The sequence below is a fragment of the Leiobunum rupestre genome, chromosome 8, assembly GCF_980474605.1.
Source record: "Leiobunum rupestre chromosome 8, qqLeiRupe1.1.hap1, whole genome shotgun sequence".
NCBI lineage: Eukaryota > Metazoa > Arthropoda > Arachnida > Opiliones > Sclerosomatidae > Leiobunum > Leiobunum rupestre.
The window spans coordinates 27,685,408-27,829,586 of record NC_143391.1 but is presented as its reverse complement, the minus strand read 5'-3'; the positions used below and the strand labels follow the sequence as shown (position 1 = coordinate 27,829,586).

The 144,179-nt window shown below is 37.5% G+C and overlaps 3 protein-coding genes across 3 annotated transcripts; all 3 read right to left on the bottom strand.

Moving 5' to 3' along the window:
* Nucleotides 1-17,763: 17,763 nt before the first annotated feature.
* On the bottom strand, nucleotides 17,764-18,988 carry LOC149932985 (glutathione S-transferase 3, mitochondrial-like). The gene is made up of 5 exons (XM_090155786.1): nucleotides 18,616-18,988; nucleotides 18,482-18,546; nucleotides 18,364-18,421; nucleotides 18,110-18,182; nucleotides 17,764-18,035 (listed from the first exon to the last, which is right to left on the bottom strand). The coding sequence occupies exons 1-5, from the start codon at nucleotides 18,736-18,738 to the stop codon at nucleotides 17,935-17,937; spliced, it is 420 nt and encodes a 139-aa protein (XP_090011912.1). The 5' UTR covers nucleotides 18,739-18,988; the 3' UTR covers nucleotides 17,764-17,934.
* Nucleotides 18,989-38,578: 19,590 nt separating this feature from the next.
* LOC149932984 (mitochondrial tRNA methylthiotransferase CDK5RAP1) lies at nucleotides 38,579-44,031 on the bottom strand. The gene is made up of 11 exons (XM_090155178.1): nucleotides 43,566-44,031; nucleotides 43,395-43,498; nucleotides 43,067-43,337; nucleotides 42,909-42,990; nucleotides 42,729-42,849; nucleotides 42,388-42,636; nucleotides 42,183-42,336; nucleotides 41,979-42,109; nucleotides 41,704-41,853; nucleotides 38,781-38,918; nucleotides 38,579-38,716 (listed from the first exon to the last, which is right to left on the bottom strand). The coding sequence occupies exons 1-11, from the start codon at nucleotides 43,861-43,863 to the stop codon at nucleotides 38,636-38,638; spliced, it is 1,779 nt and encodes a 592-aa protein (XP_090011304.1). The 5' UTR covers nucleotides 43,864-44,031; the 3' UTR covers nucleotides 38,579-38,635.
* A 13,514-nt stretch (nucleotides 44,032-57,545) lies between these two features.
* Nucleotides 57,546-140,021, bottom strand: LOC149932983 (monocarboxylate transporter 10-like). Its single transcript, XM_090155683.1, has 5 exons — nucleotides 138,807-140,021; nucleotides 62,051-62,384; nucleotides 61,685-61,967; nucleotides 58,592-58,973; nucleotides 57,546-58,523 (listed from the first exon to the last, which is right to left on the bottom strand). Exons 1-5 carry the CDS (start codon nucleotides 139,525-139,527, stop codon nucleotides 57,817-57,819), a joined length of 2,427 nt encoding a protein of 808 aa, XP_090011809.1. The 5' UTR covers nucleotides 139,528-140,021; the 3' UTR covers nucleotides 57,546-57,816.
* Between the last annotated feature and the right edge of the window lie 4,158 nt (nucleotides 140,022-144,179).

The window sequence follows — 144,179 nt, the reverse complement described above, 5'->3', positions numbered from 1 at the left end:
TCCGTTGGCGATTGTCCCTCACCTTGACCATTCCTACGATATCGGATATGTCCTTTAGCGGCGGCCACGCTTTCGTCGCCGGTAAACGTAGCTTCGGAGACAGTTTCGCTTTGTTCCTTTCAACGTGAACCGACTGCAAATTAAAGGAATGTGAATTACGCGATTGATAGAAATCTAGACAACTTATAGACTTTGTTTGGCGGCAAAACGTGGACGTGGTCATTGCCGTTATTTCCCCTCACTATGTCCGCCACACTTCATTACCTAAAATGGTTCAATCACTTACATTTTTTATTTGACAAAATATATTTCTACCACGGATGGCGCTAGTGACGCCAAGTAGCCCCTACAGATATTTTGTCGGCTTTACCTCATTACACTGGAGTACCTAAGGAAAGGGAACACTACCAAGTTTTCGTGTCGATCGATCTCGGTTCTTTATGATCTCTAAATTAATTAATTGTCACTTTGTTATAAGCTCATTAACAATTTATTTTTTTGAAAATTGCGAACAATCTAATCAAACCTAAACTAATTAATAGCCAAAAGGCAAAACTACGGTCAGTTATATTCCTTTATCAATAGTTCTTTTTATAAACTAACGTGGCTTTCTTGTTTAAATGTTGCTCTTACGTCACAGTCTCTTACTTTCACAAGCCTACTAGCGCGCGCTACAGTCGCGAGGAAAATAATTTTTTTTTGCGCGCGTGCAAAACGCTCGTGCGCAAAATATACTAATAAAGCTGTGTCTTGTGACGTAAGAGCAACATTTTAACAAGCTGGGCAAGACCACTTTTTATTTTATAAAATTAACTATTCTAGTACAAATTTGGTATTTCAGTTCAAATACATTTTTGAGAAACTAAAATTAATGTTCGCTAATTAATTATAAATATTAAAAAAGTATGTTTCTTTAAAATTCGCACGTGTAGAAACGAAACAGAAATTAAAGCGATTGCAGTTAGCTTGTAAAATTTAAATTTCCCGCTATCTCCTATAAATTAGGCTGCACCTCAGTACTTCTAGGAATTGGGGGAACGCCCATAAGTATCTGAAGGGGCTACACAGTGTCGGGCGCGCCATCTATTTGCCACTTTTTCCTTAGCCAAACTCTCCTATGGTAGAATTGCCAAGTGATCGAACCATCTCTCTACAACCCTGATAGTGCGAAACCTGTACACATTTTTCGGTTAAATTTTCAAACACTCCATTGTTTACATTAGAATGGCGATATCTCCTTGACTCAGTGTATATTCCATTTATAATATTAATATATTTTGAAATATACTCTTTTAATGTAGGTTACCTTAGCTATATACCAAAAAACAACTTTCCCACTTATTTAGAATATGACAATTTGAAGAAAAAACCCGTATTTTATCACTGTGTCTAGCTGTAACCAGAAATTTATAATATTTATCTTACGAGTGAAGTATCCAAGTTGGCCATAATAACGAAACATGTACCTTCTTAGCCTCGACTAGAGCTCGGGGTTCGGATAATAAATATCCGTTTTATTTGTAAGCGAAAATTATCCGGGGGAAAACTTATTTATTGCATATTAAATCGTTTTATAAGCGAGGAAAATATCCATAAGTAAACAGTTAACAGGCCGTTTTTAGCTTGCAGGCACCCTTTTTCAAATGGCCGAGTCTTTAAATACTCTACAATTAAATTATAAAAAAATATAAAAGGTCAAACGGCGCCCCTCCAGAGCACAGTGCCCTAGGGTTGAGCCCAGTGGTTGAGATGGGCCTGCGCGGATTTCATTGGGCTCGAATAGGCGAAACTATAAAGTCCAGTGTACCTGAAAAGATGGTAGTCACGTGACTTTGTGGAGAACTGCAGCGCAATCTATCCTAAGAAATACGAACTATTAATCATTTTATTTTGCTAATAATGGTTTAAATTTGGATCGATTCGTCTAAATTATCTATTTATTATTATTATTTAAAACATTTTGTAATAGAAAAGTGTAAGTTAATTATCTGTCTGCAGTATCTGGAAGGAATAATTTTTTTCTTTAACGTCGCACGGCCAACTATGAACACGAGTTACCAAATCCAAGTTGGCTATGAAATGGTAGTCACGTGATTTTGTTTTCCCATTTTAACAAGTTGGTTAAGACCAAATTTACTTTATAGTTTTGCCTATTTCTAACCAAAATAATGATGTGTACACCGCGTTGTACTTTTTCTAAAAATATTAAATGTTAAAAAAAAAACTGCACTAATTAAAAAATCATTTCCCTCGATGTAATACTTTTAGAAACGAGCTATTTGACGAATTTCTTCCAAAATAGATTTCGGAAAGTCAGCGGGAGCCTGCGAAGTTACATGTTTCAAGCGATTAACATGTTTTCTTCCAAAAAGCATGTTTCCAGGGGTTAAAACATTGAATTGGGAATAATACTGCTAGAATTACAATTACGATTTCGGTTGCCATGGTTACGCAGGACCTGTTCTGATAAGACTGTACGAAATTCATCTTTATAATTAGGCGGTAGCGCCATCTACATTTTGTAAAGTTACATGGCTAAATATAAGTAATTATTAGCTAACTCACCGTAACTTGAGTTAAAAAGGATCGTGTTGACAGAATAAAATTATTTTTAAACAACTTCAAAGGTTTGTTTGTTACGAGAAATCATACATTTCAATTTCGCATCAGATTCGCGAAAAAATTCAATTGCAATATAGTTTCCACCACTAGAGACAGATGCCGCCACGGTAAAACGATAAAGTTGAATAAAGCCACGTTCACACTAGAGCCTAAAACCCAGTTTAGGTCGGTTTGAAAGCCAGTTTTGACCGCCGACGATAATTCTTGGTTCAAACGTGCAAAATCACTTCACCCCGGTTCGCTTATAGCCAAGGCTTAATGCCATTTCAAATTATGACCAGAATTTTCAAAATACTAAAATGTATCCCAAAACAACTAGCTAATCATGTTTACTATACACACGGTAATATAATTGGACATTGTTTACAATTTTATTCCCATAATTTTGGAAAATACGAGCAATTTTACTTCCCCGCCTTATCGTTTTGAAAGCGATTCTAAGCGAACCGACTTGGAAAAGTTGCTTCCCGAACCAACACGAAGCAATTTCTCACGCTGGTTTTGGAAACTAGTTATCTAAACGAAGCGATTTTAGGGGTAAGTGTGAACGTGGCTTAAGTCTCCTTATTGAACGAAATTGGTCCCGCGCCAGCCAGATTTAGTTGTACCTCTATTTATTCCCAACTCGATGGATTAACATCAGCACGAGATGTATTATACGCTTCTGGTGCAACTAACAAACAACGTTCATAGCAACGTTTAGGGTAATGCTTTGTTCAAAATGGTGGCTCCCACATTTTGACGCGAAACAAAGACAGTTTATTTACTTTTCTCGTAAAGTGGCCTTCGAGGTTGAACGCGACGCCGTACTCCATGAGCGACGCGAAAACAAATGCGACGTTGGTGAACATCCAGATGTCCATGGCCATGATGTAATCAATCGGAGGAAGTTGACCCTTTACTCTGGCCATTTGCGTCATCAAGGTCAAGAGAGCCGTCACTCCCAGCGTGACCCTGGCCGGAGCCGCCGCCACTCCGATCCAGAAAGAGAGCCAAGAGCAGACGGTGACTAAAGCGCTCGGCAAATAGACGGTCAAGATCGCCCCTTTGATGCGCCGCTCGAAAACAAAGTGTACGTCCAAAATGACCTTTCCGCCTGCGAACGCAAAGTTGTTAAGGCGAATCATCTAGGCTTCTTTTCAGTTCACGAAACTAATTTTGCTCCTTAAATATTAACTTATTCGTTAATAATTAAGAAAAGTAAACAAAAACAAGGTCATATCCGCGATAGAAGTATCTACGCAATGTTAAGTTAAAAGGAACCACCTATGGACTGCATTGTAAAGGATGATAAAATTAGCGAATAAGTAGATTAGTCCATTAGAAAAGGGATAATAAAGCTAAACCCTAAACAAATTTTAAGAAATTTAAAAACTTACTAATACCTCGTACCGATAGGTCTTCGAGCAAACAAAAAGACGCGAAACTCGGACCAAATAGATCTTCGAGTGAAAAACTAAATTAAATTAAATAAAATATCCAGAAATTTATTTACAATGCAGTCCATAGGTGGTTCTTTTTAACTTAACATTGCGTATATACTAATCTCCACCACTCTCCCCCTATTCGGCTTTCCGTTGCTACGCAACTCGTTTTGAAGTTTTTAATATTTAGGCTTAGTTTCTCTATTCGGTGTTATAGTCGCGAGCCAGATTTCCCGCACGGTAATGACGAGTCCCAAATAGGACGAAACCGGTCTACCGTTGGAATTTCTGGCTATTTTATTTTATTTAATTTTATTTAGTTTTTCACTCGAAGATCTATTTGGTCCGAGTTTCGCGTCTTTTTGTGTACTCGAAGACCTATCGGCACGAGCTATTAGTAAGTTTTTAAATTTCTTCAAATTTGGTTAGGGTTTAGCTTTATTATCCCTTTTCTAATGTACTAATCTACTTATTCGCTAATTTTATCAAATAAGTATCTATATAGGCCATAAAAGTGAAAAATCTCCCTTCCCAAAACAGTCTCAGTTTTCAAAGGGTTCGAAATTTCACCAAACCTAAAAATTTTACGAACTTCTTTGAAACGTTTGGTATTATAAATTCATGGTATAATTTTTCGGCTCACAATTTAAAGAGTAAGTTTCAAAAGCATTTTCGGAATTTTTCTTGTTCATTTGATCATGGGCTTTCCGAAAATGTAACTCCCTTGATGAAATACCGTCGTTAATTGTATTTAATATTAAAATCAAATTTACGTGCAGTGCCACTCTGCGGATTATATTTTGAACGAGAATTTTATCGCGCCTAGTTTGTAACGTCATTGTCTATGGTTTTCTCTGAATTTTCCCACTGCATCTGTTAGATTATATAGTTCCCACTATCCTACCAAGATCATACCAGTAATATCCTTGGTAGATATGGCGAGGTCAATTTAGCACGCGCGTGTTTTTAAAACCATGTAAGCAGTAGTAGAATCCCATAGCTCTACAGTAGATTTTTCGGTTTCGTCCGAGGAATCATTAGCTGAAAACTATTCGTGAGTTCTGAACCGTTAAGAGAACGGCCTAGGACTGAGCTGTGACGTCACGAAAAAGTTCTGGATAGTTCAGAACTTTTGTACGAATAGTTGTTCAACCTTGAGTTCCGGCCAGTACTTGGTCTTGAGCAGGTACCATTTAGAACGGTTCCGAACGGTTCAACAAGAGGTTCTTGTCTGCGAATAGTTTGCATTTGGGTAGTTCTAGAATTTTTTTTTGCCGAATAGTGCGCATGGGGACTGGTTGAACGGTTCAGAACTTACGAATAGTTTTCAGCTATTAGCATCTACATTATGTAACCAAGCCAAAACTCTATGTTGGGGATAGCGGCCAATGAGAAGTAACGTGTAGTCAATGACGTCAATCACCACGATAAAATTCAAATTATTTTGGCGATCTACTAATTATTTCTAATTATCTACGAAACGGAAAGCAACGAAACTTTATATTTGGGTATTTAACAAAATTAAGGCAGTAACGAATAATTTGCGACTTACTCTTTAAGCTAGTACTATTATACTATGAATAATGTAAAAACGACATGCCGTTGGCATATTTACTTATATTAAGGGGGAAGACTACAGTGGTCATTGTCTACTTTCGCGCTATTTCAAGCTGAACTCTTTTAATTTTGTATTTTTACATACAAAATTAATATTTAAGTGTAGAAGAGCCTCTTGTTTAGTGACTTAAATAATTTTTACAATTTTAATTTTAAAAGTAATTAAGTTATTACGTTTTAATTCGGATCGCCGGAGCTAAACAAGTTGGGCAAGCGCCCAAACTACCCTTTAGTTAGGACCTTATATCTCGTTAACTATTATTATTAGAATTCTCAAAATTATTTTAAGCCTAATAAGAAAAATATAATTCAATTATGTAATTGTTAAAACCGAAACGTTCAGCTTGAACGAAAAAGAGACTTTTACTGTATTCTTCCCCCTTAACAATGTATTTATTTCTTAGCGTTGCTTCCAATTCATTTCAAGCTCGAAAAGTGGCGTAGCTACCATGGGTGACACCCGTGGCGGATATCATGGTGTGCTACTTACTAGTCTCTAGTTTGTGTAAGTTTTGATTTTTTTCACGGTCGGGTGTCACCCCCAAATCACGACCAAACGGGTGGCACCCGGAGCGGACCACCACCACCGTCCCCCTAGCTACGCCACTGCTCCTTCCCTCTAAAAAACCAAATCAGCCTGGTATCTCATTGGTTCCCTAAAACGAACATTTCCCGACGTGGTTGACGCACAAGCCGGTGACTTCTAATCAGGGAAAATTCACTTTGTTATTAATTGATATAATCATATGTAACATAATCACTCATAAGTATGCCATAAAAGCATTTTCGTTAATGAAACCTTGTTCACGGGATATGACGTAAATTACGTCACTTACAATTCCGTGACGAAATACGCGTCATCAACTTTACTGATGGGAAACGGAAGTTAGTGAGAATTCCTCGCGCGTTTCTGGCTTTGCCCGTGTCAAGTTTAGCTCGTGCCTCGCGATCACGTGATTTCATTTCCATGGTAACCTTTTCAATAGCGCAAGGATTATAAACATTTTTGCATTTTTTGGTCCGCTTAATGTATGTTCCGCGTGAAACAAGGTCTCATTGAATTTTTTTCAATGGAAATGTTATACAGAGGCATACTTATGAGTAATTATGTTACATATGATATAATCAAATGTAACATAATATAATAATCAGCTGGGCTAATACGTAAGGCACGACCCTAGGCCCAAGTTATCGAGGATTTTATGCGTAGGAGGGTGGTGGCAATCCCTCCAAGCCACGCGAGCCAACAGCTCCCTACACTCGCTATTACCGTTAACCTCAACAATTTTTGATGGAAACGGAAATCAGAATAGCTTGTTGAAAAACTCCTTTAACCAGTGAGGAAGGAACTTGCAAACTCAACGCAGGAGATGTGTCGAGTTTTCACCCAGTGCGAAAGTGCTAACCACTCCACCACCCCACAAAATGTCGAAAGCTGCAGGAGGAAATTAAGGAAACAGTCTACGTTTGAATCCTTTAGGGCAACCTAATAACCAGAGTTTATATTAAACCCAGTTTGTAACTAGCTTGTATAGGTACAGGTCATCCCAATCCCCCTCATGTCCGAAGTGTCCTTCCTCTTAAAAAATCAAATCAGCTCAGTATCTCATTGGTTCTCGATAATATAACGTAATATAACGTAACGTAACGTAATATAACGTAATATAACGTAACGTAACGTAATATAACGTAATATAACATAATATAACGTAACATAACGTAACATAACATAACGTAACGTAACGTAACGTAACCTAATATAATGTAACGTAACGTAACGTAATATAACGTAACGTAACGTAATATAACGTAATATAACATAACATAACGTAATATAACGTAACGTAACGTAACGTAATGTAACGTAATATAACATAACATAACGTAATATAACGTAACGTAATGTAACGTAACGTAACGTAACGTAATATAACATAACATAACGTAATATAACGTAACGTAATATAATATAATATAATAATTTTATATTATCTATGACGGGGCTTGCGAATGTGCATGTTTCAAGCTAATAACATATCGATACTTCTCTAAGTAGTAATTAAATACCTTCGATGAAACCTACTGCTTTTTGATACATGAAATCCCACTGTTGGTTTGTGGATAACGAAAGCCAACGCGAAAGGTTTTCCATAGAATCGTATAGCGTCCTTCTCTTTCCACTTGAGGCTGGCGACCCACGCGTTGCTCTTGACTTCCGGCAAATAAAGATTATATCAAAATTGCAAAACCTTTCTACTTTCAACGTTACGATTAACTTACGCAAAAGGATATTCAAACGACACTTTTGAATATCCATCGGATAGAGATGCAAGTCCATATTACAGGTTACCACTAAGCTATACCTATAGAAACAGTACAAACAGTCTTGAAATTGCGTCGACGAAGATCGTTACCCACTTACGAGTCACTAAACCTAAACGCCGGAGGTAAGAAGATTTTCCGAGCACTTAGCTACTCGAGACAAACCACCCATTTCTCAACGTTTTGCCTAAAATATTCAAAACATCCTTTCTTTTTTCAACCCCCGAAGCGCTACCTACTAACGTAGCTTAGTTGGCGACTCGAGAAAGCGCTACCTTGAGGTAGAGTTATTTACAAGCTCGCCCTGCAAAGCGAAAGGTATTGTCTTTCCTCTCCGAGTACCAGATGTTTCCAAAAAATAAATAACGGTACTTCAACCCCGGCCATCAACCGAAACTACGGTTTCTTTAAGCTCTACCAAGAACTCTACAACGAAGGAAGACCAAAAGATATTACGTAATACATTTTAGCCGCCCTATTGCTTTCGCGGTGTCTTTCAGAGCCGCCCAGCGTTACTTTGGTGAAAACGCGATGATATATCTTTATCATATTTCTGTCGCCGTTTTATATAGAGGATATAAAAGCCCCAGAATTGTTTTTTTTTTTAGTTTTTCACCAGAATGGTATTGCCACCAACAAATATCGTCCTTTTCCAGCTCAGACATAACGCGTCTTCTCCCGATAAAGAAAGTCAACTTTCGGAAAAGTTACCAAGAACTTTTTAGATTACCTGCTAGTTCTTTTGTAGGTTTGTTTTTTATCGATAGCGTAAACGACGTTGGGAATGGATTGGCCGAACATCTCCGAACGTTTGATGTTGATGAAAACCATGTCGGGTTTCCACATGCATCGTACCAAGGCTTGCCTGCAAATAGAGCGTGATTACCAACAATACTGTTATTAAGGAGGTAGGGTTAGGTGGACTTTGTCCTCTTAAGTTGTGGCTGCAGTACCACTTCCAGTGTTTAGACCATATAAATCAGAACGTTGCTAAGGACTGACAACTAAGCGAGAGTTGTTACCAATCTTTGAAACTGCCAGGTAACGGCGCCCAAGAAATCGGCCAGTAGTTTTGACGAATCAGCCGAGGGATATTGAAAATTGAAATGTTTTCAGAAAAAAAAGTAGCACTTACTCTGACAAAATAATGATGCATTTTTAGGGACAAACAAATTATCTATTAAAAACACTGGCATGCTTCCTGAAATTATCTGATATATATAAGCATAAGTAATATAATATAATAACAATACGTTTGAGAATTAGAAAAATTTATCACCGAACTGATTTTCAGAGCTATTGCGCAATCAAGCGTTATTTCTCAACAACACGGCCAACCTCGATAGCGCGTATCGCGCTTTAGCGGCCCCGTCAATCGCCTCGCATCTAATGTTAATTTGCGTGTGTGAATAATCCGGCTAGGGGCGCTACGTACGACCAAAAACCTACAACCGTTCTTAGGTAGTATTTTCCGTATATCTAATTAGTTTTAAGACCTATCTTTTCACGAGTTTCCTAGCGAAGAAAGCCTTAGAAGTTTACGATTAAACACATTAGCTGGATGATTTTGTACCAAAAGATACACGGAAGGTCTGCAGCCTGCATTTAAAGGAGAATGATTTCTGATCAGGTTTGTACCTTTATTATGGAAAACATTTTCTGTCAGATAAAATTACAAACCCTTACTAAATAGACAATATTATTCTAGGTATAAAAAGCGAAGGCCTAAAACTAGTTTAAATAATAATAAATAATATATTTTCACTTAATATTATTTAATTTAAAATGTTAAAATAATATATTTACCCTGAAGTTACAGTGAATCTTCTTTTCACTTTTTGATTTAGTTATTTATTTACATGTGTTTCATGTTTCAAGTATTACGCAATAATACTATGTTGCTGGCAGCTAGGTGCACCAAACACAGGGAGAACGCAACCCGTCAAAAGTCGTGTATTTTCTCGCGTACATTTTTCATTGGTTAGACGCTTTAGCGCCTGCTGCCGTCGGAAAGGGCAAATTCGGAAATTGTCTTCCCCCCTGCCACTAAAACGTTCAACTGAAAGGTTCGTCCAATGAAATTTGTACACAACACTGCGTTAGCGTGTTTAAAGGCTAGTTGCGTTCTCCTTGCGTTTGTTGCTCCTAGCTGGCAGCATCTAGAGGAATTTCTTGGTTTATGTTTAACTCTTTAATAATTTATAAACACCGTTAAAAATTATAATCTTTAAAAAAATATTATACAGTTATTTAAATATTAACCTACATTCGGTTTAATTAAATGTTTTTTAAAATTAATTTAAAAAAAATTGATAATTGTTGATTTTTCCTTTGTGACTAACGTTAAATTTTGGTCGTAGTGGCGGGAAAATATATAATCGTTAAATTCAGGTGATTGACGGAACCGCTAAAGCACGGTACGCGCGATTGAAGTTTTCCGTGTCCGCACAGAGCCCCCTGGTGTCTAAATATGCCCAAGGAGAAGTACACTACTACCAAGGACGATAATATGATATTCAATTCGAGTGCCAGTCCAAATCGGAGATTGGCGATAATGTCAGTGTTGAAAAAAAAACCGTTGAGTAAATGAGCGTTAAAACAATATTAAGTGTCATACTTATTGTATTATGTGACTTATGATATGGGTTATATTAGATTTTGAGACCTAAACGTGGTTTTTGCTAGTATTTATTGTCGTCAAACTAAACTAACAGTAGTCTTGCCAAAGACGTGAGTAGGCAGTGGCGGCGCTAGGGGGTAGGCCAGGTAGGCCACTGCGTACCTTAAAATTTTAGGGGCACCAAAATCACCCTATAAGAGGCCAAAAATTGATCTAGAAAGAGTCTCAAAATTGTCCCAAGAGATAAAATTATTTATAAATAACATTGAAACAATTGTCGATAATGTATTTAGAAATTTTTGAGGTATCTCTTAGTAAATAAAACCAGTTCTGTTATATTTGGACTCGTTTTACTGTTGTTAGAACTTTTTTGTTCGTCATGTACAGCACTACTTTATTTTATTGAAGCATTTCGTTGAGAAAAGGGGGTCCCGGGTCGGGGGCCCATTTATTTGGTTTGCCTACCCTCGCGAAAATTCCTGGCGCCACCACTGTGAGTAGGAAGTGCCGAATTTCCTGTTTGAAAACTAATTTTCACGTTTAAGCACACTATACTCTAAGGCTTGTTGACAATTTTATGTTCAATAGTTTATTAGTTATACCGAATTATAGTTAACCCCCAGAGGTAAAGAAGACAACTGGATTTACATATAAATAGCCTTGAGCCATAACATTATATCTCCTTAAATTAATCAACGAACAACGAAAAATCACCAAACATATTTCAAACATCTGATAAATATTTGATCTATCGTTAGAAAAGTAGCCTTTGGGTGCAAATGTTAAATCAAAGACTTAAGCTGAAAATGCCAAGTTCTTATTTCAGTCCTTAATTTATGGGTGTTAATTGAATTTTAATTAACTTTTCTCACGGTAAACTTCTGCCGGCGTGGTCATCGGATAGAATGTCCGTTAAGAACGAAACGTTCATTTCCGGATTTCTCCATTCTTCAATGACCGCAACTTGAGCTCGAAAACTCTGTAAAAGAGTATTTTTTGTTTACCCTTTTCTATCTTTCGAAAGTTAAAATTTAAACAAATAAACTAATGGACCCGAATCACGAGCAAAATCTTCTTTCTTCAAATTGCATCGGCCGCCAGCTCTCCTACCGAGAGAATCGAGAAACGTTTCTACCCAAATCAAAAATGTATATAAGACGTAAATTTTAGGGAACCAATGAGATATTTGGTTAATTTGATTTTTTGAGGGGCAAGAAGCTTACTCTTAGAGCATTACTCAACATAGTAATTATTCCTAAGTATAATTGGCAAAATTTAACAATAGCTCCCGTTTTTTTTATTTTAATTTTTGCGCCAAAGTATATAAAATAAAGTGCGGAACGCGATGCAATTTTTTGTTTTTGGCGGAAATTATTATTTAACTTTTTTTTAAATTAAAAACTAATCAAGGCTTACCACTAAAAAATGGTCCTTAAACCTAACCTAGCCTAACGCTCTCGTATTTCGAAAGAACCGCTAGACTTCCATACTTCCGTAGGCAGCAAATACTCACGCTACACGTAAACCTCACAATACTAAAATTTATTTTATTTTTAATAATATTTTAATTTCCGCCGTGTTATTTCACCACTATAATTTAAAAAAAAACTTAAACACATGCTAAATATATTGGGCGCGTTCTTTCTATTTGGGTGGAAATATTTACAATATCGGACACTGTGGCGCTACAAGCGGCGTTTTCGTTAAAGAACCTAGCGCGTGATCTAAATTCGGGTCCAGTAGTTTATTCGTTCAAAGTTAAAATAACCGACGCGGACGGCCATGTACCGTGATTAACTATTCGTCTCAAAAGTTTCCATTAAGCGTATACAGTCTTTTGGTCTTAGCACGTAATCCTTTTGTCTTTCAGCGTGGCCCTCAGCTAAGAACAATTAAGCTAATGCCTAACCCCACTCTGCGTTTCTTTTTAAAAGCATTTTGTTAATTAAGAGGCTATCAAACAATTTTTTTTTACTGTTAGCTCGTAATTGAATTCCTGGGCTACGCGCGATAAAATTGCCACGCGCTTCGCGAAAAAAACAACCGTACAAGAATAGACTAAAATTTCGTTAAGAATCGCGATTTAAATTAGTATCAGCCTCGCTAAGTTGACAATTCCGTGGAAAGTCTCGGATGGGGTAAAGTTGATTGAAAATTTCGTATAAGATAGAAAATTTATGCACTTACCATATCCGCTTCGCTTATTTTATCCAAGTCTAATATAATGAAATTTACAGTTATTTCGACCCTCGGGTACAGACCTTTTAATTTAATTGAATTTTCGTTAATTAATAGAGATGGAAATTGAGAACGTCCAGCAAACCCATATCTAGGCGTTTGCCAATCTCCTGAACGTTGCAGACGTTCGGGTAAACTCCTAGAAATAGGTTTGCTGAAACTCTCTAATATCGCTATCTCGGCGCAAAAATATGCTAAATCAAAAATGTTTAAATGTTTTGAGTGAATTGGACCTTCTGGAATTTTTCCATTTTAAGTAAACAGATAAATTATTAAGTTGTTTCTTATGAAAAAAGATTTATTTCTTAAGTAAAAACTGTTAACTGGAAGTAGTCATATTTTACTACTGAAACGTTTTTGAATTTTTTTGAAGATTTAATTAATTTATTTTAAAATTAAGAATTTATTTTAAAATTAAGAATTTCTTTCGAAACTAAGAATTTCTTTCGAAACTAAGAATTTCTTTCGAAACTAAGAATTTCTTTCGAAACTAAGAATTTCTTTCGAAACTAAGAATTTCTTTCGAAACTAAGAATTTCTTTCGAAACTAAGAATTTCTTTCGAAACTAAGAATTTATTTCGAAACTAAGAATTTATTTCGAAACTAAGAATTTCTTTCGAAACTAAGAATTTCTTTCGAAACTAAGAATTTCTTTCGAAACTAAGAATTTCTTTCGAAACTAAGAATTTCTTTCGAAACTAAGAATTTCTTTCATTATTTTTGATTTTTTTTAAACTTTTACGAATTTTTATGAAAATGTAACGAATTTCCAAAATGGAAAAATAAAATTAATTATCATAGCCGTTGACTGAATTGAATTTGACTGACCAATAGGAAAAATATACACATAAAGAATACCAAATTTCCGTATTATAGAGTTGCTAATCCTTCTACTAATTGGTTAATGGTAAATAAAGGCAGTAATAGTAATGAAAAAACGCATGATCGAGTGTCATACTTACGGCTATTATGTCTCTTATGGTTTACACTATAATATAACTAATATTAACTTAAGTCCCTAATTAATAATAAGATAATAATAATCAATAATAATAATCAGCTAGGCTAATACCCAAGGCACCACATTAGGCCTAAGTCATCAAGCGACTTTTAAAGCCATTAATTCAGGTGGCCGGGTTACAATGCGTAGGAGGGTGGTGGCAAGCCATTCAGGCCACTCGAGCCAACAGCTCCCTACACTAACTATTACCGTTAACCTCAACTAGTTTTTATGGAAGGGGAAAACGAAGAGCTCGGGAGAAAACCCCTTTAACCAGCGCGGAGAGAACTTGCAAACTCAACGCGGAACGAGTTGTTCCGAGTTTTCACCCAGTGCTACAAAGTTCAATTCAAAATATCAAAAACGCGAGTTAGCATACTTAAGCACGAAGGGATCGATAGGTACCAACCGGCGATGACTCCCTCCAGCTCCTCGGAACACTCGAAAGTGTAATTGCCATAACAACGCATGTTCGAACAAGAAGATTCTTCACGTTTGCTGCGAATATAAAATAATCCAATTTGGTTTCCAAAATGGCACCTTATTTTGCTTCTTCTATTTATTATCGGGGAGAGGTTTAAAGGTTTTTAATTAATGAAATTGAACGTGTTATATTACCAGCCGCTAGAATAGAGTTGAATAAAAAAGTAAACGCTACCAATTAAAAAATGAGACTTCATCGAAGCCCCTTATTTTGACTCCGAAAGCACCTCGAATGCTCGAGCGGCTAGCTCGTAATGTCCAGTTCGTTTCGCTATTTTCATTAAATAAAGAAGTGTAGAATTTTCTTGTTGTTGAGGAAAGTACCTTAGCGTGGTTACTAAGGAACATTCTACAACGCAACGAACGCGAAATGTATGAATTATGCAAGTGGCAATGGTCCCTTTCTATAAATTCGCTGCGACCGAGGGGCTAACCAGTAAGAATTTGCCTGTGCACCGATTGCGTAATCTTTAATGAGTACAGATGAGTGCACATGAATACGCCATGAGTACAGATGATTGCGATGAGTACAGATGATTGCGATGAGTACAGATGATTGCGATGAGTACAGAATGATCACGATGAGTACAGAATGATTGCGATGAGTACATAATGATTACGATGAGTACAGAATGATTACGATGAGTACAGAATGATTGCGATGAGTACATAATGATTACGATGAGTACAGAATGATTACGATGAGTACATAATGATTACGATGAGTACAGAATGATTACGATGAGTTCAGAATGATTACGATGAGTACAGAATGATTACGATGAGTACAGAATGATTACGATGAGTACAGAATGATTACGATGAGTACAGAATGATTACGATGAGTACAGAATGATTACGATGAGTACAGGATGATTGCGATGAGTACAGATGATTACGATGAGTACAGGATGATTGCGATGAGTACAGATGATTACGATGAGTACATAATGATTACGATGAGTACAGAATGATTACGATGAGTACAGAATGAGTACGATGAGTACAGAATGATTACGATGAGTACAGAATGATTACGATGAGTACAGAATGATTACGATGAGTACAGAATGATTACGATGAGTACAGAATGATTACGATGAGTACAGAATGATTACGATGAGTACAGGATGATTGCGATGAGTACAGATGATTACGATGAGTACAGGATGATTGCGATGAGTACAGATGATTACGATGAGTACATAATGATTACGATGAGTACAGAATGATTACGATGAGTACAGAATGATTACGATGAGTACAGAATGATTACGATGAGTACATAATGATTACGATGAGTACAGAATGATTGCGATGAGTACAGAATGATTGCGATGAGTACATAATGATTACGATGAGTACAGAATGATTACGATGAGTACAGAATGATTACGATGAGTACAGAATGATTACGATGAGTACAGAATGATTACGATGAGTACATAATGATTACGATGAGTACACAGGCAACCCAAAACTTTTAAAATTGTTACAGATGAGTAATTGAGTACGGGATAATTCCAATGAATACGCGTGATTACAGATGATTACGCGCTATTACAAATGATTACACGTGATTACAGATGAGTACGAGTGATTTCATAATGATTACGGGTGATAACAGATGAGTACGAAGATTACAAATGATAACGGGTGATAACAGATGAGTACGAAGATTACAAATGATAACGGGATTACGAATGAGTACAAAAGATTACAGAAGATTAAGTAATCATTACAATTAGGGTGCACACCGATTACGGGAAGTGGTTAGACCCTCGGCTGCGACTGCTCAGCTCATTCTTGAACAGTCAAGCCTATGGACAAATTCATTAGCTCTCTCTAGTTGGAAAGCTCGGGAAGCATTGTAGAAGTGGGGAGAAAACCGTAAACAAGAAGGCAACGTTATTTTATAGAAAGGGATTTTTATACTTTATCGGTTTAACCTTCCCATTTATTACGTATTGAAAGTTGGCCACTGAAATGGGGAACCTTAGCTTTCTTATTATGATTTAGGTTTCAAAATTACGGCCTCCACCAACGTTTTCATTGTTACGTGAGTGGGCAGACTTAGGTCCATTAATTAAATTACAAATGTTGTACAAGCTCAGCGTTGTTCTGAAGACAAAATTGTTTTACTAAGCTTTTATTTCTAATTTTTAGAGGTTTTTTTTTATACCAGATCGATCTCATTATTTATAGACGTGGTTTACATATACATTTTACCTTTTTTCACTTTAAAATTAGATTTAATATATTAAATTGTCTTTAAAGGGGAACGGCCAAGCTTTTTTAAATATGGCCTTATTTCCGTATCAAAAGATTAACAAGACGTTCAATATACTAACACGTACCTTTTTTTGTCTTGAAAAAATAGCTTTTGGCCCAAAAAGTTGAAACGAAAAATTATGCCAAGTATTTGGGTTTGAATTTTCGCCGCCATCTTAGGGGCTGCCGCCAGTGCCCCTAACCCCGTATGAGCGATTTGCGAACATTCCTAACTTTAAAAATTGCGCAATTTAGTCTTAGTTCTCTTTTAACTGGAACATTGAATTGGGAATAATACTGCTATAGTTACAATTACGATTTCGGTTGCCATGGTTACGTGGGACCTGTTCTGAGAAGACTGTACGAAATTCATCTTTATAATTAGGCGGTAGCGCCATCTATATTTTGTAAAGTTATATGGCTAAAAATAAATAATTATTAGCTAACTTGAGTTAAAAGGGATCGTGTTGACAGAATAAAATTATTTTTGAAAAAAATTTCAAAGGTTTGTTTGTTACGAGTAATCATACATTTAAATTTCGCATCAGATTCGCGAAAAAATTCAATTGCAATATAGTGGCCACCACTAGAGACAGATGCCGCCACGGTAGACAGATAAAGTTGATAAAGTCTCCTTATTGAACGAAATTGGTCCCGCGCCAGCCAGATTTAGTTGTACCTCTATTTATTCCCAACTCAATGAACTGGAACGCGCCGCGCATAGACAAAAGTATTTTGTCTATTTTGTCTATGGCGCCGCGCGTGCAAAACCAATTTTTCGCGTCTTCAGCAGCGCGCTTTTATCCTCCAAGCTTTTACGTTGTTTTTCTGTCTCACCGACTTCTCACCCGGTGTCGCGGGCTTTTCGATTTCCCGAAATTTCTATATTTTATTAAAAATTAACCACTCAATATTTTTTGATGCGGTTTTCGCCATAAATTTAGATATTAATGGGCTATAGGGCTATCTAACTGGTTAAAACTTGACCGTTCCCCTTGAAATTTATTTGAGGTTTAATGTTTATTTTATCGTAAGGGTGGCGCCACTTTCCCAGGTAGCCAAGTTATTGATTTGCCATAGTGTTCAATACTTAGTGTGGACGCCAGCGCCCCCTGGTCCGTTTTATTAAGCTTTATTTCGCTAACGTAACGCCATAATAAAAAAATAATGTAAACATGTTTATTGCTGTTACTTAATACAGGAATGTTACCATAATATTTTGATACACAATAGACAAGTGTATAATATGAAAAAATAGTACATGATTTGAGAAATATATGGAATTTTGTGCTGCGTATTAAGGAGACGTTGTGCACGCTAGAGGGCTTCATTATTTTTAATAAAACCCTATTGTTCTGAGTCCTACGCAAATGGCCGTGAGTCCAACTGCGAATTGTCCAATGAAAAAGAAGAATCCAATGGACCGTTTGTTCGGGTCTGAAAATAAAGAAAATCGCAAATAACCTTATATTAATTGGATCAATAAAATTAAATTAAAATTAATATCATACCGCCAGTGTAATATCCAAGGGCGTAGGCAACTCTTCCAACTAAATACAGAATGCCAGAGGCAGCTGCTATTCTCTGTAATCAATAATGAATTGTTTACACTGTAAACAATGCCAACATTCGCTGATGCAGTCATGGGAGGGGGGGGGGGGGGCTCTCAGTAATGCAAAGAATTACATTAATTTTATTTTTATTCTTTATCTTACATAAAATATTTTACGGGGTACACCACTGGTAATATGCAAATTGTACTTACTGGATACATCAATCCTGCGATCAGCATGTAAATCAGGAACATGGGCGTCATTTCCAAGCTATATATTCAATATTATAATGAAATTGTGTGAATTTTTAAATAATAACACGATTCTTACTAATTCTGATGGGCTCTCTGAATACAGTTGAACTGCATATTAGTATCACTGTACAACTGAGGGTACTGCAAAAATTTGTTTTAGATTAGAATAAAATGGAAAATTTTACATTTGTTTTGTTAAAATAATACTACCTTGACATTGTGCAGTTTCCTGGCTTTACCGACGTTAATTGACAACCACATGTTAACGAAAAAAGCACCTGTAGCAACCAAAATTACGTAGCCATATTCTTCGGCGAGCTCAATTTTAACCATTTTTACGCCAAAACCGTGTAGGCCTATGAAAACGTAGCGCGTCTATCAAGCCGACTCAAAATACTGATTGCTGCTGAGTGATGACTAGCGGTTTTTGAAGCCTTATATCTCCCACCTCAGCCTTGAAGGTCAAAATTAAAATTACACCTTAAAGATCCACTGGGAGGAGGGTTCTCCTTGATAACAATCAAAATGATTGTGCCATCGGGGCCCCCTTCGTACCCAAGGCATTCGAGGCGACGCTTTAGCCTTTAGGGCTCGCTTACTATTTCGAACCCCAGATGGCGATAGCATCTCCACAAAATCGATGTCTACGTATCTAAATCTTTCCGTAAGCAGGCCGAAACATTCTTTTTAAAAGTGTTTTTTTTTGTTACGAGGAAAATTTTTTGATTTTTTTTCTTCATGACTAATCAACCTGTACATCAAACGTTACAAAATTATCCGGAAGCACCCCTTATCTGGATCAGATTGTATAAAATAAATGATGCGCAAAATTATGTATTTTTAATAGATTTGCTATTGAGATTTTTTTTAAATCGGTGGTCTTTTGAACTGTAACGCTTGAACTAATTAAAATTACCTATGTATAATCTCAATTTATTTTTACGGAATTATTTTTTAAATAATAATTTTAGATAATGGAAGTTATTGACGCAGGATCGTATATATTTAGGTATATCTAGTTTGGTTACTTTAATCAAAGTTGAAGTATTCCAGCCTTCAAGGAAATCGCCAAGAAGTAATGTTTCCGAGAGCCAGGACCTGCAACTTAAGGTTTATATAGTGCTTGTTGAAATAATGGAAACTTTTCACATGTACGGTATGCAACAAGTGTTTCCTTTTAACCTTGCAGCTCTTTTTAATAAATAAGGCTTAGTTTAAAGGTGAAAAGTTTCCATTATTTCAACAAGCTCCAAATAAACAGTTACGTGCAGGTCCTGGCTCTCGGATATATTACTTCTTGGCGATTTCCTTGAAGAAGTTTTATTGAAGCGCCTATTAGTAGCAGAAGCAGTGGCGTATCCAGGGTTTTGTTTCGGGGGGGGGGGGGGGGCACACCATTAAAAAAAGTAAAAAAATAAAAATATTTGTACGTACGACCATACGTGCCCCCCCCCCTGGCTACGCCACTGAGCAGAAGTATACTCTCATTGCAAACTGTCTTGCTCTATATGGATACTTATTTCGTAAGCGGTATTTAAAGCAACTGTCGGCTCTATCATTGCCACCTGTATTATGAAAAGGACCCTGTTATTAGAGATGGCCATGAATCCATCCGATTCTTCGAAAAAAACTAAAAAAGTGACTTTAGTGGAGAGCGTTGTGCCATCTATTAATGGCAAAGGAAGTTAAATTCAAAATAGCCAAATGATAACGTCGTCAGAAGCTAGTAAACCAGTAATTGTAAAATTAAAAACATAAGTTAAATTACCCTAATAAAAAAATAAGCCAAAGTGAACCTGAAATCTGCAAAACCTGAGTATCTAGAAAATCACTTTTATTTCCAAAAATATACCATTACATTTTTATTAGCTTGGGCTTTACGCGGAAAGTTCAAGCAATATAGTTTGCCATTATAAAAATAAGAGTAATTACTATAATAAACCCAGTACAATATTAGTTTTACGTGACAATATTTGATATGAAAATAATAAATATTACGTTGAAAGTTCGATAAGGAAGTTATTGTCATTTCTGTACGATGGACATTCGCGTGGGGGAGGGAGGGGGGAGAGTTTTCGTATTATTCGCGAAATTAAAATAGAGCGGTCGAACTTTTGACCATCGCGATATCGTATAAATTTTTATACTTGGAAATGTTGTAGTTGTAACAACTTATCAGTAAGGCCCCTATTTTAATTTTAATAATTAAACATTTTATCTCTAACTTATCGTAGTAAATAGATATGACGTTTTTATTGGCGCCCAGCGTTGTAGTTTGTTTCAATAAATCTCCCGTTTCCTTTGGATGTAATTGGAAGTGTTTTAGGAGTAAATAACAGTGGTAATATTAACGAGAGCTACTAACGTTTAGTAAGCCTTGACTATAGAAGTCCTCGTAAGTTATTTTTACGAAACTGAGGGACGAAGGTTATTACGGAATGACTAGAGACGTTGGCCGTATTTGTACATCTATTTCATCCAAGATACTTTACCTCATTAATGTCGATAGCGCGAGTCTATTTTTTAACTTCCTCTTCCTTGGCTTTCGCGTCACTCTTCGATTCCTTGACCTCGTCGTTGCGTTTCATGGGGGGTCTCGGCATTGGTGGTCTGGGATGATAGGCTCCCGGATGTCCCGGATGTCCCGGGGGTGGTGGTGGCGGTGGGGGAGGCGGCATTGGGAATGGACCTCTGGGTGGTCCGGGGGGTCCGAACGGGAAAGGTCCCATTGGGAAGGGTCTGGGTGGTGGGTAAGGTGGTCTAGGTCCCATGGGTCCGTGAGGGGGGAATGGTCCCGGGAAGGGGGGCCTGTGGAAAGGATGCGGGTGCATTCCCGAGAAGGGGTGATGAGGGGGAGGCAGCATGAGACCCGGGTTGGGTCTGATAATGTCTATGGCGGAGTACTTGGCTAGAACTTTCTTGGTCTCGTCTAATAGCGCCGCGGCGTTTTGTGGCGATGCATCCTCGATAGTAGTGAACTCGTACTCGTGCAGCAGTTCCTTGTTCTTCTTACCCTGGAGAAATACCATATTGGTTAATCCCGTCATTTCATTGTATAAAAATGGGTTTCCGTGGCTAACCTTAAGGGGGATAAGGTGAATTTTGGGTTTACTGCTAACTTTGTGCTGATCCTGGAAGAGTTTCACTATATCGTCGTCGGACGTTCCCTTGTTGTGGTCTTCTATGAAAGGTCGCGGCATGACGTGGATCTCTTTGGGTTTGCCTCCGTTCTTCTCCTCTTCCATGGCTTTGGCGATGGCTTCCTTCAGGATGTCGAGTTGGGCTCCCTCCAGTCCTAATTCCTCGGGATTCGAAGGTAGCGGTAGTCTGTCTTTTCCGCCCGAGTTGGACCCTAGACGGGTGGCGATATCGCGGAAAGTGTCTGAATCGTCGTGATGATCCTTGAAGCCGTGCTGATCCTTGAAACCATGATGATCCTTGAAGCCGTGATGATCCTTGAAGCCATGATGATCCTTGAAGCTGTGATGTTTCATCAGGGCGTGGCCGATGTCGTCACTGCTCATCTTGACCCCGCCGCCACGAACTCGTTCGCTCTCGTCGAAAAAGTCCTTGAATCTGTCCTTAGTGGGATTGGATTTGAAATTCCCGACTACTTTCCCGGATCCCGACGACGAGTGCTCCAAATGATCCATAAAGCTGTCCTGGGAAAATCCGTGGTGATCTTTGACCGCGTCCGGCGTTCGATCGTAGGACGACTGGTCCATATGGAGATTTTTTACGATGCGGGCCGCTTCTTTGAATGTCGCTTCTCTGAAGGCCGCTTCTTTCAGGACGGCGTTTTTGATCTCCTCGTACTTGTCGTCCATCCCGTATTCGGGCAGTTTTTCTTGATTGCTCAGGAAGGAATCTGAGCCGGAATGGTCGTTGTCGTCGACGTGAATCATCTTCATGATGTTGGACTGCGGAGTTTTTCGTTTCGAACTTTTAAGCTCGATCAACTGAATGACCGGATTGATTGGTTTCTTGTCCTCTTTCTCCTCCACGACTTCGACGATGGTCGGGGCTGGGTGGTGCGGGTTGTTGCCACGCGTCTCCTTTACTTCCACTACTTTGATGACGGAGGGACTCTGATTTTGCTCGTTTTGTTTCCTGGAGTGGTGCAGTTGCAAAACAATGGGAACGACGGAGTTGACCACCGAATGAACTTGCGGTTTTTCCCTTCTGGTTTCGCCTTCGTAAAACATGGAGTTCTTCGGGAAGGATTCCGCGGCTCTGTGATCATCTTCCCCCACCGAAAAGTAAGGTCTTTCACCCACAGCCAATTTATTGTTAATGGATCGACTGTCCGAGTCAGTTTGAAGAGATATTTTAAAAGTGGGTAAAGTGAACTCTTTGTTGCCGACTTGCAACGAGCTGTACGGCCCCTGGGTAACTTTTGCCTTCTCTTTTTGAGAAGGGTGCATCGAGGGACGGTAGTGATCTTCCTCTTCGACGTGGCCGCTGTCCGAGGTGTAGAAATCGTCGGACATGTGCATAGTTCCGGGTCGGGTAGAGTAGGTAGAATACTTCTTTTCGTATTTGGGTACGGAAACTGGCTTAGGACCGGAATTACGCGGGGATTGGGTATATCCTCGATTGCTTGAGCTGGGTTTATGCGACACAGTCTGGTAGAAGGTTTTTCCCGTGTCGTCTTGATGGTAAACGTTGGAAGAAGCCGAACTTGAAACCACAGGCGTCGAATAAGACGACGAGGGGGTTTTGTTCGTCTTGAAGGTATTCGAATAGGGATAAACCGCGTTATTCAGCGTGGTACCAACTTCGTCCTTAGCCTGAGAGAAGGTCAACGCGTTCTTGGCCGCTTCGACGTCGGCCAAGACGGACGGTACTTGACTGGCGATTTGTTGCACCAAGGGAAGCAGTTGGTTCATGACGTTGGCTTGCATTAACAAATTGCGCACCATGTAGTTGACTAATCCGGTGTGAGTGGTGGGTACGGGGCTACCATCCGTGGTCTGATAAGCCGGGGGAGTTCCTTCGTAGGCAGACTGTGTCGTGGTGCTCTCGTAGTTGGAAGAAGACGATTGCAGGGGGACTGGCCTGGGACGGTAATTTTTGGGCTTGTACAACGGCGTGGTTTGGTACGATTTGGTTTGATACGAGCTGGAAGTGGCCGGTTGCGACGAGTACATGGACGAATATCCGCCGTGTTTGTAATCGGATCTCTTCTTCGTTTCCGTCGAAGTGGAATGTTTCCGTTTGGGCTTTATTTTGGGTAATTTATCCGGACTGGCGTGAACCATAATCGTCACGGGACTCGTATTGAGCTTAGACGACTGCTCCGATTGGTAAGCCGTTTTGCCGACGTAAGACATTTTACGTTCAGCGTTCACTTTCTGGAGAGAAATATTTCCCGGGACATACACGGACAGTGGATCCTGAATAATCGTTCTTCGCACTGAAGGCTGTGTTCAAATAGTTTAATTAGTTTAGCCTAGTTCTATTTATTTTTAAACTTAAGAAACGTACGTGATATATTTGGGTGGTGCTCGCTAATCCGGAGCGGTCCATCTTCCTATCTTGGCTTCTAGTGGGAGGCGGCGTGGTCGGTGGCGACGTGGTAATGTCGATCGTCGAGAAGGTGGTGGTGACGACGTCGTCATTCTCACTGTCAGTCGATGAGTTGGTCGTCGTTGTCGTCGTGGTTTTGGGCACGTACGCGGGGCTGGGGAAACGAGACGTTGAAGTCGAGGCGCTGACGCTGACTGTTGTCTTGGGAAAGTAGGACACGCTACTTCCGCTGCCATTCGTTTGGGGCAAGAACAAGGAACGGCTGGGTTTGGCGGAGCCGCTGGCCGTGGTCTTGGTCGAAGCGGTGGCGTTGGATGCCTCGCAAGTCTCGGTGGCGACGTGGACCAGGAGGACCATCATGGCAGTCGCGACGACGAAGCGCATCTAAGAGACATTAGGGAAAACGAAAGCCATTTTATACAATGAAATACTCCCCCTCATTGGTCGCTAGACCTGGAATTGGGGCTTTAGTGGCGCTGCTACTTAACTATAGAGGTTACCCACTTTCTCACTCTTATAAGATGATAATAGGGAAAACGTTTATTGATTGCGCGCGATTGTTTTCCGACCAGAAAGATAGAGAGGGAGAAAAAATAAGAGGAACTGGTGATATTAAGGCTCTATTAAGCGGCGTTCGGGTTTTGTTTTACGCTAGAATTATTTCCTCCTGAAAGGGGAACCCAAAATATTACCCCGTTACTTGATTTTTTTTTGCGGTTCATCAAAAGATCTGCCGTTACGGTTTGGGGGAGAAGTCAAATAGAGTTTAGCGAGCGCCTCTATTTCTGGCGTTTTGATCAGTCTTTTTCATATATTGCTTAGGCGTCCGGAAAATGATTACTCTGTTTTTATTAGCGCGATGCATTGATGCTTTTCGTGTTGGAATGTCTCGCCACAAACTGGGACGGAAATGGGGTCTCGCTTCTAATTCTTATTGGAACGGCGTTATCTTTTCAAATCAATGTGGTCCCTCGATGAAAGTTATATTGAAAATTTGCCATATCTCACTGTTAAATTAATTTGGATATCGAGTCCTCTCACTGGAATTGGATTTTGGCGTGTTTTTAGAACCCACCTTCGAAATTTTAAATTGATATAACTTCACCCAGTGCAAGGGCAAACCGAATTTGTAATACCGTTAATTCATATTTTGATCAATTTTACTTAAAACGGTAAACCTAAAAAGAAATCTTATTTTTAGAACTATTCTGAAGGTTACAATCTTTCCGGTGAAATTTGAGATATTTAGACAGGGATGTCCTTTTAGGGGGAAATTATGCAACTCATCCCCAATAATTATGGTCAGCTGTAAAAAATTAAGTTTGTTATGGCATTTATTATGAACCCAATTTTCAAAAACATGTCAAGTCCCCCCTTTAAATCCCTAACGATCGGCATTACCTATATTTAGCCTAATTTCAAGAAAATAAATGTGAAAATTATTATAAATAACGTAAAATTTTATTATTAGGAACCGGGGGATATTTAACTGCCAGCGACAACTTTTGAAATTAAAATTAGAGATATAAAATTATTATTTATTAATTAATTCCGCTAATCATGTGCTTTACGTTTATTATTGAAAATAAATATTAATTTTTATTAAATTATGTTTGAAATTGATGAAACGAACACAGCACCCCACACAAGGAGAACGCAGCTAGTCTTTAAACACGCTAATGCAGTGTTGTGTACAAATTTCATTGGACGAGCCTTTACGATGAACTTATTACGGGCGGGGGGAAGACAATTTCCGAATTTTCCCCTTCCGACGGCAGCAGGCGCTAAAGCATCTAACCAATGAAAAATACGCAAGAAAACGCACGACTTTTGACGGGTTGCGTTCTCCTTGTGTGGGGGTGCTGTGTTTGTTGCTCCTAGCTCTATAGTAATTTGAATTATCGCCTTAAATATGTATACAAATTTACAAAAGAAAAAATAATGGCCTAAAAACCAGATTTCGTAATTAAAGTTGCTTTGCCTCTCCAATTCCTAAAAACAGTCTTACGCCCCTGGGCTCCAAGTTTTTGAAATCACCTTTTAATTAATTTATTAATAAACAATAGTTTACTTTCCTGGTCCCTTCAAACGTAATGTAGGTTTTCATAGTCTTTCCAAATTAAAAATCCAGCTGTAGATTTTGAATCTCGGAAAATATAATCACAAACGACATGTATAATTAATCGCGCCCTAACCTTTTCTGTTTTTATTACACTAATTTTTTAGATTTATCAATATTTTTTGTTGTTCTTGTTGTCTCAATTAATTAATTAATTTTAATAAAAATTTTTGTTCAACATCCACTCGACATAACCTCCTATTGTCCTATTGTAAAGTAAAACCCCAATTGACAACCAAATAAACTTGAAACATCACATCCTATTGTGTAAGATATTTTTTGTAGTAACGTTTTGGTTCGGCAGACTTCTGCAGACACCCAACTTACCAAATCAAGTTCAACCTACCCCCCTCTTAATTTGCAATTTAGATCGCAACTTCGTTCTAATGTTTACTTGCCGTAGTCAATGTACCCACTAATGGAAACGGTAATAGCCCCTGTCAATGTTGTCGAACTCAATAAGAGTGTTCGTGATTGATTTTAAACTATAACATAGTGCTCCGTAATTCTATTGTGCGAAAATACTAGTTCCAAAGAATCCTAATTTCCATACGGATATGTTCTTGAATCTGGAACAAAGCGAGATTAACTCGTTGAGGGGTTTGTTTTAAAACGTCTTTTTGACGACCTTGATCAACACTCATTGTACGTATCCCCTTTAAACATCTCGTATACGTTAAAATATGCGGATCGTGAAACGATAATTTGCATTGACACGAAATCGCGCTCTTGGACAGAACGGCGACAGGAAACCGCTCGAAGCGCGCCATTGAGGAATCGTGACGGATGGCAGCGGGCAGACCTAATTAAGCGGCGATTAATAGGCCAATCGACGGAGACAACCTAAAAGGCGATGGAGCGAAATGTCTTTTCTAAAAAGAGCATTAGCGGGTCAATACTGAACCATTCGATCATATAGTCCCGCTTCTTCCGTCCCCAAATCCACCTGTTAACCGATTTACGGTTGTTAGGTAACCTTTCCTCGAATATCTAGCTTGTCACTACACCTGAATCTACAGCGAACTTGCTTCCGTCCGCGCACCCCGCAGACCGGCAAAGACGCCTTTTGAAGGTCCTCCGGGGAGGGAGGAAAGATGGGGTTTCGCTTCATCGTTTTCGGATGGATGGGAATGGCGTCCAGGCGTTCAAAAAATGCGCGAAGCTATCGAGCCTTATCCTCGTCCGCTAATGTAAATTTCGTCTCGATCTCCTCCTTTTTCCTACTAATTTTGTTTTCAAAAATTGAATTCGACGGGTAATTTCTTAAATGATTGAGTTTCTAACAGGAAATGGGATATCAATAATTTGCTCGATGCCCGAATATCTCAATGGCGGACGTCTCTTCGATCGAAAACTAGAACCAGAGATTCGCGACGCTATCGAAATGGGGAAGGCCACTCAGAAATGGAATACGATGCAGTTCACGTTTGTTGGAAAGCCGCTACCGTGACATTCAATTAGTTTCGACTAGAATCACGACGATAACGGCAATTATCCGTATTCTCTTAACGATTCGAAGTTTGAAATTTTACCAGGATAAATGTGCCGAGTTTATTTACCGAAATGCAACCACGTGGAAGATCATTATTGATTTTAAAATTAATTAATTGAGCAACGTACTGATGTTTGTTCATCTACTATTAGCTTGGCGGTTATAGAAATTATACGCGGAAAATTTGGCGCGTTAGTATTTTGACTCTGAAATATTGAGGAAAGTTAGTTATTATCCGTTGTTTCTAATTAAAAGTTTATAATTACGGCGATAGGGATGAAAAATTTATTAATTAGCTTACGTTTATACCGGTTATGACATTAAGATATGTAGGTCATGATCGGAACAAAGTTCTCGAGTTTTATAGCATTTGGAATTCTTTCTAAATTTGAAGATAGTGTGTTTTTTTTATTCGAAAAACGGAATTGGTGTAAGGTCATTGATGCCGTTCTCTTTTTACAGTCTACTAACTCAGTTGATTGATTTAGCGATGTTTTGGGAAGAATAAGAGTTACGAGTTATGTTTTAAAATTGTCTAAGAAGGCATTTGAGAGGGTGTCAACCTAGTATTTTACTCGACGATTTTACTTTCAAATGAATAGAATAATTTGTATAAACTTACGAAATATTATTTCCATTATTGCTATACTTTCTGCTAGTGTCGCGGTAAAACAATCTACTGGGGAAAGCTGTAGCGTAAAAATAACTATACTGGATAGGGCTGTGCGAGTACTCGAACATCATCGAGTACTCGGCCTTTTTTGAGGTCGAGTACTCGAACTCGACCTTGAATAAGTAATTGGAGAATACTCGTCGATTATCGAGTACCAAAAAATTGCATATTCGGGTACCCGATTACTCGAATAAGCTGCTCTCTAAATTAGTTTTTCTATCCTCGTTGCTTCAAAGTTCAAAGAGGGGTTTTTACAACTTTTTGGGGGCAATAAACGGTACCTACAAAGTTGTAGAAACTGTGGTCCATTTAAATTAAAGGAATGGTTTTCAGCATTGAAAGTTACTTTATAATCCTTTTAAATTTAATTTCATAATTAATTGAATAAAACCAGCTCCTAATCAAGTACTCGATAACCCGTCTCGTTAAAAATATTACTCGATGTTTTTTTTAGTTACTCGACTCGAATAAGGGAAATTTTCCCCTTAATCAAGTACTCGATTACTCGACTCGACTTCAATATTACTCGACTCGAATGATTGCCTGAAACCACTACTCGCACAGCCCTGAGCCCTAATACTGGACACTAGTCAGTGCAAGACTAGTGTTATACTCTGTAGCGTGTCTACAGTGAGGGGGGGGGGGTGTTAATCAGCTGCCCCGGGCATAAACGATTCGGGGAGTGGAAACAATTGTTTGATGATCTTTGTCGACAAACAAAGAGTGACAAAGGGCTTTTTTACCCCGAAAGGCCCTGAGCAATAACGCGGATTAACCGTTTTTGGGTCGGGGATTACTAAGCGCGCAGTCCTGTAAGTGTCGTAAATCGATTTTGGGGGATGAGCTTTGGTATTGTTAATGTCTTGAAAATTTTATGACAGACGGCCCGTCGGCATTTTCACATGTCCTGTTTTAATGCATTTTATCGAATATAATAATCACGTTTATTTCGATTCCCAGACGCTTTTTACGCAAAAATTAAGTACTATTACCTTACTGACCCCACAGCCATTGAACCGACAGCCTTCAACTTTGTATAAATATGGGCATCTTAAAGATCTAGGTTTTGAAATTAACTTAGTGGAGCACAAATACCCTGGTGGTAGGCCAACCGCTGAACATGTTGGCCTAATTTAAATAGGGACAGGCAGAAGAAAACCTAGGCCTTTAACTAACTGTAGTTAATATCTCTTAAATGACTATTAGGTTTCGTTTAACGCTATAAGTACAAATATAGGTATTTTTAATTAAGAGCGTGAAAGATTTTAATACGCATTGGTTTTCGGATAAAATTAGTTGGCTAAGGAGATTCCTCACTGTCATTACCAGGAAGTTGCACACAGTGTCCGGTTCGTTTGTGGCGTATGCCTGAGCTTCGGTTTAACCACATGCACAGACTAGCGAGATTTTAATGACGCGGACAAAGCGGCCTCGTGTCGGCGGCGGCGTTTCGCAAAAATAACTCGGCGGCATTGAATTTTTTGGCGGCGGCGTTTCGCAAAATAACTCGGCGGCATTGAATTTTTTGGCGGCGGCGTTTCGCAAAATAACTCGGCGGCATTGAATTTTTTGGCGGCGGCGTTTCACAAAATAACTCGGCGGCATTGAATTTTTTGGCGGCGGCGTTTCGCAAAATAACTCGGCGGCATTGAATTTTTTGGCGGCGGCGGCGCGAAGGGGAAAATTGTCTCCACTATTTTGAAAATTTGGAAAAATAAATTCCTAAATTATTTTAAAGGAAAAAAAATAAAAAAAACTTCGGAGGCGGGATTAAAATTTATCGGCGGCGGGGCGCTGAAAAGTAAATGGCCCAAACCACTATACGAAACAAACTTGAAAGCTTCCCCAAAGCAGGTATTGATCCTTTGGGATTTTGCCCACCTTCCCACCTGGCCAATTTAAAACAAAAAACTGTTTCAATTCTATCTAACAAAATGATTAAACACTTTGATTAAACACTTTCTTACTTCTGAAAATCAAAAAAATTATGGTGAGGCCCATAATATCCGGAATTCCGAATTTAACTGTTTTTTCTTGTTCCGAATGAGAGGTGAAGAAAGGATTTTAAGGGGTACTACACCCTGGGTACGCCACTTGTTACTCCTACTGGGCTTTGGCTCGTGCCACTCGACAAAAAATGGGCAAAATCTACACAGATGCTTTTCTATTACTCAAAAAAGTCGGGTTTCTAAACCATTATTTTACCACTTCAAAAATGTGTTTATTTATTTTTAAAATATTTCATCTGTAAATCTTGTAAATTAATGAACCACGAAAGGTGTATAAATTAGTTAGTTTTCTTTTGAACATAATTGATGGGCGAAAGGGGGTGGTACTACTTAAAATAAATAACGTGAAAGCTACGTATATAAGCAGGAATAGTATTGCTGCAATAACGATAACAAATTGCTGTGTTATTAGAAAGGTTAAGTCACCCCTACGAACTGTTTAGGGGGAACTTTCAGGGGTGTAAATTAAAGGTACGTCTACACTCAGCTACAAGTTTTCCACACAGGGCTTAGAAGAATGGCTTAACCTGTCTAATTTAGGATATAAACTTAAATTTGTAAAAAAAACATTCAATTAAGAAAATTTATAGTAAAACTTAAATCATTACTTCAAATTTAGAATCTTTTTATCTGTCTTCCGAGAGACTTAAGCCCAGTTCACACTGTACAAATAATTGGGCCACTTAATTGAAACCAACTAATTGTAAGCAAGAAAATTGTACAGTGTGAACAGAAAAAGTTGGAACAATGGTTACAATTTTTTTGTTCACACTATTCAATTTTCTTGCTTACAATTAGTTGGTTTCAATTAAGTGGCCCAATTAATTGTATAGTGTGAACTGGGCTTTACTACGTAATTAGAAAAATATTCACGATTCAAAAATATTACTATAATTACTTCCTAAACTTATCAATATAATCAGCATCCAAGCGCGATTGCGGACTTAAAATATGAAAGAACTGACCTTTGAAATGTACCGTCTCCTCCAGACACGTAGGGTTATGGTAAAACACGGCACTCCAACAGATAAGCGACGAATGACAGAAGCGCGAGCAAAACCAAACCACGCGAACGGAAAGATGAACCAACAGGGGACACCAGCGGAAAGGGTCTAAATCGAGAGATCGTCTCAGAACGAACGACACGCGCGTCCTTCGTCAAAGCGTGTCTGGCCAATTTTGTACTCTGAAGATAGATTTGGGCGCTAGATGAGTCTTTATAGTGGGGGAAACAATGCCCCCCCTAACTCTTGGACTCGCCCCGTTGACCACGCCGCTCCCCTCCCCCCTACAGCCGAATGCCGCTGTCACTCATTAGGGCAACGTTCCCGCTTACACGACATCTCTCACAATCGAGCCAACTACTTCCATAATGTCTTCTTTCGATTCCCCCTCACCTAATATTTACATCCCGAGGGAGGGGCGCGGTAAAGTTTGCGCCGCCGAGATATCGCCTAGCTTTCCGTAAGAAACAAAAACGGCCCTTTCTTCGAGAGACCTTTACCGCTTCTAATCTGGATCATTTTCCAATTTCAGAAAGAGAGACCGACCCTTTTTTCAAGTTGAAATAACGGGAATTTCTTTCGGAATAATTTCCCCTTACAGCATCGACAAGGATCTTCGCGGCTTTTCTTAGCGCGTCTAACGAGGTTTCTGCTTTTTTTTTAGCTGGTTAGAAAATGTATTTTGCATAAGCAAAATTATTGTTATATAGCGACTTCAGATGATTTATTACCCAGCAAGACCTAGCGTAATTAGGGAAACCTCGATGACTAAGGTATACTTTATACAATTTTTTTGGTTGTTATTACGAGCTTTTGGATTTCTCTTTCAGCTCGGGTTTTGTTTTTGGGAGAAACCAGGCTAACCAGAGATTGTAGAGATAATAAATTTTGATGCTTTTGCAAAAATTGTCAACAAAGATAATAATGCTCATTAACTTTTATTTTGCTTTGCTTCGCTCCTAAGCATCTAACAAAAATGCACGAAAAGTATGTTACTTTGTTGGTACACCCATGTTATCAGGGTTAGTAGATTCATGGACATTATAACATTATTAACAAGGAATCTTATAACCTTGAATGTGTAGGAGAGTCATTTTTAAACTCACCTATTTTTCGGTAAAAATTTTAATATTTTAAATTTTTTCTTTATTTATTTTTTTAGTTTTATTATATAACTAATTAAAAATATTTTGAGGACACTTCATAATAGCATTATTAAAAAAATGAATATAAAATATTTTGAGAACACTTCATAATAGCATTAGTAAAAAAATGAATATAAAATATTTTGAGGACACTTCAGAATAGCATTATTAAAAAAATGAATATAAAATATTTTGAGGACACTTCATAATAGCATTATTAAAAAAATGAATATAAAATATTTTGAGAACACTTCATAATAGCATTATTAAAAAAATGAATATAAAATATTTTGAGGACACTTCATAATAGCATTATTAAAAAAATGAATATAAAATATTTTGAGAACACTTCATAATAGCATTAGTAAAAAAATGAATATAAAATATTTTGAGAACACTTCATAATAGCATTAGTAAAAAAATGAATATAAAATATTTTGAGAACACTTCATAATAGCATTAGTAAAAAAATGAATATAAAATATTTTGAGAACACTTCATAATAGCATTAGTAAAAAAATGAATATAAAATATTTTGAGAACACTTCATAATAGCATTAGTAAAAAAATGAATATAAAATATTTTGAGAACACTTCATAATAGCATTAGTAAAAAAATGAATATAAAATATTTTGAGGACATTTCATAATAGCATTAGTAAAAAAATGAATATAAAATATTTTGAGGACACTTCATAATAGCATTATTAAAAAAATGAATATAAAATATTTTGAGGACACTTCATAATAGCATTATTAAAAAAATGAATATAAAATATTTTGAGAACACTTCATAATAGCATTAGTAAAAAAATGAATATAAAATATTTTGAGAACACTTCATAATAGCATTAGTAAAAAAATGAATATAAAATATTTTGAGAACACTTCATAATAGCATTAGTAAAAAAATGAATATAAAATATTTTGAGAACACTTCATAATAGCATTAGTAAAAAAATGAATATAAAATATTTTGAGAACACTTCATAATAGCATTAGTAAAAAAATGAATATAAAATATTTTGAGGACACTTCATAATAGCATTAGTAAAAAAATGAATATAAAATATTTTGAGGACACTTCATAATAGCATTATTAAAAAAATGAATATAAAATATTTTGAGGACACTTCATAATAGCATTATTAAAAAAATGAATATAAAATATTTTGAGGACACTTCATAATAGCATTATTAAAAAAAATAATATTTTCAATATTTGGTATTTGGCTTCTTAATTGGTTTTAATTTACTTTAAATAGCTCATTAATATTTTAGGACCTTTCACCTCATAAGTAACGTAAGACACTTATTAATGATTTAATACTAATTTTCATATAGAAGCTGTTGTCGACACTCATTGTTCTAGCCCAGCTCCGACGTGGACCCGCAACCAAACTGAGCAGTTCTTGATTGGGAATATTTGGAATCTAGGGTCTCTGTGCTTGACTAAACCTTGATTGGGCAATATCTCTGAAAATCAGTTGTGTGAAAAGTTTTGATGATTGTAATACACATAGCTATTCTGTTACTTAAGACAATATTCGATTCTATTTTTACATTTACGAATTATTAAAGTTTCTAACGGATATTTTTATTCAATAACAAACATTGCGACCTGGCGAACTACCTTCGGGCCAAAATAACTACAGACCCTAAAAACTTAATTTTCCGGAATGAAATATCTGGAAATAAAATTTAATCGGTAAGTCGCATCTCGATATGGAATTCCGACGCATCCGGTTGGGGATAACCTTTGATGAAAAAATCATTCGCTCGAGTTATTCTAAAATTCATTGGCCGAGTCTGACAAACGCTCCTTCTGGTAGTGTTATATCACTATTTATAGCTCTTTTTTTCTTTATTTTGAAACGGGTGCTTTCTTTGAGTTCCACCCCACGGCTCGTGGCATAAAGATCCTCCACTGTCTAATATGGTCGAACTCGCGTTGGGTGCTTAACGGCGAAGTACTTGAACTTGACATTTGTTTGGAATAAAATAACCATTAGTGTCGTCTTTGGGTTCGCTTATTTATTCGTAGACCGTGTAGAACCGCCGCGTTAACTGACTGTGTCAATGGTATATTTTCTTTCTAACTATAAGCGGATATTGAAAATTATTTTCAAGATATTTATATTTTGAGGTTTATAGGTCTTTTTGGAAAAAATTAATGGCTATTACCACGGCTTAATGACATAGTTAGGACTACTGGGGTTGTGTGTCAATTTTTCTGCTCCGGTAGCGTACGTGCACAAAGGACATCGTCTCTTAAGCGACGTTTCGAGAGATCGGTATTATTAAAGTATCATAATTTATAAAATTAGGTTTGACCCCAAAATTCGGTCGATTTATCATCCCGACTACAAGTTTGTTTTCATTAAAACGAGTAAATTTCGTAAAAGAGCCCCGATTCTAATCGCGGAGAAACCAATAGGCCCACACCCAAAAACCTAAATTTCATTTGAAAATGAGGAATGGTCGCCATTATATATTCTCAGTCATTCCGTGGATGCAAACAAACAAACAAATCTCTTTGGCGCGCTCGGTAACTTTCCCATTAAGTGTATTGTGATAAGATATGGAGAAGAAACACTTCGAAAAATGTGGGGCTCTTTGGCTTCACGAATCGCTTTTGTATTTTCCCATGGACCAGAATTCTTTTCTTTCCGGATGGGGTATTTAGTCAAATCAGAAAATGAACGATGTGTAACGAGATTTTCAGGGTCTGGCGCCATTTAAACGTTTAGTTTTGCCATTAATATTTTTGCTTACTCGATTACTTTTTTTGTGGGCGGATAAAGATTAAATTTAATACTTTTTGAGTCGTGTAAACGACATAAAATGGCGATACTAAAATGAATCGATATTTTCGACTACCAATATTCCTTAAAATATATCGGTTCTATTTAATTAGGATCGACGAAGCCGAACCTCGTCGGTGCAGTCGTCTTGCTGGTGAATTTAAAAAAAAATGCAAGTCATCCGTGAAGGTTTCCCCAATTTGCATGATTTGATTTCGAGGAATTTCGAAGGATTTTTAATTCAATCCATAAAAGAAGGTATCGGTCTTTCCGCCCAGAGAGAGAGAGAAAAAAAACCGAATTTCCTGGTCGGTTTTTCGGCACTTTTTCGACCCCTATTAAAATGGACAAAGAAATGTCCCATTTTCAATTACAAAACCAAAATAATACTTTATGCGGTACAATACCGATCAATTATACTTTTATCAAGGTAACTTTTTATAAACCCAAAATGTAAATATCGATATTTTCCGCGTAGCATCCTTAAATTTGAAATTATTTCGGCCCTCAATGAAATTTTATTTCTGACATATTGTACGATGCATTATTTTTAAGAATCGTTGTAACTAGAGCTTAAAAAAATTTCGACAAAAAAAACCAATAGTTTCATTCTTAACGTATCATCGCAGGCTATCTTCTAAAACCAGTATCTTCCTAAGGTCCAAAACCAGGTAACTAGACTTAAGGGAGTTTTCTTGTTATTGGTATAAAATTTCAACCTTCATTTATAGTAAAAATATGAAAAATAAACCGTAGTAGGTAGGCCAAGTTAAAAATGGGTTATCTATTTTTATTTTGTGGACCCTTAAAATATAATTTCGAGGAATTTAAAAGTTAACACACTACTTAGGTATTCGCGTAGTTTAATTTTTTTTGGCCCCTTGGTAGATTTGGGGACTCCTTTAAAGTTTTAAGGTATGCCGCCACTGAAAATAGACTTCCAATAGTTTCAAAGTTATCGATTTTTACCATTTTTTTAAAAGCATGCCGTAATACTAGGTTTTTAAAAGACTCCAAAATGATTTTATTCTTGATTTTTTTTTAAATACTTGATTTTGGAACTAAGGTAGCGCAGCGTAATACCGTTAGCTCGGTTCAAAATTTACTCTTTGTTTTTCCTCTAACAATTAATTCTTTTGAAAAGCCCATCTATGTAGGTACTCACGCGATTTGAAGTGTGTTTGTTTAAACGAAACACACGATTGATTCCTAAAATGGGCAACCACAAAAATAGGTAAACCAGAATGATAAAGATTTATGTTTTGACAGTTTGACTAACGAGTTGAAGGTTTCGAGGAATCATAGTAGGAAAAAACCTTCCACTGTCGAACAGAAAGTTGTCGGTAAAGACTAAAGAGGAGATAAAATGGCCGCCGTTAAGTACATAGATATAAGAAACGTATATAAAGGTCCTATATCTATGGTTAAGTACGTAATATACGTCTAGGCTCGACTGCACAGGGCAATTATTTATTAAATCGGGTTAATCGACGATATCTCGATACCTTAACAAATGTAAGAGGATAAACAAGATGTTACGGACATTTAAGTACACACAATCTCCCGATGGATCAAATATATTTTAAATATTAAATTTGAATTTGAAGAAATTTTCAATTATCTTGTACATTATCTTAATAAACCCAAGAGGAATTTTATCGAAAATTATTTTTTGAAATTTTGGAAATAAGATAGCGAAACGTGAAAGCGTTAATTTAAATAAAATTTTAGACAAACCTAATTTTTCAAGTTACTTGGTTCTGGAAATAAGGTAGCGAAACGCGAACGAGTTAGATGGAGCTTGTATCGTACGCAATTCAAATATCACAATAGTGCGTACACAGGTTATGGGGTTCACCTAACTAGCCGGAAATCTCACTTAAAATTAAAATTTCTTAATACAACTGAAAACCTAGTTCAGAAATGATCAGTTAAAACTAAAACTATAATTTCAACCAAGTCAGTCTTAATTTAAAAAAAGTATGTAAATTTTAAGTCGAATATCACGAAAAAGCATTAAAATTGAAAACAATTGCTAATTTGTGGGCCCCCGTTCTCCAAAATTCATAACGGGCTACCATGCAAGGGCATGATATTTCCTTTCGATTAAGGGCCGTCTTTACATAATTGGAGGCCCCTGGGCAAAGCTAGGGCGAGACTCCTAATAACCCCACCAGATTCAAATAGTTTCACTTGTCCTACAAAAGCTTACTAAAGAAGAAGCTTATTCTGAATTTAAAAAAATATTAACAAACAAAAGTCTTTATTCGTTTTAGATTTACCCTGGTTATTGAAGTTTCAAGCAATGTTAAAAACATTTTTGTGATTAAAATTTCTTTTGCATTTCAAAAATTGAAAAATGGGGCCCTCAAGAATCTTGGGGCCCTAGGGCAGTGCCCTTTTTGCCTAATGGGAAAGACGGCCCGGGATATCATATCCCTGGCCCTTCTAAGCCTAATTCTTGGAGAGTTATTTGGAATAAGGCGTCATCGACATCGGCTACACTGTACGTTCGGCCCAGTACACTCAAATCCCTTAGGGATTGTGTGTAAAAGACGAGAAAAACAAGTACGACGCTGAGCTGGTGATACTGACCTTGAAGAGAGACAGTTTTTGGACAATCATTCACATCCCCGCCATTGCGTGACATTATCATTAGCGGTCGAAGCCGCGAATAAACTACTGTATCTCGGCCCTAATTCTACCAATCGCTTCTATTGAGTCGTTTCTTTACGACCTCCGCCCCCTTGTGATGCTTCGTTGAATATCCTAGTTTCATCATTTAAGCCTTAGCCCGCTCTCTCTCAAAGATATTAACCAACTTTTGAACGACTTTCAATCGCTGTGAAACTCCAGAATCCACCCTATAATAAAGGATTTTTTTGCCTTAAGGCTTTGGAGAGATTATCTATCAGAAAATAGCCTTATCGTTTTACTTTTTGGTAATCCTAATAAAAGAACGAATAGATATTGCTTTAACCCTAATTGCGATAAAAGTAATACGACACAACGACCGCGGATCGACTTTTCGATGATGGGGAAGTTTTCGTTCACTTGACCGCGTTATTGAGGTCTATTCTCGGTTATATCTCAGCGCGTTGATTTTCATTTTCGGTACTATTCCGTTTTGGAATTTGAAGTTTTGTCACGTCGAAGACGATGTCCTACTCTTTCAGAGTATCTTCATTTCGAAACCAAGCTCGTTACGGATATTATAGTAGACGAAGATTGCCCCGCGATTTTTTTCAAAAACCCGGAAGAACAGAAAACGTTAATTTTTGGTTCAGTGGTCAGCGTTGTCGAGGGTGGACACAATTTTGAATTTAATTTGTTTCAACTCTAGGCTACGTGTTGATATTTGAGAAAGTAATCGCTGATTTTAAACAAAGAAACGAAATTAGCGTATCAATTTTATTTTTTAATCATTCGACTATAAATACATTAATTAAAAATAACTATAAAAACGAATGAAATCCTTGCAGCGTTGTGTGATTTAGGGCTGTTCCTTTCAAAACTTGCGATGAACAGTTTTCGATCTATAGAAATACGCTTTCAAATTAAAAGTACGTTCAAAATAGTGAACTAAATTGTAAAGCTTACTTTAACAGTGACATAGTCTCCTGGTAGGATGGATCTTTGACTGCCGCTATCTGGGTCGAGCACTTCCGCTTTTGGGAATATGACTTTGGTGTTCTTGTCGTTTCTACCCGCCCATTCATGCTGCGACCTTTTACTGGTCTGTAATATTTAAATACTAAATATCAATAGGCCTTTCTACAAAGTAACATTGTCCTTATTGTTTTGATGTTGCTGCTGCGTCACGGGTGACGTATCGATGACGTTTTACCGCAAAAAGCCCTGCACATAAGAGTAAATTCGACGAGGCACACTGTTTTTAAGCATTAACTGAACTGTATTTCGTGACGAATGAGCTACATAAAAACAAGTTCAGCAAGCGTAGCTTATTTTATAGAAAGGCCTATTTAGAAGAACGGGAAAATTAATGTAAATATCATAAGTAACATTTTCTTTTATATTTTACTTTTATCAGAAATTAATGAATTTAAATGATTTATATTTCAGAAAAAAGTTATTACAATGTGAAAAATTTAGCCAAACTTTCAATGAAATAAATGATAATCATAGAATTTGTCGTAGGTCTACAGTAAAATTACCTTCAAAATGTGTCAAGATAAAATTGAATTCCCTGACTTTTTACAAATTCTTAAAATTCCCTGACCTTTTAGGCCAATTTTTAAATTCCCTGACTTTACCCTGTTTTCCCTGACGTGTTGCCCGTTCTGATATTACCATAAGTGGATCATTCTCTCTAAGTATACAAATTCCGGGTCTCGGTCGGGTATCTTAGTCTGGGTTTCGTGAGCTTGTATAGAGAGCAAACTCCAGAGAGAAAAATTTTGAAAATATTTCGGCGGAGGCGCCACCGAGTGGTCAAGACGGTAACTAAAGGGGCGTTTATTGAACAAAACTCTACCCTTGGATCTGAAACCGACCTTGAACAAATATGGTATAAATTTCTCTCTCTCGGCCCTCGAGACACGTTTCAGACGTGAAACGTACCATAAGAGATGTAAGAAACGTTAGATTCGGCAATATAAATTCAGAGTGAAGTTGAGGTGATACACAGTATAGGACCAGGCTTGGAAATAAGCGGTGGTCACTGGGTCAAAGACCAGTTTATTAATTGCTCGGACCAGTTTTTTTATTCAAAAGCTAGGGGTTCACTGGTCCAGTGTCCAGTTTATTAATTTAAAATTATCTACCGTATTATTAACCAACTGGTCTACGTGACCACTTAAATAATTCAAGAGTTGGGAGTCACTGGCCAAATAGACCAGTTTAGAAATAAACCTTATTTCCAAGCCTGTATAGGACAGTTGTAAAGGGCTGCCAGACCGACCCCGACAAAGACTCTAGTCATAGGTAGCATAGAGTTTTGTCTACTTAGAGAGAATGATCAACTTATGATATTACCTATTACCATAAGCAGTGGTGCCGATCGCTTTTTTTCCCAATGGGGGCTGAAGCTCACTAATAAACTTGGAATGAGGCTGCTGGCAACACTTTCTTGCTACGGATGCTTAAAAGTAAATGGCCTTTAACATCGGCGGTTTTACCAATGGGGGCAGAGCCCCCATTGATTTTTCCCAATGAGGGCTTCAGCCCCGCCGCCCCCATGGGGTCGGCGCCACTGACCATAAGTGGATAAGAAACTTAAGTATGGCACATAAATAATTCAGTTAATGATAGTCTGTTGCGGAATGATTGCGAAATCGTATGTTTCCGAACAGGAAACTCGTCTCTTCCTACTCTTTCCGTTGGCAAAATATTTAGTTTGATGGCGAGAAATATGAGCGTACACGCGTTTAGGTTTGAAATTCGAAAAAAACTAACTTCTGAAATGGAGCCAGTGTTTATAATAGTTATTTTTATCTTAAGATAATTATAATAATTAATCATTATTTTCCAAAAGTAAACGTTATTTACACTTTTGAAAATATATCAATTTTCAATAAGCCTTGGCAGGAATCCATAACTCTACTTGGAATGCTTATCGCGGCAAATTTTCGTCTCGATGTGGCTGACGGTTTTTTTGACGTCACTATGGTAACTTAACAAACCACAACGTGAGAGGGGAGCATGCGCAAAGGGGATTTTTCTCTCGTAGGTGGGGCCAAAGCCGTCAGAGTGATCTTACCATATGCGATACGGTAGGATGGGTGGGGTACATTTGGCCGACTCCTCATTTGACCGACTGCTCATATGTCCGAATGCCATGAGCAGACCATATGGCCGACTACTCATTTGTCCGACTACCCTTTTACCCGAAATTCGGGTCGGCCAAATGAGCAACCCATTTGACCGACTGTTATACTATAGCCTGTCCTATACTTTGTCTTTAGTGTTAAGTTGACTTATAGAACGGGCAATGTATTCTAAGTATTATTATTATTATTTATTATTTTTTTTTAATTCTTACTTTTATGTTATTTTTTTTAAATTCTGTTCATTTTTAATACCGCGATCCTGTAAGTCTACGCATAAGTCGGCCTATGCAGCTTTGTAGATAACCTCTCTAAATAAATAAATAAATAAATAAATAAATAAATAAAACCAAGCTGGGCCTTCTAAAACGCGACCTAGAGGACAGTACCTAGCCAAACGCACCTAGTATCGTTCAACCGCCAAATGGACAGTCGGCGTAACGTGTATTTTGTGGTCGGCCAAACGAAACTCTCCTGGCAGGATAAGCATTCCAAGTAGAGGTATGGATTCCTGGCCTTGGCTGGTCTGTCAAATCGGCGATTTTCCGGGCTTTCTCCAAATACTAAACAGACCATCATTAAAAAATTTGCATTGGGTTAATATGAAGTGCCATACTTATGTTTATTATCCACTTATGCTATAACTAATCACTATGCGATGGATATCGCTTTGAACTTGTGTGCCTTACTTATTTGTTTAATGTTACTTAGGAAATATTGATGTAAAAATAGCTTACACCCTCAACCAGAACTAGCTGTTCTTGGCCAATCAAACTTTTATGCAATTCAAGGCATATTTCTCGAAATAGTTTCGCAACTTCGTCAAGTCTTCGCAATTTAACATCTTTGGGTACCTCGTCCTTAAACTTGTGAAAAGCGTGTGTTTTCTAAAAACAGAAAATGAAAAAAAAAAGCAAAAGGTCATTGAAGGTTTGATATTTGTCTTCTGGTGACATCACAAATAATCTGCACTGACAATTTAGATTTATTTAAAATTTAAACCATGTCTCACCTCTCTCATGCTGTATGGGAAAACGTAAACGTAATCATATTTGACTAATTTTAACAATGAAATAGTATCCACATGCTCTTCTTCTGTCTCGCCACAAAATCCGCAAATGAAGTCACTAGTCAAAGCCACGTCTTAAAACATTTTGGAAATGAAACCGTGAGGTAACATTTCAATTTTACCATTTTAATAACATTGTTTGTATACCTGGGATTATTTGTTTAATATTTTCAACTAATTCTAGGTAGCTTTCCCTCGTATAACCTCTCCTCATTCGTTGCAAAACATTTGAATTGCCACTTTGGGCTGGCAAGTGTAGTTGCTTGCAAATATTAGCGTTGTCATTAATCACTGTTAGAACCTAAATATACGTTAATATTTTGGGGCTAATATTTGCAATATTGAAAATTACTTCATTGGGGAAATCTTTGGGATGCGGGGAAGTAAATCTGATTCTCATTTCAGGGTCTACTTTTGAAACACTGTCCAACAAGTCAGCGAATAACAGACCCCCTTTTTTTGGCTTGTATATCGTTTTAAAGCCCTTGGCCGTTGGCACAGTTTTGTCCTTATTGGCACCTTCTGTAAAGAAATGACTTTCTTGTGACATGTCTCGGTAACTGTTTACATTTTGACCCAAAAGAGTGACTTCTTTAATTCCCTAAATAATGAAATTGAGCTTTTTTAAATTATATTTTTTACTGTCAAAAGACAAAACAGTTTTAAGCAAAAAACAATAAGTTGAGTTTTTACTTGTTGAGATAAAATTTTAATTTCTTCCAATATGGAAGTAACAGGGCGACTTCGTTCTCGTCCCCTTGTAAATGGTACAATGCAGTAACTGCACATATTATCACAGCCTCTCATAATTGAACTGTTAACAGTAAATCTTTGTAATATTTTCCTTATTTCAAGTATATTTAAAAAACATACACAAAAGCGCTTTTAGATCCAGGATTAATTCTAACTGGTAAAACATCGGCGTACGTTTCTTCCATTGATAGTTGAACATTTACTGTTTTCATATAAAAAATCATTTAAATAATAAATATCTTTATAATATGCAAATTCTAGAAATTTATGGTCTTTACCAGCTGATTGTCCACTGTATGCTATGGACAATAAGTTAGGTAAATCTCTGTAGCTATCAGGACCAGCGACAATGTCGACCAATTTATCCTTCTCGATAATTTTAGTTTTTAATCTTTCCGCCATACAACCCAGTAAACCAAGTTTTATTTGTTTTTGAGGTTCGTTCTTTTCTCGTTTTAATTTTATGGAACGTAGATATTCTAAGCGGTTCCATATGGTTTGTTCGGCACCTTCGCGTATTGCACACGTCATAAGTAGTATAACATCAGCCTATAAAGAGATAATAAAAATAAGTTTATGCAATTTGGCAGTGTATTTTTGCAATACTTTTTTCTCATCTTTCTCTTCTTGGAAGCCAGCGTTTTTTAAAATTGACCACGCAATTTCAGTATCATTTACATTCATTTGGCATCCATAGGTTTCAATATGAACTATGAATTCAGAGAATTGTTTGTATTCAATAATTTACACATTAAATATTTGGTAATTGATAAATACCTTTACGAGAATCTCCAGAGATATCGTCATTTGTTAGATATGGATGAGAAAAATTGGTGTCTACTTGGGTACTTTGTGGATTATTATTTAATGATATAAAATAGGATAAAGGGGGGCCTTCTAATTTTTTAATATTTTCGTTTGTTACAGGCTTTAATTGGACATTATCTGGATATTTACTAACATTGGTTATATTTCTGGTATTAAGCCTTGCATTTTTGTACCTGAACCACTTAAAACGTACGTTTTGACTTAAATCATTTTTGCTATATTCTATTATCTTAGAGAATATACGCATATTTATTAATTATACTCCAAAAACACTAATTAATTAAAGTTTTTGAATCTTTTTCAATCCAAAATGTAACGTTTGTTAACAGTCAACAAGGAAGCGGCCATTTTATTTTGAATTTTGATTTGTGTTTTAGATTTTCACAACCAGATGGCGTGAAAGTTTCGGCATTCCGGAAAATCGTTCGTAGCGAAATCCAGAAAACAAAGATCTTAGTAATTTTGAATTTGAGCATCATGATTCATGATTGGAATATATAAAAATAAAAAAGTATTTTAGAAACATTATTTGGTGTAATATAAAATGTATAAATGTTTAAAATGCGATTTCATCCAGGAAAATATTGTAGGATTTTGGCACTTATTGTGAAACACCGAAACAGTAGCGGCGCTAAAGGTGGGCTGAAGTGGGCTTTAGCCCCCCCTGCATTTCTGAGAGGGGCCACATATTTATAATTAAGAGGCCACATATTTGAATTTATGAATTTTCTTTATCTATAGAAATTTTTTTTTATTGCCAAGAAACGTTTTTCTGGAAAAAAAAACTTTCAAAATCAATTCGTTTAGTAGACCATAAACAGATAGATTCGGGAGGAAGGGAGTAGAAATTGAGATAAAGTTGAATAGACAAAAGAAAGAAAATAAAGGGGCTTAAAGGAATTTAGGGAAATACCTCGGGCATACATGTGTTCCCTCCAGGTCGGATACAAGGTCAGTAGGGTGTCTAGTAAACGCAACGAGAGCCGCAACAATAAAACGACCTTGCTCTTCTCGCTTCCTGGAAAATTTTGGGTATTTTCTATGGGTGTGCAAATACCTTTTTTTGGGGACCAAATCAAATATCAAATATTTTTTTTTAAGATCATCAAATACCAAATCAAATATTTGAAAAGTCAAATAATTTGGTCAAATAGTATTTGGTTAAAAATATTTGATCAAAGACCAAATAGTATTCAAATATCAAATACTAGATCAAATATCAAATAATTTGGTTTTCAAATAATGTCAAATAGTTGTCTTCAACCAGTTTCAATTTAAATAAGTAAAATAACTTAACCTCCATTTCATTTATATTTAACAATAAGTCAATTACCCAATGAAACTATCTTAATTATCATTAATCAATTAATCATCAAACTATTCAGTTTAACTATTTATAATTATAGATATTAAAATTACGATCCATGGTTTTAAAATTTAAGTAATAGAAATTAAAAAGACAGATACTTTATTACCAAGTCATAAAAAAGGTAGCTTTCGGCCCAAATGTTAACAATACTAGCACTTACAATATTTACAATTACATCGCTGACAATAAAAAATAATATCATCCCTTTTTTATATTTTTTTTATACAACCTATTTATAGTTTGTTAATTATAAAGTGATTCCATTGTAATATCCAATAACTACTTTTATAGGTTTAATTTCCTCCAACCAAATATGTGAACCGTGCCTTTATCTAGATTTATAAGTTTTAAGTGACAATTAAGTCTAATAGAAATGGAATTTTAAATTGTTTCTTACCATTAGTGTAAGTTGTTCAAGTCTTAATCTTGAACTTTTCTAATTAACTTAAGTCTGAAACTATTTAAATAAAAGCATTTATTAATGCCGGTTTAACATAAATAAATTTAAATAATAATAAATCTAACTAAAACAATAGACTAACTAGTAGTAAAGAACCAAGTTTCTTTTACACTGGTCCAGCTTATAATGCTTCTTGCTTTGTGTTTTAGTTTCGCTTTCATATTTCCATTGTTCAGCCAATGGCCAAAGCGCACGAGCTTTAAAATTTTTGGCGGGAAAACCCAGACAACTTCTAGCGGTTAATTGATTATTTGACTAATTTATCTAATATTTGAAATCAACAAATTCTATTTGAAGACACCAAATTATTTGATTTTGGAACTATTTGACCAAATACCAAACTATTTGATATTACCAAATACTTTTTATAGCTATTTTCAAATATCAAATTATTTGGTCAAGAAATAAAATATTTGACAAATAGTTTTAAACACTATTTGATTTGGCAAACCGGTTATTTGATTTGGTATTTGGTTTAAACCCCCTAAACCCCCCCTCTTATATACGTGCTTGTATATATATATATATAGTTTTTGCTTATATATGCAAAAACTATTCTAAAATAAAATTCCGCTACGGGTACTCGACGCCGAGATATATTTCTGTTCGTAGGTTAACATAGAAACTTCACGAATCGGCTGGCCGCTATTGCGCGAGTGTTAAAGTTCGCCGTGACCAAGGTAACCAACTATACGCCCATGTTAAAAGGTGGGTAAAAATGTCGACCCACCCAGCGAAATTTGAATTTATATGAAAACTAATTTCCTGTCTTGCGTTGTTTCGTGTTTTCGGTTTAAAATCTCTGCATTTCAGACGATGTGTAACAAAATAGCAGTTTCTTCTTGATCTTTCCTATAAATTCAAATCTTGCTAGGTGGGTCGGCATTTTTACCCACCTTTTAATATAGGCGTATAGATAAGACTATGGCCAACTTTGATGACGCGCTGTTGCCCTAACAGGGCGTCATCAAAGTTAGCCATGATAGGACAATAAAGCGACTGAATTTTCGGAGGAGGAGAAGTGGGTAAACGCTTCATTATAAAACCGTCAAGTTCGCCAACCAGAAATCCAGAATTAAAGCTCTCAGAATTCTAATCTAGGGTACGGAGTTCTTTATTGTCTTTGGTTCGGCACAGAGCCCCCTATTGTCCAAATATGACAAAGGACTATTTATTTCAATTGCAAGTCCAAGTCGGAGCTGGGCGAGATTGTCAGCGCCGAAAAAAGATTCACACAGAAAATTAGAATTAAAACAATAGGGGGGGGAGGGTTTCGGTATACTTGGGCTAGCCCTGTGCATTAAATCTAATTATAATACATTTTTAAAAACCACTGTTGCATAGTAAAATTTAAAATATTTTATGAAAAATATTGATGATGATGCCGAACGGCTTCGAAAAGTTTTCTAGTAGTGATCAATATTTTTCATAAAATATTTTAAATTTTACTATGCAACAGTGGCTTTTATTATTTTATTATATCGATTGTTATTTTATTGTAAGTTACTTAGGATATCAAGAATTGAAATAACCATTTTCTTGTCCACGGAGTCAGTAACGTTTGACCATAGCAATTTCGCCCAGTATCTACAAATGTGTATCAGAGCCGGAGCGAAGGAGGCACACCAGGAAAGTCTGATAAGAAATCGCTTGTTGGCGTATCTTTCAGGGAGGACTTTACAGAGAGTGCAACTGTGACAGTTCTCTTTCGGTGATTGACGGCTGAGAAAATACACTCTTGCCAAAAGATCCGAAACTCTTTCAGTTTACTCTGCTTCTAAGTTTACATTTAACGCGTCGAACCATATTATCAGAAGTATATCATTTATACTTTATCAGAGAAGTATCCATAAGAACCTTGAACTAACGCAATGCTAAGATCTTTAACTTTCAAGAATGACGACGCCCTAAATTCTGTATATAGTGCCATCTGGTGGTTGAAAAATTATGATAATGCTCTAATTGAATGACCATGATCCAAAAGCTTTAAACTAAAGCTTTCAGTTATTAAAAGAATTTTGATTTTAGTTTAGGTATTGAAAACTTTAGTTACACATTTTTTTTAAATATTTTATTTTTCGAAACCTAATAAAATAAAATATATATATATAAAAATTATCACCCTGTGTATCCCGTATACTACTGGGCCATTCAATAACAAACATATCTTAGTTTTCCAACCTCCAGATGGCTCTAATTTGAAAAGCTAAGACCATTTGATAAGTATCAGTGAAAATAAACTTTTCGGAAAAAGGACTAAACCGCCATTTTCCCTCACAATTTATAATGGCGAAACAAGTTAAATTGTTAAAAATTACCGAATGAGGTAAATGAACTTCTATTTGAGCCAAGGCTTAATGTAGAACCTGCAGCGAGTTTAGCGTACCAAGGCGAGAGCTAAATTCTCCTTTCAAGTGTATATTATATAATTACCGAATTGTATCCAGTAGACCCTTTAAAGCAAAAATATAAATAATAATGTTAAAACGCGTCTAAGATATAAAAATATAGTTACCCACGCAAATATTTTTAACCATTCTGATGACATAAATACACGTTTTATTACGTATAAAAAAGAAAATTAGGGAAGATTTCCAAGCCCACTGTCGTTCTTTTTGAACCCTACAGTAGGCTTTAGGATTGTTATAAAAAGGGTCATTAACTCTAGAATAGATAAAAAATAAAAGCTGCCGTTTCATAATGAAAATCCGTTTTTTGTTCAGACTTTTTGGGAGCTCAATTTTGCCTAGCGTTGGATTTTTTCCTTCGTTATCCGAAATGGACCTATAATTATTCCAAAGCCGAATGCCTTTTCAAAGAGTAATTGTTCAAGGACCGCGGAATCGTTTGAATTTCGCTAGTCTCCGGAAATAGCTTGAATCATTCGCCTGTTTAGACTATTCGAAGATAAGGCAACTCTGTTTCTTTGTTCTAAGTTTTAAATTATTTCTAGGCATTGGCTTTCTTGATGACTGGTTTTTTCCCCATTTCTTTATATTGATAAAGTGTAGTCGATTTAATGAGAAATCGTCCGTTATTTTAATTAGTTTCAGTTAACGATTAGTTGAGAACGGAACTAGACCGTCGATCGTCCGTCCCAGAAAATAGAATTTTAGAAGATACTCGATTGTTGGCTCGATAAAAAGAATGATTAGACTTTACCCACCCACTCTGTTTCTTTCGAACTATTAGGTAAGGTTTTATCTCTACATTTAAGACTGGCAATTTCTCCAATCTAGGTCTTTTAAGTAATAGCTTCCATAGAGATAGCGTTAGTTTGGCGCCATCAAATTACTCTCTTCTTTGGATTGGCAGTCCCCAGGGGTCGTCGTATAGGTGTCTTTAGAATTGCCTTTAAAACTTTTTCCCCAATTGTAGTCGTTTTTCTTGGAGTGAAGTTCCTTTCTGTTATTTGGAGGAAGATTCGTTCCGGGATGACCCTTGATGCGTGCCAGACTCTAGATGGATGCGTGGATCGAAAACGATCGCGACTATTGCCTGGCCCCGTACGCGAGATGGAAAATTGGTCTTTTTCCAGCACCTCCTCTCCATCTTCGGAAAGAGTTTCCACGGATGAAGCGAGTTCATTCCGAGAACCTTTATTTACCCCTTTTCCCTGATATTCTTTTTTCGAACGCCGCGCCTGGTTGAGTCTGAAAACGGTGGACAATAGGTCAAGCAATAGTGTCCACTTATTTATCTTAGAGTGGCGGAGGTCGTAACACATTGTTAGTTAACTTTAGTTAAGGCTTTCTAAAGCTGTTTGTTTGAGCTAGTGGTTTTCTTTTGGAAAATGTAATATCGCGGTCATCATGACATGGTTGAATTATCCGCCTACCCGAGAAAGGTTGAAGAGGTGAAACGACGCTGTCCCGTCGTTAGACGTCAGATTTGGGGAACTAATGAGAGCGTGAGGGGAACGTTAGAATTGCTTCAACATATAATCATTGTAATATAAATAATTACATATAAGAGGGATTTAATAGCCTAAAATAGGCCTCTTCCATATTGGACTCGCAGACGCGTGGGACTACTACTCTAAATGGAACCATAATTCTATAATATTGTTAGTGACGTCATCACAAGAAGAAAATCTCCTACTAGCGAGGTGCTGTCAAAGGCTTTATGTAACGCGTTAGCGAGCGGACGCAAAACCGCGCCGAAGCCCGCAATGCAGTCTGTCTCTTGCATAGCTCTCAGTTAAATATTTGCGTGTAAAGAATAGGAAGTGTCACACTTATGTAAAAATATCATACACTTATGACGGAACTGAAGATTACACGAGGGAAATGAAGCTTTCAATTTTATTTAACTTACGAGTACACAATAGAAAGTGGATTCTAAAGAAAAACCTATAATTCGATTGCCATCAAATTCACCGTCCACCATTACTCGATGCGTTCCGAATGAGTAATGTCCTAAGTCTAGGTTTACTTATTAGTTTTGGTACTTGGAAATCGAGCAATATCCTCGCTCCGACGTGGTTGGCCTAATAGAGATTTTCTATATTTAGTTTTCGCGTCCCAAATTTCGTCAGACTGTCGCGACGGACGCGTGGTAGTCCTATTGCCGTTTCCTATATCGTCCATTTGAGCCGGGAGTAACATCCGTTTACATTATCCCAGCCCGAAGCCCATTAAAAAGATCCCTAATGCGTTGCCATACGCCAGGAGTAAAAAGCGCTACGCGCGCTAGAGATAAAACGAGCGGCTGAGCGCCGAACTGAAAAAGAACCCTACCTAGGGAAAGACTTGGCCGTTAGGGGGTAGCCAATTTTCAAAATATACACCGCGGAAGGTATTTTGAACGTACAGTTTTCAGAGTTTTCTACCCCTAAAACGACTCTTTGACGCAATCAGGGTACTAGACCCCAAAAATGGGGGTCGGAAACCAACTAGTACAGAGCCATATTAAGAGAAAAAACGCCGAAATTTTACGTAAAAGTGTCGCGTAGCTGCTCTTCTTACCGGGCCAGCTCAGCAGAGGGATAAGGGCTAGTTTTCACTAGTCCAAAAACGCCACGACGGTTAGCTTCGACGCAAAAAATTCCCGTTAGGCCTAATACAATATTTTTGCGTCCGCCGTCGCCGTCGTCCTGTTTCTGTCATAGTGAAAACCAGCCTTAAGCTCCCTTCGCTCCGTCCTTATATTTTTTTAACGAGCAATTTTTAACGATTCCCGTCGACTCTCGATTTTTTTCCCGGTCCATTCTCCGCGAAACTCTTAATGAAGCGAGAACCGCTGAAATGGAGGCTAATTTTAGCCCCTTTTTTCCAGCCTCGACAGCCGGTTACATTTCGCGGTTGATGGAAAAGTTAAAGATATAATTAGCGCTCCCTTTTTTTCACCCCGCGCTCTTAGGCCTAATAAAGTTGATTTCGCGAGACGGGCCATACGAGTTTTCGTATCAATTGCAAACTAATGTCTTGAAACCTTTTAAAAGATCGTTACGCACGCGTGATCCTGGTCGTTGGTTTCGCTGAAAAGCTTTTATGGGCAGACGGGTAAGGCCTAATCGATTGAGCCAACATTTTTGGGCAACTTTGTTGATGAGCGCCATTTTCGATTCTATAGTTTGAAAAACACGTTGCCTTTTCGTTTACACGCTCCTCGAAAAGTCTCTGATACTTAATTTTAAAATATTTCAACTACAAAATATCTCAATCTACATTTACAGGAATCCATAGCTCTACTTGGAATGCTTATCGCGGCAGATTTTCGTCTCGATGTGGCTGACGGTTTGTCTGACGTCACTATGTTAACTTAACAAACAACTGCGTGAGAGGGGATTTTTTTCTCTCGTAGGCGGGGCCAAAGCCGTCAGAGTGATCTTACCATAGGCGATACGGCAGGATAAGCATTCCAAGTAGAGGTATGGATTCCGGACATTTATTAAGATAAGCAAGATTCAACCCCCAAACGGTTCCAATATTGACCACTCCTTCCTAATATTATCAATAATAATAATATCAAAGCTCCTTAGGTCCAAGTCATAGAGCGAATTTTAATGCCATTAATTTCGGCATTGGAAATGGGTGGTCAGCCACTCATGCCACGCGAGCCAACAGGTGTTTATGGAGAGGGGAAACCGAAAACACGGGGGAAACCCCTTTAACCAGTGGGGAGATAACTTACAAACTCAACACAGAAGAAGATGTTTCTAGTTTTCACCTATGGCTGAACATTGTCAATTACTGGTTTGTTGCGGAGGTAATAAATAAAATTATTGTTGGAGTCTTCCGTTGGAGGCTATATTTCCTTTAATATCTTCATTTAGTTTGGTTCAATCAAAACTAACACGAAAAGTATTAGATTGGAATATTTGCAGCTAAACCTCGGTCAGAAATATGACTGTTCTTCAAAACTTGACCAACAAAAGTGTTCCTGTTACCAATACGTTTTCCTCCATTCACAAGTAGCAACTCGTGTTTTACAAAAACATTTTGCCAAAATGTTGGCTCGTTTTTAATAGGATAAAACCGCAATTTATAGACTCATGATAAAACGACATCGTTTACGGTTGTCATCTTATACGGAATGTCAGATTTGGCAACTTTCGCAGTTCACACATTTGCGGACAATTCAATCCTGGATTCTTTAATGTCTGACGGAGCTCCTGCCAAGATTCCATCTTTCAGGATTGAGATCGCTATTTTTCGCACGCGCGTTGTGCGGATGACAAAAACTCGAAAAGCGTCATTAAAAGCTTAAAATGTTTCCCCTTCATTAACTTCGAAACTTTAAGGTTGGTTGAGTCATTTCTTGAGCAATGTCGCGTATTTTCTGTATACACAGACATTGTGGCGTTCGTATTTCCGAAAGGCATCCATCCTGGAGAGGTTTCCCTCTCTGGCTCGCGTTCGTGTGTGGTAGTTAGCTAGTTAGCTCCCAGAATGTTAATTCCCGCGCCACGGAAGGCAATCGGGATTAGAGGGTTGCTTATATTCTATATCTTTTAACTGGCGAGACCGCTGACACCTTTCGCCGGTTTCCACAAACGTTATTTTCAGATTTCTATCTATACTTCAAAAGCGTTACTGGAAGTAATAACATTACTCGGGTAATAGTTATTTTGTTGCCAAGAATGTAGTCATTTTAACGGAGAATATGTGAGCAGCACCGTGTCCGATTCTTGATTCCCCGAAGAAAAACCACGCCTCTTCGATTATCCTCGTGTAATATTTCGATATTTCTTACACTGTAAGGGGAAGACCCTAAGGCAATAGTGGCGACCACACATTAACCGTGAACTCGAAGACATCTTCACGTTCAGTAACCCTTAGAAACGATGTAATTTCCTCCTTAGACATTGTCGAGTAGTCCAAAGTTTTCCAGTTATAGAGAAAGGGTTTTTAAGAATTGGATATTTTTTTGGAGAGAAGTCAAGAATAAATGATTCCTTAGCGTCTCTTTCTCTTCGCTTTTAACTATTTCCGAAATCTCTCCTTTCTTGATTCTGTCAGTGTCTTTCGGTTTGGGGCGTCCTGTTTGACTTTTTGCACCGCGCTCTTTCTGAAGTGTTTTCTTAAGGAAGCCGCTAAGATGAATGGCGGTACTCATCTGTTAAAATAAAGTTTTATATCTTTCGCGTGTACGGGCTCTCCCCTTTCGCCTATACCCGCATTTTCGCCACTATCAACTTTGCCGCTCCAAGGTTGAGCGCCTTTCGAAAGCGTCGCGGAGTGTACTTTATTCCAATATCGTCTTGGCAGTTTGATCGGAAGCGGGGGAGATGGTCGAATCTAGGCCCTACCATTCACCTCTGTTCTCGCCTTTAGCTTAGCCGCCTAGTGACCTCGGGATCGCGTCTATTGGTTGGTATATAGCTCGTTCTTTCGTCCCCGGGCGTCGCTAGTGTCGCCGCGGCGTTTCAACTTTTATATCCAAGTTGACTTTTATACGAGAGGCGATGTCTAAAAGTCTTTTGAAACCTTTATGAAGAATATATAAAAAAGTGGCGGGGCGGGGGGGGGGGCATTCACTGAAGCTCTTCTTAAATTATTTAAAGTCTAGTGGTACGGAATGTTACAGATAAGACCACAGTTTGGCCTTAATACGCTTATATACGTCTACGTGGAATTTCATAAAGTTGACATTTTAAATATTTTGAAGCGGTTTTGTTGGAGCTCAGTTACTCGATGAAACGCGAAGGTTATTGTCCTTCGCGAGAAGTTACGAACGCGCTTTGTAAGTTTCTTTTATCGCGTTGCGTCAGGACTTACAGTACGTATTCGAATACGAATTACCCTCGTTATCCCGATTATACCACTTTCTCGCATCTGTTTCGTGTCTGATACTTTTTGGATGGTCTGTTTTATTATTTTTGCTTCCGTTGCCATAGTTCCAATAGAATCTACTCCGCGCTAGATACTATACTTTCTCCCTTTATTAGAGCACTCCGTAGATCAAAATTAGATCTGATGCCTGTGCAAGTGTTTCAAAGGCATTACATCCGTGTATTGTGATTGAAATAAAAGCCAGCCAGGCGTAAATTGAGTTTTTATTCGGAGGTAGAACTTGCTTAGTTAACAGCGTAAAATGTAAGTGGGAGTAAATGCGAAGAACGTGTTTCGGTTGGTGAGAACGTGCGAATCAATTCGTTTAGGGAAACAATACGTACTACCAAACATAATATTGACCTTTTACAGAAGATTCGAAATCATTGCTTGTTAAAAATATAAAAAAAAGAGTGCGTTAAAATATATATATATATGCATATTGTCATTTGTTTGGTATCATTTGTTGTGTTGTGTAGTGCATTGTAGTTTATTTGCATCCGTTTAAGTAGGCACGCAAGGTGCAAAACCGCTAAGTGCAGGTCTGCCAAGAGCCCCGGCTGTCAAACCCAATGCAACCCAATGACCTGCAGACTAGCAAAATACAAAGACAGACAAGCAAAGTACAAAGACGCAAAGTGCAGGGCCACAATGTAACCCGGCTGTCAAACCCAATGCACCCCAATGACCTTCAGACTAGCAAAGTACAAAGACGCAAAGTGTAAGGCCAGAAAGTGCAGGGCCGTAAAGAGCCTCGGCTGTCAAACCAAATGCAGCTCAATGACCTGCAGACTAGCAAAGTGCAAAGACGCAAAGTGTAAGGCTGGATAGTGCAGGGCCGTAAAGAGCCTCGGCTGTCAAACCAAATGCAGCTCAATGACCTGCAGACTAGCAAAGTGCAAAGACGCAAAGTGTAAGGCCGGAAAGTACTGGGCCGTAAAGAGCCTCGGCTGTCAAACCAAATGCAGTTCAATGACCTGCAGACTAGCAAAGAACAAAGACGCAAAGTGTAGGGCCACAATGGGCCCCGGCTGTCAAACCAAATGCAGCCCAATGACCTGCAGACTAGCAAAGCGCAAAGACGCAAAGTGTAGGGCCACAATGAGCCCCGGCCTCTTAGACAAATGCTGTTCAAACATCTGTGTGCTCGCAATGAGTATGGGATGGTTATCAAATATATTACAACGCAGTTGACTATACATGGTCGTTCAGAAATTATGTTCAATTTACCATTTATGATAGTGTTTAGCTTTTCATAACTCGTATTGATGTTTGGTTAATGTATTACTTTAAAAATGTTTGAAATATGTCTAATTTTTGTGATTGGATTGAAAATTTCTTAATTCCTTTAAACGTAAGATGTTTGTAACTATAAAGAGCCAGAGAGACGGGAAAATGCCATAACATGTAGAAGTTAAAAGTGTTAAAAAAACCATTAGTGCCCAAATGTACTTTATGCGTTTATGGCTTTCAGCTGGGTTCCCAATCTCAGTCGCTCTTTTTAACAGCTTTTGTTGTTCATATTGTTATTAGATAATAACAAGTGCTTTCTCGGAAAATCAGTCACTCCTAGAAGTGCCCACGATATCTAAAACTGAAAAATAGAAGTTTAAACAGATACTATTTGGTACAGTGTAAGAGCGGTGGCGTTCAGTAACTCTAAAAAAGCTCAGCGCTGAGCTCAACAGAAAGGGTTTTTTGACTTCCGGTTTGACGTCACGTTGTCCGTCCGTTGAGCAACAAAGTCATCGGCTGTAAGAGCAGGTTTTTCCGTTGCTCCACGGTCACAAAATTTGCAACAATCGTAAAAAAGCGTCCAACAAGATTCTACGTCACGTTAGCAACGGTCTCAACGAAATTAATTTTCAGATACTTCGTTAAAAGTTACTGAACGCAGCCTAGGTTACGAAGTCTATGGTATCTTTGGTACTACAAAGGCCTGACCATGGCCAAACTACTACAGGACTCGTAATTCTATACTAAGCTCCCATAGAGTATTTCTCTTCGAACTGTCGCGCTATTCGACTGGAGCGCTACCTTGCGTAATTCGCGAGAGTTAAAAATCTGGTACAAAATGGAGAGTATCTCCCTAGCCTGATTTACGAGTTAATAAATAATTTTTTAGCTATGGCTCCGAAAAAATGTTTTTTGAAGATTATGATTTTGAAGAATAATGCCCTTTTTCATAGAAAATTTAGCTAAACCAGTAATTAATGAAGATAATATTACGTCTTGAGATGTTCTCTTTCTATTGAATATCCATTCGATATTATGTAATTTAACAGCCTTTTGGAAAGCTCCATTACGAGGGCTATTTTGTGCATCTTCTAGTTTTTCAACCGTTTCGCAAAAATTGATTGAAATCTATTCTCAAGAATATCTGATATTCAAAAATACGTATAATATTAGTTAATAAAATAGATTAGTATAGCTTAACATGAAAATTCGGCATTAATTTTACCTTTCAATATCTAATCTGCAACTCCATGGACGCTGCCATCTTGTCCCAAATTTTTAAATTCAAAGAACTTCACTAGGTGGCGCTGCCCGTCAGTGCCGTCACGTCAAATTTCAACGCGGCATTTGGAAGACGAAGTTTTATAGGCTTACATTACGAGTCCTGTAGTAGTTGGCCCATAGCCTGACCGAAATTCACGATTCAAATTGAAACGGTAACGCCATCTGCCGGAGACTGGTTTTAAAATATTTTTTGCCACTATAAATGAAAAGGTTTACCAACTATTTCGCTATTTATTTCGAATTTTATCGTACTAAGTTAATAGTTTAATTTAACTTATACGTTACTAATTGTACACAATTTGACGAAAAATAAAAATTGTTTCGGGTTTCCGTTTGACCATGCTATTAGGCCTGGAAGGTGTACGTTCTTAGTAACCTAAGTATGGTCTTGGTAACATGTCTAAACGAACAAGCAAAGGAAGTGGAAGAAAGAGGCATTTTCAAATTAGGTTTTTATTATATTTCCCTCGAGATCAAAATATACGTACACGATGTAAAAATGCTGAATCGAGCAATTTTTTTGTTTCATTTTTCGTAATTCAATGTTCCGTAGATTTATACCGGCACATAAAAACATTATTTCTTCAAATGTAAAATATTTATCCTTGTATATACACAAAACGCGAGGCTAAAGTAAGTTTTCTTCAAATAATTTAATCTTCTTTAAAAATAATGATCTGGCTATCGTGGAAACCAAATTGAAAAGTATAGTTTTGTTTTATCAGGCTATAGCTAGTACATCGGCTTTTTCAAAACATTTGAAATTGTTTATTTTTGAAGTTTTTTAAATATTTTTCTTAGTAAAGGAACCCTGTTCGGTGAAATTCTTCCTCGGTGATAGTTTCTCTTTGGAAGACAAATGCTTTTAGAATAAACTTCCGTTTTTAAAGTATTTCGGAGTAGTAAAGCTGCCCGAATTAGGAATTAAAATTCGGGCCGATTTTTAGATCGAATTCACTATCATATTGTTTAGATTGTAGCACCTGTATTTTATACGGAAATTGATCGTACTATTTTTGTTTCGGAAATTTAAAAGTTTTAATCGACATTTTTCAAAGTTAATAATCATCGCGGTTGTGACGAACGAGTTTTTTAAATTAATGGCAATATATTAATTTTACATGTAGTAAGTTTAGGCAAATAGCGTATGTCTTTATTTATACAAATATCACCCGAAGTACGCAATAAATAAATTGTAAATCACTTTTTATGTATTCTTAATGACCATTCCATTATTTTATTTATACGGAAATATCTTCTCATTGTATAAAATAAGAGTTCCTTTTATAGCAAAACTTTCCCCCATCGGTTTATAAACATTACTTTCTCGAAATATACCTATATCATTATCTTATTCTTGAAAAACTCGCGGCTATATACTTCTATAGGTGTGTGTGATTATTTTTTTTTAGATCAGGATTTTATATTTAATGGTGTAGCTAAATAATTAAATGGTAATTTAATGGATTCGTATAAAAAGAAGCTAATCACACACACACACCTCTATCTTTACCGAAATCAGTATTAACCGGCTGCCTTTGGGCCGATCTGTTATCTAATGGGTTGGCACTTCACTTAAACCATAGTGGTAATTTCTTTCGGCTCGTCTTCGTCGCTACCCGGAACCGAATTGATGACGTTGTTGTTGGCCATCAGGCTGGCCGCGACGGGGGCCAGTTGCAGTTCCGTGGCGCTCATGCGCAGTCCGCTCTCTTCCTCGATGATCATGTCGGCGCTCCGGATATCCGGCAGCTGAAGGTGTCGCATGCAATTGGGGCAATGAGTGGCCGGTTTGGTCACCACCGACACTCGCTTGAAAGGCCGGAAGAACGTCCTCTTAGTTCCTTCGACCTCGTTGTTCTTGGTCAGATTGTTCTCGAATTCGCTGAGCATCAAGTACTTTTCTTCCTTGTTGCACGACGTGATGCAGTCGTCGATAAAGTCCTCCATGAAATTGTCCATCACCACCTCCTCCGAGATGCAGGTCAACTCTTGACGCCTCAAGTCCGCGTAATTGCTGAAGGTCAAGCTGCGCTGTTGGGCTCGCGACAAAGGGTGAGGGTTGCGCCCGAAGATGGAGTCTTGGAAAGACGATCTGCGACTGAAAGTCCGACTGAAGCAAGCGTCCGAACACCGTCGTCCGTCGGACATTAAGCTCATTTTGCGCTGTTGCAACTTCTTCTTGTGGGCGTCAATTAGAAAGAGGGACAAGCTGCCGGCGAAGACGAACGAAGACGCGAAGTAGAAGCCCGTCTTCGCGCCAAACGTCTCGTTCAAATAACCTAGAAGGTAGATAAATATACTTTTTAAGATCACGTTCGTCTTAACTAGTATGAATGGTGTGTTTTACAGGTTAAAGGGACTCCGATGAGATTGGGTATGGCTTGACTCCACTGGACGAATCCCCAAGCGCGGGGGAAATTTCTGGCTCGGACTTTTTCGAAAGTGTACATTTTGAGTGAGTACTGGTAGCCCCCGTAAAAGATGCCGTAGATCCAGACGAAGAGCACGTAGCCGTTGTAAGCGTCCAGGGCGGTGAAGGCCAGCAGGGATGCGGCCAACATGAAAGAAGCCGCTTGGAACAAGTACTGCCGGGCGATCATGCACTGGACGCTCTTCTTGACGACTATGAAGCCGAAAGCGGCGCTTCCGGCCGTGAAGGCCACACCCAGAAAGATCTGCAGCAGCTGCAAGGAATGCGGGGAGAAACCTTCTTTGTGACCTTCGTAAATCTGTTCCAAAAAGGAAAATCGAAAGAAACAAAAATGACACTTGAACTTTTGCCCACCAGCCGTATTAGCTTAACCTTTTAATTCGCGACTTTTCACCCTCGGGAAACGTACTCTAATCATTTGCGTAATTTCTCGCTTAGTCAAGGGATTTTTGTCTCCGCGGCTGTCTGAGTAGAATTGATTATCGAGAAACCGCTGTTGAATAGTCGCGGATTTAACTTCTCGCAGCCGGATTTTGGGTCCCGACGCGCTCACGAATCTGTCTCTCTTAAAAGAGAACCCATTTTTCTCCGCTCCAAAGAGCAACAGTAAAAGAGAGAGAGAGAGAGAGAGAGAGAGAGAGAGAGAGAGAGAGAGCCGGATTTTCATTGAGATAAATACGTCAGAGCGAGAAATAAACGACTAGGCTAAGAAAACACTTTTTTTTGTCTTCCGTCTGGCGAGTACTAAAAGAAGCCAGCATCGCGGGGACCATTAATTCGAAAGATTCAAGCAGGGCCTAAAAAAATAATCGTCATAAAAGAAATATGAACATTTGTCCCTAAATTAGCGACCTTTCCAAAGGGATTCAGAGTGAACGGGGGGATCCTACTTGGAATTGGTAAATTTGGGATTAATGGCGCGAGGCGCAAACACCTCCGGGGTCAACGTATTCTTAATCATTCGCGATCCCCGGACGGACGAGAAAAGCCGCGAAACTATAGTGGTCCCGGTGCGAAAGAGAACAGATACGGCATTCCACCATATTTCATCTTAAGCCCAACGACTCAACGTATATAATCAAAGAACCCGCATCGAGTACCCAACCCATTCTCGCGTTTTCCGACTTCCCTTCCCAAAGTTTTCCATTCCCAATTTCCCCCTTTTTTTTTTAAAAAGGCGGTTGAGTAATATTCAATTGCTTTCTTCATCCATCTCTCTCAATGGTGACTTGGTAACGCGATACATCGAAGGTCTTTCGACCTCTTCCGTTCGTTTATTCCTTCGGGTCTCTACCGTATCTACCCTAACCGAACGGTACTTACGTAGTATAAGAATCAGGGTGAAGTATGCGACTATAGAAAGTATAAGCGAATTGCCATATTTTTGGTGGTATACAAATCTCGGTATACGCATCCGCGAATCGGAGTTGGACATGCCACATTCGGGTACGAGCTCACTTATCAAAAAACGACTTTTTTTCCGAGGGTAAGAGATAAAAAGAAAACGGGCATCTCTTTCTCTTTCATTCCGTTTTCGCGTCTTTTTCGAAGCTCTTTTTCGCACAAATTCATTCGTTCGTCGGTTTTGTCGCTCCCCACCCCCGCGTTGCCACGCGCGACCTGAAAAATCGAGACTCTGGGCAGCGGCCCATTTCCCGGAGACGTCAAAGCGTGTTATGACATCGCCGCCGCGTACTTTTGACCCCGAGGCACCCCGGATATTCCGAGATTGCACCGCTTCTATACACACTCGCGCGCACACGCACTCTTAACTCGAACGACTCTGAAGATAGTGGTTACCCACATAGTTTTTTTGGCGCCATCACCCTCTACGGGACTATCTCCGCAAAAACGTCTTTAGTCTTCTAGATTGAACGGATGGATCATGCTAATACGGGCTATCCGAGTACCCTCCCTGGGATATGCTTTTTTTGGGGGGAAGGGTTTACTCTTTTATATCCACGGCGAACTGAAGGACCTATTTAGCCTAGTCCCCGTCCGTCGTATCTGCCGGAATAGCGGCGCCCTGCCTCGAATAATATTATAATAAATTCCTGGCGACGGTCACTTTTTTGGGGGTTCCCGTATAGAACCTCGTAAATCGGCTGAAAAAACTCCACTCGTAACCGAAAAAAAGAACATAAAAATAATGCGTCAAACGGCCGCCGAAAGAAAGCGAACATCAAGAATTGCAATTTTTCTTTCTTTTTATTAGGCCCCAGAAACCTCGATTGTTTCTAGAATTCAGTCGACTCTCCTACTTGACAGTTCGCTCGAAACCCGGCTATAGGTAGCGAATCGCGTCGTATACTTTACCCTTTAATCTAGCTTTCCATACACTATCAACTAATTCGTGACACGAGTAGGAGTCCATAAATATTTTTCGCGATATAAAATGGAGGAGTCAACCATCTCGGGTATTTTACGAAACAAGGGCATTGAAATTATTAGCTAAAATGTTTCGTGTTAAAGCGCGAACGATCTGGTCTATAAAGGCCATATTTCGAGCCTTTTTTTTATCCCTCTCGGTTTTTGGGGCTTATTTTTGATGAAATATTAGCCTTGTTTTAGCCCGTCCGCTCTCGTATAATAACGATTTATAATCCTAGATTTGATTCGAGCCTCTCCAGTTAGGCGCTCCCTTTTTGCGCAATCCGCGCGTGCGTGTGTAGGATTTCCTTCTTTCGCTGTATTTTTCCGTCGTTCTATTTTTAAAGAGAAGAGAGTGAGACGTGATGTAAAATTTAAAAGGGCGAGAGGGCTTAATTGATTTTCTTTTCTACGGCTTTCCGAGATCTCGGCGGGGATTCCCCTTTCCTCTCTGTTTGGAATGAAGGGTGACCGCTGCTTGGCCTTTCTGCTTACTCCGTTTGGAGTTACGCGGGTTTTGTTCGAGTGCCGTAAGAGAATGTCTTTATAATTTAAAAGGGGGCAGAGTACGTCGTAGGAAGGTGGCAAAATGGGGAATAGAGTAAGTAGGATGAGTGGAAGACGTTATCTCGTTCGTACCAGGAGCGTGAGGGGTGCGTGGGCTCCGAAGGCGGTTAGACCGACGCCACCGACTAGAATCTGAACGGTTCTCGACTTGAGGACTCCGAAGTCGAAGAAGGGCGGTTTATCGTGTTGGGCACTCTTGTCTTTGGCCTTGGATCGTTTCTGGAGACTCTTGAGGTGAAGGATGGCTCTCCGTTGAGGATGGTACAGAGACGCCGGACGGTAGAAGACACCCAGGATGAACGTCACGAACACCAGGCCCGTGACGGCTTGGAGTCCCAGTCTCCACCCGATGGAACTGCGAAATTCAAACGTTATTCTTTAGAGCGGTCGATTTGAATAGAACGGGTGGTTGGAGAAGAGAGGGAAAAGCATATTTACCTCGTGCACTCCTTGATGAAAAGAGGCATGACGGATAGACCCAAGCCGGTGCCGAGGGAGATGATGATTTCCACGACTTCTCGCCGCTTCTTGAAATATTGGCCCACCATCAAGGAAGCGGTGTCTCGGGTGATACACACGCCGACACCCGCGATGATGCCGTAGCTGAGGTAAAGCTGGTGGAACTGCGAAGCGAAGGAGGTGAAGAGACATCCCAGCGCCGAGACGAGTCCGCCGAGGACGGCCAGCAAACGGGTGCTCTTCCGCCGACAAATGGCGACCACCACCGGCGAAAAGAACAAGGCCACCGATGTTGACAAAGCGCCCAAACAAACTGTCAGCGAAAAGAAAGGGAGAGAGTGATTCGCAAAGCGGGAATAACGGCGATACGCCACATTTAACTTTATTTACGATGTTTATTTTCAAAGCCCCAAACGAACTTTCCTTAAGGGATAATTCAAACGTGCTCCTTTACGCTTAAAAGTCGCCCCCGGGTCTTTAAGATTCTCAACCAAGTTCTCCATCCCCGAAAACAACTTTCCCAGAATTCGCACTTTTTAATTGTAAATTCGCGGAGAAAAAACACCTCTGTCGGTTACTTTCTTCCTACAATTTGCTACTGTATAGTCGTTGCTCTACGTATTTCCTTTATAGGACAATAGGATTTATGACCCTCTCGGCCTCTTCCCTTATTTGCGGGAGAGGTAGCGCCCCGGAAATCAAGCTTCTTTCGCGGGGGCTCGTAAAATAATGGTTGGGTAAGTAAGAAGGCGCTGGCTCAGCTTTGACGCCACTCTCTTCTTCCATTTTCCCCCCGAGTTGGTACAATATCGTCATTACTCGCCGCCATCGCCGCGCCAGAAAGCGAGAGATTTACGACGAGATGTCCCTATCAAAACGCCGTCTCTCTCCCCAATAAGGTTCATTCGCCGAGGATCCATCACCACCTTAAGTTGCCAACGGGCCGTAAAGGGGGTTTCATCAGTCTTCCCATTCATCACGTATTCAACGACAACTTCTTCCGCGGATTCCACCGGGGGCTTAGCGGCCTCCGCTGGAACCTTAACCTGTCTCGACGCCGACTAAATGGCAAAGACGAGCGCCCGAAGAAATGAAAACTGACTTCTCTTTTTCTGGCGGAGCCCTCGAAAGACGAGGGTCCGACTAAGGGGTGTTGCCGTGGATACGTCCGAAGGGGTAAAGGCTACGTTCGACTTTCACACGGGGATATCTCCGGACCACCGTTAGATCGTCAACGGGGAAAGAGTATTTACGAATGCTACGTTCGGTTTCTTTAAAGACGCCGCGGACGTCGGCGGCGGGTGGTCGAAAAGGTCGCGCTCAGTGTGATTTCCGCCTTGACCGGACAAGGAGTGGATCTCGCTTCCGGTCAATAGCGATTAAGCGACGGGACACAAAGGGAGATTGGGCGCCTCCAAATGAAGCGGTCCATCGGAGGATTCGGGAAATTGGACGATATTTTACGGTATATTGATCTCCTTCAGCTCACTAATGACCTTTCATTGTCTCTCTTTTATTCTTTCGTTAGAAAGTTTTACTATTGGCGTGCCGTAATTTAGATATAAAATTTTGGCAAAATTGCTTCATTTTTTGCTCTACCGTTTACGTTCGAAACTAAATTATCCATCACTAAAAATCATCGGAACGCGTAAATCGGGACTAGTTATTTTACAACGAGTTTATAGAAGTTACATCATGATGGATCACCCTTCAATTTTTACTACGGTTATTATTTTCCCCGGCTTTTTCATTCGGCGCGTTCGACGCTTTCGCCCGATACACGATAACGCCTTCGCCCTTCCAATAAAAAGATCTCAGACAAAAACAAATTTCATAAAAGTTTCGCTCCGCTAATGGGCTAATTTAAAGCATCAAGTAAAAGATAAACATCCCTTAAATTACCCGCCGGCGCAACATGTTTGTATAGACCCTGACGATGCGTTTTTTTTGGAAAGACGCGAAGTTACGCGACTGAGGGGTTATTTTCGCGTTATCTCGCCTGTTAACTCTCATTTGCCTTGGTAACTTTAAGTTGATTTTTCGTTTTCAAGTGTGTCTATAGGGAAGAAGTCAGATTAACGAGGTTTATTTACCGCTTAAGCGCCTGTTTCTGGGACCTAGATGCAACAAAAACAGCACCCCACACAAGGAGAACGCAACCCGTCAAAAGTCGTGCATTTTCTTGCGTACATTTTTCATTGGTTAGACGCTTTAGCGCCTGCTGCCGTCAGTGTTGGGCAGCAGATTTGTTATTATGAGCGAAAATGAGCGGTAAAATATCTTTTTAAAAGAGCGCAAAACAAAAATGAGAGGAGCGCCAATTTTACCGCTCAAAAAAGAGCGGAAAGAGAGGAGCGCCGATTTTACCGCTCAAAAAAAAGAGCGGAAAGAGAGGAGCGCCGATTTTGACCCTGAAAAAAAAGAGCGGAAAGAGAGGAGCGCCGATTTTGACCCTGAAAAAAAAGAGCGGAAAAAGAGGAGCGAAAATTAACTGCTCAAAAAAAGAGCGGAAAGAGAGGAGCGAAATTTTACCGCTCAAAAAAGAGCGGAAAGAGAGGAGAGAAAATTTTACCGCTCCAAAAGACGTGAGCGTGAGCGGCTCTTTGACGAAAATGCCCAACACTGGCTGCCGTCGGAAGGGGAAAATTTGGGAACGTAAAACGTTCAGCGTAAAGGCTCGTCCAATGAAATTTGTACACAACACTGCGTTATAGTGTTTAAAGGCTAGTTGCGTTCTCCTGGTGTTTGTTGCTCCTAGCTGGGACGGAGCGAAACCAGCCGATTCGGAATAGAAAAATGAAGCCTGTGTTTTTTTTGCTCGCCAAATGTCCCCAGTCATACGTCAGAACCAACACGACCCATAAATACGCTTATTGACTTAAAAAAATCATCGCGACAAGTCGGGCTTGACGTCTTTTTTTTCTACATCTGAAACTAAATATAAATTCCCACTTCTCCTTATTTTATTCGTAAAAGATGAGAGAGTGGCAAAAAATCAGCTCGAATTAAAATAGACAGGAGACGGTGCGGTTCTCAATTAGGTTGACCCAAATTGAAAGCGACAGTGTTTATTTAAAGCGAGACAGAGAGAGAGATAATACGAAATAAAAATTATCGCATTAAAAGTAGTTCCCACTTCGGTTCACTTTTAGCGAAAGTCATAACAAATTTTAGCGCACCATCCCCCGGGAGAAGCGTCGATGTATTGACGCGCGAACCCACGCGGAAAACGATTTACTGGGCTTTCTAAATATTTTACCAGTAGCTTTTACAGGTGGCGCGCCCTAGTCAGACAGTAGTGAAACTAAAATTAATTGACCGCTCTTCCCGCCCGAGATTTATACGCTCTCTTTCCCCCTCGTCATCTTTATTTTAAGCGCCAAGTACTTAGGCGAAGCGATTGGGGTGTTGACGCGAGGATGGCCGTTGCTACGGAACATGGTTTCGTTAAGCCACGGTTAAGTTAATACTTCGGGGATAAATTGAAATTCCCGAATCAATCGGAAGAATCGGAGAACTTTTAAGGCGAGATCGGGTCTCGGCAACGTTTCCGCTAGGGGCGCTGGCGAAACTCCCCAACGATTAATGACGATTGAGGAATCCATCTGTTTTGAATTCAAGGTATTTTAATGACCGACGCGTCAATGGGGAGAATCCTTTGTCAGGGATTTCACGCTCCGCAAAGCGAAACTCCACTTGGCACTTTGATTGAACGGCCGGAACTCGGTTTTTGTCTGCCTCCGTATTACAGCGCCGGTTTCCGGACAACGTGGCCAGCCTGGAGTTGGAGAGAGAGCGCGCGCTCCAAAAAAGAAAGTACTTTGATCCATCGATTTGGAAATCGAAATTTAACGAGCTTTTGAACGAATCGACGCGGCGGTATATTTTAGTCTCCAGTTTCTCCACTCGATAGAGTGAGACGCGTTTTACGCTAGACGAGTAAATTTTGTTTAGTTTAATCCCGGAGAAAAGAGGGTTCGATGTTCTGGAAAATTTTACGCCTCAAGTTGTTGCCTCGAGAATTTAAGAGGCAACAAACTCGAAATTCGCAATATCACTCGCGAAGCAGCCTTTATGGAAGACCCCTTCAATTTTTCAAATTACTCTGTACAGTGGCGCCGAACATTTCTAAAGCCAAAGGCAAGAGCGGCCAGAGCTGCAAAAGTTGGTGTTCCACACCTAATACCGGAGGTTATATTCCCTTTAATATTGAGTAGACCTACGATAGACGTGAGTCGAGTTCAAATTACGAAGCTCCAAATTAAAGTCCGCGAAATTTAAGCGACCATCGCGGTTTTCGCAATTTGGTGCTTCGAATGCATTTTTCTAGACAAAAATCATTAAAAGAAAAAAAGGGGGTAGAGATAAAGAGGTGAGAAACGACTGCCGTAAAAGGACGTGGTACCACTCGAAAACGAGTTAACTATAATTGACAAAACCTTTCACGACATGGGCTAAATGGGAAAACAGACTTCCCAAAATAACGCGATCTTCAAGTTGAAATCGCCCTTTTTTGATTTCGGTTTTTCCCTCCAACGTCAAGTTAGAAAATAACTACGGACTATATCAGATGAAGAAGAAATGGCCATTTCGTTGCGTGACCGTAATATCTATCGGGCCTCTTTTACGTGGATAAAATTGTGTGTTTGAAGAAAAATCTCCAAACTATATAGAAATCTTTTGGCAGTTTATTTCGAGGCTTCGGGGTAAATCAGTGAAATCGGAACTTTCGGCGAACCATCGACTGGAATATAACCGCTGGAACTCACTATTGCCTTTTTTCCCGAGTTTGATGTTAAGAGTGGATAGAAAAGAAGACATTTGTAGATTGACTAAGACGTGGGCCAGTTATTTGGCAAAGATGATTGATAAGTTTTGTAGGGTTCTTTTTCTTTTAATGTTATATTTCCTCGGGGTTTACGTATCAGGGGAATAAACACATCAGTCTTTCGGTTCCGCGCTCAGCTCGGAGTTCTAAAGAGAGACTTTGCGACAGCTAAATTACAATATTATATGAGAAGAAAGATGGTTACGAAATTAAACTTAGCCTCCGGTTATATAGAAGTTCTTTAAATATATTCACCTTTAAAAAAAGCGGAGTTTATCTAACAATATGATAATCGTACGAGTTCGTCTTCTATATATCGGATTAAACTGTTTATACGAAAATGACTGAGGCGAGAAATTATCTTCAACCTTTTTAACGTATTCGAGCGTGATTGTCGAGGCGTCATCATTAGCTGGCATCATTTTCGTTTCCGAGTCAAAGGGACGGTGCTTTCATTAGCCACTTGATGAAGAAACTGCCCGATGACGCTGACGGAAAACTATTGGAGAAATTCCAAAAGGGTTTAAGTCGGAAATGAACGATGCCGCTCCAGTTCGGCGAGCGTCATTCGCTAGACGTTAAGCTTCGCTTTCTTAATACGTTCAAGCCGGACCACCCATTAAGCTTCAATTTCTTCCTACACGGTTTAATTCCCTTTTTTTACGCCAAAAAACCTTTTTAATCCCCCTAAACGACTTCGATAAATGCGGATTTATTTTTCTAGAACAAATTCAAAATGTAGTAAATGCCAATACGCTTATTTATAGATCTAGTCTCTCTTAAATGTGCCGCGAGGGGCTAACCACTCTTAGAAAGTCTGTACACCGGATTACGCTTAGATTAGCACTGCCAAAGGCAGGGACTTCATAGATTACGCGTAATCCCATTAGTACAGTCAAAGGTACGGCTCTGTACACCGATTAAGCGATGGGCCGTGTGCTAAACAAATATCATCTTCATAATGAAGAATATACGGCTTATTGAACGCGTGTTCGGAACTCTTGCTGATTGGTAGACTTTAAATAACTTACAAGGAGAGTACCCGAGGTGTTTATTGCCGATTTTGTTCAAAGTCGGGCGTAATGTAGACCTATATGAGATATGAAATTTCCCCAAAGGAGACGTTGCACTACCCATTCGATTTGCCACGGCAACCGAAAATGTTTTTGATCACTTAAAACAAAAAAATCTCCATTTAAAAAAGCATGGGATTTTCTCGGTTTCACGAATTTTTTTTTTTAAATTTGAAAATCACTAAATGGGTAATTGGAAGCACATTTAGGTAAACTTCATCAAGTTTGGGTAAATTGGAACATTTTTGGGGTAAAATTGTAACAATTATTGGGTAAAATAAGGAAAAAATCTGTTTTTGGTTTTATGTGGTCAAAAAAATTTTCGGGTGCCATGGCAAATCGAATGGTATCGTGCAACGTCTCCTTTTGAGAAATTTCATATAACGGCCGACTTTGAACAAAATCGGCAATAAACACCTCGGGTACTCTCCTTGTTAGAACAATATCGTACAAGTTAAATAGAACAAAATTAAGTCTAATAAAGATGGGAGGTGAAAAGTGGCTTCCAACTTCGTCTAGATAGATGACACATGCAGTATTTCATCTTCATGTCAAAACTCTTTTTGGTTACAAACTTCAAAATAAGTACCTTCAGAAAAGAAGCTAGTGTTTATTATAATCAAGTGTCCAACGTGAGGCATATGGTAATGTCATCAATGTTATTTAAAAATAGATAATTACAGGACCGTCTTTACGTTTCAGGCGCCCCTGGGCTAATAACATCAGGTGCCTATTTTCATATGGCCGGGTCGCTATTGAATACTTAACAATTAAATTATAAAAAAATATATAATTGGCCAGACGGCGACCGTCCGTAGCGCGGCGCCCTAGGGCTTAGCCCTACCTAGCCCAATAGTAGAGATGGGCCTGGATAATTGTTATTCCCCTGTAATGGCGGTCACTATTAAAACCACACCTTTAATTTAAAATACGTTATAACTTTAAAGTTTTTAATTATAGTATTGTAACTAGACTGAAGAAGAGCTTACAATTTTTTTAAATGCTTTTAAAATAAACATGGTTTTAATAAAAATCTTTATGTTCTTATTATTTATAACCACTTTTAAAAATAATAAAAATAATAATCAGCTAGGCTTATACCCAAGGCACCACCTTAGGCCTAAGTCATCGAGCGACTTTTAAAGCCTTAAATTCAGGTGGCCGGGTTACAATGCGTAGGAGGGTGGTGGCAAGCCCTGCAAGCCCTGCGAGCCAACAGCTCCCTACACTAACTATTGCCGTTAACCTCAACAAGTTTTTATGGAAGGGGAAACCGAAGAGCTTGGGGGAAAACCCCTTAAACCAGTAATTATAGTAAATTTTATGTTTCGATTCAAAAATTTATAATTAATTAGCCGAAATGCGCGGTGTTTTACTTTTAAATTTTTAATAAGTCTGGGTCTTAAGTAAAAATTATTTGTTGGAGAAGATTCCTCGGCGTCATTCCCGGCAACAGGAACACGCAGCGAAAAATTCGTGCGCGGTGTATTTGAGAACTTCGATCATTCTTTTAAAAGTAAACGATATTTATAGACTTTGTAAGTGCGAATTAGGCCAAATTGGGGAAGAATCGAGCGAGAGTAAGACGAAGAAAGGAGTTGCGTAATGTTGGCTCTCATCTGTCGATATTTAAAAGGGGAGAAATGTAGGGCATCGCTTCGGCGGTGGCGTTAAGGAATTAACGTCAGTTCGGAGCGAGATTGTCGATTGGCGATTTAATGAAAAGCGGTTCGTTCTTCCTCGAAGAATAGGCAGACAACGTTGAGACAGGCCCGAAATGATTGACATCGTTCGATTGGAATTGCCACTAAGAAATGTTCGAAGAAAAGCAATTTAGGTTTTTGGTTATCGGCTTAAGGGTCCACCACCGTATATCATTTCGCGTTTTCTTTCTTACTTCTACGATTCCGGGGCTTGAAATCGACTGTTTTCGGGCAGCGCCTTAAACAAATTTGGACTGCGTAAAGAAAGACCCCGATCTCAAATCCATCATCGCGTTCAAAAGTGTCCGCGTAAAGGCGGGTTTATAAAGGAGCGAGAAAATCCAAAGAAGCTTGTGCATGAAGCCGAAAGCTGATCGACGCTATCGGAAAAAGCTTTCGGAATCTGCCTCTGCACCGTAAGCTACTGTTTACAAAAGCGCTTGTCGTGCTGAGCCCGTTGCTCAACTTGACGTGATCACGTGGTGTTTTTTTAGTATAAATGGCGGCTACAAAAAAGTCGAAAAATTGTGGTGCTGAATGCAGTTTTTTATTATTGCTTCAAAAACGAAAATTGTTAATTTTAAAAATGATAAATAAATTAAATTAAAAAAAACAATACATCCACGAAGGTCATAGAACGGGTTGCCTTATTATTGGTTAAATACGACCACGTGATTGCAAGCGAGAGCCGAGACCCTAGAAAAACACGCGAGAATATCAAACGGAGTTTGATGCCGCCAGCGTCGGAATTCGGCGTAAGCTGTCTGCTACAGCAAGTAGGAAATCGGCTCTCACTTCTTTGTAAACGCTTACGCGGGAGCCGACGCTGACGAAAAAGTTTCAGTTTCTACAAAAAGCTTCAGCTTTTCGCTTGCTTATAAACCCGCCTTAACTCGTTCCCGGCTTAAGCTCGTTTTCCACTGGCGCGCGCAACGACGCGTTTCTCAGCTTTGAAACGTTCAAACGTTTTTACGCGCGTAAAGAAAATAACATTATGACGCGCGCTAGTGGAAAACAAGCTTTTTTCATCAACGTGTCATACATTCTGTTCGAGGGTATTGAAAATGGATAATTTTCGATGAATTCGGTTATAGACAACCGGTTGACAGACATCGACCCAAATAAGTAGGATGTCTCGTTCGCCTGACGCTGATTGTTCGATATTTGTATCTACACATTTTATCGCTTTAGTATAAAGTTTCAGATTTGGAAACTTTCCGTGGTTTGCGAATTTTTTCAATGTTTTAAATTTAACTTTTTGAGGCCGATAATGTGGACAAAAATATCAAAATCGATTTATAATCGATGTGGAATGTAGGCTCGGAGAAGCTTGTCTAACACGTCCTTAGCATTTTACGCTGGCCCACGCTATTTTACTCACGTTTTTACTTACGCCCCGCAGTTTCTAATAAAGAAGTATTTATATTGGCGACTTTCGTAGTGGTCGTTGATGATAAGGAACATAATAATAAATAAATACATTCCTAATTATTCGCAGCTTAATTTGCTGGAGGTTGACTAATGGGTAAGAAAACGAGAACCACCGTTGGTCTAGAGATAACATTAAACATAGTCGAAGAGGCAAAAAAGACCAACAACGTTTGGGGAAAATAAAATATATTTATTTAATAAGTTAAACTGATACGCGGTACTTCGGCCGTAGTACCGTAGACGTGTATCGGTTTAACTTATTAAAACCAGTTAACTTGTAACTTCGCCTTGAAGGCCTATCGGCCGAAGTACCGCGTATCGGTTTAACTTATTAAATAAATATATTTTAGTTTCCCCAAACGTTGTTGGTCTTTTTTTTACCTCTTCGAGACTTCGACCGTGTTCAAAAATGGGTAGTCGTTTTCGGGTCGGGTAAGAAACTCTACGTGTACTAAACGACTGTGCAATGGCTAGCCGCTGGCTTGGACATCGAGTGAACGCCCGACTATGAAAATCACAAACCCCCGGCTAATTTTAAAGCAGTCAGCCCGACTGTTTTTTGCTACTGCAATAAGGTACACTGATAAACTTAAACCAACCAATTTAAAATTACCGCTAACTACAGTTTTTTCCTTTTCTAATATTGCAAACAAGTAAAGAATTCTGTGAAGGCAATGTGAAATATTTTTAGTTTCTGGTCAATCTTGTTAAGAAACGTAAATGCGGGCGCATCATATTTTGTATTGATGGCCGCTTAAAAACTTGTTACGCGGCGAAACCGTTGATTTTAGGTTCTTCTTTTTTGTTGGTCGAAATCGCGGCAGCCATCAAAAATTCCGCCCAGCCAACTTTGAAGCGGTTTTAATACTGAATGTTGAACCCTTTTTAAGTAAGCGGCGTCTTCTCTGATCTTTTCGGAGTCTTGTCAAAGACACACAGTCGATGACAGAACTTTCAGTTCCGAACTGCGATGGACTGATCACTTTCAATAATATACAGGTCTGTATCTTCGACTGTACTTACGAGGAGACGACCCGAGGTGGTTCTCACCGATTTGGTTCAAAGTTGGGGGATTGTTAGACCTAGATGTAACATGAAACCCGTTAAAGGGAAAAGTTACGCTGGGCTTCCGTTTTGCCATGGCAACCAAAAATGTTTTTGACAACATAATATAAGAAAAAGTCTATGTAAAATAACATGCGAAAATGACAAATTCTAAAACTTCAATAAATCCAAAAAAAAATTATTTGAAAAAAAAATAGTAAATTTAAAATTTTTGGATTACTTTGGACAAATAGGGGGGAATAAAAACCATTATGGGTGAACTCGAGCGAATTTGAATAAATACGTCGAAATTTTAGGTATAATATAAAATATTTGTAAAACTTATGCCGTGATAACTGCCATATATTTTCGCCGATAAATCTCAAAATTTCTACATCACATTATCTGAACGATGTAAACAGATTTTTAGATTTCGATAGAAAAACGATGCCATTTTATAAAATGGCGGATACAAATATAAATCATGGTGCAATAAGTTAGGTAATTTGTATCCGATTAACCTAAGATTTTCTACGTTACATTATCTGCCCGAATGAATTCGTACTATAGATTTTTATAGAAATCCGACACCATTTTGGAAAATGGCGGATATCAATAAAACTCATCGTGCGATAAGTTCCGTAAATATTCGTCGATTAATCAGAAATTTTCTACGTTTCATTATCTGCCCGAGTTAATTAGACGTATGGGTTTTCCAATAATAATCCGACGCCATTTTGAAAAATGGTGGATATAAATATAACTTATGAAGCGATAACTGCCGAAATTATTTGTCGATTTACGTGAAATTTTCTACATAACATTATCTGATCGAATAAATAAGCCCCTTACACTGTGATAGAAATATGACGCCATTTTACAAAATGGCAGATATCAATATCTCATAATGCGATAACTGCCGAAATTATTTGTACATTAATTTGAAATCTGCCGTATGCAAAATAGCGCATAACAATATATCTCTTGATTGTTATTAGAAAAATTATCGATTATCAATAATTTCCCGAGTCATCAATAATTTCCCGAGTTATCAATAATTTCCCGAGTTATCAATAATTTCCTGAGTTATCAATAATTTCCCGAGTTATCAATAATTTCCCGAGTTATCAATAATTTCCCGAGTTATCAATAATTTCCCGAGTTATTTATAATTTCCGAGTTATTTATAATTTCCCGAGTTATCAATAACTTCCCGAGTTTCCAATAATTTCCCGAGTTACCAATAATTTCCAGAATAACAAATTATTTCCCAAATTACCAATTATTTCCCAAATTACCAATTATATCCCAAATTACCCAAAATTTCCTGAATTACAACCATTTTCTGAATTAACAATAATTTCCCGAATTACCAATAATTCTACAATGCCAATTGATCTAATATAATAATATTTCAATTTACCCAAATTATGCCTAAATGATAAATTTAACCATAATTATTTTCTATTAATCCAATGATATAAGAACTTACCCAATATTATTGGATTTTGCCGAAATGTATTAAAATTTACCCATTTCATATGAAGTTTCCTATTATTTTTTTTAACAATAACAATATAGAATTTATCGCACCAAGGGATAAATTGATGTGCGTTATTTTGAAAAACGGAGTATTTATCTCAAAAGAAATAGGACTAATTTACTCGGTCAGAAATAGAAAATTTCAGAATAGTTGACGAATAATTACGGAACTTCTCAGACATGCGCCATTTTACAAAATTGCTTTGGAATTCTTTCAAATAGAAAGGACTTATTTATTCGATCATTTAATGAAACAGAAAAATTCAGATTTATCGTCGAATAATTACGGAACTTATATGACATCCGCCATTTTGAAAATGGCCTCGAATTTTATTAAAATTAATAGGATTTATTATCTTTAATAGGTAATGTAAAGTAGAAAATTTCAAGTAATTGGACAAATAATTTCGGCAGTTATCGCATTATGAGATATTGATACCTGCCATTTTGTAAAATGGCGTCATATTTCTATCACAGTGTAAGGGGCTTATTTATTTGATCAGATAATGTTATGTAGAAAACTTCACGTAAATCGACAAATAATTTCGGCAGTTATCGCATCATAAGTTATATTTATATCCACCATTTTTCAAAATGGCGTCGGATTATTATTGGAAAACCCATACGTCTAATTAACTCGGGCAGATAATGAAACGTAGAAAATTTCTGATTAATCGACGAATATTTACGGAACTTATCGCACGATGAGTTTTATTGATATCCGCCATTTTCCAAAATGGTGTCGGATTTCTATAAAAATCTATAGTACGAATTCATTCGGGCAGATAATGTAACGTAGAAAATCTTAGGTTAATCGGATACAAATTACCTAACTTATTACACCATGATTTACATTTAAATCCGCCATTTTATAAAATGGCGTCGTTTTTCTATCGAAATCTAAAAATCTGTTAACATCGTTTAGATAATGTAATGTAGAAATTTTAAGATTTATCGGCGAAAATATATGGCAGTTATCACGGCATAAGTTTTACAAATATTTTGTATTATACCTAAAATTTCGACGTATTTATTCAAATTCGCTCGAGTTCACCCAAAATGGAATTTATTCCCCCCTATTTGTCCAAAGTAATCCAAAAATGTTAAATTTACTATTTTTTTTTCAAATAATTTTTTTTGATTTATTGAATTTGTCATTTTCGCATGTTATTTTACATAGACTTTTTCTTATTTTATGTTGTCAAAAACATTTTTGGTTGCTATGGCAAAACGGAAGCCCAGCGTAACTTTTACCTTTAACGGGTTTCATGTTACATCTAGGTCTAACAATCCCCCAACTTTGAACCAAATCGGTGAGAACCACCTCGGGTCGTCTCCTCGTTAGAGATCGGCGTTTGAATAAGAAATTATCCAATTATTTATTTTTATTCATAACCGCAAATTATCCAAACAATATACGAAAAAACTGATTATTTTTGCATGTTAAATCGTTGTTTATTCGTATGAAATGTTCATAAAAAACAGTTAACCAAACTATTTATGGTTAATCGAAATTTTGCCGGTTAATTTATTCGTTCCACCGACCTCTAACTGTACTAAAACTAATGCGTAACTGATTACAAAATTATCTCTACCCTAATCGTTGTACAGGTTTTTTAATAAATGGTTAGTATCTCGGTACGCGCATTTGACTCAAAATATAATTTAAGCTTTCGTCACGAACTTAGCTTGAAGCAGTAATCGTTACCTCTACCTTGAATGCTTATGGTAAGATCACTCTGACGGCTTTGACCCCGCCTACGAGAAAAAAATACCCCTTTCACGTAGTTGTTTGTAAAGTTAACAAAGTGACGTCAAAAAACCCGTCAGCCACATCGAGATGAAAATCTGCCGCGATAAGCATTCCGAGTAGAGGTATGGATTCCTGCTTGAAATCAAAGCTTAAAAGCCATTTTCAGAATAATGAATTTTAATTGAAAAATTAACTAGGCCTATTATGGAAGAAAATTTCTACTTTTAAATAAATTTAGAAAATAATCGAAACGCGGTAAAATAAACTGAATACTTTTTATAAGTTAGGCAGTAAAGTGCTAAAATCGTTACAATTGAAACATTTTAGCTGTGGGAGGTGTCTCAAAAACAAAGATATTCGTAAGAATCGTAGTAAAAAGACATCAAATAGATTATGTGTCGCTTTCGAAAGAGGGTCACTATCTCTATATTGTGTCCCCTAATCACTATCGTCCCCTAAAAAATCAATTTCTTTGACGGTGCAACCGATATGAAGTTGACTTACGAGAAGCTATTTGTAACCCTCGCTAGTGGCAACCAAGGGTAATGCAGAAAACAAGACCATCGTTAGTTCAGTAAGGTGCATGCGAAAAAAGGTTTTCAGCGTTATTTTTATCGCGTTTTCCGTCGAGTGTTAACTTGTCGTTTGTAAGACGCGAACGCAACCCTGGAAGAATTATTTTCTGTTGCTGCCTCGTGACGTACTTGTTCGTTTTCCCCAGAAACCAGTCTAGTTAAAGCGCGGCGACTTGTGGAAGACATACCTCCCTCGAAGGACAGTAGCTGACCCGAAGTTACGACTTTGAGCCCGGCCTACCTTACATTTTCATTCACCAGGTGAAATAATGGAACCGAATTACACGACCGGTAGGGGGCGGGATTAAAACCCGAAATCGACGTTCACATCTCGTCACGATCTTTTTCGGGTTATTGAATTCTTTGATTCACCCCCACCCCCTTTATCCGCGGTCGAATTGCGCCAAACGCGCTGGTCTGACAGGTAGATATAGCGCGCCATTAAGCTTGTAATGTTGGCGGAACTTCAACGAGTGTGTGTCTGATCTGTCCACTGAAATCACGTTTTGCCCGCAATCGCCGATCGTGATCTCGAGATTTCATTTTTCCTCCTCAGTTATCTCCGATTTTCCACGGATTTTTCTCCGGATATAATCCTGATAATTTAATTTCTTCGGCTGTTTCTCTTTGGTCAGCTTTTACGTTTCAATTGCTCTCGTAAAGAGAAAACGAGCGTGCGGGCCTCACACGACGTTATAGACGTTTTTCGAATATCTCTCAAACCAAACATGTATTGGGGCTCATAGAGAATAGCTAGCGGCAACTACAACTTGACTCTCGGAAGATATTGACCTCTTACATCGCGCGGGATTGTCTCGTCCCCTTACCGAGAGAAGTGGCGTGAATCACCAGCTATTCTCTGTTAACCCGAATAAATTCTTGTTCCAACTTTTAAGCAAAGAAAAGCCGCGTTCACACTTACCCCTAAAATCGCTTCGTTTAGATAACTAGTTTTCGAAACCAGCGTGAAAAATCGCTTCGTGTTGGTTCGGGAAGCAACTTGTCCAAGTCCACTGGCTTAGAATCGCTTTCAAGACGACTAGGCGGGGAAGTCAAATTGCTCGTATTTTCCAAAATAATGGGAATAAAATTCTAAATAATGTCAAATAATATTACTGTATGTATAGTAAACATGATTAACTAATTTTTTTGGGATACATTTTAGTATTTTCAAAATTCTAGTAATTATTTGAAATGGCGTTAAGCAATAAGCGAGCCGGGGTGAATAGATTTCGCACGTTTGAACCAAGAATTATCGTTGGCGGTAAAAACTGGCATACAAACCGACCTAAACAGGGTTTTAGGCTCGAGTGTGAACGTGGCTGAAGAGAATACAGTGTTTTCCAGAGAATTCATATTCAAATTCAGTATCGTCTGTACCTATGTCAAGACTTTCTCGAGATCACGCGCGACCTTTGGTAGATAACCTTTACCGTTTTCATCCGCGTATAAAAACGTGCTGAAAAAAACTAAAACCATACAAGTTTTGGTAATATGGCGTCTGAGGACCCGACTCTGGTGGTAGAAGCCTTATACTATAGAGTTGATGACGTCATACGCATACATTTTAATATTCCAAAGTAGAAAAATCTTTTTTCACATCGTTTGCTAAATTAAGGTTCATCGTAAGCCTTTCGAGAGATGGCGCTTGTTGCGTGACGTCCGCCATGACAATAGGTGGGAACGGTCTATACGTGCACCAAGAATCAAAGGAGAATCGTTATTCCCAGTTTTTAGACAAAGTAGACTTGCTTCAATTAGGCCAAGAATTCCTCGCAACTATGGCTATACGCCAGTTAGTCACAAATCGATTGTAGCGACAACAAGAATATCAGGAATTAATTAAAATGTTCCACGATTTCGCAATTCCCCGTCGTAACGCTTCCTTTTTTAACATTCTTGGTGGATGGCCTACATAAACGCGTAACCACCTTTGAAGTCATTTTTATTGGAGATCCCCAGTTGGCTCGGCTGATTTTATTAATTACACTTTGCTTTTAATCGATGCACCAGGATCCAATAAATTTATCTCTTCCTAAAATTTGTTTTCTTCCAACCTCTTTTGAGCTTTTCTTTTTCAGTGGCGTTCGCAAACAAAGACGAGACCCCCTTCGCCATTGGAGCGCCCATTGGTTATAACTTTTAATTAGTTTTCTTTTCTTATTGCTAACATCGGCGTAAAACAAACATAATATATTAAAAGGAGTTTTTGGAGGGGTAGGAAATTTGACCACCATTCGCGCTGCCGTATTGTATATCTTCCGTTAGCATCACGCGAGATTCTAATAGAGGGTTTTGTGGCCTCCTCTATTCCATAACTCCCTCTAGCGAGAAAATAGTAAATTTTCAATCGAGATTCGACGGAACCTATTAGAAAGAGATTCCTTCCCCGCGTGTTCGTCGGCATATGGCGCTATAATCAGAACGCGAAATCTCCTAATCCGTTTACGGGGTCGGAAAAGCCTTATTTTCACACGCGAAATTGGAAGTTTCATTCTTTGTTCTTTCCCATTGCGAAGATTCGGTATCGTTTCCCGTACGTCCGCCCTCAGGGTTTAAAACGCTGTTTCGCTTATATTTAAAAGCGTAAAATTTTATTTACTAAGCCGCTATAAACTATGATCCACGGAGTTTCTTCTAACCTCGATCAATATTGAATATTTCGGCCTTTTTTTTCTACAACCATAAGTAATATAATAGTATGATACTTCCTATTCTTACAACGCTAATTTTAATGATAGTCTGTTTCTTAACGCGTCTATGGACTGACGACTTTTCGGGAGTCGTAACTAGTCTTTAAAATTGTCAGGTAAAAATTGGCGGAACAGCCAAGGCGTTCGGAACTGAAAATATAATTATTTTGGAAATTAAATTGATTTTCGAATTTGAGACATAAACGTATTTATCAAATTTTGAACAAATAATTTTATAAAAAATTGGACCGATCAAATGATGATAAAAAATTTGATCAAATATTTTTCATAAAAATTGCATCAAACATTTTTTAATCAAAATTTTATAAAATCTGAATTGCAAGATTTGATCAAAGATAATAAATATTTGATCAAAGATAATAAATATTTGATCAAAGATAATAAATATTTGATCAAAGATAATACACATTTGATCAAAGATAATACACATTTGATCAAAGATAATAAATATTTGATCAAAGATAATAAATATTTGATCAAAGATAATAAATATTTGATCAAAGATAATAAATATTTGATCAAAGATAATACATATTTGATCAAAGATAATAAATATTTAATCAAAGATAATAAATATTTGATCAAAGATAATAAATATTTGATCAAAGATAATACATATTTGATCAAAGATAATAAATATTTGATCAAATATAATACATATTTGATCAAAGATAGTAAATATTTGATCAAAGATAATAAATATTTAATCAAAGATAATAAATATTTGATTATATTCCGATCAAATAACGCTTCTATCAACCATTTTCGTAATTTAGAGAGATATCAGTAAAAGTTAAATTTTATCATATATGTTATTTTTGCAAGTAAAAGAGGTATTTCATCAAATAAAAATTAATAAAATTCTGATCGAATGTTACTTGAGCACGAAAATGTTGATCAAATTCTGATCAAATGGTATTTAATCAAATAATATTTAATCAAATTCGTATAAAAAATTGTTAAAAAATATCTGATTAAATTATATTTCAATCAAATATCACTTCTTGAGGGAATAGCGAGTAACAAATTTCCCGCGAAATCGCTCTATGACATACATAAATCCTTGAGTCTCAAACTTATTGTTACTAGGTTACCTACGCGATAACGAAGTTTTTAAATCATAGAGAAGTGTAGAGTTTTGATCTTGTATTTCCCTTCGCAAATGTAGTTTTCGTTTATGAATTAAATACGTGAAAATCAAATTTGAAGTTGGATCACATTGCCCGTGACCTTTAACTGTGGATTACTAAGCGCGAAGGCCTCTGGGACATCAAAATTGAACTATTGTCATCGAGTGAAGGTGGCTGAGCTTCGCGGCTTAATGTTCGTAATTGGGGCGGCTCGTTGTTTAGTTTTGTCCACACTGGTACCGATTTTGCTTCCTCTCCTTAACGGTCCGCTTTGTTGACGATAGGCGTCGAGGAGCCGGGTTCCTCGCTCTGGTCCCGTCGCGCCGAGAGGGTACTTGTTAGGGAAATGTAGTGACGGGCAAACAAAGCTGTTTACAAACGACGCTCGCTCTTTTCGTGGATAATTGAAAATAACTCTGACAAACTTGACTGGAGTTTGATGACGACTAACTGGTGGTAATTTAAAAGGTTTGGGAGACGGTAAAGTGAACGCGGTTTGTCGCAACCCGTCGGTGTCAGACGAGGGAAGGATCGCTTATTAGCCAGTACCCAATTAGGGCCGCGTGGGATTTATTCCTCGGGCTCGGCTTTTTTTACTTTCCTCCGGCGATGTCGAGCTACCCACTTATCCGTTCAGATTTATCGCGTCCGCTTTTTTGTCGGGGCTTCCCTTGGAAACGCGCGATAGCCCCGGATGACGCGCTGGTGTCCTTGGAGGGCATCAAATCCACTTCCTCCCGGGATCCCGGGCCGACTCCGACTTCCGGACAAAATGGGCATTTTTTTCGCCTTCACTCTCGCTGCAATCGCGCCACTTCTTCTTCCCTGATAAAGGCAATCCTTTAGTCGCTGATCTCATCTTCTCTTTTTCCGTTCGCGCGCGTCTCGGTGACGAAGCTTCGCAAAGACGAGACTTGACCGGCGGTCATTCGATCTTTCAACGTATTTTCTTTTCTCCCTCGCGGACATCGGATGCCAGTGATCCCGCGCCGTCGAGGGTCAGGGTGGTAAAGCCTGTAAGACGAACCTTTCTTCGTTTCTAATGACCCTAACTCGATCGTTGACCATTAAGGTGGTCACGGCCACTCTACCTTTAAGCGAACGGACGTACAATCGAACTGTCTTTTACCAACCGCTCAGCTACAACGTTTTTTGTCCGTCGGTCTCTAAAACGAAAGTGGTTCGCTATGCACCAACGGTTACGTAAATTCCTTTGTTTAATTCTCGCCCAGAAATCTCATTAACGTCGAAACTACGACGTATAAAACACGTTTTGGAACACAACGATAACTAGGTCCAAATTAATGATTGAGATATTCTGTAAAAGCAAAATTTACCTCTCTCAACGGTTATACGAGTTTCTACATTAAACAATAAATTATATTCTACAAAAAAAATTTCCAGTGGCGAATCATGTTTAAACGTTTTTGAAAGAGGGGAAATTTTCGTTGATATTGCATAAACATTTTGGCCTTCGGCCATATACGTATTTTGATTTTATTACCATTATAAAAGTTTAATTTTGAAACGGGTCGAAACCGTATTTGTCGATAGTCGTTAAGGTTCGAGTTTAAAGTGACTATGGCTGATAGTTTTATATAATCCGTCAATTTTAATCTAGACCATCGGGATAGCTTCTATCTTTTTCGAAATGTAATTCCAAATGCGTATCGTGTATATTAAAGAAGCATTTAATTATTATCGAAGTAGTCGTACTCTTTTAGGAACACATCTTACGAAGTTTCGTATCCGGGTTGGCAACGAGGTATTGCGATAGAAATGAATTAAAATTCGATGGACGAGACCAAACGCGATCACTCGTGCGTATCCATCACTCCGCGTCCAAATCTACCAGCACTCCATCTATCTTTATTTCAATCTACTTCATTAATTTAGAAATATTGATCCAATCTTTCATAATGTAAACACGCGGGGCTCTATACGCGAGGGCTTTGACAGGAACTCTTTGTCATGGTGAAGGGTCAAAACTATATTTTTAGTCCAGCGTTTGGCTGAAAAGGGTCAATAATTGTATTGTAACTTCTACAGCCTTTAAGTGATATTTGAATTGTGGTTTCCATAGAACATATTTTTACGGAAACGTATTACCAGAAGTGTATAGCATCTCTTTAAGAGAAGTGTTCATCTCTCTATACTGCTAATGCTATTCGCTTGAAACTAAGTTTCCAGTTGTTTGGGAAAAATATTTTGGGAAACACATCATATATTAATGTTTTAAAACTATTGACTAAAATATCGATTATACTTAAGAAAATGTCCATTGGAACATTTTACATAGATAGGCGCTAAATTTAAAGGCATTAAAAGTCGCTCGATGACTTGGGCCTAAGGTGGTGCCTTGGGTATTAACCTAGCTTATTATTATAATTATTATTATTTACAAACTGTTTGGTGTTAAATTCGCGTCCATTGAAAATTACCTTGAGTTTGCGAAGCTAAATCTTTCATTTACGTAGCCTAGTCTTTCAAACTCAAACGTTATATACTTTTGGTATTAGCAAATGGTCCGATATTTCGGTAGACGCTCCACTCAAATGATTTTGAAAAGGGGGTGGCTCGTATCGCCCCGGGTCGGGTTGATAACAATTAATTAAAAATCTGTCACGAGGAGCCTAGCCCCGGGCTCCGTCGGATTTCAATTGATGTTAAAACGAACCCCTTTTCGGAGTCCAGGGGGGCCGTCCGACCCCTTTTAACTCGTACGCTATCGTTCTTTACTCGTTTTATTTTTGGCCTCTGGAAAGAGTATAAAGTATTTTCAAATCGTGTATTCGGGGAGGTGTACGAATGATTTATGATTAGGTCCGACTCCGCCCACTTGACGAATATAAACGAACACCGCCCCGCTGCGTGCGACCTCTAGCGTCTAACCCAAGAGTTTCGCTTTCTTCGTCCCGTTTGCTCAACTCTTTTGGCTCGTTCGAGAGGTGTTTTTTTGGCAATAAAAATAATTACGTAATTAGTTCGAGCCAGTCTAGAAATATGTTAAACCGCGTTTGTGTTTTCATTGGCTACCGATAATGCGAAACACCGAATGGATTTTCCTCTTTAAATCAACTTGATTTGCGAAAAAGCTAGTCTAGCGACTCTTCAATCTTTTCTCGTTTAAAAGACGCGATAGTTATCGCTTCCAACGATTTCGTGCTAGTGCCATTAAAATATTTTTCATATTTTTGCAATCTTGACAACGTCTATGAAGTAATAATACTTCAATCAGAAAAAAAAACTAGTTTTCCCTTATTTTTTTTGTTAAGTATCGCGGAAGATACCAACTTTGAAATCGCGCGGCTATTTACCGAAGAACTACTTTGTCGCTCGCAGTGTTACATTGTCGCCCCACTGTCCCATCGCCAAATCGATCTTTGTCGGTTGACACCTTTTTAATTTAAAAATCTTGACAGCCCCATCTAGGAGGAGAAAAGTTCTTCTTTTGACATTGTAGTTACGGCAAAGACACCACGCTTCTTCCGAGATATGGCCGGAGAGATAACGGGAAATCTCTTTGTCAGGGCTCGCGCGATACAGTCATTGACATCGTCTCTAGCCCAAAATGATCCGCGGCCATCATTTTGCGTCGCATTCCGTCCCCCACTCTTTCCCGCCAAATAATTTCATCAGGAGAAAGGGGGGGGGGGGTAGGCGGTGAACTTTGGGAATCTTGACGGAGAGAGCCGAACAACATAGTTCTCCCTCTTTCCCCTAAGACCAACGCCATCTCTTGATGAATTTGTCGATTTCCCTTTTGACTAGCCTTAGTTTTTGCGGGCGGGGACTGTGAGTCAAACCATCGATACGAGGACGCTCAATACACCGCGCGTTATCTTCTCGAAGTATATCGGGTCTCCGTAGGACGCGATGACACTCGTCGATGGTTGACCGACAATATTTGGCGCCAAATTTCGCGAATATCGTCAACGTTGACGGCTAAATACGATTACGTAATGGATGAGAGTTTTGTACGTTCGAATCTTATCCATCAAGATGCTTTCCGGGAATTTCCTCGCGCCATTAAGCCGTATCCCATATCCCATACGCGAGGATTAGTTCCAGAGTAGAGCCATAGAGGTCGCGCTTTGCCTATGTACTCCTTATGGAATAATGGATTACGTAGAAGCTGGTCTTAGGCGTCAATAATGCGGCATTACGGAGTTGCATCCAGCAAAGCACGTCGGGCCGAGTGAATAGTTGTGTTTTGCGGCATATTTATCGCGAGGCAGAGCTCTCCGTCAGTCGCAGCCCATACCCAGACGGCAATTTCTTTGGCACGCGGGGTCTTCCTCGTTATACTGGCTTATTGGCTCGGAAATAAAGCGGAAGAGGGAGCCACGGTCGTTCCCGCTGATATATCTATCCCATTGACTCGATATGTCACATTCATACGCTTACTTGGTTTTATTTCGTTTCCGCGTGCTTTACCTTTCGATGATAAACAACGTTCATTGTGTCGCGGACACGTAAACGCGTCTGTTATTATACGGCTGTTGCGACATTTTTGTCGGCTAGTGAGGTGCTCTCCCGCGTAACCCGTAATATCTAAGAGTTGTTTAAATTGTTCGACTACATTTTCAAGGACTGACGTTAATATATTTTCCTTTGTCTTACAATTGGGATCGAAAATGACCCATTTTTAAAGTAGCTCATATAGTAATACAAACCGTAAATTATAGTAATTGTCTTTGTAACGAGACTATAGTCATTGTTCAAAAAAGTACCAAGTCTAATTAGGTGTTTTAAAATAGGTGGTCGCTTTCGTAATGGCTTACAAGTCAAACAATGACTTAGCCCTACACCACATTTGTATCTTCATAAAAAAATTCAATAAACTTGAAACTTGAAACTTGAAACTTGAATTCACACATTGTTAAAGTCATCAAGATGTCAATTAAATTAATGTTTTGGTTTACCCCCAATTCGCCCAAAATAGTTCTCCCAATTCCAATTTATCCCAATCCCATTTCTCCCAATTCCCATTTCTCCCAATCCTATTCGTCCCAATCCCATTTGTCCCAAAATAGTTATCCCAAATCCCATTTGTCCCAAAATAGTTATCCCAAATCCCCTTTGTCCCAAAATAGTTATCCCAAATCCCATTTGTCCCAAAATTACACTTGGTATAAACATGAATCTAAGTTTTATTTTAATATGCAAGTACATCAAATTTTGCCCATAAGAATATGGTAAACCTAACCTAACCTAACGCCAAGTCAATTCACATATGGGCCCCTTCCTATTTTATTAGACAATGTCGTCAAAAAATATAATGCCGTCAAAATGTTACGCTGTATTTTTTTCGACATATCGACTCGTACCGATGAGATCTAAAACCGCGCAATTACCATATATTTGGAAAATAATGATTGGGAGAAAGGGGAATCCATATTTTTGGGAATATTGATCGTTGGGAGAAATGGGAATCAATTTTTTTGGGAAACTTGATCGTTGGGAAAAATGGGAATACATATTTTTGGGTTAAATGAACTCCGGTTCGGAGAAATGGAATTGGGACAAATGGGACACCATGTTTTTGGGAGAACTGATAACTTTGGGAGAAGGTAAAATTGGGTTAAATGGGAACATACCAATGTTTTGACGTACTTAAAAATATCTCGACAAATTTCGATTTAAAGCGACCCCAAATGGTGAAATATTTTCACATCTCCGCGTCGGTTAAGCCCCGGTGCGATTCTCCTAAAACGAATAGCCCTGTTTGGAATTTTGAAAATGCGTTTACAAGAGGTAAAATCGCATTCACCTTCGAGGCTCGCGTATAGTGACTATGCTAGAATTAAGCGCCTGCAATAGGCTCGCATCGCGGAAAGAGAGTCGTATTAGGAAAGGGAAGCAGCTGCGAACCTTTCTATTATACGACTCAATTCAAACAAATTCCGAGTTGGAATTTCTCTCGCCTTTTCTCTCTGTATATATCTCTCTGGCCATCACCATCTTCTCCATCCTTACAATCCCCTCTCTCTCCTCTCCTCATCCTTTCTCTTTTACACATTGTTCCTTTAGTTGTTTTCATCGATTACAACCGTATCTCCAATTCACCCAACGTGACCCGGTAATGGAGAGTTTAAGCAAAGACCCTAAGACGGTTATCGGAGAACCACGGTAATACTTTTAACACCGCAACCACGTTATCTTGTCGGAACGCCAAAGGGCCAAGGGGATATAACCACTTTCTAAAAATCCGTACACCGATTACGGGAGTATGAAAACGAGTACAGCCTTCGATAATGCTAAATCTGTAACCGGTTACGTAATTAATTTAATGTAGGTAAAGCTACAGGCTAGGTATATATATTACGAGCGTTAAACTTCACGTTCCACAAGTCTAGTGTTTAACCTCTTTAAATATTTATATTATACAGTGAAAATAAACCCCTTTTCTTGGAATATCATTGGGAATGGAATTCTTTGTTATTTCTGATGACTAGTTTCTCCAATTAAACCGATTTGGTTAGCGGAGAAAACGGAGGTAATACGTATATAAAAGTTAGCGGGATTAAACCGTGAAAAATACGCTTTCTCGTCGTGTTAGGTTGTGTTTGGGATAAAAGCTTTTCTAATCTTTGGCGCCTTAAATTCCCAAAAAGGTTTTTATCGGCGGCTTTCAGACAAAAATAACGCTCTCTGTATGTGAGAGTGAGCGAATATCTTTCCCCTTTCGGCGTTTTCCCCAAAAGTGAGGGTCTCGCTGATGGCGTTTATAAGAAGGGGATCAAGTTTATTTTTAGAGCCCTTTCGGAATCCGGTCCCGAATTTAATCCGTTGACCAGACGGGGGATTTATTTCAACCCTCCCTCGCTGATATTTTATTTCAATCGCGATCATTTTTAAGGTGGAATGACCCTTACTCAGACGTTACAAAGACGTTATATTGAATACAGCTCGTCATTAGTCACATTCTGTATTTCCAACGTATTCACCAGAACTGAATTCAATGTCTTATCCGTAATTACGTTGTCTACTTATTTCGCGTTTTGTAACGTTCCAAGGCCAAGCTCTTTGTTAGGAGGAGAAATTACCTCATTTTGTAATAGGAGCCTTTAACTATCCGCTTCGTTGCTAATTTTATTCGGATGAAGTTGGGGCTATTATATTTTAAGTTTTCCGTTTGTAACCAGGGTTTTGAGGATGTAAAGACCGTCATACGGATTTCACCCGTTAATTGGCTTTCGAGGAACCGTAAGCTTACGAGGGTTAACAAGGCGGGTGGTCTTTGTAAGAGTTGAATTAAGCCTTATGTTTCTAAGATCCCGAATCCCTGAATACATAATTTCCGCTTCTCGGCTCCCGAAACTCTGAGCGGTTCATTTTCAATTTCTAACAGCTGTTCTCGCGCAAAATCTTAACTAAACACTGAGAGGCAAAATGCTTTCGCTTTCTAGTTAGTGCATCATCTACTCGAACAAAGTTTCGTTACGAAAGTTTTGGAAATTTTTAAATATTTTTTCTTAGGATGAAACGAAATTAATAAACTTTGAATTGTTTAACTTGTACTTTGACATTCAACTCCTTTGGTTGAGATAGCCGCCGACACCAAAGTGTATAGTATCGAGTTAAGGGACGTTGAGGTTACGGTATCAATGCTTTACCAAATTTATCGATAAGCTTATACGAGCTTAAGCAGGGTTATCTGGAGATATTGTGGTACAGGTCGGAGTTGGGTCTCCAAACTTCCTGATCGTAAATTAAAGTGAAATTTATTAACGTCGCGATATCTCCAAGCCGGCTTTAATTAAAGTTATAAGCCTGGAATTTTCAACATTAATCTTTAGAGAACAGCTTTTACCTTTCATTGGCCATTGCGCCAACAATTTACTACTTCTTGTTTCTACTATATGTATGAAGCAAGGCGGATCGTGACATTAGAAGCCTCGAATATTCCGGTATAGATCAAATGATTAAATTAGCGATTAGTATATACCGTAGGTTGCTAAGCTCCCTCGATATAGGAAGATGTATACAAATCCCCAACCCCCAACACCCCGTCTCGCTATAAGAATCCGCCGATGCGAATGTATCATTTATAATCGGATAAAGGTTTGAAATAACGACTATATAGTCGGCCCAAAGAAGGGGAACCGAATTATTGAGAAACTATCGTTTTTAATAGCAGTTTTTCTTAGATTTTTTTTATACGACGGACCTACATAAAGGCATTAAATTTTCTCTACCTCCGGGCTGTAACCTCAATTACACCTAGTGTTGTTAGTTTTACGGAAAAATAAAATGCGGAAAAATTTCCAGAAAATTTTTCGGATTGCGGAAAATTTTCCGCAAATCGGAAAAATTAAAAATTAAAACATAAATTACTTTTTAAGGGTTTTTAATGTTTTAAAATTTTTATCGATATAAAATGTCTAATATAATTAGTAAACATACTACAAAACATTAATAGTGTTACATTGTTAATCAGTTTAAACTAGTCTTGAGGTATAGTTAGTGAACATGTAAGTCGGAAAATTTTCCGGAAAATGACCGAGGCCTTTTTTCCGGAAAATTTTCCGTATTTTTCGGAAAAAAATAAAAATAGGTTTCATTCCATGATTAGTCTAATATATTGTTTGCAAATTTAAATAAAGCGGAATTTTCGCCTAATTTTTTCGAATCCAAAAGTAAAATTAAACTTCTAGACTAGTTTAAACTGATTAACAATGTAACACTATTAATGTTTTGTATTATGTTTACTGTTATTAGACATTTTATATCCATAAAAATATAAAAACTTTAAATACCCTTAAAAAGTAATTTATGTTCCAATTTGTTTTTTTCCGATTTGCTGAAAATATTTTCGCATTTTATTTTTCCGGAAAATTAACAGCACTAGGTTTAGTTTTACTTTTAGATTCGAAAAATGATGCAAAAATGCCGCTTTATTTAAATTAGCAAACAATATATTATTAGACTAATCGTGGAATGAAAACTTTTTTCGGAAAAATTCGGAAATTTTTCGTAAAAAAGGCCTCGGTCATTTTCCGCGCAAACGTTTCTGAGTTACAACACTATACTTAATTACATCCTCTCACGATATTGAATTTCGCGAACTTTAAATTTCAACGGTATTGCTCGTTTAGAGACACCGATCCTATCGCGTGTATTTGAAGATTGTTTTTGTTGTTGAAATAATTTAAATATATCGTATTGTATCGATCCTTTTCTAAGCCTTGGCCCTCGGCTACGCCTGTATGAAATTTCAAGCGTTTCTTCCAACCGGAACTATAGCGTCTTTCTTTTCCCAACGCGCGGCCAAAAATATCGAATATTAGATCAATATGGAATTATGGATGTCGAGGGAGAAATCCTAGCAGCGGCTAAAATAAAGATGTCCTTTCTTTATTTCTTGGACTTATACCTACGTCTCGTTTCACTTTGCAGTTGGTCCAAAACTCGAGCTGTAGGTACAGTTTCCGACCCGTAACTTCCATCCCTTTCCTAATCGACTTATAGATTTAACTTTAGGGTAGGTACTTGGTTTTCGGTAAGAGTCCGGAGAGCGTAAGCCTAGGCTCTGATAGTTTTTATTTCTTAGCCCGCGTAACAAATCCGGGCACCTAACTCTCGTAAATCCTTTTTCTAGCGTCCCCAAATAGGTATCGCCCAGTTCCCGGGGTACATCGCGGTAGGCCATCGACTAAAAAAGGATGTTTCCCGACAGAAATTGCTTGTATACTTTATATTGCCTTAATCTATAAGAACTTCTGCCATACCGGCCAAATTTATAAAGATAAATCTTATTTTTAGTATAACATTCGGACAACGTCTTTGCCTGTTACGCGCGTGGTCGGGATGACAATAAACCGCCTCTATGCCAGGGTTTACTAACGAGGACGAATGCTGTCCACCATTTTTGTCGGTTTATGGCCATAGAAATCCTAATAATACTTAGAAAGTCACCACGAAACTGTTCGACGAAGGAAACTACGCGGGGCTAAAAATTGAAAAGCTATTTTTTGCTACGCATTTTGCTGTTCATTTTCTTGGCTTCCTATTGGCCAATTTACATTCAAAACCAATTGGACATAAAATGTGATGGTGCACAAATTTATTATTGGAAGCGAGTCTCTAAGCCCCAATAGATCGATAGATTTTGAATGACCTTCAGGAAATGGTTCAAGGTCATAGAGTTTCGTATCATCTATTGACCCTCGCGCGTTGTACGCGATCTGTAAATATCAAATTCTTAGCAAATAAGGCTTTTCAATTATTATCCCTGGATAATTTTTTTATAATAGACTTTTTCGCGCCAGAACGTGGGCGACGCCATTACGAATCACTTGAACCATGCCTTAATATCCACCATATTGCTGATCTGCCAAAAGTTTTAACAAGAATGGTGAAAAAACAATTTATCGTATGTACGTTTCTCGCTTTAAAATTGTGAATTTTTAAAAATGTATTTTTTATAAGTTTTGTACGTTTTTATCAATTTGTGGTAGTTTCTCAGATTTTATTCTATATTGTACTAGTTGCTGCCGAACTCCGCTATGAGCTCCTCTGTTATAAAAGAGTTTAACTATTGTTACGGTAAAAAAATAACCTATAACATTACTTAAGCCTATTACGAGAGTACTAGGTAAATGTTGTAGAGATTAAAGATTGTGATATTTAAAACATATTGTCCCTGCAAAATCCTACATCCTAAATTAGGCGAGTATATTAAAAATCAATCGATATTTTAAGGGGAATAATTACTGTCTCCCTCAGATTTTGATATTTAATTGTTATACTTTGGTTTATTTAAATTCAAATCGGATAAAAATTTAAAAAAATAAGTGCAAAATTACAAAATACAGTTTACCGAGAAAATACGAGATAGTTGCAAATTAAATATTCTGTTTTATACAAACGACCGCGATACAGTGTTGCACCTAAAGGTTGGTTTAAAATGACGGCTTTAAAGTTTGGGCGCGAAACAAAAGTCTATAAAGTTCGACTCCTTTTGAATATTTTATTTTATAGCAGCGGTGATTTCCTTTTAAGTCTCGCCCGTTTTTGGCGAAACCTAAGCCTTTAGGATTTTTGCGACGGTGTTATACGATGATTTTCACCGCTCCAAATTTATTCTAAACTTACCTTAGAATAAAGAGACCATACTCTAAATCAATGTTACCAGATACTACTAAAGTGAACGGCATTTAAAGGTCAACAGAATCGTTTTAAAAATTCCGGGTAAATTTCAGGTGACTCAGGCATACTTTCCCCACTTTCCAAAACACGTATTTTGTACCCCAAACCTTAAAATTCGAACGATTAAATATTAATAAACATCGAGTTTTTGATGGCAGTATTTTTAATTAACAGCACCATAAGTTTATAATATACTAGCTCCCTATAAGTTGGAATCGTACATAAGCTGTGCGTTACCAGCGATTTCTCCTAAGACGTCGAAGTCGCCATCTGAGGTCGAAAATTCGAAATATGAGCGTACCTGCGAAATCCGGTTCCGTTTCAACGGGATCGAAGCTCGTTAAACCTAACGCGAGTGGTCGCGAAGAGATAAGTTTTAAACTACGAATATTTAAGACAATGCCTTTTCATATTGAAATTAATAAAATATTATTCCTAAATGTTGACACCTTTGTTGTTTCTAGTGTTGTAAGTCAGAAACGTTTCCGGAAAATGACTGAAGCCTTTTTTCCGGAAAATTTTCCGTATTTTTCCCAAAAAAATAAAAAAAGTTTTAATTCCATGATTAGTCTAATGTATTGTTTGAAAATTTAAATAAAGCGGCATTTTGCATCATTATTTCGAATCTAAAAGTAAAACTAAGACTAGTTTAAACTGATTAACAATGTATCACTATTAATTAGTTCTTCAGTTTCCCCTTCCATAAAAAAACTTGTTGAGGTTAACGGTAATAGTTAGTGTAGGGAGCTGTTAGCTCGCGTGGCATGAAGGGCTTGCCACCACCCTCCTACGCGTTGTAACCCGGCCACCTGTTTAAAGGCATTAAAAGTCGCAAGATGACTTGGGCCTAAGGTGGTACCTTGGGTATTAGCCTAGCTGATAATTATTATGTTTTGTAGTATGTCTACGGTTATTAGACATTTTATATCGATAAAAATATAAAAACTTTAAATACCCTTAAAAAGTAATGTATGTTCCAATTTTTTATTTTTCCGATTTGCGGAAAATTTTCCGCATTTTATTTTTCCGGAAAATTAACAACTCTAATGGTTTCGTTTAAATTCCACCCAAATCAAGGATTTCGCCAGCCAACAAACACATAGCCGCCCGTGTCAAAATTCAAATAAAAAAGCGCGTTAGTGTTAGCTCCGCTCTATACGTGATAACTTCGCGCGCTTCTGTATCCATGGAGATAGTCAATTCCGCTACCGACGGAAGTTAATGAAGCTAAAAAGATAGGCAAAAAATCGCAGCATGGAGTCACGTATACCGGTTCTGATTTGTTATCAACGTTTTTGTTAACGTTAGATCTATGGCGGATTCTAACTTATACGGAAATATAATATTATAAACTTATGACAGCACCCATACAGCAACCACGATATCAAAATGAACGGACTTTATACTGGTATATTTACGTAAAAAAATTCAACATTTTGTCCAGTCGTTCGTCTTTGGTTACATAATCTTGAAATCGAGGTTCTTATTAACGTAGAAGCCGATATATTAAACTAAATAACGATTTACGAGCTAGTGTAAGTTCGAAAACAGTGTAATTAAAATAAAACCTTTTTAAGACCCTTTAAAAGTTGGTAGTTCATTTTTATGTCACACAAATATTTAAGCCAACTCTAATCTGATATTACGTTTCCAGCGTAGGCTGAAAAAGCTCTACCTTTGGTGGTACCAGCGGGTAACAGTGATTTCGAGTATAGTGCCGTAAAATAAAACGAGTTGCTTAATACGAATTAGAGGGCAGGGGTTATCGTTTGACTTATCGATATTTCTGCCCTATAAAACACCTAGATTATTTTAGTGTTATAAATCTCCTATAATTTATTTTGGTCCTTTATTTCGGACATTTTTTTGGGTCTATTGGCTGAAGCTCTGAACCGTTCATTTTAATCTGCAGGCTTTATTACTTTACGTCTATTTTTGGGTTTGAATAGCTATTATTAGTTTTGCGTTTTATTCATGGGTCTAAAAGACCTCGTAAAACTTAGTGGTCTGTGCGCAATCATAATAATTGAAGCGATTACCGACTGCAGAGTTCACCTTGTTATTCGGAGATTTTTTGTTCCGTAGACACACACGCCAAAATCCAAAGATTTCCTCCCCTAAGACTTCATATGGAAAATCTTTAAAAATAATACCGTAGCAGAAAATGCAAATGTCCAACTTCCCGGCAATAGATTATTTCCATAGGTGTTTCTATAAAATACGGGATGTCATTTGTCTACGTCACTTAGCTGTAGCTCTTGAAGGTAGAAAGCATACGCTGCAGTCGTGAGATCCTTCAGAATATGAAACCCGCGTGCCAGTAAAGCACTTAAATAACTCGTAGATATATGAAATAGCATAGATACCTTACGCTGCACACGTGTCCGTTTGAAAAACACGGTAGAGACAGCTAGCAGAAGACCCATATTTTCTAGATGCACTACGTAATAGTGCCATCTATCGGTGACCTAAATTAGTATTTGGAAAAAGTACTCGATAGATTAGGCCTAATAATGTAGATAGCCACAGAGTAACGTGGAGTTGAAGTCACGTGTTATATTTTTGCTTTTGGTGGAAAGATGGCTCTATAACGTAGCGCATCGAGAAAATACACGTTGTCTGCTATAGTGGTCACTCGCAGAATTGTGGATCTATAACATTTCATATCTCTATGAAATAACTTAACGGAGATAAAAACATTTTTTAAATCGACCTATTGGTCGAATTTGTAATGACGTTTGACCTTTTTGACCATAACACGTAAAAGTATTTTCGCGAACAAAATCAATTTTAAAATCCATCAATTACTTAATAATTTTAACTTCCAATCTTTATAACAAATTTCTAATTTTCTTATGGCCGTATTTTTATTTTTGACTCGACAACTTGTTGGAAATTTCATTTTCTTCCCCTTCAGCCATTAGGGAAGATAGAATTTCATCAGCGCTGGGTGCGGGGGCGCAAAGTGTGCCTTTTTGTCAGCGTCAGAGAGTTCTTGTCCATCAAACATTTTATTTTTCTCCTCTTTTGAAATATTTCAACTCTCGAAGTTTTCAACCCTCCCAGAACATTTTCAATGATTATTTCGTGAGAGGTTGCCTTTTTTATTTTATTTTTTAATCCGCTTCCTTTTTACGCTGCTGTTGAGTTGATGATTCATATAGAACGAATATTATTATAACGTTACTGGTTCTGTCTCGAAGTAACGTTGGGAGGGTACGATTACGTAAGGCGTAAGGCGTAAGGGGGGAATCGACGCGTTTCGGAATTGCAATAGACCCATTTGCTCTTAAATATTTCGGGCGTTTACGGGCGCGAATTTCAGGGTGCAACCGCCGTCGCTAATACGACCTGTTTTCAATTGGGGTCGTTTTTCCAAATATTACATTCGCTTCAAGTTGCGCGTTTCTTTGGATTCTTTGCGGAATAATTCAACTGACTCTTGACGAAATCGCTATATAAATTTTGATACGTATTAATGTTGCCGAGACCGCATTAGAAAAGTTAAATATTTTAAATTGATATTGTGGGCAGAATTGTATTTTTTTACGCCATTGTCTTAGGCAACTCGTATGGTTTTATTTCTGTGGATGCTTACATATTTTTTCTTCGCAATTTATTTTATTTTAATTTCTTATTTATTTTTTATCGCGATGTTTTCCTCACGATTTCAACATTACCTCTTTTCGAGTTTCTTTTGGATTTCTTACGCAATCTATTGGGAATTTGAGGTTTAAGGAATTGACATAATGTTAGGTTAGTCTCAATTGAGTTAGATATCTTGGTTTTATATTTTATCTCAGGTAATAGGTCAGGTTAATTCGTTTCCTTTACACACAAATCCTAAAAATGTAAAAAAAATAAATGGATCAAAAGACGGCCATTCCTGAGAAATAAATATTGTATAATATTTGAAAAATTACAAATATTTCAAAAATCTTGCTGAAATCCCAGAATTCGGATTGAGCGCGTAAAAATTCCAATTCCAAAAACGCCGCTTTTAAATTAGATATAATAACTCTAAAATAGGCCAAACCTCAATCGTTGTCGTTGACCTTTCGAAGCAAATGATCTCATTTATAAAGGCCTCATCTTTTCTTCGCTGCATAGCGTGTAGCTTCGAAGAAACCAGTTAAAATATTAAAAGCGTATATTAGGGCTATAAATCGTAACAGCCCAGCGCGTCAAAATTTTAGAGAACTTTTAACGTGGGCCCTTCTTGAGCGACGTTTAATTTTAAACGCGAGCGGAAAGAGGAAAAAACTGAACCGTCAGCTTGGGTAAACTTTTGATAATTACAAGCCGCATAATTGGCGAGAAAAATCCGTTTGATGGGCCGAAATTTGGGGGCCGGACGCGGGTTTCCCCGGGCTGTTCATTTTGTAATATTGTCATAATTCAACGTACCCCCGGAGAGGGACCACTGACGGAGGGGGGTTTAAAAGGGGCGCGTGAAAGCCGGCCGCGAAATAGTTTCTAAACACCGGCCTAATTGAATTTACAACCTTCCCCATTTTCACGTAACGCCGCCTACGCCAAAAATTGTAATTGCTCCGTCTACCTACAAGACCGCGCGCGGCTCGCGTAATAACTTAAACCTTTCAAATAAAAATTAATATAATATATCTTAACGTTAAATTATTATTTTCCGTGCTAGGGGCGACGCGGATTCGTTACGAGGCTGGCGCTGGAGGAACCAATTTCGGACGCGGCCTACGTGTCCTCTTGCAAATGGAACTTGTGGCCACCCATTCGATTGAGAGGACATCGAACTATCCCCCGACCAGGATCGCGATATGGCAGCCACTGTTGGAGATCACTATTATTTCTATTGGCCGTGGGTTTGCCAATGCGATTAACGTTGTTATTAGCCGTATCCATTTCGCAAGCCTCCTCGATACCTTTTGAACGCCATCAAACGGTAGAAACCTTTAAAAAATAGTCACGTGTTTATAAAATTGCTTAGACTTTAAGACTAGAACACGTTTCTGGCCTAGGTTTAGTGAGGCAGCCCCTAATATGTTTTGATCACGGCCTACCACGATCGCGGGCGCGCTTCATAGAAGTTGGCAGTGCTATGATGAATTTCCGGGAACATTTTAACAAGTTATAACTGAGACTAAAACAATTTATGCTATCGCCTATTGGTTTTTAAATACGAATAACTTGTAGTATTTAACTTAATAAAGAACAAGATGTCACGGACATTTAAGTACACACAATCCCACTGATGTATTAACTTAATAAACCCAAGAGGAATGTTATCGGAAAAGAATTATTCGAGTTACCTGGTTTTGAAAATAAGGTGGTGAAACGCGAACACTTTAATGTAAATTATTTTTTAAAAAAACCAAGATTTCGAGTTACCTGGTTTTGGAAATAAGGTAGCGAAACGCAAACACGTTCATTTAATTTATTTTTATAAAAACCAAGTTTTTCGAGTTACCTGGTTTTGGAAATAAGGTGGCGAAACGCGAACACGTTCATTTAAATTAATTTTTATAAAAACCAAGTTTTTCGAGTTACCTGGTTTTGGAAATAAGGTGGCGAAACGCGAACACGTTCATTTAAATTATTTTTTATAAAAACCAAGTTTTTCGAGTTACCTGATTTTGGAAATAAGGTGGCGAAACGTGAACACGTTCATTTAAATTAATTTTTATAAAAACCAAGTTTTTCGAGTTACCTGGTTTTGGAAATAAGGTGGCGAAACGCGAACACGTTCATTTAAATTAATTTTTATAAAAACCAAGTTTTTCGAGTTACCTGGTTTTGGAAATAAGGTGGCGAAACGCGAACACGTTCATTTAAATTAATTTTTATAAAAACCAAGTTTTTCGAGTTACCTGGTTTTGGAAATAAGGTGGCGAAACGCGAACACGTTCATTTAAATTAATTTTTATAAAAACCAAGTTTTTCGAGTTACCTGGTGGCAAATGCCCCACTTCTCGGGCTCCGATCCCAAAAATTACGAAAATCCCGTCGAGGCTATAATAGTGCCTACCGATTGAGATATCAATCGCCTTTGTACCACTAACGTACCGCGAGCAATCGTGTGTACGGCAGCTGGTCAAAAAAAATATTTAGTGGCACACTTATGCTTAACTTCTGGGCATAACAAATATTTAGGGTCACACTTATTTTTTACGCGCCTGTTCATACGTTATTCTTATTGCAGGCAGGCTTTCAATGGAATGCGTAAAGAATTCAGGTATGACGCGAAATGGCTAATTAACTCACTTAAAATTAACTTTTTCCAACGCGGCTGCAACCTAAGCTGGAATAGGCCTAGAAGTAACAAAACTGGTGATTTTTGATCAAATCTTACTTACCTACTTCCTGTCGTACGACGTGCGTAAAAAGGGCGTTAAACGTGCGTAAAACGTTGGGGGTCACACTTATTGTCACTTCTGGGAACATGTTGAAAGCTCGGCGCGAACGGCCTTGAAAAATGCGAGAGGGAAACTGGCGTTTAGAACTCTATAGACACGCGGATTTACCATGTCGGAAGTTGCGGGGGTCCGTATACGCTGTCCAAAAAACCTCACTTAGAATTAAAATTAAGCAACGTAATTGCAAATCTAGGTTTAAGGGAAACCACAGCTATTCAAAAATATAACTCTCATGAAAATCGGACTTAAATTAAAGAACGTTATGTAGACTTTTAGGCGAAAATATAAAACCGCGAAAATTGGGGTCCCGTAAATTAACCAGGAAACTATACTTAAATTTAATATTTACTGATATAACTGAAGTTGTATATCCGCTGAATCCTAACCTAACCAAAAATTTATTTTTTAACGTTATCGGACTTAATTTTAAATAAAATATCAACCACACAAAGCGAAACCACAAAAAATAGTAAATTGGGCATTTGCCCAACTTCTCGGCAGAGATGGGCAAAAAATCATTTGGCGAATAACGAATAATTTACTAAATAACAAAATATCTGATCATATTTATTCGTCGATTGACAGGGCTAAATATTTTAGGTATAGTTATTTGGCAATTTAACAAATATTTTGCCGTGGTCTTATTTGATAAATAATTTAAAACATAATATTTTCGATTATTATCTGGAAAATAATATTTTACGAATATTTCATGAACATTCATTTGTTAAATTGTTTTTTTACAAAATATTTTCAGTCATTTATTTCGCGAAATAAAAAATGGAAATATTTTCTTTAATTTAAATAACGAATAAGGATTTTAGTTAATCGAGTAAACGCAAGGTTAAAAAAAATGCTTATCGCACTATAAGGAGTAAACTGTTGCGGGATATTTGACTTTTAACGCTAATGCCACCGACAAAGCACCTCCAGTTAGAAGCTTTGGACGCTGTGGCGTAATGAAAAATTCGAGCCCCCGCAGGATATCAAAAGGCCCCTTTATAAAAAAAATGTATTTGTTATAAAGTATTAGTAGTGTCGTAGTAAATGGAATGCAATATATAATATATCTATTTAAATTAAAAACCGCGAATTTCATTTATTAAAATTTGAAAATTAAAATATTATATTCAAAAGCTACCTTTAGATATTTTTTTACGATTTCTACCGTAGGATATTGAGTGAGATTGAATTTCAGTATTAGTTAAAGCCTGTCTTTTGTTCGTCCCGTAACCCATTTTTTACCATTTTTACAAGTTTTTCTTGTAAAAATACTTAAAACGAAAGGGCCCCCTAGTTTGTGAAAATGAAACCCGCCCCCCCCCCCGCGTTCGCGGGGTCTGCAGGTCCTTAGTTACGCCACTGTTTTAACGATGCTACGGAAATTATGGGGTCGGTGGTATTAGATTAATGTTTTTATTAATTTACTGCCCTTCCGTACTTTTTGCCTTGGGTAAATGATACCCCTAGCTACCCTGGCACCCGGGGCGGTCAGTCCTCCCCCTTATTCCGCCACTGCTACTATCCTTTTCTCGTGATCTACGAATTTCAATCTTGGAATGTCATATTATCGCGTGAAAACCAAATTCACGTATCTTCGTAAGGTTTGTGTATATAGTAAAGGCAAATGATGCTTTCAAGTAAAAATTAGTAGCATTAATTAAATAATTAATTAATAGCTACAGTGGCGTAGCTATAGGGCCGGCGCTAGAACAGGCGAGCGAGGCGAGCGTCTAGGGCCTCGCACTTAGCGACACGTTTTGTGGTCCCCACACCTAAGGGAACTTTTAGGGGTCCCCTTACTTAGCGGCACTTATTGAGGTCCGGCACTTTTTGGGGTTCCCGTACTTTGCGGCACTTATTCGGGCCTCTCATTTATTCCTTCGCAAAACATGTGTGTTGTGAGAAGGGGCCTCGCTCACATGTCGCTGCCTCCCCTCCGACCGGTCTGCTGTACCTTCGCTGTGCCATTAAATAGTGACCACCATTGCTGGGTAATATTGATACTCTTTGTTAAAATAAAAATGGTGTCGACAATTGTATTTCGTCTCTGACACCAGAATTAACTTTAAGTCTTTGGAATTTGTATTGCATTTTCTTACAAATTGGCCATATATTCAGTTATTTTCCTTGAGTCTAGCCCTGTCAAATAAAAATAATTCGTTATCTACAAAATAAAAAATAAACGGAAGCTATTTTTGACGATCTATTTGTAAACTACGCTAACCCGAAATATCTGATGACAAAATATTTCAGTCTTCTTTATTTGCAAAATACATTTATTTCAAATGATTTAATAAAACAGATATTTTGACCTTTTTATTTATAAACTTATTTTATTAAAAAATATTTTCCTACATTTATTTAAAATATTTTTCTCTAAATAAATTAATTGTAACGTTATTTATAAATAACAACTGACAAGAAAAAATTTATTCGTTATTCGCCAAATGATTTTTTGCCCATCTCTGCTTCTCGGGCTCCGATCCCAAAATGACGAAAATCCCGCCGAGGCTATAATAGTGCCTATCGATTGAGATATCGCCTTTGTACCACTAACGTACCGCGAGCAATCGTGTGTACGGCAGCGGCGGCGGCTACACAGTAGGTGATTCGAAGATGTAACTTAGCAGCCTAGATGGCAGCAGAGGTTGAGTTCATGAACTGAGACCAGCTTAAGTTGATACGTCTGATTGAAACTCGAAAATAGCGGATTTTTTTTAAATTTTATTCCTAAGGCCAACTATTCACCAAAGTAGAAAATAGGAAATTTACTACAAGATCTTATTTAGGTTGCTGAGAACGTACTAGTTTACGCTCCAAGCCCACTAGGATGATCTACTAACCAACCATTTTATTAATTATGTAGCCCCATCTAGTATCGGTAGTAAGAACGTGTTCTTTATCATTAAAGGGAACTTTGAAAACATTTCCAGGAAAAATTCCATTTAACTATTAATTTAGTTCGTGCAATTTAAATAAACTCCGAATTAGTTATTTCATTTAAAATATAATAGAATGTTTTTTATAGTTTACTTATAAACAAAACAGTAAAAAACATGCCAGCAAGTTGAAGAACATCGTCCCGAATTATATTTCCTTTAAATTAAATTAAAAATGTTATTCCAAAATAATGAAAAAAGCTAAGAATAAATAATTCAAAATATTTTGTAGATAGTCAATTATTTAGTCTATAAAATAATATTGTAAAACGAGTTCCCAACAGATGGCGTCTAGTTCTGTAATCAAATCGTACTTGCACGTTCACGGTAACCTCAATACGTTCTTCGACGGAGCCAATAGCATGTTTGCTCATCCTTCTATAAATCGAAACTTTCTGGACAATTTTGATAGTAGTATCTTTAATAAGTTTAATTATCGGGAAATCTAGAACGTATACTTTAGCTCAATAGCACCGCCTTTCCCGAAATCTTACAATAAAGGCGCGTGTTGCGGAAAAGCACGGGATGGTTCAAGGGGGCATCACAGCATCCGGTAGATTCTGCTCCTTCTAATCAGTCTTTCCGCTTCTTATATGAGGAAATGTTTATTGAAAATTGTGTAGATTAGAGGTCTGTTGTTTTGGAAATAGTTAATTAAATTTGATTCCAAAATTATCTTCAAAATTGGGCAGATCCTAATGCGATAAAATTACAATTATGTGTTATATTTCATCAAAATGCAATATATGAAAATAAACTTTATTCCGATTTGATCTAAATTATTTAAACTGGATTTGTGCCAATTCTAGTTTCATCGAAATTTAGACATTGAATCAAACCATTTTCGTAAGAGAGACTATACTTTCATTTTATAGGGCAATTGTATTGTAGACGCGAAGATTGGCTTGGAAAGGGATAAATATTCTTTTATTCACCAACATAATTTGTCATAAATTCATCAAAATTCAATATCTTTTAATAATCGCGCGAATTTAAATTTATAATCTGTTTCGATATTCACGATACTCTCTGGAAACCTGGAGCGACTTCAATCAACAATAGCCCCCATTGGCAAGCAATTTAGTCCGCCTCCCCGCGCTACAAATTACTTTTGTTTGAACAAGATAGGATATTAACCTTACCGGATAGACTCTGCTTATATTATTTCTCTAGATTATCCCGGGTAAAAATTGTGTCCTTGTTAATATGCACCGACTTTCGTTCTAACGTACATTTATTCATAAGTTACTTCATTAATAAAACTCGAATATTCAGTAGTATATTCCGATATTATCAAAGGTAACCCCCCACATTTTTACTCCCCCTTCCGTATGTTGCGCAAAACATTCACCCACCCCTTTAAAGTTACTTACCAAAAGTATTTAGACGGTAAAGTCTTGGCTTAAAAAGTCCACCGGGCTATTTTTAGATTAGATTATGAATACAAAATGAACTGCGCTTGTTGCCTCTTGTGGCGTAGTTTGATGATGAGATAAGAATCTTATCATCATAACTACATCTACGCTTTTATAAAAAATGAGTGAAATGATTTATTTTTATTCGGAATGATTTGCTTGATGCGGGTTTGTATAATATTGTATGGAAATATTCTCGATGGTTTTACTTACGAATTTAATTCAAAAGCAACTTTTTTCCTTATAAATAAGAATATTCGATAGTAAATCATACAGTTTGGAGTGTAATAAACTGTAGGAAAAATCCACCTTTGTTGTATTACGTAACGCCCAAAATTTTTGAACTTTTTCCTTATATATCAAGTCGCGAAAGAAGAGCCGGCAAAGTTTTTGACATTGTATATCTGCGTTAGCTATCTTTGAGCGTAACGTATAGTTGCGGACGAGCTTTTGAAATTAATTAGAATGGAGGCCGTGTGTGAACATTTTCTGGGCGTTTAGCCTCCAGAAAGTCTGTGGACAGAAAACTTTCAAGGACTTTCCGCGAGATTGAAACTTTGGCCCTTTTTATTCTTCCCATAAAAATCCATCAGACGCCAGGCGGCTTTCTTATTCGGAGGGAGGACCGTCATTGTTGCCTTTGCGGACAAGTCGTTGCCATCGATTTTCCAAGCCCGAATATTCAGCTAACCCTTTGGTCAATTCGCTTTAGAACGACCTTGAAATTCTCACTCGAATACCTCTATGTACGGTTTGTTAACATTTTCGGCAGTTTTATTTCCGTGGTACGATTTCGCAACGCGGTTTAGAATTTCAACTATTTCTGGGGGAATAATTAGTTCGTATTGTATTCGTATTTTTAAGCCGTTAATGAAATTTTACGCATTCTTGGCATATTTTCGAGCTATGGTCGCGTTAAATTGAGATTTCATCGTGTCAGTGGGTGTCTTATTTCGACTAACATTTTAATGGCTGTTTGTAAATCGATTAAAATATATCCCCAAAAGACAGCTTGTAACTCGCAAGTTCGACGAGTGACGTGGGCCCCGGGACCCGTGCAGTCTGGGGCAGGGTTTGAACCAGGGTTTAAAAAAACCCAGCCCATTGCGTTTTATTGGGAATTTTGGGTTTTCTAGCTAAAATGATACCCTAAATCGATGATTAACTTCATTTTTATTTTTTATTTTCAATTTAACACTACTTATTTCTCGCCCTTATTCTTATCTTTCGTAGACGTAAAGTATCGTCTGCTCCATGTTCTGCTAAATATTGATTGAAAGTTGCAGAAGTTTAAAACTTACTGTTTACCAAAACACTGGTAATGTATTTTGTGTAAATACGTTTTATAAAAAAAAAAACAATATTTTTGTAATATTATTAAAGAATTAAAATTTAATTCTTTAAATTCTTTAATATAGTTATAAATTTTAAAATTATGTTCCATGGTTATTTTTCAATAATTAAAAGTTTTATAAAAGACTGATACTTCATGGAAGTATCAGTCTTTTATAAAACTTTTAATTATTCTTTAATATAGTTTAATATAGTTTAATTATTAAACTATAAATTTAAACTTTTTCGTCATTTTTGAAACTTTTTAAGGTGGGTTATTTTAAGTGGTCTTTATTGTGGGTATTTTAAGGTGGGTCCAACTCAAAAAAACCCGTGGGTTTTTTCGGTGGGTTTTTTAAATTCGAACCCTGGTTTGAACCCGGGTTCCAAGTTTAACCTCGCTATAGTATAGTTTTCTCCAGTAATAACGGTGGTTGGAGCCCGGAATTATGGTTTTAACGAGTGGCCCGGACCAAGGTGCACTTATAACTTGCAGAAACGTGGGAAGCCCATTCAGTCAAGGGAACCCGTGTTCCAAGTTATACCTCGAAATAATATAATTTTCTCCAATAATAATAACTTTCTCGGGGCCTGGACTTATTGTTTTACCGCAATGCCCTGGCCAAAGTGCGCTTGTTTCTTGCCGAAACACGAGAAGCCCTGACTCCGAACCCGGGCTTCGAGTTCCTCGAAATCGTATAGTTTTCTCCATTAATAACGGCTTTCTCGAGGCTTGCAATTATTGTCTTACCGCGGGGCCCGGGCCCTCTGTAGTTGGCCCCGGTACCTGCCCTTCGAAATTGAAGATTTATACAGGCTAGAGATCGTCGCGATACGGGGGTAGTCTGCGAGTTAAATAGATTTGGCTAGTCGCGTACTACCCGATATGGCAATTGATGGAAATTTGGCGAAGGCTAACGCTTGTTCGCACTATACTATAACGAAAAAGCGATTTGGAGTTCTCTTTTTATAGTATCTGCCCATAGGCATTATTATTCGTTGCCCTCGCTTCTTTCCCTGACATTGTAAAAAAGTTCTTACTTCAGAGCGGAACAAATCTGACAGTCTTATCTCGATCCATTACGAAAATGGTACATTGACACGCGTCGAGCCAGACCAGACCCCTCAACTATGGACAAAAAAATACTATTCCAGTTAAGAAAAAGCGCGTCTTAGAAAGTTATGAAAGAAATATATGGCCCGAAAAATTCTCAAAAAAAAAAGATATAACGGATGATTCCAGGGTGTCTAAAGGTTTGCGTCTTGTAAAACGACCATCTCATCTCAATGAAAATTTATACACCCATCTTTTTCTTATTTTTTATTACCAACTCGTCACTCTATGGATTCTAACTATGGGTCATTTCTTATCTTTTCGTAATGGAAATAGTCGCCGCCATTATAGTATTTCCACGCTTGAACTAATACGTCACCATAGCCACAATGGCCGCTTATAACGTGTAATGGATACAATGTTATCGTGGCAAATGTGACTCGTTAGACCACGCTATTAATATATGTATTTAAAATCAGAAGTCTATAAATATAACCACGATATAAGTATACATCTTCCTGTACCTTTAATCATAAGTAACATAATCAAAATAAGTATTTTAATTAGGAAAAATTATCACCGAACTGATTTTCAAAGCTATTGCGCAATCTAGGTTTAGTTCTCAGCACAGAGCCCCCTAGTGTCTAAATATACCCAAGGTAAAATATCCTACTACCAAGGACGATAACACGCTACTCACAATTAGACATCCCGAGGTGTTTCAAACTCGGGGGTTAAGTAGACCTTCATGTACCTTGAAAGCTCCTATAGGGAAAAGTTTCAATGGTCATTCGTTTTGCCATGGCAACCAAAAATTTTTTTCACAACTCAAGTTTAAGCTTTCTCTACACGTAAAATAACATGGCAAAAACACAGAATGTAAATCCTTACGATTTGACCAAAATTTTATTGATTTTACTAAGTTTTATCAATTTTACCCAATTGTTTTGCCAAAATTTTAATTTTTTATTTTTTCAAAATGTCAAGCCGTGATTTTGCCATGCTATTTTACGTAGATAAAGTTTAAATTTGAGTTGTGAAAAACATTTTTGGTTGCCATTGAAACTTTTCGCTTTAGAAGAACCCCCGAGTTTGAAAAAAATCGGGAAGAAACACCTCGGGATGTCTCCTTGTCAGTTCGAGTGCGAGTTCAAGTCGGAGATTGGAGATAATGTTAGTGTCGAAAAAAGGTTCGGTGTCATACTTATTCTTATTGTTTTACTTATGCTTAAATGTTATTCGCTTGAAGCATCTACCCACGCTGATTTCAAGACCAATAGTCCCGAGAAACTTTCTAGAACTATTTCATCGGAAAAATATATAGCTAGTGAATAAGTAAATATCCCAAGGCAGCTTAAAATTTAAGTTTTACTTTGTTACGCGGAGTAATACACGCGGTAATACTTGAAACGTGATGCGGTGTACGCTTCCGCGGTTGGTTGACTAAAATCGGGCCCATTGAAAACTGCTCCGAGCCCGCGAAGGTACGTTTTAAGTTTTTGGTAAAATATGTCCTTTTTATTATTATTCACCGTGGTGTTATATTGTGGTGGCGATAGGAGGGAAGAGGTTGTGGCCGCTGGCTGAAATCCATAAAAGGGAAGAATGTCCGCCGAAAAAGGGTTAATGGATACGTGGAAGGTCTTCTTTGCTATTGGAATGGACGCGTTAAAAGGCGGTATCTTTCGTCGGTTGTTGCGTAAGCTCTCCTTTATACCGTAGACGAAATTGGGTTAGTCTCGGCGTCTGGGTTTTCGCCGACAATGGCCCCGCATCCCCCAAAAAGAGCCTTTAGTTCGATTTGTGTATCGCCGTCTCTTAGCTCTCCGCGACCCGAAAATCCCGAACGCGTAGACTCCCGTTTCGCGCGGGGCTCCGTCCCTCAATCGCCAATTTGCGGCGTGGAAGGCGGGAAGGATCAGTGTCGGTGTTCGCGTTGGCATTCCGCGGTTTAGTCCGTCGGCCAGTGGACGTCACTTTCGTTTTAATCGTCGATTCAAGTCAGCCGGTAAAGACGTCCCCTTCGGAGCTCGGTCTGACAGCGCGCTTTTTCCCCATCTCGAGTCACCGTTGCCTCCCTGTTTCCTTACGCAGCCTTCCTTAATTGCATTGGGTATTTGTTTCCTTTTGCGGAGGGCAGAGGGTGGGAAATCGCTATTTCTGTCGCGATATTCCCCGTTCACTGGGATGTATTTTTGGTTTGTCCAGAGGAAGAAGCCTTTGTTTTAATTCTTTAGTTTGTTGGGGACAATCGGACAGGATCTCGAGCGATAATTTGCATTTCCGGTAGGATTGATTAAATCTTTTCGTTCGGGTATCACTCGAACTTCTAAGCAGTGTTACCAAAAAGTTTATTTATATGGAAGTCCAGGACATAAGAAAATAACTGAAAATATGGGAAAATTTTGCAATTAAATAGCTTAAACCACTATTTCTACAAAAATTATTAAAAAATTAGAAATCGTAACTCGTTATTTTTTCATTAAGAAATATATTGTGCACTATTTTCCATTTTAGCCAATAAACGCATTATGTTCCATGCAGCAAACCCATTATGACCCCGGCCACAAATTTCCACTATTTTCTACTTTCACCAGTGAACCCATTATGGTTCAGGCCTCAAATTTCTACTTCAGACATTAAACCAATTTGGCTCAAGCCACAAATTTCCACTATTTACCACTTTATCCAGTGAACCCATTAGGCTTCATGCCTTAATTTTCCATAATTTTAGACTTTAGCCAGTGAACCCATTATGGTTCATGCCTTAATTTCCTACTATTTTCCACTTTAGCTAGCAAACCCACTATGATCCAGGCCACAAATTTCCAATATTTAACTCTTTATCTAGTGAAATCATTATGGTTCATGCCTGAAATTTCCATAATTTTCCACTTCAGCCAGTGAACTCAATATGATACAGGCGACAAATTTCCAGTATTTACCACTTTAGCCAGTGAACCCATTATGGTTCATGCGGGTTCATGCCTTAATTTCCTACTATTTTCCACTTTAGCTAGCAAACCCACTATGATCCAGGCGACAAATTTCCAATATTTAACTCTTTATCTAGTGAAATCATTATGGTTCATGCCTGAAATTTCCATAATTTTCCACTTCAGCCAGTGAACTCAATATGATACAGGCGACAAATTTCCAGTATTTACCACTTTAGCCAGTGAACCCATTATGGTTCATGCGGGTTCATGCCTTAATTTCCTACTATTTTCCACTTTAGCTAGCAAACCCACTATGATCCAGGCGACAAATTTCCACTATTTACCACTTTGGTCAGTGAACCCGTTATGATGCAGGCAGGTAATTTGCATTATTGTCCACTTTGTCCAATACACCTACTACGGTCCAAGCCGGAAATTTTCACTATTTTCTACTTTGGCCAGTGAACCCGTTATGGTCCAATCAGGGAATTTTCACTATTTTCTACTTTGGCCAGTGAACCCGTTATGGTCCAAGCAGGGAATTTTCACTATTTTCTACTTTGGCCAGTGAACCCGTTATGGTCCAATCAGGGAATTTTCACTATTTTCTACTTTGGCCAGTGAACCCGTTATGGTCCAAGCAGGGAATTTTCACTATTTTCTACTTTGGCCAGCTAGTGAACCCGTTATGGTCCAATCAGGGAATTTTCACTATTTTCTACTTTGGCCAGTGAACCCGTTATGGTCCAAGCAGGGAATTTTCACTATTTTCTACTTTGGCCAGTGAACCCGTTATGGTCCAAGCAGGGAATTTTCACTATTTTCTACTTTGGCCAGTGAACCCGTTATGGTCCAAGCAGGGAATTTTCACTATTTTCTACTTTGGCCAGTGAACCCGTTATGGTTCAAGCAGGGAATTTTCACTATTTTCTACTTTGGCCAGTGAACCCGTTATGGTCCAAGCAGGGAATTTTCACTATTTTCTACTTTGGCCAGTGAACCCGTTATGGTCAAGGCACAATTTTCCACCTGAATTTTTCTACTCCAGAACACTGCTCCTAAGTTGGTAAGCGATATTTTTTCGTTTCTTATCGAATTTGTTTACGAATTATCAATTACAAACTATCACTATAATAAGCGATTAAATATTTTTCTACAGCGCAAATAAAAAAAGCATATGGATATAGAATAACCTCTGTTTTTAAACCATTGTTAATTATAATGCTTATATTAAACTAAACTATAATCTCATTCTTGATATTTTGAAAGGCTATTCTTTGAATATTAACCTCTAAATAAACCCTCACGAAAAGGCTAAACCAACCTGTAATTGCAATAGCAATGTAACCATTCATAATAGAATTATCCAAAATTGGCTCAGCCCTGATTTAAACAAAAGATAAATCGCCGCTGTATTAAATACGTTATGAGGTTTCATTTTCCTCTCGTCAAATCGGGGAAACAACTACGTCCATTATTCACGTAATATAGAATAACTCAACGATAGACATTTAACTTAACCACACCTAGAAAAAGCTTATTTTTTACTTCGTCTTTGGGGATGAATTATAGCGGCTTTATCGGAGCTATTTTTTTCTCTAAAGGTCCGCGGGATATATAGTTTGAGATGGAAGGCCACCCATTGGCTGAAACTTTGTTCCCTAACCAAAAAAAAAAGAAACTAAATGTCTTTAAATATCGGGGAGAGGTGTAGCGTTTTCCGTTTTCAGTATGAACCAAAAACGCGTTAGCATTTCCGTTTTCCCTAGTATTTCTATACAATTTCCCGAGTTAAATTTTAAATACTATTAGTTTTTTCGCGCGTTAGAGAAACGACTGACACGTCCAGTACAAATATTTGTGATTTATGAAGCGTTACTCCCATTCAATTCCCGATAATATTTGGCGCTGATTGCAAATATGGCCAGATTTTAAGGTTTTGCCTTTGCCCTCGCAAATAGTCGGTGTAGGCTATATGAATCGCGCTTTGCCGTAGTCGACGTATTAGGGTTTGGACGATCGGAAATGGCATTAGGGAGAAGATTATCTCGTCTTACGTCCTTCTTGTTCTTCTATAGACCTTTTTCTTTCTAGATGGACTTAATTGTTTGGCTAAAGTAATTTCGTCTTACGGACATTATTTATCGCTCACTAACCCGATGTAATTTGAAAAGAAACCAGTTTTGGTAAGGAAGTATGAGAATACAATGGAGCCTTTGACACTACTATGGCCGAATATTGTAAAACGTGGAGCCCCAGCCGCTGGTGCGTGATTGAACGCCTTTTAAAAAGGAACGAACGGGAGCTAGTTTTCACCCGTGAAAAATATCCATTGTTGTGTATTTTGAAAGATAGCGATAATAGTTTTTTCAGGGAGGGCCAACGAAATAGGGTATTCTGTCCCAAGTTTAGCCACACTATTATTACCAGGGACGTTTTTGATTTCCACTCAGGACCACTCTCTCTCTCGCGCTGCACTTTCGCGTCCAATAACGGTAGTGTCAAAATGGTTGCGTAAAAATGGGGAAAGCTTTAAGAAAGTTTTCTTTCCAGGAGATTGCGTGTATTATAGTGAAAGTGTTTCCATTCAAAACGTTGTTGCTAGATGAAAAACATTATACAAATATATTCTGAATTTGTTTACTATCTTCGTTGTTGGGAAAGGTTTTATCTGAAACAGGAAATGGTCTTACAGTTTTGGTATAACGCGTGTATAAGATGAAATAAATCTAAATGCAAATCGAATAGCTTATCGTACAGATAAATAATACATTTTACTATTTATTTTAAATATAAAGTGATGTAAAATCAATTTGTGAAAATTTTGCGAAAAATTAAAATCGTGATTATATTTCGAGCCGTGGCTCGTAATTCAGTCTAATGAATAAAAAATACATAGTAGGTGGTTTTTTTCCGCCTGTTCTGGGTTTTTTGAGCAGGTTAAAAAGTGTAGCCATATGAAGTCATTTTACTTCAATTCTGTCTTGACGAAAAAAACGATTTGGAGTAAGAAGGGAGTAGTTAAAGGTTATTTATAAAAAGCTTGCCCGTCATGTTTTCGTGAAACGAAATTTAAGCAGACGACAAAGCTAGAATACTCCCTCTACACCACCTTTCGAGGAGCAGTAAAAAGTGTAACCTTAAGAGCTCTGGAACAAGCGAACAAAATTCGGGACAGGGTAAATCTTACCCCGAGAACAGGCGAATAAAACGTCTTAGGGTAAAAAGTTTACACTTTTTGTCCCCGGAAAAGCGAAAAAAACCACCTAATATAGCCTATTTATCAATGTACAGAATCAATTTAAAACGAGGAGCTAACCTAAATTATAAAAAGCTAATTATTCGGATATTTCGGTGAGTGTAGCAAGGGGTAATGAGACAAAATCCCCCCGGACCAAATCCCCCCAAAAAATCCCCCCGGACAAAATCCCCCCGTTGCCGGACAAAATACTCGAATTCTCATAGGGAAAACGATTTTATATAGAGGTAGTTATATCAAGGCTAGCAACGGTTAGGTTAGCCAGGCGCGCTGCATCCGCGTAGGCACCGGTTTCATGGGTTATCCGAAGAAAATGGTAATGAGACGAAATCCCCCATCAAGATCAAAGTGTAGTATCTGTTTTATTTGAATATTTTTCCCTATATTCGGTTTTTCTTATATTTTTAAATTTTTCTAAAATGTGAACAGATACTACACTTTGATTTTAGCCAAAATGCCGAGAGCAGATACTACACTTTCGTGTTTTCTTAGTTTTGGGGGGATTTTGTCCGGCAGCGGGGGGATTTTGTCCGGGGGGATTTTGACAGGGGGATTTTGTCCGGGAGGATTTCGTCCGGGGAGATTTTGTTCCATAATCGTAGCAAGGTGGGTATATATATATATATTTATTATTATTATTTATTATTATAAAGTGATGTATTTACAACCAGTTTGAAGAGAACTTGCAAATTCCACTCAGAAGGAAGTGTTCCTTGTTTTCAGCCAATACCTTATGGTGGAATCGAAACTGATTCCTCTGGCTGCGAGGCGAAAGTGCTAGCCATTCCGCCACCCCACCTTTATGCACGTTCTTCGAACCACTAGCGTAAACTAATTTATATTTAAAGATTTAAAAAATAAATAAATAAATACGCGTTGTTTTTAATACCTTACATTTAAAATAATATCAATAATAAATTTATTTGTACTTAGAGTATCATTGTCAAATTTTCCCTCTTAACTAGAGGGGGAAATTCAAAATTTAATCGGTGTGCCATTCAATCAACCAATGAGAAACCGGGTTTATATATTTTATTTAGGGGTTAGGAGCTTACTCTCAGGGCCGGTCTTAGGGCAAGGTGACTGCCTAGGGCCCCACACTTCACAGTGCTTTCCGGGGGCCCCACTTTCAGTGTAAAACTATTTTTGGGCCCCTATTTCATATCTTGCTGCCTATAGGGCCCCGCACAGCGTAACGCCGGGACTGCTTACTCTTCGAACGTGCGAGGGACCGGGGGAAAAGTTAAAAATTATACTTAAGTAGAAATAAATACCATCTTTATAATATATCCTCTTAGATATGAACTTTAAATCAGCGCATGTACAGAATTGATTTCAATAGATTTTATCCCTATGCAATTGTTCATTGACGCATTTTATGAAGACCTAACTTTTCGCAACTATTCGCGTTTCCCTTCGTACCTTAATAACATATATCTCCTTTAGAACGTATAAACCGGCATTTTTAAGTTGATAGTTAACAAAACTGAGGTGTCAATGTGTTATATAAAATGCGTTTTAAAACGACACGATTTCTCTCGCCTCTCGCCGATCTCTGGCGTCGAAATTATAGTCATTAGAATATCGACTGGAATTTTAGCGCCGTAACGTTGGTAGCTTCCCGCGGTGAAGTGGGACGAAGCGCCAAACTTTCATGACAAGTAGTCGTAACACTTGGCCATCATCGCCGCTGCGGTGACGAGACGGTCCCTTTTTTGTTGATACCGGACGTATACACTGTCGAGTTTGAACCCTAGTCACCATCCAGTTCGACCATCAGCTTACCACGACAGATTGTACCCTTTGGTCAAGCTTTGGCTTTACGATCGGCTAAACGCGCGCGTGCCTCGGCGGCACTTTAATTTTCGTTAATAACTTCTTCGTGGAGTGATGACCCTTCTATTACACGGGGAATTCCGTATTTGGGGATTCAACGGCGCGTCGGTGACGCCTTCGCGGCCGTCGACGACCGCTTTTTGGCCCGGTTTTTAACGTCGTCGTCTAATAGCCTTTCGCATTAGTCTTTAATTTCGAAGCTGGCCCTGTAATTATTGTGTCACGAGTATAGATGGCCGCGCTCCTGACGCGAACGTAATTAAAATACGCCTATATAGACGGTTCTCTGCCTCGCGAGCGAGCTCAGTTGATGGTCTATTTCGAGGTGGGAAACATCTGCTCGATCAAAATGGAGCGCGTATTTTTAGCCCGATCGAGCCTTTTTTAGCCGCACCTGTCTCCGAATCCCTTTCATTACTCGCTAAAAATACAACTCCGAATATAGCTCTAAACGAATTTTTCAATTTATTTGTAATGATATCGGTGTCGCTGGAAATCAAATTTATATAATTACCGAAAGTTTTAATATAGATCAATGGTAAACATTATTACAATTTGGTAAAATTAAAAAAATATTTAAAATGCACGTACGAAAACCTAATTCAATAAATTTTTAAACAAATCAAAATATACCTCTCCTCGGAAGAGTTTCTAATTTTCAGTGAAGCGTAACACGTATTCGTGGTTCTGTGGTAGAACGCTCACCTGTCCTTCAGGAGGGCTCTGGTTCGAATACCCAATGGCATAAAGAGGGCCCTAATTCCAAGAAACTGCGAACGCAGTGATTACACTTTGCCCCTAAAATGCGTACGCGTTCGCAGCCGAGACAGACAGACAGACACGGTGATTGTAAAACCCCTCCTAGGGGACATAGGAGAGGTAAAAATGAATAGGCCTTTCTATAAAATAAGCTTCGCTTGATGAAGTTGTTTTTATGTAGCCCATTCGTCACGAAATACGTAGAAGTTCAGTTCAGATTATGCTTAAAAACAGGGTGCCTCGTCGAATTTACTCTTATGTCTAAGACTTTTCGTAGTAACACGTCATCGATACGTCACCCGTGACGCAGCAGCAACATCAAAACAAGAAGGCCAATGTTTCTTTACAAAAAGGCCCATTGGTTAAAATTTCCAAATTAATTGCTTGTTTACCGATAACAATATGTAATAATAATACCTCCAATCTTTGATTGTAATAGGATCTAGGGAAAGTTACCATGATGTAACTACTCATATTTAACATAATCTTTCGATAGAATGCCATCAAAGCATTATCTTTCATGACACCTTGTTCAAGGGATATGACGCAAATTGCGTCATCAACTTTACAGAAGGGAAACTAGAGTTAGTGGAACGTAGGAGCAACAAACACAAGGAGAACACAGCTAGCCTTTAAACACACTAACAAAGTTGTGTACAAATTTCATTAGACAAACCTTTACGCTGAACTTTTTACGGGCGGTAGGGAGACAATTTCCGAATTTCCCCCTTCCGACGGCAGCAGACGCTAAAGCGTCTAACCAATGAAAACGGTACGCAAGAAAATCCACGACTTTTGACGGGTTGCGTTCTCTTTGTATGGGGTGCTGTGTTTGTTGCTCCTAGGTGGAACCATGGACCAAGAAATTAAGCGAACTCACTCAAAAAAAAAGCTCAAAAACTTACTAAGCCTAATCATTTAACCGACAATAACAGCACCATTTTGTCAAAATTGAACGTGAATGCCCCAGCTTCTCTATGAAACTACGCCCAAAATCGACATCAGCGACGCCAAGTTTGTCCACATTGAACTAAAATTATCCGTGATTTTCCTATTCCCAGTATTAACGCGTGCTTTTTAAAATAGGAAGTCCCTTTGGATTCTTGGTCCATGGTGGAACGCGTTTCTGGCTTTTACAATCTGTAGCTTAGCTCACGCGACGCGACCACGTGATTTCGTTTCCATGGTAACCTTTTAAATAGCACAAGGAATTTAAGACATTTCCATTTTTGGGCTCACTTACCGCGTGTTCCGTGTGAAACAAGGTACGTCTAATTGAAATTTTTTCTATGCAAATGTTATACAGAGGCATACTTTTGAGCGATTATATTACAAATGACTCTATTTCTCCCAGAAAAAGTAAATATTTTCTATTAAATTTTTATTTGTTTTCCCACGTAACCTATTAGATGATATAGATACGTTTCGCGAAATAATAACAAAACGAGACTACCTTGTTTTCCATGTATAAAAAGTTTCTAAATTGCGTTTATATGGTCCATTTAATGCCAAAACCAATAAAATTGGCATCGCCTAGTTTGCCTGATGATGCGTTTTCAATGGAATCAGGAAAGGATTCGATCTGCAGTCGGCAATGGAAGAAATCTACCTTGGATTTTTTTTACTTTTTAGCTTTGGTATAGAAAAAAATCCGACCGTGCTATTCTTACTAACCGAGTAATAAATGACCTACACTTATGGGAGAAAAGGAATTGGAATTTCGATTTTCGGAAAGTGTAGGAGGGTTTCCGTGGCTCTGATTATATACTTTAATATGCAAATTTTCACCAGAAAAATAAAACCAATCTTTGGCGCTAGGAACGGTTTTTCCGAAGAGTCGAAATTGTCGGTTCGTGTTTACCTCATCTGACAGTGCGGCGAATGTAAATTTAAGAATTTTGTATACCATAAACGGAACTGCGAGCTAACCGTCTCTTCCAATCCACCCGTCACGTGTCGATCCGGCGTCTTAAAGGAAAACGTCCCTCCAAACTTCAAGTCATGTTCCGCATAAAAATTTCATTTTTTTCCCTTGTTCATTTCTGGAAATCGAAAAACGCTTCGTTCTTGAACTCTAGACTATATAGAGACCTTAAAATCACGGTTTGGCGCTGCTTTTAACATATTCTTTACACATCGTACCGCGTTTTTGGGGGTAAGGGTCTCTCGCTGTAGACGGTTTCGGATTGGAAAACCCTGTAATTTTTCATAAAACGTCGAGTAAAAAGGGAAGCCAGTTCTTCTCGTTTTTTTGCGCGTTTTTCACCCCTTTTAACGTTTTGAAATTAATCGCGCTAGTTCAGCGGTGTCGGGTTTTCCGTGCTGCAACTACGTAAACAGTCGGGTATAGCGTAATCATCGGCTTTAGCTCAATAATAAAGCGGATATTTTGTATAGCCTTTCGAAGGTAAATTATTTAAAATTATTGGGAGTTACCCTATAGTTGCCGCTCTATATTTTACACTTAACAACGTTATCTAGTCTATACTTATTGCTGGAATTTACCCTGTCTTTATTCTTGTAAGTTCTGACAATGCGTACTTAAAATAAATAATTGATAAAAACCAAATTGTTATATATAGTGAAGAGGTAGGCGTTGATACTAACAAGGATTTCCAAAAAAAAAATATTGTTTTATTCACTGGGGTTTTTTTCGTTTCAACGTTACGTGGAGTCAAGTTCTAAATTACAACTTTAATATTTCATTTTATAATGAAACTTGAATTTTTCACAATGTATATGAATTTTTATATTAACTCGATTGAAATTTTTATATTTCACGATATATTGAAATTTTAATATTTCATTTTGTATTAAAAGTTTAATAATTCAAGATCTATTAAGACTTCTATATTTTACTATCTATTAATCTATTAAGACTTTAATATTTCACTATCTATTAATCTATTAAGACTTTAATATTTCACTATCTATTAAGATGTTAATATTTCTGTATATGTTAAAACATTAATATTTCTGTCTATATTAAAACTTTAATATTTCTGTGTATATTAAAACTTCAACAATTGACCCTAATTTAACATTTTGACGAGTAAATTAATTGTTTTAACGTTTTTTGGAAATCGTGTCGAAATATTCAAATGCCGGAAGAGACTTGAGACATTTTGCTAGACGGACGCTTAAAATATAAATATGTTATAATCCTAAAATACTGAAATACGATGCAAGCTCTTTGGTCCCATGGGATAGCAACTTGAGATAAAATACTAAAATACAACAATTTCCATATTGTATTTGAAATATGTCTGAAAGAAGTGGTCCCCCACGTTTACATTCCGTTTTCTTCGAAAGCTTCTTCTTAGATCCGTTTATACGTAAGAAAACTTATTTTTTCACCCCTGAGCGAAAACAACCCCAGCTCGTACATCATCAGCTTAGGACAGTCCGTTTCAATGCCTCTTCTAGCTGTATTTGCGTATAAAATCTTCCGGGCGAACCCATCAAGCCTTCGCCAATTCGACGCATTGTATACGAAAGCTAGTTTTCTCTCTCTTTATTTTAGGAGAACTGTTCCTATAGTTCCGGAAAAGGAAAAGACCTCGAAAAAAAGCGAGTGGGCTCTCCTTGATCGATTCTAAAGCGCGAGGGCTGTTTTCGATAAAACCGTTTGACGTAGAAGCCTCTGCATCGTGTCTTTTCCGGTCGCCTTCAACCGGCATTGGCAGTTCCCCCGAGGGCCCGAGATATTGTAATAATATTAAGCCTTTGCGCGCCCGACTCATCTGTCAGATGAAATTGACAAATACTTGAACGAGTCAAGTACTTGCCTCTACCACCGGTTAAATTCACTCGAGAGAAACCAAAGAAAATATATTAGTAAAACGATGTAGACGACTAAAAACTAATCAGTCGATGAAGGAATGCGGTTGAAAATTTTTGTTTTCGATAACAATGAATACAATTTTTGGAGAACGCTAGCTTGACATTAAAAAGAAACGAGCAAATTCCCAGAAATACCGTCTAACATTTTTCGTCATCCGAATCAAAAAAAAAACATTATCCCCGTTGGGCATACGGGCAATTTCCGGAATGCATTTCCTTACTTTGTCCCAGAATTGTCGTATATGTTTCGAACCAAGATGGTTCCATCGTTAAAGATCGGATATGGTCTCGTTCACACTACCTGTTTTTTTTTGTCAGCTGTCTAAGTCAGCTTGTCTTCTCCGGTAATAGGAACGCCTAAACTGGCTTGAATTTTATCAAGTCAAGGCTTCAATCGGGCAGGTGCCCGATGCAAGGTTGCCCGACAAAAATCGGGAGACTCGGTATCCAATCAGATAAAAGAAAATTTCCACGTGGGTTGCTCACGTGATAAAATAGATAATTCTTCTTTCGAGCGTCGGCTAAAGTTGAATTTCAAACGTTAGGCTTAGGCAACCAAGAGCAACTATGTAGAAACGACTTGAGCTAGGACCAAGAATTGAAGGGGACTCACTTTTCCCGATATTTGGACACGGTAGGCGTGGCCTAAATCGGAAGGCTTACTGAGGTACATCAGCCGCTTTGAAGCGCCTCAAGAATTCCGTTCAACTATCACTACGAGAGGTTTAGTTGGGGCTTAGGCCACAGTACGTGCGAGAAAGTTAGGCTAGGCTTGGTTCATTAAATTTTTTAAGTTTAGAAATGAAATGGATTCCAGTGAATTTCCAAACCTCAGCCATACGCGACTTACTTGTTATTGTTACTCAATACAATGGTTAATTACCGTTACTTAAACTTTTAAAGAACCAATTTAAAAAATTAAAGGTCTTAAACTTAACCGACAACAACGGCAAATTTCTTCAAAATTGAACGTGAACGCTCCAGCTTCTCTACGAAACTACGTCGGAAATCGACTTTTGCGACACCAAGTTTGTCTACATTGAACTAAAATTATCCGTCATTTTAATATTCGCGTGCTAAACAGTGAGTTCCTTTCAGTGGAGAACTAGGGGGCCCTCAAACGTTTATGAATAAAATTGGTGCTATTTAAAAGGGCCCCGAGTAGTTTTTCGCGGTGTGGGGGGGGGGGGGGGAATTCCTAGTTACGCCACTGGTCCCTTTAGATTCTTGGTCCGTGACTTGAGTAAGGAAGTGTGAACTTTGCTCTGACTACGAGCCGACCTAACCCCGCCCTGACAAAGCTTGTTGGCTGAAAAAAAAACAGGTAGTGTGAACGAATCTGTTCCATTGCGCCGAATCCCATTCGATCGAACCCAATCCCATTCGACCGAAAAAGCCACACTTTGGCGAATTTAGGATTCGGTTTTATCAGTTTCATCATCTGTCAGTGTAACCTAACCTAACCTAACCTAACCTACAACAGACATAAAAATATATTAAAACGCTCCCATAAAAAATCAAAAGGAGTAGAAAGAAAAACTATTTTTTTTTGCGGTCGCTCAATTGTGAATATTGCGTCGGTCGATTTCATCAAAAACATTGGCGGAATTCGGTCTAATGGGAATTCGGTCTAATAGGAATTCGGTCGAATGGGATTCGGCGCAATGGGAAGATACCGTGTGAACGAGGCATAATAATTCTAATTAGACGATGTATAGAAATATTGATTTGCCTTAAAGTTTCTGATATATTATGATTGTTAAGCGAAGATTAGGAATGGTTCAAAGGAGGACTATAATGTTGGGCCAGTTCTTTCTGGAGCGGAAAAAACTAATCGTAATTTTAAAAATGAGGACTACGCATTTAGGATGAAGGCTTGACGATCCTCGGAAATGGAACCGGAAAAGGGTGGCATTTTTTAAATGGTACTCTCGTCCCCGTGCGATGGCGACGAACTTATAACCCTGCGGACGAAGCGCTTTTCTTATTTCGTGGATAAGAGCCTCTGGGACGGTTTCCATGGCGACGCTAGTTTCGGTCTGGAAAAGTAGTCCTCTCAATGAACTTGCACGTTTTATTTTTGGCTTTATGGGATTTTGAGTCCAAAGACCGTAATCTTCTTCTCTTTTGATTTGTGTCTCCCCCGTAACGGTCAAACACGAAATCTCTCGCCAAAGTATAAGTTCAAGTGGCCTCACTCGAATCATTTTCTTCTTGGGCGATCTTTTTTCACGAAGGCCACTTGTCTCCATTCGGGGTTCGTATTCGCGATCGGTTTCTGGTCGGGAAACGCGAAAGACAAAAGTTTACCGGCCAGTTTTGTCACCTTTCCGATATAATCCTTCGTTATTTGAGAACGATAAAGAACGATTTTATTTCTTGACAGATGTTAGATTCGTACGCAGTTAGAGCTGACAATAAAACATTTTATTACTTTTATTGATTTCTATTTGTTCTAACTCCGCGCACCGTCAGCCGACTAACAAAAAATCACACGCCATATTATAGACCTTTCTTTTTTTCCCGTCTAGGTGTTTCATTTCTCTCTATTTACAAAATTGTTATTAGTTCTTTCGCGGGTTCCTCATTGGGGCTATTTTTAAACTAAGCACTCCGCCTGGAACAGATTTTTAAACTTCAAGCTTTGACCTCGTGACCTTTTCTGGTATTTTTAAAAAACTATTATGGCTTTTTTTACCTCGTTTCAAACACGCGTTTCTTACTCGTAAAGCGTTCGAAAAAATAGTTGGAAATTGGGGGAAAACAGTTGAAAATCGTAAAACTGGAAAGTAATTTTTACGATGGTACTACATTTTCGACTGTAGCTTCGAAATAGTCTTTTTTCTTATCCGGGAACGGTGTTAATCCTCTCAGGTATACTATGGAAAATACAAACGCCTAATTTCGTTAGCGACGAGACAAAGACGAGCGTACAGACTTTACTTTCTCACTACGATAGACTGAACATCCAAGTTAATTCTTAAATTCAATAGGGGTGAAGATGGAAAGAAAACTCCTTATCAAAATTAAATTTAGTTTCCGACGAGAAAACTAGTTTAACGCCATCTCTCTTCTTTTTTTACCAAATTCATTTATTTTCGACATTGGCCTCGCCTTGTTTCCAAATTGGATTAGATGATGTCACTGGAAGAGATAACGTTAGGCGGCGTACTCTATAAGTGCTTCCATAAAATCAAGTCAAAGTCCAATATTGAGCTTGCGTTACCGTGCCTGGACTTATAACCTGTTTTTCGTTCTAACAACAAAGCTGTCATCAAAGTTCGGGCAGCATTGTTCGGCAAGGGGTCAAGACAGTCGTTTATGATTTTATGTAAAGACCTATGGAAATAAATTCTCACATTGTTCTTCGATATCATTAATTAATTAATAATTTTTCTTAAAAATCTTTTTCTAGAGGGTTACCAACAATTATTTTTCCGAAAACCTTTTACGCAGGGTCCTTATCAATAATTTTCTTAAAACCTTTTATGGAGTTTCCTAAACAAATTTTTTTCCTAAGCCCATTTTGTGGAGGGTCAACAATAATTATTTTACCCGAAAACCCTTTTGTGTAGGGACCTCAAAAATTATTTTTCTTCAAACCGTTATGAGGAAAGTCCCCAAAAATTATTTTTCTTAAAACCTTTTACGGAGGGTTCTTTAGCCATTATTTTTCTTAAACTCTTAACAATCATCTTTCTGAAAAACTTTTTGTGGAGGATCCTCAATAATTATTTTCTGAAAAACCTTTTGTGGAGGATCCTCAATAATTATTTTCTGAAAAACCTTTTGTGGAGGATCCTCAATAATTATTTTCTGAAAAACCTTTTGTGGAGGACCCTCAATAATTATTTTCTGAAAAACCTTTTGTGGAGGATCTCCAAATATTTTTCGAAAAACCTTTTGTCTAGTGTCCCTAACAATTATTTTTCAATAAATGTTTGGTGGAGTGTCCCCAACAGTTATTTTTCCTAAAAACCATTTTGTGGAGTATCCTCAATAATTATATTTCCTTAAAACGTTTTATAAAGTGTCCCCAACAATTATTTTTCCTAAGACCTTTTTTTTCGAGTATCCTCAACAATTATTTTTCCTAAAACAAATATTTTCTTTAAAAAAACCTTTATTTTGTGGAGGGTTTTCAACAATTACTTTCTACAAGAAAACAATAATTGTATAACATTATATCTTCCACCTAAATAATAAATAATAAATTGAATGGTGTCCCCGTTTGGTCTTCACCGGTATAACGATCTCCAGTAATAGCCGTCAAATATTTTATATTGTCCCAATTTTGTATAAGACAAGCTTAATCTTCTTAACATACGCGCGCGCGTGCGTTTAAGAGGGACCCGCGCCCTACTGCCAAAAAAAACCACCCGTATATTTCGCGTGATAATAGAATTAGCCCAGCCCAACCTTTATTTATCGTAATCGTAACTTTTTTCTCAGTGTATATGAAGAAAGTGGCTAAGAGAAAGACCCGTAGAAAGGCCCCATTATCGTATATTACAGCTGCCGCGACTCAGGGTACATTCGTTACTTCTTGTACCATTGTGTGGGCCAGCTTTCTTTTCGATGCGTGCGTTTTTTGCGTGTTTCGACCAAATAAATAAGAATCAAGAACCTTTCCAACTCACGCTTTTTTCCCTCGCGTTATTAGATCGCAAATTGAACTGTCTGGGTGAGGGCACAGTAAGAAGTTTGCTCGTCTGTCGTTAGATCTTTCTGGACCGTAAAAACGAAACACTTTCCATTTTCTGACGAAGCGAGGAATTGTGTTCTACCCCACCCTTTCCTATCACGTTAATTTCTTATTACTTGAAATGCAATTAAAAGACATTGTTTTTTTACGTAAACAATATTTTTCTCACGTAATAGCCAGGGTTTCCGCGGTTCGGTTCCGGTTCTTCAAGGAACCGCAGTCGAACCGAGAACCGTCTAAGTGGAACTGGAATCGAACTGATCAAGACAAATTGGAAGCGGAACCGAACTGAAAAGTATAGTAGGGACCCAACCGAACCGAACCAAGAACCGAATTAAAAATTGGAGACAAAACTGTAAACTACATCCAACTAAAAGTTATACTAACTCGCGCAGCTATTTTTGCTTATTTTTCAAATGAATTTGAGTAATTTCTACATTAAACGGTTTTCCCTCCGATTAAGTATGTAACACAATAACGCATGTGATACAAATACTTTTGAAAAGTATTCGGTTCTTTCTGTTCGGTTCTACATAGAGCCGGAACCGAACCAAAGTGACTTCAGTTCCTTCATTTCGTTGCGCCTTATTTCTTTCACAGAAACGTATTTTAAAAGCAGCAGGAATCTATGAAGTTATACTTTGTTTCAAGATAATAAAGTTTCCAGTAATAAGGAGGTGGATACTTATATCGTAAGGAAAATATTATTTACTTCTGATTACACTCGTAACTTCGAATTTAAAAGTTGTTACTCTGTTATTTATCGAAACTCGCCAAAACGTTCGATTTCAACATTTAACATCTTTTATTCAAAGTTTGACCTCATAAGTGAAAAGTTTAAGAATATTTCTTTTAAGCGAAATAACAAATGTAACGTAAACACGCGGGAATTTTATTTTCTGGAATTGATATATTGGATATAAATAAAACTATTTAAAAAAAAGACCCGGTTCGGTATATACCATGCTTGGTACCTTAGTATAAAGATAAAAAAAAAATTAATTATAAAAACTTCAGATTTCCTCTCCTTATTTTTCTTGGGCCGCGTGCACTTAGAGCTAGATTTCACTCAAAAAAGCGAGCGCTTTTAATTAACTTCTTGATTAATTATCAAGGACTTTCTCACTTTGAGGGACGCCTTTTATATAAAGGCACGATGTCCCAAATATTTCTAATTTTTTTTATTCGTAACTTGGCGCTGGTTTTTATCGACGTATAAAGAAGTACTAATGAGCTTAAATTAATCTAGATACACTTAGCGCACTCTCAATTTATGGCTAGTTTCAAATATGAAAAATTAATTTTTCATCCCTCGATCTTGTTTGCTTTTCGATATGGTATAATATAGAGAAAAAAATAATACGAAAATCTTCGTAATTTATTTTTGACTACGAGTTGATAAGTCTTAATGCGACGAAATATAAGATTATTAAATTTCTGGGCGGAAAACGACAGTGAATTTCAGTCCTCAACGTTGCAGCTGTATTTGAGGGTGCGACGAAAATAATGATGGATCATCTGCTAAGAATTTGATGCATAATTCATAACGATACGAGTAAAGAGCTTCGCCTTCCTCTTTTTCTTAATTTTACGTCACTATTATATCCGTTACCTGGAAGTATTTGGAGGCGTACAACGCGTCGCTTTTAAGATGGTGATTGAATTGATTGGTAAGTCGCCTCACTTACGCCCCGTTATCTGTCTCGCGAAGGAAATTCAATCGCCAATTTCTTCACTCGTTACTTTTAATAGGTTTGGTTAATGTTGCTTCGTTGCATTAAGATTCGAATTATTTTTCAGCTCTGATTGATTTTTGGACTTGGTATAGAATTTTCGTGTCACTCGTGAGGATTTATTTTTTACTTTAACCTTGGAATTTATAATTCGCACTTGGTTCGTTTATGGCAGCGCCACGGTGTCCGATATTGGAAAGATTTCTACCCAAATATTAAACACGTTTGGCCTATTAACTACACGTCAAACGTTTTTTACACAAGTGTTTTGTATTTAGGTGGAAACGTTTCGCAATTATCACGATAGGAGCGTTGGCGGGCGATGCAATTCGAAGAATGTGGTTTCTGCTTATGATACGGGTCTATTAGTTTATTTGTCTTTAACCACGGTCGTATGAAAACTGGTATAAAGTGATAAGTTTAAAGACTCCCAGATCATTACCTAATGCGTAATGTTTTATGTATTTTCTAAAAACTTCGGCAAACATTTTCAAACTATAGGGAGCAACGATTTGACCTTTACAAAGCTCTTAAAAACGGTATTTTGGCCGACAAATGCGTCCGCTTAGAAGGGCTATTAATCACGGGTTTTCCTATCAGCTGAAAGCGGCGAACCGCCCCTCGGAAGCGAGCTTTGCCCGCGAACGAGCGATCGCCGATCAAATAAAAGAAACCATCGAAAACTTAACATTATCCCGGCGAAAGCGCGCTTATATAGTAGAAATAGGGGACCTCCGCGTGGATAATTACCATTAGGCGTAGTTAAGTTTGCTAATTAGCGCGCAAGTTCAAATACTTAACCGGCAATAATTGGTCCATATTGCCTTTTTCTACCAGCTTGAGCCCGAGCCTTCTACCTTTTTCTCTTCCATAAATTCCGCCATTGCAATTTGCTCCCGGTGGTAAGGCCACTCGTTTGGCGCAACTTCAAAACTTACGGGGTCTTCCTCGTTCGGAAACCTTAGAACGTACGTTTTCCGGAGTCGCAATCAGCGCGAAAGGATGAATCTGGCACCAGCCCCCCGCGGCTTTGGGCATATTCGCACGTGGGCTGTGAATATTAATTTTTGCCGCCATTTTTTGGGTGGACTAGCGAGCCTGCGCTTAGAACCGCGTTGGTCCATAAATTACTCTCGCCACCCGGGTTACTTGACACTACATCGAGGCGGAAGGTTAAGCCACGGCAAGAAACCCTCGCTAATCTATACGTGCCGCTTTTATTACTCTCAAGTGACTGCGAGTGCCAAAAGTACTTAATTAGTATGAACGCCATGTTAAAGTTTTCACCGTTCACCTTTTCGTATATAGGCATTTTCTGTGTTTGAGAAACCCCGATGTGAATAAATCGTCGAAACGCGTTAATGTTCGGGAAATGGGGGAAATGGGGGAAATGGGGGAAATGGGGGAAATGGGGGGAATAAATAAACATCACGCTGTTCACTTTCGACACTTTCACCTGAAAGGGCGTTTCGTGTAATCGTATTTAAATTCATGCCCGTTTTGACCTTCTAACGTTCGTCGCGATGTCTTTGATTTTCAAATCGCGCGCTTACGGCAGTTTCGTAACCCCCGCCGGGAATTTCGATTCACGATCAAGGCAGTGATGAAAGTGATAAATTATATGCTTCATTTCCATTTCTGAACATTTAAATATTCTTTTAAAAATGAAATCTACATTCTGATTGAAATGAAACCCATTTTAAAGTCACTGGGAATTGCAAGAAATCTTTCTATTTATTTTATAAAATATTCAGTATTGTCTTCTGCTATTAATTAGAATAATTCAAAGGGTAAATATTGTCATCTGCTATTTATTACAATAGTTCAAAGGGATAAATATAGTCGTCTGCTATTTATAACCGTAATTCAAAGGGATAAATATGGTCGTTTACCTACTATTTATTACAATAATTAAAAGGATAAATATAGTCGTCTGCTATTTATAACCGTAATTCAAAGGGATAAATATGGTCGTTTACCTACGATTTATTACAATAATTAAAAGGATAAATATAGTCGTCTGCTATTTATAACCGTAATTCAAAGGGATAAATATGGTCGTTTACCTACGATTTATTACAATAATTAAATGGATAAATATAGTCGTCTGCTATTTATTACAATAATTAAAAGGATAAATATAGTCGTCTGCTATTTATTACAATAATTAAAGATAGAAATATTGTCGTCTGCTATTTATTACAATAATTAAAGGGATAAATAATGCTTTATTAAAGTAGACTTTATAAAACCAAAATATGATCTTGAAATAATCGAAATCATAAGAATTAGGTATCCCCACAAAAAGTGCTATAGATTTTCTATTAAAAATCTTAAAGAAATTTTTAAAGGTTTTCAATATCGTATAGTTTTCTCTAAAAATATTTCTATTTCAACTACCTACAAAATTACAGGCTTTTTCAATGTCTATAGAAATGTGTTTAATTTCTCTTTAGATTCTATAGCAATGTGGGTAATTTTTTATAGATTGTGTAGCAATGTGGATAATTTATTGTAGGTATAAAAATGTGGGTAATTTTTTGTAGATTATGTAGCAATTTGGGTAATTTTCATAGTTTATGTAGAAATGTGTGTAATTTTTTATAGAATATGTAGCAATGTGGGTAATTTTTCTTTAGATTTTATAGAAATACGGGTAGTATTTTTATAGATTTTGTAGAAAATGGGGTAATTTTTCAATAGTATTCCCATTAAATTTCTACGGAATTTCTATAAAATATGTCTGTAAAGGAGGATACGCATTTAACCCTTGCGATTTGAATAGATTACTCTATTTTGCTATTTGATACAAACCCTAAAAATATTATTTTTATTCTTATTCAATTTTTTATTTTCTTTTAATAAGCTAATCCAAAAAACTTGATCCAAGCCTTCGTGGTCTCTTTTACTTTTAAGAGAAAAAAATGCTCATTTTGGTCGGTAGGAGAGACCAAAAAAATCATTGATTAACATCACGTATTAAGGTGGTGCCTTGGGTATTAGCCTAGCTGATTGATTATTTTGATTTGATTTGAACTTTAATGTATTTATGAAAATGTATGAAAGAAGGTTCTTTAAAAATTTCAATTCAGAGAAAATGCAATTAAATTTCATTATTAATCAATAATTCAATTTAATAAAGATTATTTTTAACTGTTATCGCTGCAGTTAAATTACTTACCAATTTGTCAAGAAAAAACAGGCATAAAACCTTACAAAAATCAATTAAAATCAATTAAAATCTTATTTAAATCAAATAAATCGATTTTTTCTTTTTTTCTTTTTAAATAAAAAAATCAACATGGTTTTAGGGGCCTATATAGGGTGTTATTTTCCATCGGTGAGTTAAGAACGTTGAGTAAGGTACTGGCAACATTATTTCCGAAAACCCATTAGCCTCATTATACCTAAATTAGCCCTTTTCACTTTCTTTGAAAAAAAAAAGAAAATGAAAAACACTTTTAATCTATACGACACATTTTCTCTCTTTTGCAGTACATTCCAGGTGTACGTACCCGTAATACTTTATCCGGTAATTAGAAACAGTTACCCGCGGGGGGAGGGAGGGGATTTCAGTTAAATATTAAGGCGAGTTTTTACCTATTAAAAGGGTCTCTTATAAAGGGAATGAATTAGCCCTGTGGGGTACGCGGAGAATCTCTTTATTTTAATCGCGGCGAATGTGATTTCATTCGGTCGCTGGTACGTGGAGTGCGCGACTGAGACGAGCCCTTGAATACCAAAATCTTTCTCTTCTGGTGGTTGGAACGGAAGCGCCTCCCGGCGGATATTATTTGAAGAGCAATTAGTTGGGCCCTTTTAAGCGTTTATTTTTTTCTCGTCCTATTGCTGCGGGTATTAACTTAACTGGCTTAATAATAAGTACGCGGTGACTGAGAGCATCGACCCACTTCTCAACTTGGAAGTTAACCCCGCTTTTGGTCGGGTATATACCGTTCTTCGGAAGCGCGTCCCCTACCGGTAATAAGGTGACATTTTTCTTTCCGACTCGCCCCTATTACCACACTTAATCCAGCTTCTATTCGCTTCTTCTTATACGCGCCAAAGATTCCGGGAAACTATTTTAGGTTAATGAATGTTTTAGTCGTATATCGCTATCGACTCTATAGCGTTTTCACCCGGGTCTCTCTCTAATTGGATATGATGGAAATATTTGGGTGATTTCTTTTTAGTGTTGATCAGATTTGGGGAGCGGATTAGACACGGTTTTGTTTAGATTCTTCATCTGTTTTTTGGTTATTTTTAAGAGGATTTAGTGTCGTATTTTAGCAGACGCCTAATTTCTATATGTTTCGCTACGTTTTACCCAGAATTATCAGTTCCAATTTTAATTTATAATCATAATAACTCAGGGGATGACTCTTATTTATTTCTTTTAGAAATTTACTCTTTATGATTTCTTTTAGAAATTTACTCTTTATGATTTCTTTTAGAAATTTACTCTCTATGATCTCTCTTAGAAATTTACTCTTTATGATTTCTTTTAGAAATTTACTCTTTATGATTTCTTTTAGAAATTTACTCTCTATGATTTCTCTCAGAAGTTTACTCTCTATGATTTCTTTTAGAAATTTACTTTTTAGGATTTCTTTTAGAAATTAACTCTCTATGATTTCTTTTAGAAATTTACTCTTTAAGATTTCTTTTAGAAATTTACTCTTTATGATTTCTTTTATAAATTAACTGTTTATGATTTCTTTTAGAAACTTACTCATTATTATTTCTTTTAGAAACTTACTCATTATGATTTCTTTTTAAAATTTACTGAAATGATTTCTTTTAGATATTTAGTTGTTGAAAATTTCATGGTTGACTTTACAGGATAAAATTATATTATATAATATTTATAAAAAACAGGTTAAGCCAGCGCTAGAAAACGTGAACGGGAAACTGGTAGCTGAGCATAGACGAATCTTTATTGTGTACAATCTACACTCCTATAAGTTATCTCTACACGTTCTCTAGGGGCGGCTTAACCTATCTATTGACTCCTTTTAATACGACTGAACGCGTTCGATGAATTCCCATGTCGCAATTGAGAAAAGTCGCCTAACTAAACTGCACGAAACCGTTCATTACTTAAGTCTGTAGAAATTCGTCGATTGTCCGTGCATATAGATTTAACGCGTTATGGTTCGTTCGTCTGTTGGCGTAATTTTCCCATTGAAACGTTGTATAAAACGGTGTTCTGGTTTTCACAGCCATGTTTACAAACGATATCTAAAGGCGGAATCATCTCCGCCACTTTAATGGCGACTCAAATTTTAATTAAACGAGACCAATTATCGTTTTAGTCTGGCCGGCGCCCGAGGCTCGAGTTGGCCGACCTTTGCCTTACAGGCTTTGCCTTTTAAGCCGCCCGTTAATACAAACTCCACTTAAGGTCCGACTAAATTAGTCGTTATTCTCATTAGGCCATATTATAAGCGACACGGGCCTTTGTCCCGAATTAACATCGCGCTTATGGCTTTCGGGGAAATTTCCGAAGTTGGTATTCGCGTATTAAGGTTGAGACGTAAGATCTATTAATATAAGGTGACACACGCGACCATTACCCGCGCTTTGCTCGATTTTGGAGCTAGAAAGAACGATATCTGATGGCAGCCCGCGTGTAAACAAGCTTTCCTTAATGTACAAATCGACCGTTCCGAGTCCCATTCGCGACTGCTTTTGCTAAGAAATTCGCCAAAGCAGACGGTCCTCTATACCGGACGCTTTTCTTTTCGCTAGATTTACTTTGTATTTTCTTGTACTTTGTTTCTAAATGGACATTGCCCCCTTTTGTTTTAACCTAGAACACCTCGCGGCTATTTAGATTCTATATAACCTAAGATTGAACCAGATTTTTTTTCGGTATTGGCAATAGTTTTTCTAGAATGTTTTCCCCAGTAGGCAATATTGTAGCGCAGATATATACCACGTATGTTTCAAATTAAACGTTGGGGCTTAAGATCGTCTGGACCTTTTCGTCCGTATAAACAAAGCCGGTTTTCCGACGTCTTATTGGAAACAAAGCGAGATATTGCGAGGCGTTTGAGTAAAGACTGTATAAGCGAAGAACACTTTGCAACTTTTTCTTTCTAAGTAAACTACTGTATCGTTGCGAACGAATAAACGAAATCTCGACTACCGCCATCTTTGGAGGCTATAGTCGTACCGCTTCTTGGCAAACGACAGTCTCTATAGTCCCGAAAGCTGTTTAAAATGTATATCGCAGCGCCATCTGTCGAATCGTAACTGAGCCAGACGACGTAAAAGCAGCCATGACACCAAGGCTGCAGCCATTCGGTGAAAAAGAAAGCTCTTATATCTATGTAGAGAGTACGGTTTGACACTTTCAGAATAGGATTATAGGATTGGGGGACTCCATTTTCGTGGATTTATATATAGTGATTCTTATTTTTATCATGATAGTCTGTCACCTTCGAACGAGTACTGGAGGCCTATTTTCAGAAAGCCTTAAAAATAATGGTCAACTACGTGTCATCTTTGAACTACTAGTGTGTTTTGTACAAATTTAATAATAATAATAATAATAATAATAATAATAATAATAATAATAATAATAATAATAATAATAATAATAATAATAATAATAATAATAATAATAATAATACCCACGCGCAATTTCGTAAAGTCATCAATTACTACAAGGATTATATCTTATATTTTAATTAACATCTCACTAAATATTCTTAAAAGTAAAAAAAAAAAATTAAATTAAATTTTAAAGTTGCTGCATTTATACATACATATTTCCATATTTGAATTTAAAACAATGCGTTGACGCGCGACGTAAAAATGAATAATTTCTTTTCAACATCTGTAAGGATTTTAAGGACGGTTTTCTTATTATCTAGGAAATAAATTGTAGCTACCTCTCTCCGTCGCTTCGTTTCATAAATTGGAGTTTTTCCAAGTTTTGGAAAAACTATAAGATTCTTATCCGATTTCCCCATATTCATTTTAGGCAAAACACAAATATTTGGCATCTCTCTAAGAATCCTAAAACGTTTTACGCCTTTCTGCCAAAGTTGAAATCTTTTTGCTCCGAAGAAAAACGAAGCCTAGCGGTCTACTCCAGACGGCTATTGTCCTAAGCCCCTCGATAAAAAGAGGCCAGAAAAAATATATTAACCAATATTCCAACTGAAAAAAACCATTTGCGATAAAGAATTGAAAAATAGAATTAAGCGGAATGTATAGGATCGAGAATGGGTTATTGCGAAGCGGACCTCTCTTCCATTACTTTTCATTTTCTACATTTTCTTATTTAAATTATTCGAATTTTTTTTGTACACTCTTACTAAAAACCCTCCTAATTCAAAGTTAGGGAAAGAGTAAAGAGTGCGTCGTCAATCTTCGTTTATAAAGTATAAGCCTACAGCGCAAATACCAATCAGTGTAAAAGCTCTTTCCAAATGAATGGAAAAATATATCTATAGCTTCGATATTTTTCATTACACTTTTTTCAAAAAAAAACCCCGAATTATGGCGATAAGGGCCGACCGTTTATATTTTCTTTTAAACTGATATATTTCGTGTAGCGCGTAAGGAATACTAATTAATAATTCTAGTCGCGTAACGTTATCGAACGTGACTCTCTGGTGGTGTCATGTTTTTAGGGACAAATGGATCTGGATATTTCGCCATTTTCACGCGTTACTCTCCGCCCCTGTCCTCCCCTCCCCCTTTCGGAGTAAATTAATGTCTAGTTAGCTATCATCTGACTTACTGAACTTGTCGCTGATAATTACTTCAAACGGGCCATTCCTAATTTTTGGCCTTTTGATATTTTCTGGTACCTTTTATAAATGCGACGTTTAAGATATTTTTTATGTTATATATCTTTTTATTCTCTAGATAATAAATATGTTGGTCTTTTCTTTATAGTTATTAAAATAAAAGAGTTGAATATATTTCGGTCTTTTTCAATAGGCGAAAGCAGAATGTCCCGATAGTTTCCCAACTCGTTATTATTGGACGGCGGAATAGGGGACTACCACAATTTGGTCCCAATTTTGGACATATTTTTTTCTTTATGAGAGAGCATGAGAAAGCACGTGACCCTGCTGGTACTCCATAGTTAAATTACAGTCTAAAACGAATTAATAAACGATCTGTATGGTGTGAAGTTACTACCCAGGCTCGATTCAAAGCATGCAGCTGGGGCCCCGGGACTGGCCTGTTTTCCCAAATTTATCCCTGAAAAAGTATAGTTAGCTACAGTAATAACGGCCCACTTTGCACCCGGAACTATTTTTGTAACGAGGTGGGGTCAAATATGGACGGTAGTGATCAAAAGTAAATAGTTAAATATTGATTAAGAGATAAAATAGCCCTATAGAAACGGCTTATAGTTTTCTCAAAATAAACACGTTTATTCTCCTTCCTAAGAAGCAAAAAAATCTTGGTCCAAAATTAACAACCTCTACAGTAGAATTCATAATTTAGTATGGAAACCCCCACTATACATTCTATTATAGTACCTATATCCTATTTGTTTTTAATTTATCATCTCACATAGCCTTTGACAGCGCCTCACTAAGGGGAGATTTACTTCTGGTGATGACGTCACTCCGTTACTAGCTCTCAGTAAAATATTCCCTAAAGTGACCAACTTTTTGAATTATATTATGGACTTATGGAAATATCGGAAAATAAGCCCCACCCCTTTTTTAGTTTCTACCATAAACGAGACGATTTTACTTTAAATTACTCCAAATTATAAAATGTTAAAATTGGGAACAAAATTCTAGAGTAAAATATTTTTACTATAGGCCTACATTTCAAGATTAGTTTGATTTTACGTAAATTTTTTAAAATACTGTGGTAAGAAAACACAAAAATTTTGATGTTTAAATCGAAAAATGAGATGTATAAGGTTCGGCGACACGACGGCGACCCAAACAACGTTTCTCCCAAATAAATATATCAACACACACACAATATTTCCATTTTATACGTTATTTATATCGAGTTTCTTTTGGAAAGCGGTCTTCTTTCACCGACATACACGTATTCCTTTTGGAAAAAAGTAAATATTTTATTCGCGTGTAATCATCATTTGCGCGTCGGAGCGCCTTCGCTGTTCGCGGATATTCAACATTTCGAAGCAAACATATTCTTGCTTATTTGAATATGAATGACTATATGGTTTTAAATCGGCTACTCCCTTTTTCTTAGACGACTTTATTATGCTTTTGTATCATCGTCCGAGTAAACGCGAGGAAAGTGTACACGGATGACTCTTGATCAATGGTAGGTTTGCTCGATCTCGTGTTCATATTGAAATTTCGGGCCAAGATGCTGGTGCTTTGTTAAGAAAGTTATTTTCGTTGGTATTACTATTATTATTGGGGCACCCCGGCACGGAACTTTTTATTACGTAGAAGGCTATCTCCCGCGTTGCTTTGGGCTATCCAAAAACATCTCTTTCGACGATTTTTTCTATTTTTTTTTTCCGAAAGCGATAGTCCAAGCTTTTTTTTTTGATCGGTGGATACGGCTAGTGGTGTTTTCAATATAAAAGGAACGGGAGTGAACTTTAACTGGAAAAGTTACCCTTTTTAAAATAAAGAAAGAAAAAATTTTCGTTTAAAACTTTTTTTCTTCTAAATATCTAAATACTGTTACAAAAAACTACACCGTGATTTATACCTCCCTTTTAAAAACGGTTAAAATTTTTTGACTATTTCTTTCACGGAATTTCATCACTTTATACATTTTTTTTAAAAATTGTGTGAAAATGGCCAAAAAGGGAATTTCAAATATGATGTAATTTTTCCTTGAGAATTTACATTATTTTCCGCGCTTTTATTTCAAAAGTCATTTGTAAAACTATATCGCGTAAGCCTAAAAAAATCACTTTTATCAGAAGTCCATAATAACTCCTGCAATCGGAAGTATGGAAGGAACAACAAAGTTCCACCGTGGAACTATCGCTTGCGATGGCTTTACGCAGCTTTATTACGCATTGTAATCTTGCGCGGCGGTCTATCTGTTGTAGCGCACGCGTTTCTCGATTGGAAGGTTGTGTCAGGTTCAAATCCGACACGACCGTTGTGAAAATTTATCTTTTAAAAGTTTATTAAAATTTTACTTTATGATAATAATGTTGTAATTATAATTCCGTACGTAATAGAGAGGTTAAGCCAGCCTTCGAAAATGTTTAGGAAAAACTTGTAGGAATGTCTACAATCTACACTAATACAAGATCTCTAGACACGTTTTCGAGGGGTGGCTTCAATCAAACCTTTTAATTTTAATATTTCTTTATTTAAACCTGGATAATTCTAAACGACCAAAGCTCGGGAGTGGTCACCACTGCGCCGGAAAAAAGGCTTGTACAACAACTATGTATAAGTTGCTAATCCCTTCAGGGCTCTAATTCAATAGTTTTTGTACGAAACATGTCGAGTATTGGAATTTTCATACTTCTCCCCAAAATGGTGGGATATTATAGACTTCTGGTAGAAGGTTTATTTGAAACTCAATGCCCTATTGGATCTTGGCTCTTTGACCACATCAAAATTTCTTTTTCCGTGAGAGTCGTACTTCAATCAGAGGCTATTTCCCCCTCCGTTTAATTTGGCGCTTTTCCGTTTTGGGTTTTTTTTCATCTGGGATAAAAAAAAATATATTTTTTTCTGAGGTTGGAGGTCCACAAAAATCAAGACCAAAAACAGGAAACGACCTTTCCCCTAAAGGGTGAAGAAAATCTCTTTCACCTGGAAGCACTTTCAAAAGCGGCATCGACCGTTAATGCTCCGCTAAAGAGTGTTTATAAATTTACCAACTATATTATGAAACAGTGAACGGGATAAAAAAATGCCTACGTATTTTGGGGAAGGCGTAATATGTTTTTACAAATATTTCTTTATATAGCTATTTATTCCACCACGCGAATGCTAAAAATAGCATCTTCATCCGGGATGCGTGGGAGGTTGAAGATCAGGGATCGTCGGAGGCAGGCGCGAGTAGCGTCGACCGACGTGGATGGAGACGTGTGGAAAGAAAGGGTGAGAGCGTTGGCTCCACGAAGGTCATCCTAGGTCGAAGGGCGTATGACCGCGGCCGTAGACACCACTCGTCCTTTGGCCCGTCAAGTGAAAGCAAACCGCTCTTTGTCTCGTCCCTTTATGGCAACGTATATATAAGACGCCTTTTTTTTTACACGGAATATTTTGAAGCGACGAAATAGCTCGCTTATTTGAATAGAGGTCGTATAAGAAAAGACTAAAAAGAGCGTCTGAGTCGCGCTTAAGGCTAAGACGAAAAGCTGTCTCATCGACCTCCGGGATTCTCCCCTTTAACACGATAAAGCCGCTAAAACCGAGGGCAGCGTTCCGGCTAAGGAAAAGTAATTTCCACCGACTCGTAATTTCGCCTTCGAGCGTTGTAAATTTCGGCATATTTTATGCCCCGAGAACTTTCCCGAGAAAAAAGCTGAGGAAACAAAAAAAATGTCACGTCTAATGGTGTGGAATATAAGTTTTCTCTCTCTATTTTGTTCTACTTTTTCGAGTCGCGTACTAAAACTTATAGAAAGGGTGCGCGGGAAATGTTGTTTGCCAATATATACGGAGAAGTTTAAAAAGGGCTAGCGGGTTTTCTATTGGCCCACCTTTCGTGATTTTAGAAAAAAGAACCGCCATGAAGGAGAGATGGCCCGGGTTTTATCACCGTTATTATTCTTAAAGCCGGGGATTATTTACGCTGACACGAACCTCTTGCAATTGTAGATTTTAACATTGGTCGTAGCATACGTAACGTAATAACTTATAAGTATTCCAAAGTCGTATTTTCTTTAATGAAACCTTGTTCACGGGATATAACGTAAATTGCGTCACTTAAAATTCCGTGACAACGTTATAAAAGGGATACGGAAGTTATAGGAGCGGCAAAACGCGTAGAATTATTCGCGAGTTTCTGACTTTGACCATCTACAGCTTAGCTCGTGCCACGTGACCACGAGATTTTGTTTCCATGGTAACTCTTTCAGTAGCGCGAAGAATATTTACTTCGGCTTATTGCTCGGCATTCGATTAATTTTTATCCATGAATAAAATAAGCTCGGCGATATTTAAATAATATTTATTTAAATAACTAATAGTGGAATAAAATTTGTAAAATGTTTAAATAATCGAAAGTGAATAAGCCTATTATTTAAATAAAACAAACAATTATTTAAATAAATACCACTTTTATTCAAATAAATGCTTGGTTGCGTAAAGCAAAAACCACGTAATTCGAGTTACGTGGGTTTTACTTTCAGCCGTCGATAATGATTTTTCATATGCAGTCGACTAATTCGCCAGTTTCAATAATGTAAAGGTCATTTCAAATACCACTAGTACGGCCAACTTCAATAGTTTTGACAGTCGCTTTATTTTATAGCAACTGGCCAAGGTGATACTTTTGCGTGAGACTAATTTTAAGAACGCGCTGCCTTATTTAGTGCAAAAATTTTGGCGGTTGTGTTCTTGAAACTGAAAAATTGCATATTCAAAGTGAAACCAGGTCTCATTGTCATATATATATATCGGTAATGTTTTCAAATAAACCGAAGTATAAAAATTAAATATCGAAATTTTAGTGACAGTAAATTTTTTGGAAGATACTTCCATTTATAGGAGCAACAAACACAAGGAGAACGCAGCTAGCCTTTAAACACGCCATCGCAGTGTTGTGTACAAATGTCAATGGACGAGCCTTTACGCTGAACGTTTTACGGAAAGGGGCAAGACAACCTCCAAATTTCCCATCCGACGGCAGCAGGCGCTAAAGCATCTAACCAATGAAAACTGTATACATGTACACAAGAAAATTCGCGACTTTTGACGGGTTGCGTTCTCTTTGTGTGGGGTACTGTGTTTGTTGCTTCTTGCTTCCATCATATATACTTGGAAATCAACCTAATCCCTCAACAACTGGGAAGTACCGAACGAATTTATAGGATAGGAATACGTAGGCGGTAGGAATCGTTACTACCACGAACTAATTAACACAGACGTTTTGGCTTCCCTAAAACCATAGACATAATAAAGAAATAGACACCTTACGCGGAGTTTGATTTGCCAAAAATATACGGAATCGATAACTAGCAGACAGCCGGCAGTTGTTCCGTATTCCTGTGGTACTTCGTGTAAAGCGCCACCTAACGCTTAAGAATATTTAATTAAATTCAGACGCAAAAAAATTGTAAATGGCAAAAGGTGGCTCACGCAAAAAGAAATTCCATATCAGGTTTTGTTTCCATAAAATTAAAACTAGTTAAAATAGTCTAAATATTTTTTTAATTTAATGTAAAGAAATTACATCCACTTGAAAGTGAAATAGAAATACCGGTGATTCTAACATCTCATAGCCGAAATATTCGCGAATCACGTCAGAGTACCTCAAAGATTACAAACACGAACACGTGATTATTTTTAATTTCTGACCTAATCGACAGACGTCGCTTAAACGTAGTACCCCAGGAATACGGAACAACTGCCGGTTGTCTGCTCGCCGTCGCTTCCGTACAATATTGTGTCTATTTCTTTATTATGCCTATGCCTAAACCCATAAATGTGACACTTCCTATTCTTCAAATGCAAAAGTTTTACTGAGAGCTATTTACAAGACAGACTGCATTACGTTATCGTCGCCGTTTTGCGTCCGCTTGCTAACGCGCCACACGTAGTCTTTGACAGCGCCTCGCTAGGGGGAGATTTTCTTCTTGTGATGAGATCACTGCGTTACTAGCTCTCAGTAAAATATTCCCCAAAGTGACAAACTTATGGAACAATATCATAGACTTATGTTACACGTAAGCCACACTTCGGGTAATCAATTTGAGCAAGCGCTATAAAGTATCACACTAATCCAGTGGCGTAGCCAGAAACCTTTTAAGGGAGGGGTTCAAATTATGTAAAATACCTGAGGGGTTCGAGAAGGGGGTTAAATATTAGTAAGTACAAGTTACACCCTCCCCTTGTCTACGCCCCTGCATGGAGCGATCCTGTTAGGTAATGTCCTGTGTTGGCGTTTGCCTGTCAATATTTAAGCGGTCTGCTTGAAAATAAATAGTAATATCTTTAATAGCTATGAGGTGGCGTAGTTTACGTTCAATATTCGAAATTGTAAGCATGGCCGCTGCTTGTGATACCTTCGCCCTAGCGATAGAGGAAAAAGAAAAACCGTGTTGCGCTCTTGCTGGAGAAATTCATTAGTCCAAGCTACTACACTATCACCCACTACTCTTTCAATAATGCAGTAAATGCGTAAGTGCGTATTATAAATATTTATTATTTTCCTTTCAGTAATGCGGAATTTGTTTTATTATGGACATAGCGAAACCTTTATGCGGTGTTTGCTTACGATATTTGTTTAGGGCGCAGTAATAGATATCTTAATGTTATACTTTTCTGTTGCTATTAATTATGTCGGTGGTGCGCGAGAGGTCAAGGGACCCTAGTAAGGTTCAACAGGTGACCCTTGGATTACCGAAAATCGATTGGCTACCTCATTTCCCATTCGTTCCATAGGTCCGTAAGGGAAAGGGCCAACTTCGCTATTATTCAGCCGCTGGATGAGAATAAGCTGATTGCGTAATCTTGCTTTTCCCTTTACCCCGTATGTTATTTGGTAGTTAAGTTACAAACTGGTAAAAGGGTAAAGATCGCTCCTTTTATTCCGAATTAAAGTATGTCGGTGTCGTAAGCAACGACAGATTTTCTAATTTGCATCTCATCATTATTGTCCCCATCTTTGGACGAAAAATTTGTATCTCGCGAATTCGCGAATTACGAAGGCTAATTTCTACGGATGTGTTATTGTTCCTATTAAACGAGATAGTCTTGTCGATTCAATCGAGTTGAAATCACGCTTGACTACGAGATTAGGGAAGGGGTAAGGCTGCGGGGAGAAATTTAATGGATTTTTTGCGATTCTCATTTCGTGGCAAAAAGAAATTCGTAGTTATTCCCCGCGGCCGTCTCGTTTCCAAATTGATGTCGTGAATTGGGAACGAGAGACTCATGTAGATCGCGTTTACAATTTTGTAAATTTTTGTCTTTTTCGCGACCGTCTAAGCCTTTGTATTTGTTCCATAGTAAATGGAGTTTTAATTTGAAAACTCTCTCTCGTTTTGGTGGCGCTGACAAGATAAGGAAGAAAGTAAATCACTTTCTGTACTAAGTGGATTAGGATTTTAAATTGAACCTAAAGCAACTAGCTTTCTGTTTTGGGGAGAAAAGTAATAATACAATGCCGCAGTTAATCACTCCTAAGACCATTAACATTCATTAGCCGTCACGAACCCACGGGTAAAGGGCTAAACCTAGCAAACACCTAAATTTAAGAGAACACTAGGAAATTGCGGTTTTACATTTTTATTCGTTCTTTTTAAGGCGTACTGATTTTACCCCTTTCTTCGCTCAAAACGTTATTGCCCGGTTAGGTTGTTAAAACTTTATTGCCTACTGAAAGATTTTCAAGTATCTTACATATCACTTGGTTACCGCGAGTGGGTTATTAACCCGGTTTTTACGTGACTTAAAGAAAAGGTCTTACCTCCTTCGATGAGACTACTGTCCCTCTTAAATTTGGCAACAACGTCCACGAGTAAATATCCGTAGGAATAGTGTAGTCCGCAAGTTAAAATTTGCACCATCAATGCACACGCGCAGATGACCCATCCCCAACCGCCTTCCGGATAGTAATGTTGACGAATCGTGGACGCTTTGGGGTCATTGGGTGACAGGTTGAGTCCCGGTATCTGTCCATTCCTGGCTTCGGACGTTTTCCTTCTCAGGCCATCGGCCAGCGGGTCAACACCGGTTCGGGAAACGCTGGCCTTGGCGTCGTAGTTCGGGACGCAGGAGACGGTTGGCGCTTTGTGAAGTCCGTGGGTCACGAACCCTCCGTTGGTCGTGGTGTTGGCCGCCGCTCCACGCGCCGAGTAGTAAGGACTTTGAGGGTCGACGGATACCACCGACTTGGAACGAAATTTCTTGCAACTGCCCGACGCTGTCGCGACCAAATGGACCGCGGATGACCTTCGAAAACGGGCATTTTTGTCGTACAGACCACCTCCCAACGTGGCGTTGACCGCCAGGCTGGAACCCGTGGGTGAGAGCGTCTGGGGTGGCGACGGGCTGGTGACGATCGGTGTCGGGATGATTTTCTTGGGACCGGGCAGGGCCGAGGCCGCCGAGTTGGGCAGGGTGGCGTCGTGGATGGGTCCATCCCAGGTGCGGGACTCTTTCAATTTCTCCGGTTCGGAGATGACCATTTGGCTGATCAGGATGGGTCATGACCCCTGAGCTTTGGTAACCATTAATTCTTTCTCCGTTCCTCCGCTTTCGGAATCGAGGCTGGACGACAAACTTAATTAATTTCTTCGTACCAGCGTACTCTCTTTCAATTACGAGATACCCCAGCTGTATCGATCGTGATGGAATGTGGCAACAGGTTGCCGCTGTTTTTGTCCCGTTTTTCCCCTTTTAAACAATGCTCCTCCAATTGTCCCTCTGATTCTCTCTCTCAGCGTGGCGGTTGCAGTGACGTCCTTATAGTCTGGATCTCGTGGAGTGCACTGGGGGCTATGCGTATAGATAGACCGTTCGCGGTAAGTTCTCTCGGGTTGCCGGTCAGGCGCCGACTCGACTCGAAGTGGAAAGTCTGATGTGTGTCGAGTCCGCCCGCCCGTTCCTGCCCAGCGCGTGAACGGAGGGACCTAGTTCGGACGGCCACGCGCGAGAGGGCGCCACGAGTCGAAAGTTATTGAGGGAGAACGCTCACTCACTCTCTTACAACTGCCGCGCGCGCTCCCGACTCGTCCTCAACAACTAACTCCGCGTCGCCCCGAGAAAGAAACCTCGCGCTACCGTATTTTTTCCCCTCACGCCGATGCTATTCTCCTTAATCGCGTTATTAGTGGCTTCCTACGCCGCACGTTGTCACCCTCCGCCCCCGTTCCCTATTTACAGTGTATTTTATGGCACTTTTAATTGTTTTCGGAGAAGGATATCTGGGGAAACTGTACAACTTATTCCAAGGTCCCCTAGGGATTTAGTTTAAGTTGGAAGAACGAGTTTTAGTTCAATTAGAGGGAGCTAGATTGATGTTATACGAATAGAATACTTAACACCTGAAAATGTATATGCCTATACGGCCAATTAATTGTGCCTAACACTAGGCCGCCTCTAACTCATTTGTTAATCACATTTATTTATACATTGTATATCGAAATTGATTATTAATTAGTTTAAAATTATACTAGCTACATGTGCACGACAATTATTTAAAAATTGAATAAAAACAACGATATTTAAAAGTTCAATTTTTAAATAATTTATAAAATATTTTTTTATATAAATTGTACATTGAAATTGATTTATAATTTTTAAATAATTTTGTTTATAAATGGTTTAATGAAATTGATTTCTATTTATAAAATTCTTTTTTTATAAACTGTACATCAAAATTGATTTCTAATTTATAAAATTATTTTTTTATGAACTGTATATCAAAATTGATTTACAGCGAAATTTATTTTGTAAATTGAAAATTGAAATTTATCTTAGAAATTTTATACTGAAATTTATTTTATAAAATGTACATCGAAATTTATTTAAAATTTAAAATATATTTTTTATAAATTATATTTATAATTTTATTTCTAAATTATATTTATAATTATATTTATAATTTTATTTCTAAATTATATTTATAATTTTATTTCTAAATTATATTTATAATTATATTTCTAAATTATATTTATAATTATATTTATAATTTTATTTCTAAATTATATTTATAATTTTATTTCTAAATTATATTTATAATTTTATTTCTAAATTATATTTATAATTTTATTTCTAAATTATATTTATAATTTTATTTCTAAATTATATTTATAATTTTATTTCTAAATTATATTTATAATTATATTTATAATTATATTTATAATTATATTTATAATTTTATTTCTAAATTATATTTATAATTTTATTTCTAAATTATATTTATAATTTTATTTCTAAATTATATTTATAATTTTATTTCTAAATTATATTTATAATTTTATTTCTAAATTATATTTATAATTTTATTTCTAAATTATATTTATAATTTTATTTCTAAATTATATTTATAATTATATTTATAATTTTATTTCTAAATTATATTTATAATTTTATTTCTAAATTATATTTATAATTATATTTATAATTTTATTTCTAAATTATATTTATAATTTTATTTCTAAATTATATTTATAATTATATTTATAATTTTATTTCTAAATTATATTTATAATTTTATTTCTAAATTATATTTATAATTTTATTTCTAAATTATATTTATAATTTTATTTCTAAATTATATTTATAATTTTATTTCTAAATTATATTTATAATTTTATTTCTAAATTATATTTATAATTTTATTTCTAAATTATATTTATAATTTTATTTCTAAATTATATTTATAATTTTATTTCTAAATTATATTTATAATTTTATTTCTAAATTATATTTATAATTTTATTTCTAAATTATATTTATAATTTTATTTCTAAATTATATTTATAATTTTATTTCTAAATTATATTTATAATTTTATTTCTAAATTATATTTATAATTTTATTTCTAAATTATATTTATAATTTTATTTCTAAATTATATTTATAATTTTATTTCTAAATTATATTTATAATTTTATTTCTAAATTATATTTATAATTTTATTTCTAAATTATATTTATAATTTTATTTCTAAATTATATTTATAATTTTATTTCTAAATTATATTTATAATTTTATTTCTAAATTATATTTATAATTTTATTTCTAAATTATATTTATAATTTTATTTCTAAATTATATTTATAATTTTATTTCTAAATTATATTTATAATTTTATTTCTAAATTATATTTATAATTTTATTTCTAAATTATATTTATAATTTTATTTCTAAATTATATTTATAATTTTATTTCTAAATTATATTTATAATTTTATTTCTAAATTATGAAATGAAATGAAAAAGTAGTTTAATGTGCATTAAAACAATACAGGGTTGTATCAGCAAGTGAACACACAGTTAAAAAATTATACATGTTTCTTGTGGAAGAAAAAAAAGGAAAATTTCACAACAATTTAAACAATTTTGAGTGTATTTTGAGTATATAAATGAGAGGTTTAATATTCTACTTGTTTTAAATGGGCAATTCTGCAATTATAAATATCAATTTTGCCACTATATTTATTTACAGTGTTTAGTACTCTATTAATTGGATTTAATGGGCTTTTTTCGGTTTTATACAAATTAAAATTTCTTGTTTTATAATTAGGCACACGTAGATTGATATAGGGTAATAGATTTGAGCATAGTGTAATGTTATTTGTTAGTTTAAACATAAATATTAGCTCAGTTTGCTCACGAATGGTGGATAGGGTATTTAATCCAATGTCTTTAAGTATATTTTTGTAATTATATCTGCAGTGTTTTCGAAGAAAGAAATAATATAGTTGATCTACAAATTTACGTTGAATTTTTTCTATGTTTAGTAACAGATAATTACTGCAACCTCCCCAGGTTAATGACCCGTACATAGCTTTGGAACGAATTAAGCTTATATATAATAAAATAAAATGTTTACTAGATTTAATGTTTTTGCTAAGTTTAAGGATTACTCCTAATAAACGTTTACAGGAGCTAATAATGTTCTGTATTTGTTCCCGGAAATTTAGGTTTTTGTCAAAAATGACCCCTAAATCTCTAGTGCTACTTTTTCGAGTGATTTCATCATTATTAATTCTATAATTATACCGAATGATATTGGTTTTTCTAGAAAAAGAGACGACTACTGATTTTGTGGGATTAATTGGTAAATTATTTTGTTTACACCAGGAATTAATTATATTTAAGTCACTTTGCAGAGAGTCAGAATCACCTACATCCCTTATAACACGACAAACTTTATTATCATCAGCAAACTGATAGAGTTCCGAATGATTTAATCTAAATTGAAGGTCGTAGATGTACATATTGAATAGGAGCGGCCCGAGTGAGGACCCCTGCGGGACTCCACAAGTGACCGGATATGTTACGTCAGTGACGACTCCATTACATTTGATGACGTTTTTGCGCTGGCTCAAATAATCACGAACCCATTCTAATAAATTTCCATGAAGACCATAGCTGTCGAGCTTTTTTAGAAGGTAGTGATGTGACACCCTGTCAAAGGCTTTGGCTAAATCTAAAAATATCACATCAACCTGATGCCTATTTTCAATATTGGGTGCTAAGGTGTTAAGAAAGGTGACGTGGTTGGTTTCTACACTCTTTCCTTTAGTAAAACCATGTTGACATGGGTTTGGAAAGGCGCTGAACCAACTAGATAATTTCGCGTGCATAATACTATCAAAAAGTTTAGCAAAAACACATAACAAAGAAATAGGACGATAATTTTTGGCGTCACCAGCGAAACCGCTTTTGAAAATTGGACTAACAATCACCGATTTCCATAAATTGGGAAACTTATTACAACGAATGGACAGATTAAAAATGTGACCGAGTAGAGGCGCAAAAATATCGCCACAGCCCTTAACTATAAATGGAGGAATGTTATCAACTCCAGTAGAAAATGTAAGTTTAAGTTTAATAATAGCAGCTTTAATGTCAAGATTAGTGATTGTGAAAGTGTTAAAGTTATCTGAGAAAGAATTAGAAGCACCGTAGTCAAAAGGTTGGTCATGACTGACGGTATCAACCGCTATATTAGAAAAATTATCCAGGAAGATATCTGCTAAATCCTTTGGGCTGGTAACGAAATTTCCCCCTTGTTTTAACCTAATGTCCATTGGTTGACTCTTAATATTACGATTTACGTAATTCCAAAACATTTTAGGGTGTTTTAGTGCCATATCACACAAAT

What these genes read in the sequence shown, in the direction of transcription:
- LOC149932985 (XM_090155786.1), bottom strand. Translation starts at nt 18,738, where the DNA reads ATGGTTAAAATTGAGCTCGCCGAAGAATATGGCTACGTAATTTTGGTT. An exon ending in CAGAGAGCCCATCAGAATTA is followed by an intron (nt 18,422 to 18,481) that starts GTAAGAATCGTG and finishes TTGAATATATAG; the next exon opens with CTTGGAAATGACGCCCATGT. An exon ending in CCTTGGATATTACACTGGCG is followed by an intron (nt 18,036 to 18,109) that starts GTATGATATTAA and finishes CTTTATTTTCAG; the next exon opens with ACCCGAACAAACGGTCCATT.
- LOC149932983 (XM_090155683.1), bottom strand. Translation starts at nt 139,527, where the DNA reads ATGGTCATCTCCGAACCGGAGAAATTGAAAGAGTCCCGCACCTGGGAT. An exon ending in CAGTAGTCTCATCGAAGGAG is followed by an intron (nt 62,385 to 138,806) that starts GTAAGACCTTTT and finishes TTTCGCTGACAG; the next exon opens with TTTGTTTGGGCGCTTTGTCA. An exon ending in ACGCACCCCTCACGCTCCTG is followed by an intron (nt 58,974 to 61,684) that starts GTACGAACGAGA and finishes TTTTTGGAACAG; the next exon opens with ATTTACGAAGGTCACAAAGA.
- LOC149932984 (XM_090155178.1), bottom strand. Translation starts at nt 43,863, where the DNA reads ATGCGTATATTCTCTAAGATAATAGAATATAGCAAAAATGATTTAAGT. An exon ending in GGATCTAAAAGCGCTTTTGT is followed by an intron (nt 42,850 to 42,908) that starts GTATGTTTTTTA and finishes TACTGTTAACAG; the next exon opens with TTCAATTATGAGAGGCTGTG. An exon ending in TCCCATACAGCATGAGAGAG is followed by an intron (nt 41,854 to 41,978) that starts GTGAGACATGGT and finishes TTCTGTTTTTAG; the next exon opens with AAAACACACGCTTTTCACAA.